Consider the following 144,179-nt stretch of genomic DNA (forward strand, 5'->3'; position numbering starts at 1 on the left):
TCGAAAATGCAATATGACCCTTGGCCGTAAAAGGTTGTGCATCCCTGATCAATATAATACAAAAGGTCTATTAATATGTACAGACGATTCTCAGTCGGGCGTGGTGCTGATGTGAATCTGAACAGGATTTCTTCCAAGGCGGAATGGACCTAGTTTACCAGTCATGTTGCTGTTTTGATATCGACCCTGGTGAGCTTGCGATATTCCAAGATCGAAATGGTAAACTTGAAACGCCTAACATCGACATTCGAGATCTTATTGACAGACTCAAAAGAACTGGTGCAAAGAATCTGGCTGATTTCATTGGAAACGGAAGGTAAATATTCTGGCGTTTATCGAAGACTATGTTGATACTGCCATTGACGGGATGAAACAATACATAGAAAAACAGATAAATTAATACGGCTACTTAAATGCTTTTGGTGTTTCCGTTTAAAATTATATTTATCAGTACATCTAAGTAATGAAATGTAACATCAGAGGTGATTTTGTTCCACTTGTCGAGGAATTACAGCGTTAGAGTGGTGTTACCAGACCCTGATGTATACTCAAATACAATCTTGTTAAGCGTTAAACCATCCTAATCTACCAATACCTACTTGAAGTCGGCTGCGAGTAATCGCATTAGCATTGAAAACGCCCAATCGTTCAATGCACCATCCGATGCGAAAACACTTCGCGATTGTTTCTACAACGACGAATTGGAATCCGTTGCATTATCCACCCCACTTACCTTATCCAAAGAATATTTTACACAAACACTGAGTCAGTTAGACAAAATAGATCTCGACTGTTGTTCACCATTGATGGATTTGTTCCGGTAACAAATTTTGGACGACGACAAGTACGATCGTGTCAGACATCATTATTTAGTCGTGTAATCGGTATGGGTTTACAAGACAAGGGTGCTAGAAACCCAGAACACACAATTTCCGGAAATTTCAATATTTTCCGAGCAGATATTTAATATCATTGCATGACAGTTTCGCCAGTATAAAATGGTAATTGGTTAGTAATGTGCGTACTTGTTGATCCTGATCGAGGTCGGCCTGCCAAGCAATTGTACTACACAGTTACTCTATTAATATAAGAACTATGATGGGCCCTCGATGGTACTGACGTGAAAAATAATGGAAGCGGAACTGTAATCACCAAAAGAACCGCGCTACTTGCAAAATATAAATGTGCAAGTCGTTTTGCTAATTTAATTTGTGGAATCTCCGCGGCAGCAACTGTTGCACTGGATGTGGCTGGAATCACGTTAACAACAACTATAATTTGTGCACCAATCCGAAATGTTGTTGGACCTATATTGAAAGCATCCGTTGTTGTTGATGGTGCTGATGAAATAATTTCGATACGGTTAAATTCACGAATACTTGTCTATTCACAACTGCTTACAGCTGCACATTGTAGCCTCGATACAATTAGTACACTGTATTCGGTGGCTTTTAAAATAATTAGCATGGCCGAGTTCGATACTATGTTGGAGGCAATGGAAAATCACGGAAAACCCAGAGCACAGATAACATAAAGTATAGTAGCAGATTTACAGACAACAAAACTTGAGTGAAAAGTCCGCTATCTGTAGAGTTTTAGGTGTAGGGACTTAAATTAAGTAAGAAAATAAAGTAAAGCCAACAGCCATTCAATTTTCCAAAATATAAATTTATTTCTCTAAAATATAAAATCAAAATGAAAGAATTTAAAATAACTTATAATGTATGAATTCCTCGAATAATACCCTTAATTGAACTACCAATTTCACCTTAATTGGGAAAATATCCAATGGTATTCCGAATGAATGTATGTGCTTATATGCTAACGCGCTAGCACCTCTCAAGAAACACAGTTCTAAACTTAAAACGCTTTATTTCAAGATAAATTTCACCAACGTTGAATAATTCCACATGATCTGAAGAAAAATATTTGAAAGTCCTTTAATAATTTCACATAATCCACAAGGTAGTGTCTGTTTTAGAATAAAAGTTTCCCACTCTGTCAGTCAAGCAAACAAATTACAAATAAATTACTATTCTCTCTCTCTCTCTCTCTTTCTCTTTCTGTCTCTCTGTCTCTGTCTCTCTCTCTCTCTCTCTCTCTCTCTCTCTTACAAAACTAGCAAATAACTTGAAATATCATACTGTGGTGTTTTAATTCTCTTATACAGTTTCTATAAGCGCATCAAATCAACAAAACTTGAATGGCATAAAATATTCTCCAACTTTTAAATTATTAAATTCTGAAATAATTGACAATAAGTGCTGGCCTTCTCTAATTATTCCGCTTATCAACAACTAGGTCGTACATGATATCTCTACAGACCAGACGTACAATTAGGGTCACGTTATGGTCGCGTGACCTCCATTCATACTTAGACGGAAATACTTGTTGATATGACCTTAGCAATCAGCCTTGATTTATGAATGAAATTTTACACGCATTGGGATTGTACTTTTATGTAATACAAGACAGCCAATGTTCATTTTGGTATAATTCAGTACAAATATGACAATTTTTACGTATATTTGATTTAATTTATATTTGATTTAATTTAATTGTTTGTAAGTTTTAAAATCGTTTATATTTTTAATTTCTTTACATGTCAATGTAATGTAATTTTGCATACTAGGAATTCGATATTTTCCAGAAAATTCACTTAAACCTAAATCTTTTCATAAATACCTAATAATAGAAACACTGTTTCTATTTTTGACTTAGACAAGTAAACTACTTTTTTAAAATGTTATTCTCGGAGTACAATGATTGGTTTGTATCAAGTCATACTGGGAGGACGTCATTTTATATGTATTTCACAAATCTCGGTTTTACGAAATTGCGCAGTATTCAGGTTTTATACCGATGTCTATAGAGAAATTAATTAGTTTGGGCTTTTACCTTTACATTGTAAAGTGTTTGTTTGAGACCAGTTTGGAGCTAACATGTTAATTTTTATTCAAATTATTTGGATTCTAAAAGATTAATTATTGTTCCTGTAAATATTTGAGTGCTCATACAGAATTCATGGACAAAGACATTTCTCTGAATTTTATTCGGAAAATCAATCGCCTGAATATTATTGTTTGTGAATCAACAAAGAACTGTAAACAACAGCACAATACTGATTACAGTATACGTCATCGCCTACCATTTTGGATTTTTCGTCGGAACTAGAACTCAAATCTTATCAGAAGATTTCATTAATAGGACCTCGAAAATTTAATTCGTGGATTATTCTTGGTTTATTTTTGGATTTGATTCTTAAAACCGTAAGTTCTTTTTTTCTTCATTTTTGCAATGTTTTTCCAGACAAATAAATTGTTTGTTATATTTTTCAAAGCTTGTTGTTTTCAAGCTTTCTTTTGTTACTGTTTATTAGAGCCTAAACACGTAACATAAAACAATATATATTTCGTTATTTTGAACGTATATTTTGACATTTTTCGTACGTTTTAGCAAAATCCCATCTCTTTCTTACGCTGTAGTGGAAGGTTATCGACGCGGTTTGTTTTACATCAGATCAGTTTGGATGTTTTTAAATGACGTCATTTACCTGGCATTTCAATTTATTCTCGAGAGTTTTAAGATGCACTCGCTTTTATCATAATATATAATTTAAACAATGTCTTATCCCTTTTCACTGATGTCATATTCACATTGACTCAGGCAATTAGGCCCAATTACACTGTCATCCTTGAGAGAATGAAGCGTGAAACAACGTATTTGCAGACAATAAACAATAGGGATGACCTAACTACTAAAGGTGATAATTTCCTTTTTCACAGTTCCTCCACGATTAATTGTTCAATGGTTTATGATTCATTTGAATACATTTTTTGCTAATTTCTTTAAAAGTATATAACCCTTGTATGAAATGCATTTGAACAAATATGATTAATGAAATTATTGTTCTGCTTGTTTTACTTTTTAAAACATGTAGAAAAAATACAATGTAGTCGCCTGTGCTAATCGGTATCAACCATAATGTTAGGACTAGAAATAAGTCATTGTACTATATAACACACTGATAGGTCTTTCAATTTAGGTCATTATTTATGTTGTGCACAAATAATCAGATCAAAGTTTTCTAAGTATCTTCTTTGTCTGTTCTGGCGATATTTAATTTATTTGTAATCAAGCAATTAGTCTGTGGTCCATTAATATTATCTTTTCCATTTTGGAAATTTTATTCTTTAATCTGAATAGTTTAATAATTTTATATTCAATTTTTGAACGTTCTCTATAGGCCCGAATCTTACATGTGCTACTAGAGTCAATGATCACACAATTACACAAAACTAAGTCACAGGCGTATGAAACTTACAACTCTAGAGTTATTTAAAATTAGTACAAAATCACCCCTTCCATTATATCCCCACACCAGGAATTGAATCAAATTTCTAAATCTGTTGGCAGAATCTGCGTCTATCGGGATATGATGCGTTCAGCATAAGCGGAGTTGAAGAATGCAACGAATTTCAATACGGACATACGAATAGGCGTATTTTTCACAACATCCCTGCCATTCTTTGAAAGCATTGTGATAATATAAAAGATTGTGTCTTATATAAAATTACGTAAAAGTGGGGGTGGGTGTGTTGTGGGTAAATGTGTGATTTGGATTTTAGCTTTAACAGTTTATCAGTCATACGATGTCTGCAGTGTGGCAGTTTATAGTAATGTCTAGTACTGGGACATCATGCCGCTAACATGTAGCATGATGTCCCACCCAGTCAAGTAATCCTGATACCAGGCCAAAAAGTCCTAATACTAACCTCTTAATACTGAGCACCTAGCGAGGCAGCTATTAGTACCACTTTTATAAATCTTTTTTAGGACTCGACCGGAGTTATAACCCGCGACCTCCCGCATCCGAGACAGCCGCTTTAACCACCAGGCCACCGGAGCTGTGGTAAATTCGTGGAACACATTCGAAGAATTTAAATTCTTCAGTTAAGAATGAAACGTTTGTGTAAATTTGTCTGTCTGTCTATCTGTCTGTCTGTTTGTCTGTCTGTCTGTCTGTCTGTCTGTCTGTATGTATGTATGTATGCATGTATGTATGTATGTATGTATGTATGTATGTATGTATGTATGTATGTATGTATGTGTCACGTTTGCTCAGCCCCAGTTAGTAATTCGTGTATAAACTAAGGTATTATTACAAGCCATGGTTTGATGTCTAAACGTTGTCGCAGGGTATAGTTAATCTCTTACGCAAGGTTACCGTGACCAGAGAGAAGACCCGACGTCTTGAATCGGCACAGGCGTTAGATCGAGCGACTTCCCACCTATGTGTTACAGCTTAGTCCTAAGATCAGAGGAACCCGCGCGGGAACGGGGCGTGTTCTAAATCCGTCCCTGCGTGGACAGACAGCGAGAAGGACAGTGTCCGCTAAGTTTGACTGGATCGGGTCACAACGACCCCAATCGGAATTGTGATAACAATTTTGATCCAAATTATACCTTCTAACTAGCAAGCGAAAATTTAGTCTCGCCTAGGAAGATTGCTGAGCAATATAGGGCTATTCCGAGTTAGCGTAGGGAGGAGATTCTACGTAAAGGTCAGTAAATTATTTGCTCGATTGTTGCATAACAGTACGGCATTTTAATTGTAATTATGTGTAGTATGTATATTTAATTACATGATTGTTTATTACGTAGAATTACCTTTGTAGTGTTCATTTACAATCGTATTTGAGTAGTATGTAGAGAATTGTGTAGGTTGTTAGCTTGTGGTGAGAATTAATTTTGTCATTCGCTAATAGGTTATTTCGTAGTAAACTAGTGCCATTATTCGTGTGATATGTTAGAATTTACACATGTAGAATTGTGATTTTAGAAAATGATTGAAGTGTGTAAGGTTAGTTAATATGGATGTATGGATATATCAGAACATGGATATTTGAATATTTGTGTACTTTGTATGAGTTGTAATGTAAAGAAATGTGTCTGATTGCTGTGATATTGTTTAGTATAACGGGATTAGGAATATGTACTGACGTGACGCAATTTATTGATGTATGTATGAGCAGTAATTGATACCGTGCTTTATTACGACGTTGTTTTACCATACAAGTATGTATGAGTATTTCGATGTGAATAGATGTGTAACCGAAGACATTTAATAGCCGTTATCTGATAATAGGCTGTGTGTAGTAGTGTGAGATGAAAGTGCTAAGGAAAATATTATTCCGTCCTTGTGTTTTCAAAGAAAGATTTTTGGGAACAACTTCCGGTTCAGTTAAGTCCCGAGTCTCTGAGAGGGGAGGCGGAAGTAAGACTAGCAGAGCAGTCGGAGTTGACAAATCTAGTCGGTGGAGAGAGTCGAGGAGGAGGAGGAAAGGAGGCGAGTAGGAGATATTGGAGAAGAATGAGGAGTTTAGAGAATGTCGAGGAGGAGAACGAATTTGGAGAAAGTCGGGAGGAATAGGAGAAGGAATTAGATGAATAGGAGAGAAGAATACACCGATGAGTATCATACAAGGACAGGTGTAAAGCTGTCTCACACTATTAATCAAATGATGCAATAGGCTATCACAGTGTGGAGAAGAAGGAGAGTACTTGGGGAATTTAACCGTCGACATTGCTGACTGGGTGCTCGAAGCTTTACATCTATCTTTCACTAATTTAACTTCCAACCAAAATCGAGTCTGGGTGGGACTTCCATAATAATTGAAATATAGTATTGGGAGCACCCCACTCCAACCAAAACACAACTACCACAGTGGTGGCATAACAACCCGTCACGACGCAGTATATATGTATGTATGTATGTATGTATGTATGTATGTATGTATGTACGTACGTACGTACGAATGTATGTATGTATGTATGTATGTATGTATGTATGTATTTATGTATGTGTGTATGTTTTGTCTTGACTGCTCTGAAGATTATAATTTCTCAAATTTTGAATGTCTAGACAATTATGAGCCGACATATTGTTCACGTTAAAGTTATTCTTTGATTTTCTCTCTAGAAGTTTACAGATGTTGTTAAACTTGTGCCACCTACTTTATGGTTCATAAAAGAGCTCTTCGAAGGAATGTTAATACACGTGTTACTCAGTAGATTCGACAGTACAAAGACAATACGGGATTGGCTACCACCCAAGATTAATTTGTCATTATATGCATGGGACTATATTCGCTGGTACCTGGCCTCTACTGGCTAGACAATATCAGTGAACGGTGATTAGTAAAATACACTTTTCCTGTACCTAAAAATCATTACTTTCATCATCTGTCAAGATGTTGCAGGCTGTATGTATGTATATGTATGTATGTAAGACTTTCTTTCCTCCTAATCAGAAATTGCATCAAATTAATTGAATTCAGGATAATACAAGATCATGAAAAACAACAGAGAATCAAAGTGACAAAAATGAAAGAGTAGTAGCCTACTGTGTCTGCTAATTTATTGACAAAATGAGACATCTCAATACCTGCAATCATACACATATGTAGTCAGATCTAACTAGCATTTGTCTTAGCATGGTACTGATCTTGTTTGAACATTTGCTTGATTATCCTAATTAGATAACGAATGTCAGTACGTCTATATTATTACATGACTAACATTTACTTTGAAATATTGAAGAAAAAGAAATGGGACATTTTTACAAGTCATAACAATATGAGTATTTCTTTCTACATGAAAATGTATGCATGTATATATTTTGCATGCATGTGTACGTGCATGCGTATGACTGACTTGCTGACTGACTGTTTTCATTACCTCTTCAGCAAAGACTACATCAGATTAAATAAAACACGGATAATACAAGATCATGAAACAATAAAGAACCGAGGATACCAGAGAAATACTTCATCACCGGAAACATATTAATACATATGATCATATAATCTTTAGGAAATTTTGGAGCTACATTTACGTGACATAATATGGACCCAAGTATTTTTACATATTGACCTGGAATTGCCACAGCGAATGGCAGTGCACCAAGCATATATTGTTACATGATTAACAATAACTTTGGAATATCAACGACACCGATTTATTTATGTGTGTTTTGGAATATGTTTGAGAATTATGCTACAGTTCTAAAGCTGGCAAAGAATAACTTAAATAAATTATCAGTATCTAGTCCGACAAAATAAAATGAAGGACATAAAATTGGAAACTGTATACAAATGGTAACAACACGTGTCTTTCTTACTACAAGACAAGTGTATGTATGTATGTATGTATGTATGTATATATATATATATATATATATATATATATATATATATATATATATATATATATATATATGCATAGTTCTAAGTCCTTTGGTTCTATAGTTATGTACACAACCTCAGCTTGCAAAATTCTAAATCTAGTTTTATTGTTATGCATACCAACCTAACTGCATAGTTTTAAGTCCTTTGGTTCTATAGTTATGTACACAACCTCAGCGTGCAAGGTTCTAAATCTAGTTTTATTGTTATGCATGCCAACCTAACTGGATAGTTTTAAGTCCTTAAGTTCTATAGTTTTTTAAACCAACCTCTCGATTCACACTTTTACGCATTGCCGGATTACTCATTAAGCAAACTTAGCAGGTGCTTAGGGTACCAGCCCATCAGTGGCACCAGAAAACAATTAAAATTAATTGTTGATGATAAAATGGAATGAATTGTATGTGACCATTTCGATCTGCATGTACAAGTATTTTGATTTTGGAATTGTGGCAATATATTTTCCCACCATTTTAGGTTTTGATATTAGTTTGTTTTTTATATTTCATATGGGGGGTGGGGCACCATAATATGTTCAGTGCTTAGGGCCCTGCACCTCCTTAGTCACTGGTTCTAAGTCTTACAGTAGCTATGTACACTAACACTAACGTGCAGAGTTCTACGTCCATTGGTTCCATAGATATAAATACACACTTCACCGTGCATAGCACTGTCTTTTAGTTCTATAGTTTTGTACATCATCCTCACCGTGAATAGTTCTAAGTCTTTTGGTTCTATAAATATGTACCACAACCTCACTGTGCATAGCTCTGTCTTTTAGTTCTATAGTTTTGTACGCCATCCTCACCGTGCATAGTTCTAAGTGCTTATGTTCTATAGTTTTGTACACTAACATTACCGTGCATAGTTCTAAGTGCTTTTGTTCTATAGTTTTGTACACTAACATTACCGTGCATAGTTCTAAGCCCCTTTGTTCTATAGTTTTATACACCATCCTCACCATGCATAGTTCTCAGTCTTTTCGAAATCACCTATCTGTTTGTTCATCACGATATTTCCTAATCGCGTCTTGTGCTTGACATGTTGTGTATCAATCATCAGTTGTGACAACAGTCATAAATCACACCTCCTCATCCTGACTGGTCCTAACATCAATCATCAACATAAAGAACTATGTGCATGCTCACAATCACACCAACGCTCGCAATCGTCCTGTGAAATAACACACCGGCCCCAAAGCCGTATAATCTGTACGTCATGCATGTATGTATGTTTGGACTAGTAGATATTTCTATATCTATCCTTCTAGCATTTCCATTTAACCCGTAATTTAGGAACTTCACATCTGCCTACCTCTCTTTAAATATAAGCTGACCACAAACTATCCTTTATATCCTTAGAATTATTATATCTTTATAAGGCTAAATATTAGACAATTAAGACCCGAGTTGCTTAAACACGTGTAAATTTTATCCACAACAATGGGGGGGGGGGGGCATGAAGGGGGTACCTGTATCATGAGAAAATGTGATACTGGCATTTAGTTTTTGTACTGATATCACATTATGCTCCATTTATTATGGAGAGTCGTAATATTTCAACACAATTATAGGATTTCTTCAATTCTAGAAATGAAGGCATCTTTTTCACCACGTAATAAAAACAATATAATATAATCTGACTACACAAGAGTTATTTGTTGAAACTCAATCAGGAGTGTATGCTCATGCAAGAATCATAGTTGAGGACATCAGTTTTAAGACAAATCGATACAAAGGAAAAATCAGTTTCGTTCATTACTGACTGGTCAGTGGACGGATAATACTTATATATATATATATATATATATATATATATATATATATATATATATATATATATATATATATATATATATATATATATATATATATATATATATACTGTACATACATGAAACACTGTAAACTATGCATCGTATAAGACTGGAAAATAGATTGAAGAAGATATAGAACAGTTTCACAAAATAAGATATATTAAGACTGCATTTGCGTAAGTAGTTAAAAATAGAAGACCTGGAATATACAATCACCAAAATACTTGGACATTGGGGAATTACCAAGAAATCACTTTTTAAATTTCAAAAAATACTAATTATAGTAATAAAATCATATCAAACTCGGAAATTAATACGACAGATATCTTAGAAAAAGAAAACACTTGCACACCACGTTATATGATATAAAATAGTGTTTTACAGAAGTGGGAACTTGAATGGAACAAAATGAACATAATCGTATTAATAATACATGACATAGTTTGGAAGATGAAATTGCTTATTAAGAATTAGCAAAGGTAGTTAAAGATATGAATAATAATGATAACATTCCATGTCTGGTTGGATTTACCGTAGAATATCTTAAATTTTGAGGGAAAGATTTAGCGATATTTATATTGAGTTCAAAAAGATTTTGCATATACACAATAACCATTTGTTATTTATATTTAATCTGCATTGTCTGTTGCTTTTGTATTATTTGTCTTATTTCATTCTACTTATTCTAATCAGGGTGACAAACGATTATCACTTGTCATAGAACAGGAAAACGTTCCTGAGATCTGTTTGTTTTAGTGAAATTGAAGCCACATAAGTACTTGTTTGTTATTTTGTTAATGGGGTCCTTATAAGAAAATGGAGAGTACCTGAGGCACATGCTGGTGACGAGTTGTCGGCGAACTATCAAACTGGAGTTCCAAAGTCGTATAGACAGGACATTCTTAGGCTGGCCCATGTAACTCCTTTGTCTTGTCATTTAGGGGTTAATAAGACTTATCACAAGATCTTGAAAACACTGTAGTTCTTATAACACCAGTCAAATGGTAGGAAAACTCAATATCAGAGATACCAAAACTCAGCTACAACCTCTTCCTGCATTTGACAAACCATTTAGCAATATAATTGTAGACTGTGTCGATCCCTTACCTAAGACCAAGCTAGGCAACCAATACTTGCTGAACATAACGTACAAGATTCCCAAGGGAAATACATGTGATGTGTACTACAACTAAAACAATAGGCAAAGCTTTGATAATTTATTTTTTTTTATTTATTTTTTTGTTGTTATTTGCTTTGTTTTTATTACTCGATTTGGCCCTCCCAAATCTATCCAGTCTGATAAAGGGTTAAATTTGATGTCTGCAGTTTTCCAGCAAGTTATGCATGAATTAGGCATCCAACAATTGATGTCTTCGATTTATCACCTGAAAGCCAAGTTGTTTTAGAAAGATTTCATCAAACTTTGGAAAATATGATTCGATCATATTATTTTGATACTGGAAAAGATAGGGACGAAGGTGTTCATTTACTCTTGTTTGCTGTTAGGGAATAAGTTCAAGAATCTTTAAGATGCAGCCCTTTTGATTTCGTTTTGGATATAATGTGCCTGGATATCTGAAGTTATTAAAAGAGAAACGTCTTTGAAATGAAGATACAGAAATTAACCTTCTCAATTATGTTTATAATTTTAAATACAATTTGTCCAAGGATTGTGAGGTTGCAAGAACTAATCTGCACTCGACTCAGTCAAATGTGAATGGAGAAACCTTTGCAGTCTGGTGATAGAGTTCTATCTCTCTTGCTCATTCTTCAAAGTTTTCTTCAGATTAGATACATTGGTCGTTACAAAGTTAAAAAGAAATGAGTGAGTTGAGTTACAGTATTAGTATACCTGAGATGTAAATATATTGATGGAGTACAATGGAGGTAAAGGAATATAATGGAGGTAAAGGAGTACAATGGAGGTAAAGGGATATCAATGCAGGTAAACCTGTTTATCTAAGTCTGAGTTTAGGACATCAGTTTTCCACTTGGAAATTCTTAACTTGTTGACAACATTGAATGTTTTATAAACGAAACTGGTCTACATTCTGACTCTATTATTGTGTCTTAGCTCATTATATTATATATCGAAATTATAGTGAATTCAGACATGAACATTTTTGGTTTATATGATTGTTATACATCCAAAAAATGTTAACAGATCGCCACAATCAAGACCATTGATACATTAGCACGTTGGAGACTACATTCAACTCAAGACATTCAGTATTGGAACTTATTTAGAATCCGATTCGAATTCATTTCAACGGTTTCACGGTGCCACTGTACGAAAGACATCTTCCTCGTTGTCGTATTGTTCCTCCATTCATAGGACGGTGAGTTACAACTCAGTAGCAAATCGTGTTCGAAAATGTAGTTTCACCGTGACGTTTCCTTTAAAAACATATTTCATCCGAGATCTCCTTTTGCACAAATGTTCTCACTGTCATAATAAGATTTACGGACAGGAAGGTAATTAGGATGCACTAATTCTCCACCAACGTGAAGAGTAGCTTATTTTTTATATTAAGTACTTAATGAAGAATCCACTTAAATGACTCGGCAATGGAGCAAATGTGGTTTACAACACGTTGTACTAAATAACATTGGAGTACACAAAGATCAAATTGAATTGTTCGTTCAGTTCAATAGGGTATCGAACATTCTTAAGGAACTTGTTGTTGATGATGTCTTTTGCTGGAGTGATACATGTTCTTCTACCAATCTGTGGAAAATTGGATGGACTCTTACTCACAGAAAACACGATTTAGACGATGAGAGGCTGGATGGTACTTGATCAGTACACATTGTTTGGCTTTCCCAAGTACCTAGCTAATGGATAGACGTGCCCAATGGCATCAACGAGATGGTCGATCATTAAAATAATAATCTGCAGGAAATCTCATGTCATGGACATTCAGTCAGGGATTGAATGCTGCTAATGTTTTAGGTTTGTAATAGCAGAATACATTTTGTTCAAATGTTCATGTTTTTGTTCTTTAAGTATTTTCTACGACAAAAATGGTTTCATCTGTGACAATGTTCAAGACTTGAGTGGGATAAATAGATTTCTACCAAAGTCAGGTACATATGAGCTTCTTGGTTCAGATGATGTACATGAGTTAAATATGCCTTGACACAATACAGTGTGTTGTTGGGAACACATCCGGAAACTGTTAGTGGGTAAAATTAAATAATACTGAATATTTATAGTTAAATAGTTATAGTTTGCTGAGGTGAAAATATGACATTTCCAACAGATGAAAAAGGTTGCTGTGACTTTAATTCTTCTAGTTGTGGATACTGCCGATGTCGTTGTCGCTGCTACTGTCTGTATATTTCAGCGATGAATTGGGAAGAAGATAATCAATGCGATTGATGAGTAAAATAATCCTTTTTTGCTTATCCCTTGTTGCAAACTTAAACTACTAGTAACAGCTCCAATCCCACAATGCACCACAAAGATCAGACATAGAAGACGATTTAACTTTTGTTGGACATGGTCTCCACACAATACCCACAGTTGTTATTTTTCTTTTACAGTTCCGGAAATGATGAAGTGGTTGAAGGAGACACGGACAAATTCATGAAATCTGCTTTTATGTTCAGTAAGCTACCAAGCTGCCATGTAGGAATCGGATCTAGATTGATATCATTTCCAGCGGACTTTGACTTCTTTTTGACGACTTTTCCCACTTGAAGTGCCCTGGTCTCAAAAATATTTTCAATATTGTGCACGTTATCGATCTTATTTGTCACTTGTGGTAACTCCAGCTAGTAAAGTATTTTCTTTATTCTCGGTTCATATTTTCCAATTTAACGTCCATCATCTAGTCTGTGACCTTTTTAAAGTCTTACATTTCATATTTGGGACTTACATGTATCTGAGATATTGAAGAAGATAGAATCAGCTCTCAACAGTTGGAAATAGAGAAAAACATATACCCTGCATGGAAGCATTACCATAATTTAAATCTTTAGATTTATCTGAATTTACACTAATATTTCAAACTCTTCTTGATCCATACAATGAAACTCTTCTTGATCCATACAGTGAAAAGTAACAAAAGTTTATTTACTTTTATTTCAAGATTATAAATATGGAGATCTGAAAATGGCAAAACTAAAGATCGATATATTTTAATGCATAAAATATATTAATGTTGGGAAAACCTATTCAACATAAAAATAAACTTATGTCTTTATTGTGTATTGATTTTAAGGATATGTTTTAATTTTGGATAACATTTTAAATCTCTTTTTGATTAAAAATCTTAACAACAAAATAGGATGATTCAGATCTGTCTGGGTCAGAAACGTTTTGCATCAATAGACTAGCTTGAGAAAGGAATCCATGATAATATTGATTCGGTTATAATATAATGGTTCCTTTAATTAATAGTTGAATTAACTAATATGCATGGTCTGAAATGAACATTCCTAAATTATAATCATTGATAAGGAAAATGAATAACTATTGGATAAAATTGACTGAAAATGAAAAGGGTGACAATTAAGAATATAAAATTGTGGTGATTATAATGTACATTAATCATATATTTCACAGAATAAGAATGGATGCATATTTTTATGATTATAGTGTCATGTTATGTATATCTATATTATGTACATTATTTTCATAATAATAATAATGTTTGTACGGGTCATTTAGTTAATGAAAATTTAATGATAATATCCAAAGAATGGGTTTGTACTGTACGATAAGTCAAATGCGTTAATTGATTCATTCATAAGTTCCGAGGCTGAGGCGAGAAATAAGTAAAAGTAAACATCACGTGATCCGACAAATACGTGATTTCTAGTTAAGGATACTGGTCTAATTTCTTGATTAGCTAGTGTAAACAGCGTGACCCTTGTTTACATGCAAAGTGAATTCGAAATTAAAAGATGATTCATTCAAAGCCGCGTATTGCATTCTCGCTATTGCGTATTATGTATTCGAGAATTAATACACGTAAATAAGCATTCTTAGTAGTACTATCAATCTTAGAAGGGTTATAATGAGAGGAATAAATATTTTATTTAAATTAATCATTCGTTAAAATTGCAATGATCTAACATTCATTTAAAGACTGTTTGGATATATGATAGCTGTACGGAATTACCATGAATTCATTTAAAGACTATTTGGGATTATATCTTAGTGATTTTTTTCTCTACTGTTGACACATCAGTACGTTACTGAATATCATTCAGAATACCCTTAGAACTAATTCTGATTACTCACAGTTATTGGAATTGATAGAGCATTTAGGATTTTATGATATCATTAACCATGTTTTAAGTTATTTTTAATTCCTTCAGTTTGTGCTCTTTTATTTTTTGGTGGGGGGATAATATTTTTGATTACACAAAACTTTGTTTTGCTCTTTCTTGCTATGTAGTTTAAGACCATGGAGTAGTAACAGCCGGAAAAAACAATACGAGTCTACACCAGAAATGGAATAAAGTGTTTGAAAATATAAACTCATTTAAACAATACGAGTCTACACCAGAAATGGAATAAAGAGTTTGAAAATATAAACTCATTTAAACAATACGAGTCTACACCAGAAATGGAATAGAGAATTTGAAAATATATACTCATTTAATATGCTTCATTAATTTACTCCCATTCGTGACAAGAACTTGAGAGAGATTTTTTTCTTCAGATATTAGTAGCATGAAGTGATGGGTGATATGGCGGTAACTGATATCAAACAGCCATTACGCTAGCAACGGTATACAAGTTACGCCAATAGAAGTTATGCGTAATAACAACTGTTGTGGCGGTATGACGGTGTCTGGGAATATAATGTGTTTGGCTACTATGATAGTTGCGAACTTTATCTAAATGATGGCCACCACCCACTCCTACAAACGGATATATTAAGGTGAGATTTAAAGTGGACAGAGTGATATGGACCAACACTTGATGACCATCAACGCTTACCTTGATGATGTAAGGCCCCTTAGGCCTTCTTTAACTTAACAATAAAAGGTCACGCGCCTAACTTGAAAGATAGACCGAGACTAAATGAAACATGCAACATACCAAAACTGAAACGGAATTTAGCAGAGACTAAAATGAAAACGGGTTTTAAAAATAATAACTTAAAAATTAACTGTTACTAGAAAATACCTATGATAATTGGAATATAGCTCTGCTACAAATTTTTTTAAAGTAATCTTTTAACAAACATAGAGAAAGAACTTAAAATTTAAAAATCAAATTATAACTGAAATTTAATTTCATTTTCTGCTAAATATTTAAAAGACCGGATTTTTTTCATGAGAGTGTGAATTATTTTGAATTAATGTTAGTGTAACGATGTTTCCTCTTGGTAAAGAGGGGTGGTTCATTAGAATCGGCTATCGTTATCTATAGGATGACCTCCCTCGATTTTATTGCCCGGTGTGAGTGGATAGATAGAACATCAACAGAGAACTGAGCATAACTATTAACAACAAATGAGGCAATATGAGCCTCCTTCAGACAAGAGAATAACAATCTAATCAATGACATAAACTAATAGTGTCAGATTCAATTCAAACAAATTTACGTTACAGAATTTCAATAGCAGTGTTCAATTATTGATTCATTTCATCATGGTAATGAGAGTGGTGAAACAAGCACAATGTCCACGCCTGATTTGCATCATCTATCGTCGCTTTCTGTCTTCGTTTCATTGTATCCCACGTCTTCCCATCTTCACGTGTATAAGTTTGATCCTTTGTGATCCTTCTATCCTAACCGCTCGATATCTTATTCGGACTTCCGTCTTTCGGATTGTCCCAGACTGTTCTAGGGAGCTGTTTCCATTATTGCTGTTCTTTCCAACCTGTCTTTGCCTATAAGACGGCCACCTGGTCCCCTTACTTGTCTTAACGAGGAAGAACTACTCTTTAGTTTCCCCGGAGTCAAACGAGTCTCGCTCCTTTTGCAGGAAAAATCTCGAACTGAGGAAATTCGCCCAAAGTGGTTACTTTAAATTCAACATTTCTTCCAAGGTTTACGCCGTAAGTTAAACTGACCAATCGTAATCAGACGTTCCTAATTGTTTCCCAAGATAATTTTTACTTCCGTCAGATTTCGACACCTTAGTGAATCTGAGAAATACGACACATAACCAACTTCGTTTTATATAATGACTATTCGCAGTTACGTTCCATTTGGCGAATATGGTCGGCACCTTAATGTTAACTTTCCCATGACGGATTTGCGATGTCATGGGTCAATTCCAGATTAGCCGCATATGCTGGCCTCTCCTTCTCCCAAGAAATTTAACAATTGACATTGGAAAAGGTCGAAGTAATCATTCACATAAAACCTTGCTGGCCTGAGTGTACCAAAATTTTAATGAACAATGTATTCAAATTTAAAGGTTCAATACTTATTCAAAATTCGACACATTATAGTTAGCATCCGGATTACCTAGTTTCTAGAAACTATATATTACTTATTACTGACGATAGGAAATATTATAGTATGTATGTATGTATGTATGTATGTATGTATGTATGTATGTATGTATGTATGTATGTATGTATGTACGTACGTACGTACGTACGTATGTATGCATGCATGCATGCATGCATGTATGTATGTATGTATGTGTAAAGTGTCGAATTTTGAATTGAATTGGACTTTGAAGTTGAATGCGTTGATCATTTACACAGAAAAGTCTTTGTGAAGGGTCACTTCGACATTTCTTCTTTTCTTCCCCCATGTCAGTACTTAAACTTGAAAGGCTAGAATGTGTGACTCATAGAGATTGTCCTGGGCATTGCTATGCTGTCCTGAGAAAGTAAACATTTGAGCTACCAACCATAACCGCTTGATTGGAACCCATGTAAAATTTTCGTTTCAAAGTGAAAATGTATTTCACCAAATCTATGCTGTCCGAGAGCTTGACGGAAGACATTATTATCTTGGGATAATTTAGGAACTGCTGCTTACGATTGGTCAGAGTAAATTAAGGCGTACACTTTGAAAATAAGGTAAATTTAAAGTGACGACTTTAGCCGAAATTCTTTTGTCTTAAAATTTCCTGCGAGAGGAAGTGGCTCGGATGACGACTAAAAAGAATAGTGCTTTCCTCGTTGAACAAGAAAAGGGGACCAGGTGGCTGTCTTGTAAGAAAAGACAGGGTTTATTGATAGGACGCACCATTTCTGAAAGAGAACAGCATCAAGGAACAGATTTCTGGAGAAGCGGGACAGTCCGAAGACGGAAGTCCAAAGAAAAATGAGTGACGAGTTCAGATTAAAGGACTAGGAAGCCAGGAAGTGGTGATGCAGTCAGTCGTGGACATTGCGCTCTTTTCACCACTCGTTATGATGAAGAAATTATTCCAAACTAGATACTGCTATTAAATTATGTTGACATAATTTAGAGTGAATTGGACTTGCCGCTATTAATTTGTTTGATTATTTTTTATTTATTTTTTTCTTGTCTAAGGTGGCTCGTATTATATTATTTCTTCCCAATATTCTTGCCCAGTTCTCTGTTGAAATTCTGTCGCCCACTCCAACCGGGCTATAATATCGAGGGAAGTCGTCCTCTAGATAACGCGAGCCATCATTCAGTTAACCACCACTCTTATTAAGAGGCGGCTTTACAGTATGTATGTATGTATGTATGTATGTATGTATGTATGTATGTATGTATGTATGTAGTCTTACCAATACAACATTGTAAGGAGACAAAGGAAAATAATAAATAAATGCTAAAATGATATAAACTTCTTACCTTTGACAGTTTTTTCACCTTATCTGTGTCGACTGCACTGTGCTAATATATTTCCTTGGACACTAACAATTTGTAATAATCATTTTATCAGGCGTTCACCTAACTTATGAAAACACGTGTTTAAATATATTTGACCTGAAACGAGTACCACTATATTAATTTCCGTTCCGAATTTGGTTTTCATTTAGCTTTAGTAATCACGCATTACACATTGGCATATATTATAACGATTCCAATTCTTATCTGAATAGCGTTTCTTTTCAAATTACAATTCAGTAATTAAATGACAGGTTGTGTATTTGCATACATTTAGTCCCGTTGTCATTAATCCACTTTCGAGAGAAATGAAATAGTGTGCTATTAACCTCAAAAATATGTTAAATATGTGGACTTCAAAGACTCTGCAACATGGCAGACTTACTAAAACCTGTAATGTCTTGAATGTCAAATATGTTCGGTTTAATATTAACTGCCATCTTACAACTTGACCACAGCTGACAAAAAGAGTGCACACTGGTCAAGATTGGGGAGGGTCAATCGGACGAATTGGACAAAGAAATGTGTCTCTGTGTTTCTTTTCATAACATTGCTAGATTTATTAATTATTTGTTTCATTATGGGATGTGGTCAGTTTCGGGAAGAGATTTCTTAAATCTGGTAATTAGTCAATTATTAGGAGCAGATGTCATAATGTACAATATTCTCCAGACTTTATGGTAAGCATGGATAGGTTTCGTAAAATGGGCATTCTCTAATTTCTTAACATAAGAAATTCTCTGCATATTCTAACTATCAAGTGTTTGGAATAATTATGTAAATTAAGTGTATGGGTCATGTATCGCAGTACGAGGCATAAAATACAAGTCCGCGGCTTGGCAAAGCGCAATTATAAATCAAACGAGTGCAAAGCAAGAAAAACAATGCAAGTATGAAATTATAGTGTGGAGAATGCGCTGTCGTCAGTTGATTAGATGGAAAAAATTATTTTTTTTATTAGCACATTTAAGAAACCTTCATTTTAACAGCGACTGTTGTCGTGAGGTCCTTGGAAATAATGGAAACATCAATTCGAGCCATGCTCAAGCAACTGTTCGACATTGTTTATCTGGATCCGTAAATAGATGCTGTTACACCCCATGCATGTATGTATACCGAATCATGTATCGTTATTGCAGAAGAGGATATTGTCTACCCTGGCAAAGTTCATTTCCACCTTTAACTGCCAAAGTGAGAGAAATTAACTAGATCAAGTTAATTTTATCGGGTGCATTTGATCAGCCAAATCGATCAGCTGTCTGAAGTATCCAAAATTTCGATCTACATTTGCCACAATATTGAATTCAACTTTGTCAGATGGCCCTTAATTGTTAGGTCAACTGACACCCAAGTGACGTTATATATAGATTTCGAAATGGTAATGATGAATTTAATAATTTCCAGCTTTTGCAGGCATTGGCGAGCAAAGATGGATATTTTTCAACAAGTTTTATACGTTTAATTTTATTCTTTACCCATCTGAAATTTTGTTTATCGAATAGATTTTATTTTATTTGAGAAATAAAGAAGAAATAATTGTGTTCATTCTGATATGTATTCCTTTTGTTTGTTGCGCGTAATAAATTAGTCCCAAATGCTAACTGAATTAACAATGAACACTTCTTAACCACTAAAATGTAAAACCGGATTCATTTTTGTTTTGGCAATTTAAAATTCAAAGAGCAAATGTCTTACAAAATCAATAGAACATTTAACACATACACTATCGTATCTAAACAATAGATATCCGACGGAAACTCCTTTACAGTCACATAGTTGACTCGTGTTAGGTTACAAGATCCATGCAGTAAATATCGATTTTCGATGAGAATGTTTACAATGTTTCCATCGAAAGTGTGTCAGTTTCCCTACTTAGACTTCCAGTTGTTAGATATTTATGTGGAAGGATGGTTACTGGATGCAAACAATCCATTTTAATGTATGTGTGACCGGATATTTGTATTATTTTATTTGGAAGACTACTGGAGATGCGGACAGCAAACTTTCATTTAGAGTAGGAATTTCGTCACGTAATAAGAAACATTAGCTCATAGGAAATATTCTTCTGTCTAAAAATGTGGTAGTTGGAAAACTTTCTATCTTTTCGAGATTTATTCAGAATTTTATTTATTAGAGCTTGTGTATGAAATTATATGGTTATTTGGTATTTAATTTTCAATACCGCAAATTCTTTTTTACTTTTTTAATTAAATTTTATCTAAATAGTGGCCAACTCCTAAATTATTTATTGCATCTTGCAAAGCTCGCTGTTTTTCACTCTTTTCTGTTACTTATTTGAACAGCATAGACTCCTTACAGAAAATTGTGGTCTCTTCCGGTTTATGAATCTCTCTAAAATATTTAAGAAATCTTAGTTTTAGAAGTTTAAATTCACCTTGTTTTGAAATGTTCTGAGTCTCAGTTATTATTTCACATTTTAGTAAGCTATAGTGAAACCCACAATATTTAGAATTACATCCAAAGTGGAGAACTTTATTTCAAATCCTACCGAGGAACATATAGACTACTTGAAAAAGGATCACTTATTCGAGCTTGCCAGAAAATATTATCTTTTTATGGCAAATGTCTATTTAACGAAGCAAAAAATAAAAACTATTTTGGTCCAGTAGTTGGTGGTAAAGAATTTTTTGTTAAAAGTGCTTTGGGTTGGATTATTATTAATTTTGTATCAGAGTCTTGCATAAACGTAAAGTAATTGAAAATAAAATACAAGATGGAATTTGAGCTGAGCATCAGAAAGAGAAAGGGGATAAACAGTGAAATTGGAGATTTAGGAGAGAGAGACAAATGCAGTAACAGAAGGAAGAAATACACATGCAATTGGAGGAAGAGAAGAGAGAGACAAATACAGTTACATAAAATAGAAAAACAAAAGCAGTTGGAGAAAAGGATAGAAAAACACAAATACAAATGCAGGAACAGAAAGAAGAAAGACAAGTGCAATTAGAGAAAGAGGAAAGAGAGATAAAAAATAAAATGGCAGATGCAGAGAGAATGAAAAGGAAGAATGGGACGTTCAATTGAGATCAAACGCATTAGATCTGGCAATAAAATGCTAAGCCCCATTTTACATACAACTTCAGATTTTGATGTTACCAAGAATATTAGGTGAGTACCTCCTTTTAACGAAAAAGAAATAGATATATATTTTCCTCATTTAAAAACAACTTTCTGAAAATTTAAAATGGCTTAGAGAGCATTGGGCTCTGTTATCACAAAGTGCACTTTTTGGCAAAGCTCGTGACATCTTCACTTCTCTGATCTGGTTAAGGAATGCATCTTGAAACGTTATGAGTTGGTACCTGAAGCTTATCGAGAAAAGTTTAGGAGCTATAAAAAAGAAACTGTACAAATTCAAGTTGAATTAGAGAAAAAGAGAAGTTATTTGATAGGTGGTGCTTAGCCAAGAAAGTTGGTCAAGATTATGAGAATAGGGTTGGAACTTCAGAAAAATATGTTCGTACAGCTGGCGAGTATTCCTTAGCTCATAAACTTTATTTTGTCAGTAAGTCTTCCACTCAGCAGTCTTCTGGTAAAAAACCCAAACAGTTCAACCTAATACGAGCACTTCCAAATTTCAGACATGCACAACTTTTAGAAATCAAGTTTCTGATAAGATTGATCAGAAGTCCTATCTCTTCCTACGTGTACCTATCGCAAAAGGAAACGGCACGGTATTCATGATTGCTACAGATTAAAACATAAGCAACATAATAAGCAGCAGATCAATTCCAACTGCACTTATTATAAGAGGTCAAGATCACGGTCATCTATTGAAAGCAATACTGTTGTTGGGTCAAACAATCCCTACTCTGAATTTATTATGGAAATGTCTGAACCATTCATGGCGAAGGGTTCTATATCACCCATGAGTCCCTATCCCTATTACAATTTTTAGGGACACAGTGGTTTCTCAGTGTCTTTTATTAACAGGTACTTTGCCTTTTTCTTAGAAGACTTCTTCTAATGAGAGTGTTCTTTGTCAGGAAGTAGAGCACGGCTTTGTTGGTGTCCTCACCATAGTGTAAAGTTGTCATCAGACTTACTTTCAACAACGAAGACAGTTGGAACAGTAGAGTCTTTACCCATCCTGGTTATTCATTTATTAATAGGCAATGATCTAGATGGAAGTAAGGATGTGGTTAATCAACTTGCAACTGGCAAACCTTGTTTGGGTCAGACAATAGAGCATATTGAGAGAAAAAAATCCCTAATTTATACCCAGCTTGTGCAAGGTGCAGTTATTAGAGATATGAAAAGGAAAGCACATGATAATAATTTGCTCAGGAAATTATTCCTTTAACTGACACATGTATTGGTCAGGCTTTTGATGAAATCCCTTTCTTTCTCCTCATTTGGATCAATCAAAAGGAATTAATCACATTGATCCTCTTTTAACTACTCATTCTTTTATTCTAGTCAGGGTGACAAACGACAATCATATGTCGTCCAGCAGGACAAGATCCTGATATATCCTGTTGGTTTCAGACGAATATTAGAGAAATTGAAGCCACAGAAGTAATTGTATGTTACTTTATTAAATATGGGGTCTTTATGAGAAAATGGAGACCGCCTGAGACACCTGCTGGTAACGAGTTGTCCGTGAACTATCATATTGTAGTTCCAACGTCGTATAGATAGGTAATTCTTCGTTTGGCCCATAAAACTAGTTGGGCTGGTTATTTAGAGATAAATAGGACTTATCGCAAGATCTTGAATCACTTCTATTGGCCAAACTGTAGATACTGTAGATCGTGTAACACTTGTCAAATGGTATGAAAACCCAATCAGACGATAGCTAGGATCATCTACACCCTACAATCTACTGCATTTGATTCTCCATTTAGCAGAATAATGGTAAATTGTTTTGGTCCCTTACCTATGACCAAGTCATGCAACCAATACTTGCTGGTCATATGGTGTGCGTCCACAAGATTCCCAGAAGCAATTTCTTTTTGAGGAATATTAACTAAAATAATAGTAAAACCTTTGATAAAGTTTTTAAAAAAAATCAAATTGTCCCTGTCACATATTCCCAATCTGAGCGGGGGTTACATTTTATGTCTGGATTTATTCAGCATGTTATGCATGAACTAAACATCCAATATTTGAAGTCGAATGCGAAATTAAGGTACGAGAGAACTGCGATGTAGATAACTTTTCAGTTATATATCTTTGCTCATTCTTCAAAATTTTCTTCAGATCATGTTGTATGGTCCTTGCAGAGTTATGAAGAAAGTGAGTGAGTTAAATTGCCATATTATTACTCCTGGGATGTAAATGTATTAAAGGGGTATGTTGATAGTCAGGTTAAACATGCAATCAGTGTAATTGTACCTGTCCCAGCATGCAATCGGACTGTAGTGACGTTGAAGCAAATCATCATCGGAATTCAGAAACTATGAATAATCTGGACTAGAAAAATTCACATCTGCAGGAACAAGAAAAGAATGAACTAAAACAGCTGTTACTTGAATATGAACAATTTCAAGAGGTTCCTACAAGAGCAAACAATCTACCATGACGTTGAAATTTTAGATCCACACCTGTGGAACCCTCTCAAACAGGAATGTTTGAACAAATGAAATTGAGTATTTGCTTAGAATGATTTCATAGAAAAGAGTAAAAATACCCGGATATCATGTATGCTTGTACCGAAACAAGTTAATACTTTCCGTATGTGCCCTGCCTATATAAAATTGAACAGTGTGACTAAAATAGATTTATTTCCAATGCCATAAATCGATGAATGCATGTATAAAATTGGAAATAAAAAGTATGTCACCAAATTTGAACTTTTGAGTGTGTGAGTGTGTGTGAATGAATTTGGAATTTTAACGTAGCTTTATCAATTTTCAAACATAACACTACGATGCCTGCAGTGTGGCAGTTTACAGTGATGTCTAGCACTAAGGCAACATGCCGCAGACATGTAGCATGATGTCTTACCTAGGTACATTATCCTGACACCAGGTCGACCAGTCGTAGCACTAAGATCTTAATGCTGCACGCCTAACGAGGCAGCTGTAATATCATTTGTATAAGTCTTTGGTATAACTCGGCCGGGTTGAAATTTTGAAAAGATTTTGGCACATTCCACTGACCGAAAAGGGCGAATGAAATTTCGGCATTCATTACAACAGATGGACTTTATCAAAATAAAGTGACAGCGATTGGGATGAAAGGTTAGCCATGTAATTTTACAAGCTTAATAAGCATGATTACAGCTGGTATTGATAATTTCAACATCTACAACGACACCCGGAAAGGTCAATAAGAGACAATTCGAAAATTCTTTCTAGGATATATTTTGGGACATGAACAAGTTAAACCTGTAGATGTTAAGGTCAAGGCTGTCTTTGAATTTCCTGTGCCTATCAGTAAAAAGCAACTGATGCGATGTTTGGATATGATGGGGTACTATCGGAAAGTTTGTTCTAATTGTTCTATGATTGCTGAACCGTGACGAATTCTTTGAGTAAGAAAACCAAGTTTCCTTGGTTTGACAAATTTTATGAGGTTTTTGATAAGTTAAAGCCCACGCTTAAGAATGTCCTTTCAGCTCCAAATTTCAGTCAATCATTTAAAATATAATGCTGATGCACGTGATGTTAAGATTGGTGCACTATTGGTTCAAGAAGACAAAAACGGTGTAGATCATCCAGTTTGCTATTTTTCAAAGATATCAAATAGGCACGAAAGAAATTATTCCACAATTGGGAAGGAATGTTTAGCTTTTGTATTGGCACGGCAACACTTTGAAATCTATATTATTCCGATTATTCTTCATATTGATCACAGTCCCCTTACATTCATTGGCAACATGACAAAACTATTATTAAGGTCGAGTTCAGTGTTGCAGGAATACAATATTGACATCAGGCGCGTCAAGGGAAAGGACAATGTAATAGCAGATGCAATTTGAACAATTTGATAGCAGATGCACTTTCCCGTGTATATAATTGTTAATTTATTTCATGTATACTTTGTGTCATTCATAAGATTTCATCTTGTGTAATTTTTATCGCATGTAAACTTGACTAATACATAAGAAAAGCTGTATTGCATAAATCTTTCGTTTTCGTTATGACACGAAGTGTCACTCATATTTAATTTGAATCGCTTGTTGGGTATTTATTCAGTAGAAATTTTTATTAAACAACTTTTTCTCTGAATGAGGATTAACTTTGGGTTGGGTTTCATCTGGATTTCCACTAAAGTATTTGGAACTTTATCTATTGGAACTTGTGTCTGTAATTCTATGATTATATGGGATTTAATTCACAATACCATAAGTTCCAATTTTACATTTTCGCTTTGTATTCTAGAAAAATAAATTTATTTGTGGAATTAGAATAGACTCGTAACAAAGAGGGCATTTAAACTCCGCTTGTCATAGGCTGGCGTCCATGTAACAGGTTCCCCCATCCTCTGTCCATTGACCGATTCTCATACGTTTGCCTGTAACCAACCCCTTTGGGGAAATTAGCCATATTCCAGCAAACGTAACCAGCCAAACCGAGGTTAGCTACTTCGCTCGGGGGTACTTAAAATAGAGCTTTGGTGCCCCTCGTTTTCGAGTTAGCGCAAAACCGACTGACCTATGCCAAGCTTGTAACCTGATTAAATACAGTATTTACTAACATACTTAGAACTAATGTCACAAATGTCGATTTTAATCTGATTGGCTAAATGCCCTTACTCAATGGCATCCAAATCAGTGTCAGCTTCTGTTTTTAATGGTTTTAAAATATTTCAGTCATATAAATGAAAGCAATATGAGTTGGGTTCTCCATCTCAGGTACTAACCTAGCTCTACCTGTAAACATGTATCATAATATATAAGGTAAGGTGAGAGACAGATAGGCAGAGACAAAGATTAATACCGGACCAGATTTGACTAAAAGTATTTCTTAACGTTCCAGAAAACAGGTATCATAAAATTATATTTTCCTGAATAGTTATTAATGAAGGCGAACGTGAGAGAATTATTCTGACTTCGATGGGAGTTTTATAATTTTTTGGCTGTTAGAAAAAGTAATCCTGATTTGTTAACTTTAATGAGGAGGTGTGTTTCCCAGACGAAATTCAAGATTTTAAAGTAATTTTAAAGTAATCTCCCTCGCAAAAGTAGTCAAAGTTTCTAAGGCAAGCCAAACTTTTAACTCCGGAAATGACAGTATGTTTCGTTAGACCGTCCAGGGGACGTGCATCGGAAAGCTAAGGAAACGGAAAGATAGAGAGATTCAGCTGCATGGTAAGCGCTTGTCTCAGTAAAGCACAAGGTTAGTGTCGATTGCACATAGTAAGTATCTAATTATTTGTTGATTTATTTATTCTAAATCCATGCTTCAATCGTCCTTGAGTTACTTTTGTGCATGCATTTGGGCTCAAATATTATATGACTCATGTATGATATGAATGAGTTTGGATTTAGTTGTTTAGTAAATAATAGAAATAATGTAGTATAGGAATCGCATGCATCATTGTGACACGCATTGTTAGAATTAATGTACTTGTCCCGAAGGTTATAGGAATCATGGATCCTAAAGATTTCATGCATTTCTTAAATGATTTGCATCATCTAAGCTGGGAGTTGACTCTTCTATGTCTGGAAATTTATGTCAATGAATCGTTAATTAGCAAAGTAACATAGTTAGGACAAGAAGTGAAGTCCACTAATTCATTTGTGTAATTACGTTGTGAATTATGTTCAACCGGGAATCGATGGTATTTGCATTAGGAAAGCGTGTCGACCTACAGTGCATCAAGTAGTTCATAACCACAGCGGGGTGTAAGGGTTATCAAAGAGGTCTAATTATGTTCAGGTTAGGAATGAGCAGAGTGGCGGGAAAAAAGACATAAATTCACGTTAAAAGTTGTGAGTGTGCATTAGGTTCCGTTGAATTGTAATAAGACAATATCCGACGTAAAAAAAATGGGAATATTGTCTGATCACATGAAAAGAAAAAGCTGACACTATTTAGGATGGGTATTATATTTTTATTTGAAACAAAATATATTCATGCCTGTTCTACACAGTGGAATAGAGCAAAGTCTACGAGCAAGACGATTGAGAGAGAGAGAGAGAGAGAGAGAGAGAGGGGAAGGGAACCAAACTACAGGTTTTGTCGACCTATCACCAACACTCGCTCTGTCGGTATAAAAGAACGGCAAATTGCATTAGCATAAATGTTGTAACTATTTTTAAGACCAAGTGAATCATGCAAACGTCATGTTGAATTTCAGCTTGTTTATGAAATTTATAAAATTGTAATATTTTACATACGGGGGCAAGTGTTTTTCTATTTTATATCTCTGCTCAGATCTCTGTCATTCCATCCATGAATTTCATATTTTATTGTATTATTTACTCGATTCGGTATATATATATATATATATATATATATATATATATATATATATATATATATATATATATATATATATATATATATATATATCTTTAGTGTCTCTGTACATATTTTCATGAGACTGAAATGTTGAGGAATTTGGATGACAAATGAAAACCCGGATAAAGCATCAGAACTATTTATTTTAGATAAACAAAATATTTTATTCGACATTGTCTCCATGTTCTAATGATAATTATATTTCATATAAGCATTTAACAATTTAGTTCGTTGTTGTCACAATCTAAAATCATATATATGAGACAAAATCAGTTGCATAGTTTTATCAGAGTTTTACATAATCTGCATAGAGTAATGCATCAAACACATAAGGCAATGCATATAAGACATGTATTCACTGCATACAAGACAATATGCTTATTAAGTATTCAAATCCAGTATGAAATAGGACAAGATACTATTAAAAAATACTCTGAGCAAAATAAGTACGGGGTCTGATTTGGAGCATGGATATTCCGTCAAAGACAGACAAATGGAAACTGTAATGCCTCGCATATTTGAAGAACGAAATTTATTGGAAACAGTACAACTTTGCGACATTTGATCTGCCCAATTCATGAAGTAGATGTAATTTTCAGAACATAGATCAATAATATGAAAATGTCAATTAGATTCTAGAATTCCTTGTCATGGAATAAATTAAAAATTACTATGTTAAAAAAATCAAATGCGACCGGCAATGAACAATAAACTCAGGTTTGTTTCAAGTCATATTTAATGCATAAAACTAAACATGGCCATAACTGTTTTCCCTAGTATATACCAACTGTGAATAATAATGTGGATTCAATTCTGATGTTGCATTATGCACTGGTAGATCTCTGTCGGTAATAGTACTTACTATTTCCAGTGAACAGTGTTAAATCTGATGATCTGGGTAATTCCCGACAGATTTGGAAAAGGTCGTTTGCATATGGGTTAACGGTGTATTCCCTGTAGATCTGGAAAAGGGCGTGAACGGTGTATTCCCTACAGATCTGGAAAAGGGCGTTTTGCATGTGGGCGAACGGTGTAATCTCTGCAAATCTGGACCCGAGTCTTTGGATGTGGGTTAACTGTGCGAACCCTACAAATCTGGATAATGGAGTTTGCCTGTGGGTGCGCTCTCGCTGTAAGAGGGTTATTCACCGTACACAACAGTTGCTGAACCACCAAAGCACGTCCCAGACATACAACGTTTAAGTTTCTAATTTTGTTTTTTGCTTTTTATCAGAAAGTCTGCCAAGAAAAAAAAAAAAAAAAATAACGTCAAAAGTCAATAAGCACACGTAGACACCGTCTTTCCTAAACGTACACTTCAGCTTTAATATCCTTACAACAAGACATAGAAAAGAAAAAGAAAAAAAAATTACATGCATGAATATGCATGGGATATATTAACTTAATTTCAATACACATACATAAATACGAACACAAAAACGGTCTCATTCACGCACACGCAAACACGTATCGACGCCAAATATGTGCCTGCTCTCACACACATGCACGCGTTAGCACATTTTTACATATGTTATATGTATAATAACCCATTGAACAATATTTTGAAAGTGAAATATGACAAATAAACTGAAAAGGAATTAAATAATCATATTTTCTCTCCAAATAGTGTTATAGGATTGCAAGAGAATGGTTTAATAATCAGACTTTCAAAAACATGGGACTTGGGAGTAAACTTTTGATAAATTAAGATTATACTACCAGTCAAGTCAAACTTTTGATAAATTAAGATTATACTACCAGTCAAATCAAACTTTTGATAAATTAAGATTATACTACCAGTCAAATCAAACTTTTGATAAATTAAGATTATACTACCAGTCAAATCAAACTTTTGATAAATTAAGATTATACAGTCAAGTCAAACTTTTGATAAATTAAGATTATACTACCAGTCAAATCAAACTTTTGATAAATTAAGATTATACTACCAGTCAAATCAAACTTTTGATAAATTAAGACTATACTACCAGTCAAATCAAACTTTTGATAAATTAAGATTATACTACCAGTCAAATCAAACTTTTGATAAATTAAGATTATACTACCAGTCAAGTCAAACTTTTGATAAATTAAGATTATACTACCAGTCAAGTCAAACTTTTGATAAATTAAGATTATACTACCAGTCAAATCAAACTTTTGATAAATTAAGATTATACTACCAGTCAAGTCAAACTTTTGATAAATTAAGATTATACTACCAGTCAAGTCAAACTTTTGATAAATTAAGATTATACTACCAGTCAAATCAAACTTTTGATAAATTAAGATTATACTACCAGTCAAATCAAACTTTTGATAAATTAAGATTATACTACCAGTCAAATCAAACTTTTGATAAATTAAGATTATACAGTCAAGTCAAACTTTTGATAAATTAAGATTATACTACCAGTCAAATCAAACTTTTGATAAATTAAGATTATACTACCAGTCAAATCAAACTTTTGATAAATTAAGATTATACTGCCAGTCAAATCAAACTTTTGATAAATTAAGATTATACTGCCAGTCAAATCAAACTTTTGATAAATTAAGATTATACTACCAGTCAAATCAAACTTTTGATAAATTAAGATTATACTACCAGTCAAGTCAAACTTTTGATAAATTAAGATTATACTACCAGTCAAGTCAAACTTTTGATAAATTAAGATTATACTACCAGTCAAATCAAACTTTTGATAAAATAAGATTATACTACCAGTCAAATCAAACTCGAGCTCTATTTATATGAGTAGATCTGATGGGCGCTGATACAAATGTTGACCTTTTAATTCGCCAATCAAAATAAAAACTTTTTTACATTGATAACCGTCGTTTTTGAACGTCTCATTGCACAACAGACACAAACTTCAATGCTTTATATAATAGGCTACTAAAATTAAATAGATCTTGAGTTTTAAAGGTTATCAGGACGTGGGTTTTCTGTTATTGCCTGATAGGAGTACGTTGAGATGACTGAATGTCAGGTCTACGTTATGTTGGAGATCTCGATGTTAATGAGACAGATCACAAGACAGACAATATATTATTACTGAAAGATAATCTATTAAATAACTGAGCGATTTTTGACGAATGATACAAACGTGTCTCGATACCTACACTGTCTTTTATACACATCATGGACAAATCAGACACAAGATATTTGCGATGATATGGTGAACTCAGGTTCATGTATTGGGAAACAGAATTCCCGCAATTGGACAATAATAGTCATTTCTTAAAGTGTCCCCATTTCAGTCGAAGGCAAAGCGATTTTATATAATGATAACATTTCTGACCTTGCAACACACGTCCCTAATCGCAAGCAGCGATAACCCAGACGTAACGTCGCATAATGCACCGCCAGGTAAAGGTACAAACAAGAAAGAATCTAGACCCTGTCCTGAAGATACCAAAACTCTTTGCCTGCGTTTGAGATAGAGTTCCACTATCAACCAATCAGAAACTACTTTTCAAAAGTAACGTCATTGTGACTGGTCGAACTAAAATCTCAAGGTCAAACTAAAATTTGAGAGGTTTATGATTTCAAGACCAGATCTGCTACAGTCCAAGCTGTTTGCATTATTGCGAGGAAACTGGTCTGTTGAGGCATTATGAGGATTCGCGTGTTTGTCGAGACATTGGACCGCAGATATGTGATATCGCACGGAGAAGGGGGCGCATTAAATACTCGTATGCACAACATTAGTTTGTCCCAATGGTGTTTGCCAAGTTTTTATTTACTTATCGTATTTTTTGTGTTTTTATATGATCTATCTGATTGTTTTTGCTGGTGTTTTATTTCTTCTTCAAAATTAATAATTCATTATAATTTCAAAATATAATTGGCGCTTTATGGTCGAAATAGTTTTTGGCTCAGTAAGTGCTTTTCATTTAAGAGTGCGTTTGATATGTATGGCATTATTTCAGCAGTATTACATTAAAAATGCATCATTTACTGCATACGTCTGGAGAATATTGGATATGCTATGTTAGCCGATGGTAGTCAGTACACGTGAGGTATCTTTGCTTCGAAAAAAAGGGGGAATGATAACAAATATGAAACAATTAAGATTTCAGTTGAATCAAGTTACTCTTTTCATTCAGGTTTTCAAGACAAGATGCAAATCTGAAGACCAACCATACAAATCAGGATATACCTGTTTTCTTTGGCAACATGTAATTTTTACAAAGTTGGTGCTAAAAATAAAGACATACAACAAGCGGTAAGGTTTGTAGGCACAAGAGCAGAGTGCTAAGTTGAAATCAGAATTGTTTTGTCCATGCCATATTTTATGCTAGAAAATGATGAAACCGATGACTGTAACATTGAATTGTTATAAATGAGCACAATAATTGAATCCAGCACTCGTCTGGATTAAATCAAAATTTCCATATTTTTAGAATGAAGGCTAGTACATTTAATGCATTTTTTTTAGGAATTGTCTTGAATAGAAGCAACTTATTCTGCAAATGTTTTGCTAAAATTCCAAATGATGATTACAAACACTCAAGATTTATGTTATAGCCAGCCCTAAACAATCTGAGAAAAAAAATGTGCTCGTGGTACACGGGTTACTCGCCACAATTCCTAAACTGTTCTAATAGCAAACCTTAGGTAGGAAAAACCGACGGACTAACAAGGGTAACACTATATGCCCCTTCCAATGTCGAAGTGGAGCATAATACACAACCCCTGTTAAATTCTCCAGGCGGAAAACAAAACTTGGGTGCAATAAGTGGCTAACAATTTTTACAGTAGTCTAAACAGCTACATTGAGAGAAACGGATAAAAAGCCCTAAGCTAAGGTAGAATTTTGTATTGTTAAAATAACTCACTCAACTCGTCTATCGACTATCAGAGTCATTTCATCGTTTTCCCATATAAATTGATAGATATGATATCCATACCATCCAGGTCTTACTGTAGTTATATGTTTACATCTTACCGAACTGTGAAGAGTGTAGACACATATCTCTCGTGGAAAATGAGCCATCGATGCATACGTTTTGCGTTGTACTTACTTCTTTTGAGTGACCAGGAATGGCCTGGAGTTTTAGTGTAATATGCATCAATAAATATGAGTATGCACTTTTCGCAGTTGGTGCGCTTCAAACTGCTCCCCATGGTCGAAGGTAAACAACGCCACTGCCCTCACAGACCTTGTAATTCCTGGGTCAGCCTTCTTTTTGAGTAGTCATCCCGGTCACTTTTTGCGCTCAATTTTCATTTTAACAAAATAAGAAAAATTAACAACTGTAGCGCTCGAGTTTCCGCCTCAAGGGTTGTTGTTGTTGTTGTTGTTGTTGTGGGGTTTAACGCCATTTTTCAACACACGATAGGCTATACATGGCGGCCAATATTAATGGTGGAGGAAGAACCCGGGAAAACCCCTGAAAGAACCACCGACCCACGAGAAGCTACTGGAAAGCTTTCTCACATACCCACATTGCCTGAATCCGAGACTCGAACCGCCGCAGACAGAGGTGAGATGGCAGTGATCCGTAACGGAGAGCGCTTTAGACCACTCGACCACTTGGGGCCCCTCGCCTCAAGGGTTGAAAAGTTTTTAACTTTCGTTGCTTGTTGCAATAACGTTAAAGGACTCACGGTACTAATTCAGTGCCCATAGTAAACCTATGCAAACACCATGATATCAAAAATTCAATAACTTAAAATTTTTGAGTGCTCATGATCAAACTTATATTTATCAGTATAGATGAAACCTGGATGTTAGCTTCTGTCTAGAGGAACGGATATGAGCCGCGGCATTTTCTGGACCTGCATGTGTTTGAAACATGTGCTTTCAATTCCGCACCAAAGAGTTAGGTGCTAATTTTAGTAATGAGTGTTCCAAACTCAAGACTGTTAAAGGACTGAAATTCCATCAATAAAACAATTTCTTTATTTTTGTCACTTACAACTAGGATAAGCTGTCAAAAGATTCTTTTTCCTACAACATAACTTACATTATTAACCAATCCTGGTCAACCTAACCCATATATACTCCATTTTCGGTTCACCCATTTCCAGGCTGGTTCCCATTTTTCCATACCATTAGTACCGTGTGTCCTAAAATTGAGGTACAAGCAAGTATATGCGTTTCAATAAGAAAGCAGAGGAAATCAAGATATGGTGGTGGTGGAGTTCGGAGAGAAGTGAAAAGGTCACATGGGGAGCAGTTTGAATGCGCTTTAAATGTGGATAAAGACGATACCATTTCCAACATGGAATATAGCGTTCAAATATTGTTCGTACTTCGAAATAAATATTATCCTGTTCTACACTCTATAAAATAATTTGACAACTCTCTGCATATATTTTGGAGATAACTTAGGAGTTTATCTAGAAGATTTTAGCGGTTGACATCAGATATACCAAAATGTCTAATCTATACCAAAAATATAACACTGAACCACGGGCTTACAAAGTTTTTGCATCTACCGTTAATTTAGTTTGTGCTTGCCAAAATGTGGATTTTTTATTATTTGGTTCATTACGTACATTTTTTGGTTTCTGTTATGTCTTATACAACAAGCAATATCTGTCAAATAACCTATGTTCCGTCCAAAATGGCACATTTTATTGAAAACATTGTATAAGACTGTTCACTAAAATTTCAATGCCTTTATTAGAATTTTGGCTTTTTGTTTCCTCTTACTGAAGGCGTTAAAATGTCACAGAAGTATAAATGTAATTTGTAACGCGCCATTCAATTATTTTTGTTTTGGCATCTATTATCATGTACTTTTGCAAATACCAGATTCTCCGAAATCGAAATCCTAGTTCAATAATACTTATTTCCAAAATTATGAATTTAGAAATCGTGTCCTTAAATGTCTCACAAGGAAATATCTGAGGATCTTTGAGACTTTGAATTAAAGCATGTCAACTCATATATCTTAAATCTTGTAATTTGATTTGGAATTTTGTTTAACATGGCGCATAAGGGCACGGTAGAACCCCTATTATTTCAACAGACAACCCGCTTGTAAAAGTAGATTATATCAAAGGAAAAGATTGAAAGCAAGAAATATTTTGGTTTTATCCAGCAAAGAAGCCAGGGAAAGTCCATTGTGACCGTGCAAACATTCCGGGACCGCTGCTCATTATTAAAGGCATACATCGTTGTCTTGTCCAGTCACATCGAAGATATGGGGATCCGCATGTGTTTGAGTTCATTATGCATGCAGGTCTACTTTCACATCTATAGATTCGTTGAGTAAATATGTTATTTATTCCATCTATAACCAGTAACCGTCCAAGTCCCATAGCAGCTAGAGGCTGGTGAGCCTGTTCGCCTACAATACGGGGAAAATCTCTTGCTGGATCTACTCCGCTCAAGCGCTGTAGATTTCTGAATTCCTCCCAGACACAATCGATGAATGCATGGTGGATGTAGAAAAGAGGATCGTATGAAGCACTTTCTATGCGGCTCATCTGTTCACCAACATAGACGTGCACGTCGTTGTGTAATTCTTCGAGGTTAGAACTCTCTGGTGCATTTGGGTTCGAGATATCAGCAATAAGTCGTCTGGAAAATATGGCTGTGAGATCACCAGGATTCATCAAACGTCTAGAGTTTCCAACATCCCTGGCCAGTTGTCCGTAGCCTACAGTTGACCAATATGAGAAAGGGCCAGTCACTACTTGACCTGATGCAGAGCCCATGAAAAGAGGTGAAAACAAGATGGACTGCCTGGGATCAGGTAAAGCTTCCTCAAGTGTGTTGTCCCAGTAGGGAATGGTTACATTGGCAATTTTTTCTCGAAGAGCATTTTCGCACCTGCAAAGGCAAAGAAAAGTCGAGACGAAAATCTTTCAGTATCATGTGTTTTAATTGAATAAATATCGTACATCAGACAATTAGTTTTAATAAGTGTTTTAACTTAGTATTTCCTCTATGTATGCAAGCATCTGAATAAGATTGATCAACAAAGGCACAGAGTGCTTGCACTGTGATCAACCTTTCGGGGGTGGGTGGGTGAGCAGTACCTAAATGCATTAGCATCCTTCATTTATATCATTTAACCAGGTTTTGCGTGTTTTCTGTACTTTTTTATTTAGTTTTAGACAAATATTACAGTTTCGCAGAGACGTTTTCTTTCTTTTTGTATTCCGTTTATTTCTATCCTTTATCACTGACAAGTGAATATTTAATATTGTACACCTCGCCATAAAACTTAATTCTTAGGAGATGCCTGCTAGATAAAATATTTTTTAAATCAATGCATTACGATGCGGTAATGATAACATAGAAAATAATGATTCGAAATTTATAGATGTTCAACAAAATTTAAATCACTGAGAGAAAGAAAGAGAGATACAGCTGGCCGACAAAGTAGTGAGAGTGGTGGATAGAGGCGATCATACAAACACACATCAGACAAACCAATTACACTATTTGTGCTTACAGCAATAAAATTTCATTTCAGCTGAATGACAGACAGACTGATGCACGGACAAGACATATTCACGATGGACAGGAAGGAGATAATGATAATGATAAAGATACAAAGAGAGTGGGGAATAAAAAATATTAAGCGAGATTTACAGAACGAGGTAGACTCTGTGCCATCCAAGGAAATTGGGCCCTCCATGAGCTGCTTCGGCTGTATTCATATGGTGAAGAGAAGCTAATGCATCGAACTTGTTAGGCGGTACGCTCTGCAATTGGATGCAAAATACTTTGAATGTCAGTTTTGATAATAGCTCTAAGAAGGTTCAATTTCATTGCATAAATACACGCTGAATATTAACTTCAATTACAGTTTCAGATACAATAAATTTTCTCTGCATGAAAAGGTCAGCATGTTCGCGGGTTTCAATGAGACGTACAAATCTAAAACAAAAAAAGTACGTTGTAACAAATACGACTACCCAATATAGTGCACATATTTTGTTTTCAATAGACACTATTATACTTAAACAAATTTTGTACACTTACAATTACGACGCTGAATCATAACAATACATGTACTAATTTGCTTAAATAAAAATATCTGAATATTTTGTCTCTATGTAAGTCAAATGTAAAATTGAAATGCTACAGCTGCATACAAATGGAAGGGTCTGCACGACATAAACTAGCAAAGATGAAACTCAGCGTGTGGAGTCGTAAGATAAAGAAGCACACAAAAATGAATGTGTACGAATTTGAGAGAAAACATTAAATTACCATAAGAGTGTTAAGCTTCGTCACGTTTTGGGGAATACAAAATATAAATAAACCTAGAAAATTAGCTTCAATTGTAATTTCAATTAATTATGTGTTGAAAAATAGATAGCTATTAAAATGCCTGGAATAAAGGTTTTCATGAGGGATGGTGCAATAAATAACTTCCCATACTAAACATATAAATCGTCCCTCCTCCTTTTTATACATTATACATCTATGGAATTTCGCACAAGCGCCAAGTATAAAAAATGACCAACTACTTATGCAGCTTTAGCCTCCTAAAGAGAAAATGACTGATTAGATCTATGATGGATTGTCTAATTTAAATAAAAAAATGTAAATGTGATCAATTAAGTGTTGAAGTTTTGGCGTTTTAGTTGTCTATTCGATGCATCATAACGAGGATGTTACATATCAACACAAGAAAACGCCGTTCCTAGAAATGTTGATTTTCTCTGTCAGCTCATACAAACTGACTATAAAATGTGCCCATTCCTATATTTTATTTCTTAAAAACAAAACGCTTTTCATGACTATCTTCGAACAGACAGTGACGGATCACAAATATTCTTTAAATGGTGTTTGTACTTGAATCATGGAAATGAATGGGAGGTTCTCTGAATGATAATAAATAAATATTCGTATCTATTCTTTTTTTTTAAAAATATACGATACTGGAGAAGATACACACACACATACATACATACATACATACATACATACATACATACATACATAAGTTGGACAGAACAATCGCGTATATTTGAGAAGCAGTCAAAATTACTTTAGCGTGACATAAGTCAATATTTTCGTGATGCCATCATTTAATTTGTGTATTCTTTCATTTATTTATTAGTTCATAAATGTATTAATTCATATTCATTTATTCATTCGTATATTTATATATGTAATCATTGATCATTGAAGCAAATAATAAATATAAATTAATTAACTTAAAAGTGCCATACCGTATCCATTTTTAAAAGTCTCATTGCGTGATGAAAGTTGTTCCTTTCTATATCTGTCAACATCCGGTACTCTTTTCGAACCCGCAGTTCACCTTCGGGCGGTAGATAAAATAGCGAGTTCAGCCACCTAAGAAAACTGGGGTCTAGGGACCGATTGGAGGTAACTTGGGCCTGCAGGTCAGAGTAGGGGATGACAGCAAACAGAAGGATCAGGAAAACGGCGATCGATGGCATTTTCTGAAGAAAAAAATGCATGAGATGAAATTTAACATTTTCCAAGCTAGACAAATCAATAAGAAACATTTTTAGGTTTTGCTTTGTTGCCAAATAAATTGTATGTCTCCTCTTAGACCGGCGTTGGATCATTATTAAGCTAGAGAACATTGGTGCCCCAGTAAATTTGTGGTCGAACCTTAATTATTTTCCTTTTCGCCATTAGGCATGGTTCAATACGACCTTTTCCGACACACCTTTGCCTTTTACCACATAAGTCTCCGAATTATGTCGCACAATTTCCGCGGAAACTGATGGTAAATCGAATAGGAGTTGATCAACTTTTACAGTCTAACAAACAATGCAGTTATGAACAGAGAATGTAGTCATATGTAAATGAGTGGTTCACTGTTGCTAGTGTCCAAGACTGAAATGGGACGCTCATCTGCAGGTGTATTGTCCAAATAGGAACCAGCATAAAATAGACTTTAGTCAGAGGTAACATTTAGCAGCTAGTGTTCAATATTAGTGTCCGATATACTATTGTATTAGAAGTACAATTGTGTATTTGGGTCTGGGACAAGGCTACTGGAATTCCCTTACAATTTACATGGTACCTGTCATGTCCAGGTTATATGTTATAATTTTAGTAACATACTTTCTAATAATAACTAATATTTTATTTTGTAACATTAAGAACCTTTAAGAAGGTTGTTTTTCATTAGGTTATGTTTTGTTTAGCAAATGTTAATTGTGAGCTGAGGCCAAGTAGAGGACTACATAATCTTGTCACTGGAAAGATTATTCACCCGTGCTGAATATCTAACATAATCAATTTGTATTATTCTTGTGTCCTAAACTTCATTTGGGCTGGAAATTTGTCCTTCAAATTGTTCAATTCAAATGAATTTTCTCTGGAAATACATAGTTCTCATTGAGAAAAAACATTTTTGGACAGAGACATTCGCTGCTATTTATAGTGAATTCAAACCAAGCAGAGACAGAACCACCTATCGAACTTCAAGCCAAGGTTCAGATATTTTAATCCTATCTACACCTTGGCGTATCGAGCAGATATTTCTATGATTCGGCTCTGCGAATTTCGCTGGATGCGGCAGTAAGCCAACGCATCCAATTAAAATTAAGTTGTTCAAATTTGAACACTGTTCCTACATGATCGAGGCAAGGGGAGTACACAGCTTGAGTGGACTCATAAATAAGGAATTGTGGACTGCCGGTTCACCTTTGTGCAAATACATTTCACTCAAACATGCAATGGCTTCTCTCTTGCACTTAGTCATATTTTCGATGTTAAGCTTACAAAGTATCCTTCTGAAGTCAATTGCCTCCACTATTTCCAGCCGATGTACAATGCACCGCTGTTATACGCTATTGATTAATTAACATTTTATACTAAGGGAGGCAACGCACGAAATCCAGTAGATGTCGCTATGACATAGCACAAAAATATCTATTCGATCCAACAAGTTAATACGAATAACCTATCGGAAACCTGGCTAGGGAAGATGCCTAGCCAATGGTGCAGCAATACATGTAAATTACAATTTTTAAAAAATGGGTGAAAATGTTGAAACTTGTACAGTTTTAATTTGTAAAAAGTATATTGTGGCAATCCTGAAGATGTCGAAAGAGGTCACGTTCAGTCTGGCAGTGATTATGTAACGCTCTCACGTAGTGAACGATAGCAGTTGTTAAGCAAATCATTGCAAGTTGCAATTAATTGCTGTTTGAATGGCACGTTAGTCAAGTCACTGATCCATCATTTAGCACATCTGAACTGCATACACCAAGTCCGATACCAAAACGGTGAAGTGCATAAAGATCAGGAATGTTATATGATTGTTGTGGTCATGTACATTTAGTTTTGATAACTGGCATCATCCAGGCTAGTACTAAAGTTGCACAGATAGCATTTGATAACCATGCAATATTTGTAATATGTCTACTGTTCGCATGTAAATGCTTATGATAATAAACTATTGAATTGAATTGATTATAACATTTGTATTAGAATCCAGAATGATTTAGCAACAGGGTGTCTAACATATGAATAAACGACTTTCACGTAAAGGTATGCTGTCCAACCCGCGGCCCGCAGGCTGATTTTAAATGGCCCGCCAGAGCTCGAGCAGCTATATAGTCGTTGCTTTTCAGTTTTCTGCTGCGGCATTCGGCTTCCAGAAAAACATTTTTCAGTGGCACATGGTGTCAAAAAGGTTGGACAGCACTGACGTAAAGAATGTGTTTTTAGTGTGCTCTGACTGTGTAACTAGCTTAGATCCTGATACACGTCGGTCAATCAGATTTTAGTCCTGTGACGTAACTTTAAATTTTTTGGCCGCCGGCAAAAAATCGGAAACGTCTCCCCAGTCTATGTTATTGAGATTTTGGGTCCCCTTCTGCATTATTCTGCTACTATTTTGACTCATGAAAAAGAAACAGCATCACAGACCTAAACGATTCCACAGAAAACGTCATAAACAACGGTGCTGACTGTATAAGCCGTTAATGTTGAGGTCGACGTCGCTTGAACGTCATTTCTATTCTTTAGTGATGACTGTAGGCAAAAATGTGGAGATATTTTCTAAGACAGCGCAAGGTCACCGAGCTGAAGCACTTAAATGTTCGATTATATGCGTCATGTTCAGCAACCTCTTTCGAAAGCATGCTCAAATCAAGAAAAATCCATTCTGCAAGTTTGTAGCAGACTGCAGCTTGTAGTTTCATTGGAGTTATCCAAGCTGCAAGGGGATCTAACTCACGGTGAGAACATAAAACCTTAGGCGCCGTCTCCCCTCAAAAATAACAAATATAGCATTATAAAATCTGGATGTTGGTGCAGGCAGCTACAACAAAAATGGAAACAAGAATGGCGTAAAGAGTTGAGATGTTCACCAATGAAATTCAAGGTAATTTGGACTCCATTATCATTGATTCGTGTCACTCTGGCCAGATACTCCTGTTGCCATCATGTCAGAAAGTGAAATTAAATTAAATATAGAACCACTAATAATTCAAAGTCACGACAGAAAGATAAACGGTGATAAAGAGTTTGATAAAGACAGCAAGGATGGAGGAGACAAAGAGAAGAAAAAACTAGACATATGTATAATTGGGCCTGATATATTTGTCTCTGAATGTTTTGTTGTCACTTTTAAGGATTACAAACCCTTGTGCATAGCTTAGATACATGTAATTACAATTTCCAAACATAAAGAATCTATTAACCTATATTACAATGTGATATCTTAACCAGAACCTCTCTGTACTAGTACTTTATTGACTAAGAGTTTAGTAAAACGATGGCAAAGCATCAGTATTTCTTGATAACTAAAATGAGTTCAAAAGAAGTAAAACTGAGTTTAATACTAAATTTGTTCATTGCTTTTATGTACATTTTCGCACCTCAAAATACCGAGAGCAAATCAATAGGTAGTGAATCGAGAGAAGAAAACAGATGAAGGTCAGATATTATTTCTGCCACACTTGTACATTCAAAATAGTAGAATAGTACATACAAATGTTTTCTGTTTAACGTCGATATCTAGGCTACCTTATTTCAAGTTCATTTACCGATATTTCCGTGCAACAGTTTAACCATTTTGGCATCTGCATATTTCGTCACATTATGATATAATAGCGCGATAGCAGAGTCCACACTGGAGTCGATCAAATTCGAACCCCGGTGTTCTATAAAAGTTTCTAGCAAACACCTGACAATGAGAAAGATTAAAACTGTCTAAAGTTTAAAAACGTGCCTGAAAGTTTCACGTATGCGAATGTAATAATGGCACATTAAAATAAATTCTACCTCACAATGTTATAGAAAACGTTTTTACTAAGAAATTTATCGTCTATAAGAGTATAGTGTGCTTAATTTCAAGTGTGCCAGGATACTGATGAACAGCTATAAGAGCCAAAAAGACCGAACTATTTTTAGTAGTAACGTGTACCGGAAGCTTCATTTACTATTCACGTTGTGTTTTTAACCTAAAGGGAAAATGGCTCTGAACTAGTTTTTCCCCAAGCAACAATATCTCTGAGAAAGGTTAAAAATTACTCTAGGAGTAAATGTTCTCCCAGGGGAAGAAAGATTTAGGAGGGAAATGTTGGTTCACTGGCACCAACAAACTTATGAAACATTCAACAATATGCATGTGGTAGACGTTTATCAGAAACTATCAATATACGTTCAAGTAGACCCTTCTTTTATTTTTTGCATGTTTCAGGGAAAATAAAAGAGATCTCAAGATCATAATGGGTGATTTCAAAGCCAAAGTAGGCTCCGACAACGCATAAAAAGAAATGACCATGGGAATGCTCGGGCTTGGAACCATGAATGAAAATGGAGAACGTTTCACCGACTTATGCGACTTCATTGACATTGTCATAAGAGACACTGATTTTCCCATCAAACTCAATCCACAAAGCAACATGGCTTTCTCCATATGGGAAAGGAGAAATTCAGATTAACCGCTTGACCAGTGGCTACAAGTGGAGAGAAGCCTCCTAGATATAAGGGTTAAAAGAAAAGCAGATGAAGCATCTGATCACAACGTTGTAGTGGACGTTAATTGGGCATACGCTGAGAAAACCGACAAATAACACCGCTAAGCCGACACTAGAGTGGAACCGCCAAAGCAAGAGAAAGAATGGAGACCAAGGAAGACATGGCGTAAATCTGTCTAAGAAGACATCGTGAATGCCAGAACAACATGAACCGAACTGAAGAGAACATCCCAAAACCGGGTCCTCTGACGAGGTGTAGTCGAGGCCCAATGATTCCAAGGGGGCTGCTGGACCTATGAAGATACGTCGGATGTCTTAAAGGATGAATAATGTTAAAGTTAGTTTGTAACAAAGCTAATTCATGCGTATTTAACCGTATCTCATGTACTACACGGCTCAGTCACTATGGCTTTGGCTGTGTTTGATGGTGATTGGTAGAACTCTGAGGGCTTTTCTTGTAGCTCGGAAGCTGTAGCTCGGAGGAATGTGTTGGTGTACTCGCAGTAAGGGATCAAAGCTTCTGGAACAGCGGGTCTGCAGGAAATAAAGAGACTCTCAAGGGATCCTTTGGCAGACTGGGCATTGGCATGCCTAGTGGCTCCTGAACCGTTAGATGAGGGACTTGGAATCGGAAATACATTGTGATCGCCAATTGGACGTCATAATCCATTTGTGATCAGTATTATTCAATATCACTATTTTGGTGAAATCAAATAATTCAATATCGTTATACGTACATCTAACTTGCTGATGAACATTTCTCACCACATTGTGCATATATTTGTATAAATTCTATGCACTGACCTCCATAAAAGACTGATCTATATATATCAATTATATTTGTTTACACGTTCCATGCATTGTTTATTGTTTTGATTACAAGTTGAAGTTCCGTGTTCTGATTACTTCCATTCTGGAACGATATCATTTCCCTCTATGAGTTTTTGACTCGGTGAGCATCATTTTGTTAATTCCATTTTGGACTTTATGTGCACGAGTTTGGTGTCAGATTCATTCGTCGTTCAATTACATTGTAAATAAACATCTAATTCACGAACAAAATTGCAGCATCGTCGCTAAATCTAATCCTCTTCAGGCTTGATCTTATTTTACTATTTTTATCAAAGTACCTTTCCCTGACATCTGTGATGATATATGTAGTACCTATAGTTTTATTTTGATTGATCAAAAACATCACTGTCGAGTCTGTCAAACGGGTCATATTTTTATCATAATTTGTCATTCAAACCTCTCAGCATTTTTATGCCAGTATTTTTACTTTTCCTTTTTGTTGTCGGGGAAAGGTTGTTGCCTATTAGAAATTTCTTTGAAGAGATGGGATTTGTCTTCAAATTAGATCAACACACATATGATGTGCCTGTCATTTTGGTCTTTGTCAGTGCTCATGACAAAATTAAAAAAGAAAGAAAGAATGTAGCCTCACCCTAACTGTTTTATGACACTCTGTGCATATTTTATCAAATGAGCTCGGACCTGGATTGGATTGTGTGCTTTGTATTGACAAGAACTCGTATATTTTTATTTAAAAAACGACAAAACAATCTCGTAATATATTTGATCTAAGAAAAAAAGCTAGTCCTAAACATTTCACATATGAAGGGCTAACAACACCTGCAAATACACCATAAACTTTATCATCCACAAAGATCTATGGCAATAATCACTTGCAGTTTCCAATTTTCAAAATAGGTGATCAAACCAACTCTAGGGTGTAATGTCTCGGGCGGGGAGTACAGGACTCGCGGTATTAATTCAGTTCCCATGGTAGACCTATGCAAACACCATGATATTAACAATTCAATAACTTGCTCATGCTCATGATCAAACCTATATTTATCAGTATAGATGAAACCTGGATGCCAGCTTCTGTGTAGAGGAACGGATATGAGCCGCGGCATTTTCTGGACCTGCATGTGTTTGAAACATCTGCTTTCAATTCCGCACCAAAGAGTCAGGTGCAAATTTTAGCAATGAGTGTTCCAAACTCAAGATTGTTAAAAGACTGAAATTCCATCAATAAAACAATGTCTCTGGGGTTTTTTTTCACTTACAACTAGGATAAGCTCTCAAAAGATTCTTTTTCATAAAAAGAATAACTTACATTATTAACCAATCCTGATCAGCCAAACCCATGTATACTCTATTTTATGTTCACCCATTTCCAGGCTGGTTCCCATTTTTCCATATAATTAGTACCGTGTGTCCTATAGGGCTGTTTTGAAAAAGAATTTAGGTTCGAGGACGGAAAGAAAGGATATCTGACAAAAGAAATCTTAAAAAGTACATTCCTTACAAAAGAAAAGAGGAATGTCCTCCAAAACGATTTTAAAATTCATTTGCAAGTAATTCTGTTTGCTTTATTTGCGTGTTGGTGCTGTTCAGATACTCATCATACAGAATGGGAAGGGGAGTGTCGGAGATAGAGACAAACAAACATAAATCCTTTGAAAGTTCGACGATGGTGGTGTGTCCCTTTAAAGGACTGCCTGTTTGGCATAGCTAGAGGTCGAGAGATTTCCTCGCAGATAAACTTAATAGGGCTCAAGCTGCAGAGGTCCGAGGAGGAATCTTAAACATACTTTATAAAACACAAAACTATACTTGAGCGACCATGACTATCATAGTTTGAAATATATGTAATATCATATCTATTCTAGGTCGAAAAAAGTTTTTCAATAAATTATTTTTAGTACAAAGTAGGGTACGTGTTGATTTTTTGTTGTTCCTATTGTTATTCTGCTGTAAATTAGGAAATTTGATTTGCCTTTTATTATAGTCAAGTACAATATTTCATCAAATCACAATGACGAGTACGTTTATTAAGTGTGGTTAACCACAGACTAGATCTGTCCTGGTGCTTCTAAATATCACCCAAGGCATCAACTGACTTTATACTTAAGCACATTATTGGCTATATCATGAATGGGAGTTAAGGGTCTTTCCCAAGGACACCCGATACAGCCAAACCTGGCATTCTCCTTTGGTATCGAACTTGCGATCATCGAACTACGATTCCAAGGCTACCGACGGAGCTACCGCGGCCTCTTCAGGAAGAAAGAGCGATGACCTTATCTGTCTTACTCCAGCCATTAAAATCAATTAATTAATGCCTTGTGGTACAGCAATGACAATCATCAACCGTAGCTTAAATTTAACAATATATAATGATAGGCCGTTATTAAGATGAATATATGAAGTTCGTTGAACCACTAAAGCATATAGTAATCGACATGAAGTAGAGGCCATATCAAGCATAAAAATTAAAGGTCATTTGACATACTAATAGAGAGAAAACAGAAGACAGTGATCTAGTAGCATCAGACTGTGCATCAGAGACAACAGAGACAATGACGCAGTAATTTTCACATTGTGCATTAGAGACGACATAGATGATGATCTAGTAGTATCACATTGTGCATGAGAGAGAACAGAGACAATTATCTAGTAGTATTACACTGTGCATTAGAGAGAACAGAGACAATGATCTAGTAGTATTACACTGTGCATCATAGACAACAGAGACAATGATCTAGTAGTATTACACTGTGCATTAGAGAAAACAGAGACAATGATCTAGTAGTATTACACTGTGCATGAGAGAGAACAGAGACAATTATCTAGTAGTATTACACTGTGCATTAGAGAGAACAGAGACAATGATCTAGTAGTATTACACTGTGCATCATAGACAACAGAGACAATGATCTAGTAGTAGTACACTGTGCATTAGAGAAAACAGAGACAATGATCTAGTACTATTACACTGTGCATGAGAGAGAACAGAGACAATTATCTAGTAGTATCACACTGTGCATGAGAGAGAACAGAGACAATGATCTAGTAGTATTACACTGTGCATTAGAGAAAACAGAGACAATGATCTAGTAGTATTACACTGTGCATTAGAGAAAACAGAGACAATGATCTAGTAGTATTACACTGTGCATTAGAGAGAACAGAGACAATTATCTAGTAGTATTACACTGTGCATGAGAGAGAACAGAGACAATTATCTAGTAGTATCACACTGTGCATGAGAGAGAACAGAGACAATGATCTAGTAGTATTACACTGTGCATCATAGACAACAGAGACAATGATCTAGTAGTATTACACTGTGCATTAGAGAAAACAGAGACAATGATCTAGTAGTATTACACTGTGCATTAGAGACAACAGAAGACAATGATCTAGTAGTATTACACTGTGCATGAGAGAGAACAGAGACAATTATCTAGTAGTATTACACTGTGCATGAGAGAGAACAGAGACAATGATCTAGTAGTATTACACTGTGCATCATAGACAACAGAGACAATGATCTAGTAGTATTACACTGTGCATTAGAGAAAACAGAGACAATGATCTAGTAGTATTACACTGTGCATGAGAGAGAACAGAGACAATTATCTAGTAGTATTACACTGTGCATTAGAGAGAACAGAGACAATGATCTAGTAGTATTACACTGTGCATCATAGACAACAGAGACAATGATCTAGTAGTAGTACACTGTGCATTAGAGAAAACAGAGACAATGATCTAGTAGTATTACACTGTGCATGAGAGAGAACAGAGACAATTATCTAGTAGTATCACACTGTGCATGAGAGAGAACAGAGACAATGATCTAGTAGTATTACACTGTGCATTAGAGAAAACAGAGACAATGATCTAGTAGTATTACACTGTGCATTAGAGAAAACAGAGACAATGATCTAGTAGTATTACACTGTGCATTAGAGAGAACAGAGACAATTATCTAGTAGTATTACACTGTGCATGAGAGAGAACAGAGACAATTATCTAGTAGTATCACACTGTGCATGAGAGAGAACAGAGACAATGATCTAGTAGTATTACACTGTGCATCATAGACAACAGAGACAATGATCTAGTAGTATTACACTGTGCATTAGAGAAAACAGAGACAATGATCTAGTAGTATTACACTGTGCATTAGAGACAACAGAAGACAATGATCTAGTAGTATTACACTGTGCATGAGAGAGAACAGAGACAATTATCTAGTAGTATCACACTGTGCATGAGAGAGAACAGAGACAATGATCTAGTAGTATTACACTGTGCATCATAGACAACAGAGACAATGATCTAGTAGTATTACACTGTGCATTAGAGAAAACAGAGACAATGATCTAGTAGTATTACACTGTGCATTAGAGAAAACAGAGACAATGATCTAGTAGTATTACACTGTGCATTAGAGACAACAGAAGACAATGATCTAGTAGTACCACAATGTGCTTCAGAGAGAACTGTGACGATGATAATGTCATCAGGAAAATTGTGAGAAAGTGGTATTGCATACTATTACCATGCAAATCTTGACAAATAAAGTATTTATTTATTTGACACATGATAAAGTGCTATTTTCGAAGCATATGTTACAATAAATCCATCGTGTGATTCATGGATGACGTTCGTTTCCAACTCTACCATTTAGAAATGATTGATCATATGGCGAAGGAAAATAAATTAAGCAAAAATCGAAAAACAAAATTCTTTTTCTTCTTGAAAAGCCGGGGACAAAAAAACAAGTTCATTATTTAGAGTAAATAGGTCTGCCATGTGTAAGATTCTTCATCAATCAGTTCAGCACTGAGCCTAATTAATTCTTCAGCAATCTTTAACATGGTAAAAAATGAACATTTGTTTAGAACTATTTAGGGTCATTTGCACTTTAATTTATAAACTGCATGCCCATTTTACATATATATTTAAAATGCGTTTTTCTAGAATCCTTGCTGCTGATGTGCATTTATTGAACTCGAACTTTTGAGGTAGAACGTACAACAAATATAGACGGTATTTTAGATGTATATTTCATAGGTATACATAACTTTCAAATTTCTACAAGTAACCCTTCTTATGTGAAAAAGAAATGTTGTTGACCTGACCTTTCAAACTTTTTAATCTATTTTTAATTCTTGGTAAACGTTTCAGCATATTTACAGAAAGATGGGCTGGTAAGAAAGGAAAGATGGGGTTAAGTAATGAGTGGAATTTGCTGATGATGCATAATTTCTCGAAGCTTGTATTAACACATACTCTCTCTCTCTCTCTCTCTCTCTCTCTCTCTCTCTCTCTCTCTCTCTCTCTCTCTCTCTCTCCCATGCCATAGCCTACAAATTTGACAGCAGCTTATAACCTTTGATATTGTTACATAGCGCGTTCCATTATACTGCTGTAAGAGTAAAAGTAGAAACATTTCGAGACAAGATTATGTTCAATTCATGTGCAAAGGTGCCTGACCTCTCGATTAAGCAGTAATATGATGTGTACACCGACGACAATTATAGATGATTCACCCTCGTTTCTTTGTTCATTCAGATTGTTCAAGATAACAAAGGTGGTGGTAATAATGTTATGCGCAAGCACGAACATTACATCTGTACAGAGATAATGTTTTAAACGCAAACTGCAGTCAGTGAGCTCTATCATGGATCTATTTTTCTAAATTTGGCATCGGTGCTATGGACACGAAAAACAAGACAAAGTGTAGACAACATCTTGTTCAAAGACAAACCTACTTTTCAAATACATTTGAAGTTGTACATAATCTGAACTCAGATAGCTGTTGCTATTTCTAGAGATAAATTTGCTCTGGGAATGCGGCACCTTAACAAACATTGTAATTAGCCCCAGTACCATCGTAAAGATCAGACAATACTGGCGAAAATCCGGCTCGTCAACCGGGAAGTGCGGGATGAGCGCCATATGTAAAGCTCGCTATGAGTGCTTTTTCGTCCAGCACAAAATGTGCGACGGCCTTATTAAGCCAAAGGAAGCCTAATTGTTTTGTAATTTATCATTCGGTTTTTATAAATGATGGACTTAGGACTAATCTAGTCTGGTCTTTTCAAGACAGTCATCACTTTATTTTGTAGATACTAGATGGCGCCAGTGAATCAAAGAATTTCAAGACTGGGTCTGTATTTGAGTTTGTTTGTTGCTGTTATTGATTAATTTTGGAGGGGTAGGGATTTTACAAGATTAATATGTGGTTTAGTTTGACGCGGTAAAACTCCACAACGAAAGAACTCGTTCGTCCACCTACACATCCTCATGTAGTTGGTGAAACATGTTTGAAAATATTTCTATTTAAAAATAGACACGGCAATAACTTATTACATCTAAATATTAGACTCGGCTTTAAAGGTACTAATATAATCTACGTTGATCTTGCACCGAGACAAGGAAATCCCAGTCAAGGGTTTACGTTATTTGTCTCCACTTGAGGGGGTGGGGGGAAAGACATATAATGTAACCCCGTGACTGGATTTCCTTGTCTCGGTACAAACTCCAACGTAGATTCTTTTTCTCACCCAATAACTACCTTTAAAGTAATAATGAACTGCTCACTTGTTCAATATAGTTCACGCGCAAATGTTTACATGCGGTGCATTAATACAAATATGTTAATAAGGACTGTGGCGTGACCATGTCATCCAAAGTACACAGTTTTTATGCGTGAGCCAAAAAAATATCAACATAAAACGTTGCATAGTATTGAGGTATTATTACATTTTATATATGGATGTTATATGAAATTAACAACAAAGAGTTAATATTTATTATAAGAAAATGTTTCATTTTCATCAGTTCCAATTTAGAAAATTAATTTTAAATAATGAAACGATACTGGGCCCACGCCTCTGTTGTAGTGTATAGGCTATTATTATAACGAAAAGTTACATTTAGCATGTGTCCGTGCTTGGGTTATTCACGGGTAATTATTGATTTGTGTCACTATCGTATATAACTTTCGCTTTCTTTGGATAAGGTGAAACTGTGACATATTTGTGGTGTCCTTAATAGTGATTGTAAAATTACCCCCGTGTATAAAAGACCCTATAAATACGGAACCTAGCGGATAATAATGTGCTAAATTTTCAAGTTCACGGATTCTTTGAGAAAACAAATTCTATCTTGGATATATGGCAAGTGATACAGTGAAATTTGCTTGTGGATTAATGTGTTGATGGATAAATGATTCCTTCTGGCTGGTAAGTGCATTATTTATAATTAAATAGTGTAGGCATATTTTTGATTCAAATGGGGTACAATGGAGACGCTTAACAAAATTAGAATATAGCATGTTTGACATAACACATTTCTGGATGTTACTAAGTTTTCCGTAGTTGTTAAGAGAGTTGGGAGGCTATGCATTGTATAGGTTTATAGTCTATGTGCAGGGATCAGTGATTTCATAGTTCATTTCACACAGCATCGAGAATTTTATCCTATATGTAGCACAGTCAATTTTCAGGTCAGCGTCATTAAATGCAGCTAACAGTATATAATTTGTTTCAAAAACGAAGTAATTAAAACTAGTTATGTAGCTTTACTACATTTAATGACGCTGACCTGAAAATGTACTGAGCTAGGCCTGCATATAGGATAAAATTGACTTTGCTGTGTGGAACGAACTAGCATAACACCAAAAAGTTCGACATCGTATACGTGTGTCTTTGTCTCTCTCGAAATGCTTTTGTATGGTGTGTTCTCATAGATGGATTGACCTTAAGTTACTATGTTTTTGTTATATATTTTGTTGTTATTGTTTGATTTTAGAACAACTACGTCAGGCACAGCAGAAGACAACAAGGTCTAATATGACTAGACTGAGATAAGAAAAGTGAGTTATGCAAAACAGCTAGATTTCTGTCACATGGGTGAGAATAATGAGGGCTGTGCTACAAATGAAAATCAGTTAATTATAAAACAATATTAAAAATAGACAAATCAGATCAGAATTCAAAACTTAATTACCCCTAACTTGCAAGGAGATCATTAAGATGTACAACTTTGGAAAATTCCGCTTATGTTACAAGAGGAATGCTTCCGATGGCATTATTTTCAAGTGATGCACAGAATTCTTGATCTTGTTTTAGACTGTCAAAGTACCCATAACCATGCGCACAAACACATTGCGCCAAAATCAGTGACATCGATGTCGTTTTTGTAACTATTAAAAATTGGGGTTGACATGAGTAAAACTCAATTAATCTATTTTGCAAAACATATTCAGCTGTTGACATAATATCTGACAGTGTTGCCTTATAACAATATACATGGGTACGTTCAACAGTAGGCCACTTGTCACTTAGTAAAATCATGGTTTAAATTGTCGGCAGGCTTTGTGTTTTTTATAATCAAAAATCTATTTAAAAAGAAATAAACTTCAAGCAAGCACGAGAATACCTGCAGAAAAAGTGTTGTTTTTTCAGCCTCTTTTTTTAATAGTCATACCTTTCCCGACATGGCGATATTAGCGAGTACATCCCGGACAATGTCAGCCACAAACTTGTCCTACAGTAAGTTAGATGTTATACGAATAACCTTGAGGCATGCAACATCTAAATTAAGCACATAGTTTACAATCAGTGTCGTTGCTATTTTTTACTAAGTCTTTTTATATAATTATCAAATAAAAAAAAGCACAATTGTCATCTAGCTTTCATATCCCACTATGAATGACATTTATTCCGTTAGACGTTTAAACCTTGATACACGTGCGTACTTTTAAAGCTATTACATGAAAGAGTGTTACTGAAGTCATGCATTACACAATTATCTTTGAACAATAATGATACGTATGGACAGACATAAAGGTTGATGACCAAACTGGAAAGTCATTTTAGACCAGAGTACAAAATGGTCTAACAAGAGCATGTCTTTCAGACAATCTAAACATTACAAGCGAAATGATATTACTATGCAACAATGTCGAGACAATTGGGACATATGTTTAAGGAAAAATATTAATAATTACAATAAAATGAGGTTTCACGTAGTTGGCAAAATCGATCGAAGATTGCTAAATTTACAAATGTACTTCTAGTATTCAAGATATACTTATATTCACATCGTATATTAAAAAGTTACATTTTATATTTATTCTGAGCACGGTGACGTATTAATTTGTTTTGTATTTAGAAAAAAGAATAATTTATATAATTCCAAATAGTTCAATAAAAGTGATCATAATAAATATGTAACCTTCATATATAATTTCTGCAGAAATAAAACAAAGATAATTAATTCTGGATTATGTTTGGCAGATACATAGACGCAGCAGACGACACGATCAATCAAGTTTAAGATATACCCATAAATAAAGTTTAGCCATGTTTATGCTGTGTGTCAGTCAATTGCCTTATTTACACTGAAAACGATAATACATAAAAAATCAAGATAGACTTATTTTTAAACATCTTCTTGCCTCTCCCTCGTAATCACATTCAATAAGTGCTTTAGTATTGTTTAGAGAATGCGTAACTTTAATTATCCGGAAGTAAATGTGTATAAAACACAATGCATACATGTCTATTTTATTGGTTGTTTATTATATTAGATATATCAAAACTGTTCCGATCCATCACACTTATGTAAATAACTGTCCCTAGAGCGACTCTTTGCAACACTGAAAGAAAGAGAGATGACAACTTATAATTGGGAATATGGCCACAAGAAATCAGCAGAAAAAGGAGGTATACAAAATGACTGTTCATTGAAAATAAATTTTGAACTCGAAACGTATTAAGACATTCTTGAGAAATAAACGTTTACTGAATAAAGATAAACCATGTGACAATTACAATTAAAATAATCATTTTCATGTAGCTAGTAACATAAGAAAGGCCTTTACCTAAACTGTAAAACAATTTTTTTTAAAAGATACTAACTCCAACAATCTTTAAGACCACTATGGTTTGCCATTATTTTGCATCCTCTTGTTCAAGTAGCAGAAAGGTGAGAAACTTGGTTTTGTTACTCACATGCTACATAACCAAGAGATTATATATATGTGTATGTATGTATGTATGTATGTATGTATGTATGTATGTATAGTTACAGATAAACTGATTCAACTGTATGTTAGTATCCAACTTACTCATTTGAGATGTATATCTTATTTGGGGATGAAAATGGTTGAGGCCGGCGTAAACTGGTGTAGGATACAATGTCGAATATCACGTGATTGTCTGCTAAATCTGGCATATATTAACCGCATCCATGTATGGTCTCTGACATTTATTAATATTGATAGCCATTGTGATCACGCAAGTGGAGAACGGAATTTACGTCATCGATAACAACAAAACAGAGACAAATGACACCAGCTGGTTTACGTTGATTGTAAATCTTGTCACAGTTTCAATGACAAGTGCAGTATATACGTGTTCTGCAAACGTCCGATCTTTCAAGCATCCATGTGTGAAACGTCGGCCTTGCCGTGACGCCGGAGGGTGGAAAATGAAGGCGTGAAAAAAGGCTGTAAAATCCTGCGCAAGTGATACCGGTCTGAAATCCATTTCCTGAATGAGACTGGACTGAATGACGGGCCAATTTAACAGGCTCAAGCTGAGAAATATGATGTTTTCTAGAATCAGCTTTTAAACCTTTCCTTAAATTATCAAACTTCTAGTTTAATATACACATTGACAAGCATTTAGCAACATTATCAAGTAATATCACTGATTCATTTTAAGGAATAAAATTTAAAATGGCTTCCTCTACAACGCATTTGAGTTTGTTTGTTTATTTGTTTGTTTGCTTGGTTTTGTTTTAGGGGATTTTATTCCGCAGAAATGGCTGAGATGTTCCTGTTGCTATGCTGCTGTCTTTCCTACATTGTTAGACGTCCACCATGATATACCTATCACTGCCGTATTTCCTAGTCTTACATTGTAAGATGTCCACCATGATATACCTATCACTGCCGTCTTTCCAAGTCTTGCATTGTTAGACGTCCACCATGATATACATATCACTGCCGTCTTTCCAAGTCTTACATTGTAAGATGTCCACCATGATATACCTATCACTGCCCTATTTCCAAGTCTTACATTGTTAGACGTCCACCATGATATACCTATCACTGCCGTCTTTCCAAGTCTTGCATTGTTAGACGCCCACCATGATATACATATCACTGCCGTCTTTCCAAATCTTACATTGTAAGATGTCCACCATGATATACCTATCACCGCCGTCTTTCCAAATCTTACATTGTAAGATGTCCACCATGATATACCTATCACTGCCGTCTTTCCAAGTCTTACATTGTTAGACGTCCACCATGATATACCTATCACTGCTGTATTTCCTAGTCTTACATTGTAAGATGTCCACCATGATATACCTATCACTGCCGTATTTCCTAGTCTTACATTGTAAGAAGTCCACCATGATATACCTATCACTGCCGTACTTCCTAGTCTTACATTGTAAGATGTCCACCATGATATACCTATCACTGCCGTATTTTCTAGTCTTACATTGTAAGATGTCCACCATGATATACCTATCACTGCCGTACTTCCTAGTCTTACATTGTTAGATGTCCACCATGATATACCTATCACTGCCGTCTTTCCAAGTCTTACATTGTAAGATGTCCACCATGATATACATATCACTGCCGTATTTCCTAGTCTTACATTGTTAGACGTCCACCATGATATACCTATCACTGCCGTATTTCCTAGTCTTACATTGTTAGACGTCCGCCATGATATACATATCACTGCCGTATTTCCTAGTCTTACATTGTAAGATGTCCACCATGATATACCTATCACTGCCGTCTTTCCTAGTCTTACATTGTAAGATGTCCACCTTGATATACCTATCACTGCCGTCTTTCCTAGTCTTACATTGTTGGACGTCCACCATGATATACCTATCACTGCCGTCTTTCCAAGTCTTACATTGTTAGACGTCCACCATGATATGCCTATCACTGCCGTATTTCCTAGTCTTACATTGTTAGACGTCCACCATGATATACCTATCACTGCCGTATTTCCTAGTCTTACATTGTTGGACGTCCACCATGATATGCCTATCACTGCAGTATTTCCTAGTCTTACATTGTAAGATGTCCACCATGATATACCTATCACTGCCGTCTTTCCAAGTCTTACATTGTTAGACGTCCACCATGATATACCTATCACTGCCGTATTTCCTAGTCTTACATTATAAGATGTCCACCATGATATACCTATCACTGCCGTCTTTCCAAGTCTTACATTGTAAGATGTCCACCATGATATACCTATCACTGCCGTATTTCCTAGTCTTACATTGTAAGATGTCCACCATGATATACCTATCACTGCCGTCTTTCCTAGTCTTACATTGTAAGATGTCCACCATGATATACATATCACTGCCGTCTTTCCAAGTCTTACATTGTAAGATGTCCACCATGATATTTATTTTGTTTTGCCTTACTTCCAAATTAAACGGCACCGTGTAGCGCGTTCCCAGTCGAGTGACATGGAACTACAGACCAAAGTATCAGGAATATGTACTTCAAGACAAATAGCAAAAATGTCAGGACATTCAATCACAAGTTTCTGGAATGGTGTCCTTATACATCCACCGGCCCATTCGTCACCTTTTATTTGATCCAAATTCATCAATCAGTCACAGAATAACCGATGCTCAAAGATCGGCTTTCTGTCAAGCTATCAATCTAGTTATAAAACGTGACTATACTTTTGCAACGGCAATATACAGAGTTCATTGTTGTCATTATTATTATTATTATTATTATTATTATTATTATTATTGCTGTTGTTGTTGTTGCTGTTACTATTACTACTAGTATTACTACTACTTTTGCTTATACTGCTGCTGTTACTACCTCTACTACTTCGTTGTCCCGCAAACGTATTTATAATCAACATGGCTATAGGGCAATCGCCAAGGCACCATTTTATTACACCTGCACCAGACAGACGGACAGTGACGTAGTTACATACATGTAAACAAAGACATCTACAGTACGTGTTCTATAGATATTACATGTGCAAGGGAACACATACTTTGCATTATAAATCAGTGGTATAGGTGTTAACTATGCCTAGACCGGCGATTCTTTTTCATGTTTAGATAGTGGTGCTCTGAGTATGTGTGAGCGCGCGCGCGCTTGTGTGTGTGTGTGTGTGTGTGTGTGTGTGTGTGTGTGATTTGGATTTTTAACGTAGCTTTAGCAATTTTTCAGTCATATCGCTATGATGTCTGCAATGTGGCAGTTTATAGTGACATCTGCAGTGTGGCAGTTAATAGTGATGTCTAGCACTGGGGCATCATGGCGCAGACATGTAGCATGATGTCCCATCCAGTCACATTATCCTGACACCAGGCCGACTAGTCCTAACACTTATCTCATAACGCTGAACGCCTAGCGAGGCAGCTGTTAGCATCATATTTGTAAGTCTTTGGTATGACTCGGTCCATGTTCGAACCCACGACCTCCAGCTTCCGAGGCAGACGCTCTAACCACTAGGCCACCGGAGCTATGTAAATCTCGAACCATAGAAACCAACATATTGTACCCAATATAAAACAGAAACGCTTAAGGGACAGAGTCGATGACGCTGTGCATGTAAAACTTCATTACATGGGAGCATTTAGCGCAAAAGGGATTGATATGGCAAGTTGTTGGTAGTTTAAGTAACTATACGAAAATGCAGCAGAACATGTTAGATTGTGTAGAACTACAAAGTTACGATTCGTCGAAGCCTAATGGCGTCTCATACGGCCGGGGTTCTATCGACTTTTCATAGTTTGAAGCGAGCGAATGTGCATGACTCCAAGGAACTGACTCCAATATATTGCAAGAGAACTTCACAGAAGACGTAAGATATGGATCGATCAACTTGAGAAAGCGAGGAAATGAATCTTGAATTACAGGAATGGACAAAACCAGACTCGAACCACGATATTCCGAACCTAAGTCTACAGTTCTTTCTACTGAGTTGCATTAACTAACTTTGACAGAAAGATAACCCTCATTATTTCAATGTTTTAATGATGGTAATCATGCTCCTTTTCATTGACATATCATAACCTTCGAGCAAAAGCTTAAAGCCAATCATTAGCAGTATATGATATCATGGTCATCGAGCAAAAGTTTAAAACCAATCATTAGCAGTATATGACATCATGGTCATCGAGCAAAAGCTTAAAGCCAATCATTAGCAATATATGATATCATGGTCATCGAGCAAAAGCTTAAAGCCAATCATTAGCAGTATATGACATCATGGTCATCGCGCAAAAAGCTTAAAGCCAATCATTAGCAGTACATGACATTATGGTCAGCGAGCAAAAAGCTTAAAGCCAATCATTAGCAGTACATGACATTATGGTCAGCGAGCAAAAGCTTAAAGCCAATCATTAGCAGTATATGACATCATGGTCATCGAGATAAAAGCTTAAAGCCAATCATTAGCAGTATATGATATCATGGTCATCGAGCAAAAGCTTAAAGCCAATCATTAGCAGTATATGACATCATGATCATCACGCAAAACGCTTAAAGCCAATCATTAGCAGTATATGACATCTTGGTCATCGAGCAAAAGCTTAAAGCCAATCATTAGCAGTATATGACATCATGGTCATCGAGCAAAAGCTTAAAGCCAATCATTAGCAGTATATGATATCATGGTCATCGAGCAAAAGCTTAAAGCCAATCATTAGCAGTATATGACATCATGATCATCGCGCAAAACGCTTAAAGCCAATCATTAGCAGTATATGACATCTTGGTCATCGAGCAAAAGCTTAAAGCCAATCATTAGCAATATATGATATCATGGTCATCGAGCAAAAGCTTAAAGCCAATCATTAGCAGTATATGACGTCATGGCCATCGAGCAAAAGCTTAAAGCCAATCATTAGCAGTATATGACATCATGGTCATCGAGCAAAAGCTTAAAGCCAATCATTAGTAGTATATGACATCATGGTCATCGAGCAAAAGCTTAAAGCCAATCATTAGCAGTATATGATATCATGGTCATCGAGCAAAAAGCTTAAAGCCAATCATTAGCAGTATATGACATCATGGTCATCGAGCAAAAGCTTAAAGCCAATCATTAGCAGTATATGACATCATGGTCATCGCGCAAAAAGCTTAAAGCCAATCATTAGCAGTATATGACATCATGGTCATCGCGCAAAAACCTTAAAGCCAATCATTAGCAGTATATGACATCATGGTCATCGAGCAAAAGCTTAAAGCCAATCATTAGCAGTATATGATATCATGGTCATCGAGCAAAAAGCTTAAAGCCAATTATTAGCAGTATATGACATCATGATCATCGCGCAAAAAGCTTAAAGCCAATCATTAGCAGTATATGACATCTTGGTCATCGAGCAAAAGCTTAAAGCCAATCATTAGCAGTATATGACGTCATGGTCATCGCGCAAAAACCTTAAAGCCAATCATTAGCAGTATATGATATCATGGTCATCGAGCAAAAAGCTTAAAGCCAATCATTAGCAGTATATGACATCATGGTCATCGAGCAAAAGCTTAAAGCCAATCATTAGCAGTAGATGAATGTAAGTAGTATGCATACTAAAATTATAGAATATCAGTCAAATAAAAGTATGCAGTATCTTTAGAATTATTCATATCATGTACAGGCCTAACAATGCAAATCTTTTATGTAGATGTGTATGCATACTGTGACTATTAGATGCGAATAAGTGTGCACTTGTCTATTAGATGCAAATGTGTGTGTACTTGTCTATTAGATGCAAATGTGTACTTGTCTATTAGATTCAAATGTGTACTTGTCTATTAGATGCAAATGAGTTGTACTTGTCTATTAGATGCAAATGTGTACTTGTCTATTAGATGCAAATTTGTACTGGGACTATTAGATGCAAATGTGTACTGGGACCATTAGATGCAAATGTGTACTGGGACATTTAGAAGCGAATGTGTACTGGGACTGTTAGATACAAATATGTACTGGGACAATTAGATGCTAATGTGTACTGGGACTATTAGATACTAATGTGTAATGGGACTATTAGATCCAAATATGTACTGGGATAATTAGATGATAATGTGTACTGGAACTATTAGATGCAGATGTATACTGGGACTATTAGATGCAGATGTGTACTGGGACTATTAGATGCAGATGTGCACTGGGACTATTAGATGCTAATGTGTACTGGGACTATTAGATGCAGATGTGCACTGGGACAATTAGATGTAAATGTGTACTGGGACAATTAGATGCTAATGTGTAAATGCTCTGACTATAAGGTAATGACTCTGGTCAGACTCATCATCATCTTGTTTTTATCTACACGTAATGACTTGTAAGCGAAGTAATATTGAGGACTGAATGACTAACGTATACTGTGAACGTGGGATTATTTACATTTCTTCAGTCAATTGCAAAGCATAGTACATGTAGATGCGCATATTACCTGTACATGTGTAAACGATGTCCATAGTACCTGTATATGTGTATACTATTCGCATGGTACCTGTACATGTGCATAGTACATGTACACGTGCATAATACATGTACAGGTACATAGTGCCTGTAGATCTGAAAAGTACCTGTATGTGTGAATAGTATATTTGATGTGAATAGTACCTGTACATGTGAATAGTACCTGTACATGTGAATAGTATCTGTACATGTGAATAGTACCTGTACATGTGAATAGTACCTGTACATGTGAATAGTACCTGTACATGTGAATAGTATCTGTACATGTGAATAGTACCTGTACATGTGAATAGTACCAGTACCTGTACATGTGAATAGTACCTGTACATGTGAATAGTACCTGTACATGTGAATAGTACCTGTACATGTGAATAGTACCTGTACATGTGAATAGTATCTGTAGATTTGAATAGTTCCTGTAGATGTGAGTAGTATCTTTGATGTGAATAGTACCTGTAATGTGAATGGTACCTTTGATATGAATAGTACATGTAGATCTGAAAAGTACCTGTATATGTGAATAGTATATTTGATGTGAATAGTACCTGTACATGTGAGTAGTATCTGTAGATTTGAATAGTTCCTGTAAATGCGAGTATTATCTGTAGATACTAGTAGTTCCTGTATGTGAATAGTACCTGTACATGTGAATAGTATCTATTTTATGTGAATAGTATCTTTAGATGTGAATGGTATCTGTAGATATGAATATTATCTTAGATGTGAATAGTATATGTACATATGAATATTATCTTTGATGTGAATGTCATCTGTAGATGTGAATATTATCGGTACATGTGAATAGTATCTATACATGTGAATAACATCTGTAGATGTCAATAGTATCTTTGATGTGAATAGTACCTGTACATGTAAATATTATCTGTACATGTAAATAGTATCTGTACATGTAAATAGTATCTGTACACGTGAATAGTATCTGTACATGTAAATAGTATCTGTACATGTAAATATTATCTGTACATGTAAATATTATCTGTACATGTAAATAGTATCTGTACATGTAAATATTATCTGTACATGTAAATATTATCTGTACATGTAAATAGTATCTGTACATGTAAATATTATCTGTACATGTAAATATTATCTGTACATGTAAATAGTATCTGTACATGTAAATATTATCTGTACATGTAAATATTATCTGTACATGTAAATAGTATCTGTACATGTAAATATTATCTGTACACGTGAATAGTATCTGTAAATGTCAATAGTATCGTTAGATGTGCACAACTCTGTTGCAGTTATCCACTCGGAAGTAACAAAAGGCAATGCATAGTTCAGAACTATAAATAGCTTAACTATGTCACTAAGAGGGCAGACCTTCAAATGTACTAGTTTTAGACGTGATGATAATTTAAGTGGCATATTGAAAATTCTTGATCCTGAGACAGTTTACAAAATTTCTCAATAAAGGATTCTTGTCAGATTTATTTTTTTAAATCCTGCTCGGGATATATGGATGAATACAATGCATTGATTTGTTGTTAAAGAACGATGGAAGGGAATGGATTGCTGGAGATAATGAATGCATAAATGGATAAATAGTTAATGTTAGAAACAGAAACATACATACATACATATACATACATACATACATACATTCATACATACATACATACATACATACATACATACATACATACATACATACATACATACATACATACATAATTAACTATGAAAGAAAATTAAACATGCAAAAATAAATAGATTAGTAAGGGTTTCAAAGCTTTTCTTAATCATTGGCAACACCTGTATTTAAAAACGATACCCAAACATATGCGTAGACAATCTTCGAATAACAAGAAATAACGCCAGGACAATAAAGTTATCACCGGTTAATTGTGTTTCTACAGATTGATGAAGGTACGGCATCGAAGGCAGATCATGGAGAACATATTACTGATATATAAAGGACATGTGCATTTAATGCAAAATCAGAATCATGGGATAGAAGCTTGTAGAATTGTTGTTGATAAATGAAAGCAAATGTGGTTTCCTTTTAAAGTCTTGCATTTAAACGATAGTATTTCCTTACAATACTGTATGAATCGGCATCCAAACAAAATAAAGCACAAATTGTAATCACACGAAATGTTGTTGTTGTTGTTGTTGCTGTTGTTCTAGGGTTTAACGCCATTTTTCAGCACAAGATAGGCTATACATGGCGACCAGTATAATTGGTGGAGGAAGAACCCTGGAAAACCCCGGGAAGAACCACCGACCCACGAGAAGCTGCTGGCAGGCTTTCTCACGTACCCACGCTAGCCGAGCCTGAGACTCGAACTCACGCAGACAGAGGTGAGATGGCAGTGATCCGTAACGGACAGGTTGCCTCACAGAACACAGAACTAGACAGATTTGTCACTCTGGTCTTTGCAGTGTCCGATTGTATAACATATTTCAAACATTGCATAACACTGGGTGGTGTTATAACATACATGCTATGAAACCTTTGATGTTTTCAGTCAGTCTTATGTTTATTACCAGCATTAATTCATAGACTTCACGCCGTCGACTCTTGTCATAAAAAGCTTAATCAAGTGGACTCTTTATATTAATTTTGCTTATTATCATGCACACTGTAAGACACATAATACACTAGTATTGATGCTAGTAAAAGTCTGAAGACAAAAAAAAATTCTAGCCACTCTAAATTGCTCTTGTTTGCACGTCATCTTCCCTCGCACCTTTATACGGCTGTTTTCATAGTCACCCTCCCTTGTCAAAGACACCTTCCGCGCAAAATAAACTTAGAAAGTTTTATTAGAAGGTTTGCTTTGGTATCATAAATATGATACAGGTAGTTGGGGGACCAAGACCGAATACTTTCTCTCCATTCACATTTTCGTACATTATAGTGACATTCCCAACTTCTAGCTTTAATATACTCCAAAAACTGCGTTCAAAATTATTTTTGTCACAAAGAATGAAATGTGTGGCTTGTTTAGCCGTTTACACCGGAGAAATTACAATAGTTGTAATTATTTAAACGTAAAACCTTGACAGCGGAGACACTGGACTGTAGGAACCTTTATTTATGACAGGTCCTTACTTATCATTCATAACTGCTTGAGGAATGCAAGCCCAATTAGTATTCCGACTTGGAACACCAATGTGATATTTTTTGAATTTGATAGGAGATTCCTAAAACGCAAATGCTGTAAAATAGTGTTCCAGAAAACCTTCATTCCTTAATCTTCAATATATTACTTTACAAATTTTACGTGCGCATGTTCTGCTTCATACTGTGCGTGACAGTGATTATTTTATACCGAAAGCGGAAAATATATTTATGATTCGTCTTTCGCAGTAAACGAGAAGTGGGTGCTGGTTTATTGTATTATTACATGATCATATCGGTTTTCCCTTGTTTGACATGATCATATCGGTCTTCCGCAGTTTGACATGTACAGTCGTTGACGTCAACCATTCTAAGCACTGGAAGATAAGTTCTGTACCGAGTATCTGGTCATGTAAGAATAACAATCAAACTCGGTTTGCTGTACACACAAGCTTTCCAAAGCACCCGGATTATCAAACTCGGAATGCTGTTTTCACACGTTTTCCAGAGTAGTTGGATGATCAACACGGTTTGCTGTACGGACACATTCTCCAGAGTACTTGGATGATCAAACACGGTTTGCTGTTCACACACGTTTTCCAGAACACTCGGATGATCAAACACGGTTTGCTGTTCACACACGTTTTCCAGAGTACTCGGATGATCAAACACGGTTTGCTGTTCACACACGTTTTCCAGAGTAATCGGATGATCAAACACGGTTTGCTGTTCACACACGTTTTCAGAGCACCCGGATGATCAAACACGGTTTGCTGTACGGACACATTCTCCAGAGTACTTGGATGATCAAACACGGTTTGCTGTTCACACACGTTTTCCAGAACACTCGGATGATCAAACACGGTTTGCTGTTCACACACGTTTTCCAGAGTACTCGGATGATCAAACACGGTTTGCTGTTCACACACGTTTTCCAGAGTAATCGGATGATCAAACACGGTTTGCTGTTCACACACGTTTTCCAGAACACTCGGATGATCAAACACGGTTTGCTGTTCACACACGTTTTCCAGAGTACTCAGATGATCAAACACGGTTTGCTGTTCACACACGTTTTCAGAGCACCCGGATGATCAAACACGGTTTGCTGTATGGGCACATTCTCCAGAGTACTCGGATGATCAAACGTGGTTTGCTGTTCACACACGTTTTCTAGAGCACTCGGATGATCAAATACGGTTTGCTGTGTACAAAGGAATTTAAGTCTATTGCGAGATTCAAGCTGTATTCCTCTCGAATTTGTGATGTTGTTTTCAAATAATATTCTTCGTACTTTTTTATTCGTGTCAGTAAAACGGTATTGTTGTGTGTGTGTGTAAGCTCACTTCATAGAATTATTGTGTGTGTATGTTCACCCCATAGAAATAATGCGTTTGTACGCTCACCCCATAGAATTGCATGATAAATTAGTTTTGGTTTTCTAAAATCTTTTAGTGTATCTGAATTATGTATCAAGTATGCAAACGAAAAACAGAAAGAATCAAAACAACATAACTTGGTGTTGGTTTCTTCGGAGAATGAAAATTATCGTGTAGAAGATTTATACAATGATACAAGCGATATTTGGTTTGTCAACATGGTAGGGATTCGAAGTTCCCCTCAGCGAACCGTGTACGATATCTGTATTCCAGCTTTTATAATGGATCATAGGGCTTAAGTAATAGAACTTAATCTAGCAAAAGATATAGATCTTCTACCCGTAAATTGTTTCTTTCAAATGTAAAAAAAACCAAAAAACAATAGTTTAAAATATGGGTGGATCCTGAATTCTTCTTCATTCCTAACTAAAGTCTTTATTGAAGTCAAATGCCGGTTACTTCTCCTTGCAAGTTTGAATTTGTAAACATGTTCCAACACAAGATTTAGAAACCTATCAATTGGACCATTACGAACTTAAGACCAAACCTGTCTATAAAAAGAATCAGATACGAAACAGAGCTTTCAGGTGTCAATCCGTATATACCCCAAAATCAGTTGTCAAATTAGCACAGCTCACGATGTGACTAAATATATGTTATATCTTTGTAATGTTTCTAACTTTTCTATTTTTGTATTCTGAAACAGATTAGATTTGTGTCCCAGACTGACATATTATAAAGATGCACTTTGTGTGAATTTATTAAAGTCACTCCTAATTACCGTAAAAGGCGAGCTGCTTTGTCATTTATTAACAGTAGGTTAATTTTTGCAAATGTCGGCGAGTTACCTAAATTACAAACATTGCCTTACATGAGCAACGTATGTTCCATGGTACTAAAAACCTAATTATATGACAGAGAAGCAGCAGTAAAAAAAGCAATTAAAGAAAAATACGAGTCATTTTCTTCGTCTTCGCAGTCATATCAAGCCATGACAATCTTATTCAATATTTAAGAAAGCATGAAATTTCCAAGAGGATCCTTAAATTAGGGATACAAATACTTGTTGGAATATACAATAATCCCTGTCCTAACGAACACCTGACTTTAATGGACAGCGGCACGATTTGGAAAACGCATCAAGTGTTTAAAAATATTATGTACAAAACAGAACCACTTGTGTAAATCGAACTTTAATGGGACCAAAACTTTTTTTTTATTTTAATGAAGGACTGGTTTAAAGATGTTTAATTATTACTTGCGACCAGTCCACACACGACGAACGTCTACAGAAGAGTCGGTTCGGAGAAATTTCAGCGTTTAAAGTTTTAATATGCTGACAGTTGTAAAGGAACGACTAATTCAATGCTCTGCCACGGAGTGGCTTTTTCGTATTTGTATTGGAAGAGAACATATATTGGAGAATTGTGCAGCATTGTGGCTGTTTTTTAGGTGTGTGTGTGTGTGTGTGTGTGTTCGTTTGTGTGCGTGTGCGTGTGTGTGTATGATATTGAAGTCACCAAAAAGTATGACACTTAACCAAATCACCGACTGTTGATACGATTTTGTCAAAAGGCTATTAAAGTATTAGAGGAAAGGCTTCGTTCGCTGTTGTTTCATATGCTTGAAACATATATCGAAACGCTGAAGCTTTCTAAATTCCATTTCCACATATATATTCAGAACTAGAGAGCCATCATAAATTATTCCGAATCACGCCATCGTTATGCCTCTTAGTCATATCCTTCTATTTTGGGCTTCTTATTTCTCTTTTCAAGATCAGACTTGGTCTATGTAATTTCATCAGCCACATGTGCTGGCCATACTGCCTGGAATTGGTACAAATCACACACTGATTGTGAAAGAGCGGATTTTTTAGTATTTGTTGACACAGTGCCTTGATAGATTTAGGGCAATAACTTGCGTAATTCCATCCGGAACTAAGTGGTGTGAAATATTACTTACGGACCTATTATTCCATTTTCGGGAGAAGGTGGGGGCTGGGATTTTCCTTCAAGCTATAGGTGGCCACAAGGGGGGGGGGGACAGAGCGGTTTGTCGGGACACCAGAGGTCCTGAGGTACCAAAACCCCTCTGGGCATTCGTGGTCGCCCCGAGCGCCAATAACCCTTAGTACGCCACTGGTTGACCAGAAATTTTTCTTCTTTTAAAACCCTAATACCAAGCAAAATTAAATGTTAAAAATGGTCGGTCCCTTATTTCGTACCATTACAGGAAAGATAAATTGCTCGCTTGTTTACATTAACTTCATAATAATTGTATTGAAATAACGTTTCGTGGGCAAGCAAATCAAAACGTGTTTTGATGTTCTACAATCAAGTCATGTATTGACCAATTAATCTAATTTTATATTATTATTAAATATAAAGTCGAAGTTTTGAACAGGATGATGCATTAAATACAGTTAATTCGAAACCTGTTGATAATATTTCAATAAACCTCATTTTAGGATTTGACCCAATAATACACGCCCTTTATCCATTTGCAAATTTGGAAATGACGGCCCAGAAGACACCTGTCCCAAGTTTGATTAGTGCGCATGGATAAATTCACTGACATACGAAGTAGACAAATACATTACTGTGGGCTCGGTACTGAAGGTTATTGGATTTGATGTGTCTTTTTGCTCGGCGTATAACGCCACTATATTACGGTCGAGGTGTTGGACCTTTTAATACAGCGCGGTTCATATAAAAAAAAAAATATCGACTGTTATTTTAAAGACTGTGACACTTTTCCTGACTTTATCGTTGTTGGTTTTTTTACTGATATTTTTTCGGGGGGGGGGGGTACCTAAACATACTTGGCGCTATATAGCCTGGAGTGTGCTGATGTTTCTTTAAACTATATATATGATTACATATTGTGCTACTTCACTTTTATCTGATCTAGTTCTAGAGACCATCATTTGCAAATGAACGTTCGGTTAATAAACTTGCGGTCATCTACCAAGGCCACGCCATTTTTTCTAGTCAACCATGATTAATTTATCTACGGGGCCCCGAGTGGCCGAGTGGTCTAAAGCGCTCTTCGTTACGGATCACTGCCATCTCACCTCTGTCTGCGGCGGTTCGAGTCTCGGATTCGGCCAATGTGGGTATGTGAGAAAGCTTGCCAGTAGCTTCTCGTGGGTCGGTGGTTCTTTCCGGGGTTTTCCCGGATTCTTCCTCCACCATTATTACTGGCCGCCATGTATAGCCTATCATGTGCTGAAAAATGGCGTTAAAGCCCACAACAACAACAACATTAATTTATCTACGATTTAGACCATGGGCATCGGCACATAACGTCAAAACATGGTTTTGCCTACATCCGTAAAACTTACTAGCTGACCACTACATACTGCCCCCTCCCCCATCCCCAATCCTGCGGTGCGGGCACCCCTGATTCAGACTTTGTAACAGTGGTTAACCTTGAACACAGACGGTGATCATTAATTAAGTCACCAGTGAGAATATATAAATCCACCAGACGACAGCATATTAGCTAATGCGGCACTTTGCATCAGAAGTGTACATGACACATGGCATGACATGCGATTGACATTCTGTATGATGTGTGATGCTTCGCATACAGAATATTAACACTTTGTAGGCACGTAACAAAGATTGCGTCATAAAAAGGACTTGGACATAAAACTAAGTGGGGATGTGAGGGGCTTTGTGGACAAAAAGCTCGATAGCAGTATGTAGCGAATTTCACTTTTACACGTTGATATCAATTGTTTGTGTTGAAAGTTACATTTAATTTGGCCAGTTTTTTTTCATTTGAACTGTTGAATTACACAGTGATGGTTAAATTTCAATGACGTGTGTGGAGAATGGCGCTTGTACTGAAGTCAACATTTTGCTAAAAAATAGACCATGCCATCACTGTGCCCGGCTGTCGCCATATTGTTTTCGGACAAAGCACATAGAGATGCTTAGAAACACGTGGTAATTCACGACATATAGGCAAAAATAAAGTTTGTTTTTTTTTTTTGCTCTTCCCTCACTTTGTAATATTTTGATATATTCTACTATAATATATGAGTGTGTACAGTAATAACTTTGTACTTTATATTTCTTTGTCATCCTTTTGTATTGTTTTTAAATCTACGTTAAGTAAAGTTGTTGTATGTACATATTAAAGGAATGTGTGTGTGTGTGTGTGTCCCAAATGAATCTGTTGAAAACAATAATAAAAGAAATAGTCACTTTCCTACATACATCCCTCTCTATTTATATGTTAAAACATGAATCATATGTAAGAATACTTTATTGACATTTTTAAGGGGGGGGGGGAGAGGCTGGCAGTTCTCTTGGAATTTTCATCTCAAAATATTCAGGGTATATCTATCGGTGATGAAATGTAAGCAATTTGTGTATTATACTGTTCTAGAAGATTCATCAAATTTGATTATATGATTTATACAGTCTGCAGGCTTTAGCACCACTGTAACAAAATATTGGAATGCACATCTATATTCAGATGAACAAATTTAATGCCTGGTACGTGGTTTTCAGTGAAAACAGAAATAGGAATAATAACACAGAAAAGAAGAATGAACGTCATTACGCCGGTTCGCCTTGTCCGAATGGCTATTTTTTGAAGATGATATCACTGCTTGTGACGTTTCAAAGAGGTAAAAAGTACAAGTGCTATTCCAATTTCCTATGTTAAACCAATTGTTCGTGTTGAAAGTTATATACGTTGAATTACACAGCGGTGGTTGAAAGTTCCATTTCCCATGTAGAGAAATCTGCATTAAGTATGCACAACATTACATTATTTGTATTCCTACTTTTGCTCTTGAATCTGTTTTTTTTTTACGTGATGTGGATTACGTCACATGTATTTTCGTACGTATGTCGTGGGATGAAAATATGACGCATGTTAGGGCGACAACTCACCCCTTCCCCAATAAATAAGGTAGCCAATGTCTTGCATTATGTTTATAACTTTATTCTCATGAGAGGCTGCTTGATAGATTGTGACTTTAGTTTATCAGTTTCTCAGACATAATTCTATACAATTTTATATACAAATGCATCGCGGTGAGTACCACAAATATATACCAAAGTAGGTCACTGTGATCATGTTTTTACCTTTCAATGCATTACTACATTTTCAATTTCGGGTCTATGTTAGTGGGAAGCGATATATAGCATCCACTTTTCCGATGGCGATCTTGTCAACAGTTAAGGTAACTCTTACAGTTTTTGATTTGCATTTCCTCAACACTTTACAGATTCTCGTCATAATAGGCATGAATATTTGTGTAAATCAAGACAAATTATTATATAATATGCTTGTTTGCCCCTTTTACCTTGAAGTCAAGGTGACAGAAAATTCGCATCAAGGCTTTGGTTGTTTTGTTGCTCTTGTTTTCATTTGCTAATGTTTCTTAGACTCCTTAATAGTTTCTCATCAAGCGATTTGAAGCTAAGACAATTTTTTCGGCGACGTGTTGCTGACATTCGAGACCAGGTCATAGTTATATAAATTTTACAATAAGGTTTTGGTTAAGGTTTTCTATTTACATATAATTCCCTATCACATTGATAGAGCTGTTAGTTCTTGGAATGATTTATTACGAAGCTAAGGTCATTCATTTGTTGGCATGCGCACTTGGCCCTTTGACCTTTAGGGCCATCAACACAGAAAATTTGCTGGAAGTTTTAGTTGAAGTTGTTTTCGTATTGTTTATATTTCCTACACCCCTTCATAGGTTTCCTTCACACTTGGGTTTATCATTACGAAGCTAAGACTATTTTGCAACAGACATTCTCACTTCATTCATCTGTGGGTTACATTTAGATAGAAAATTTGAATTAAGGTTTTGGTCAAATGTTTTTTATTTCCATAAAACTATGATGGAACGTGTTCACAATTTTGTATAAATGTATTAATTGTGGTTTCAAATTGCATACCCTGGACATATTGTGTTTAGTTCAATGTCTCAATGATTACATGTATAATAAATACTATACTTGGTGTTTATGTTTTTGGCAAATGCAACACAATATTACTAAACATCACATTTTTGTGAAAGGTTGTAGCAAAGTTGTCGCAAATACATTCGTGCGCTACAGTGGTGTATACCAAAACAAGTGCACAAGAGTAACGCATTTTTGTCTTACTTTAGAAAACTTTCCTCCTAGCCATGTTAGGATGCTTTAATTTGCCCTCGCCTGGCCGTTTCTTTTTAAATCTCCACCAGACCCTCTTGCCGTTCTGCCAGATCTTTTCCCCAATAATTTGCAAAATTCCCTTTTCATTTCACACCAAAGTAAACAGACACACATGTGATCAGTTCAACATTTTTTAAATCGTAAAGCAACAATACATCTGTCTCTAAAGATTAGATTATTCGTTATGAAGTACATCACCGCAGATTAACATCTCCTGGTGATGCATACATTAATCAATAAACTTGTAAGTAACTCTATGTGAGAAATTCGTCTACTATAATAAATTAGTTGAAATATTCTACCAATTAAGGTTACAATAATGCACTTATGTGGGGAATGTAAAGTATGTATGGATAAAAGGAGAGAGAGAGAGAGAGAGAGAGAGAGAGAGAGAGCAAAATATCGGTCTTAAATGTTTTATTAGATACTTAATAGGTGCATTGTCAATGTCATGTCCCTTCATCTATCCACATAAAAGAGGTCTTTGTTTATTGGAACAGACTGCTCTCCATAATATGTTCTCATTCTGACATGCATCTAAGAATAGATGATTAATGTGGCTATCTTCCTTGCAACTAAATATTAAACATCGGATTTCTTTTAGAATTTTGTAGCTATTGCCATTATAGATTTCCTCATTTTACAAAAATCCTCGACTTTGAAAGGGAACTTTCAACACAGATAGTTTAATTCAAAACAAAAGAATAAGAATATTCAACATTAAACGCTGAAATTTCAAACACGTGAATTTAATTTAAGAGCTAAAATCTAAAAATTCAAATTTAAATCTTACTTTCATAACGTTAATTTTATACAACATTTGAAGTGGAAGTTCTTGACATATGACATGGACAGTTTAACCGCTGATGTTACCCCAAAAGTCAGTAGCTTTTATTGATAGGCACTGGGGATTCAGTCTTGACCTCATCTTCTACAGGTTTAACTTGCCCGTGTCCATCAATATGCCCTAAAGATGTAACACAACTCACTTTTACCTAATTAATTGTCAAATTTGCAACAATGGGTCGATCATCGAATTTCAGAATTGTTTCCAAGTGATCTTTCCAGGTATCATTGTAGTTGATCACATTATCAATCTACACGTCACAATATCTAGACTAGATGTAAGTATGTTCATTAAACGCTGGAATGTTAACGGAGAATTTTTCTCACCAAAGGGCAATTCTTTATATTGACAAAGTCCATCTGGAGTTGCAGATGCCGAGATTTCTTATGTTCGTTTGAGTAGAATTTGCCAGATTCCAATTTTGTCGATGCAGTCATCAATGGACATGAATCTGTTTTGGTGATGCTGTTAACATTTCAATAGTCAGTACACATGCGGAATATATTATCTGGTTTATACACAAGAATACATGGTGAACTCCGATTACTTTTATTTGTTTTTATAAAATCATTCTCCAGCAAATACTGAATATCTTTGTTCAAAAATCCCTGTTTGATACGAATCGTTCTGTAGAGATGCTTTATTACTGGTGTAGAATCCACAATCTCAACATCATGATAGACTTTCTTGTAGAAGCATCAGGAAAGCAAGTGCTCATATTCACATCATAGTTGTTTTAGTTCAGTATTTGGGACAGGTACCACTAAACGGATTGAATGATTAACTTGACTATCTCTATGAAGATACATTTTTAACATATTTATAACACAAATTTGACTCTGTTTCCGCATTCCATAAGTATTAATGATGCAATTTAAGTTATTTACGTCTCTTCAATTCTGTAAGGACCATTAAATTTAACCTCACGAGGATTTCGAGGTATAAACAAGACAGTCAGAACTCAATCAACAGGTTGAAAATTTCTTTCCTTTGTGTTATTGTCGTGTCTTATTTTCATTATTGAGTATAAAGTTTAACTCTTGCTACTTCACAAGTGTTTAACAACTTATATTTGAAATCAGAGGCATAACCAAGAAGATTCATCTTGGAATCTTCATTTGAAAGAAGTTTATATTGTAATAACTTCAATGGTCCACGGACAGGATGTCCAAAAACGAGTTAAAAGGACAAAACTCGAATGATCCTTGAACTGAATCAAGGGCAGCAAACAACAGCAAATGAATAATCTCTTCCCAATCTTATCCTGTATTAAAGCAACATGGCTTAATCACAGTCTTAAAAGATTTATGAAATCCTTCCAAAGCCCTTTGGCTTTCAGGGTTAAAGACAGAAGATTTGTACTGTTTGGTGTGGGATACCCCCACTGCATTTTCGTCTAGACGGGGATAGCAAACATGTAGTGATAAGCTATTACGTTTTTCGGACTTTCTAATGTAAAACCATCTTGAAGTGGGGAGACTTTCAATCAACAATCAATTCCTGTCAAACTTTACTTATAAATTTGTCATTACTTTGGGATGTATAAAGCTGAATGGTATTGCATATTTCCTACTGATTTTTTCGGTATTCCTTTTTGAGAGTATCAGTTTACCTGTCTTGTGTAATACTGTGCGATGATTTCCAGCAGGCAACAGCTGGCGACAGTGCTGTTGGTCGCAGAGAAAGAAAGAACTGAGTATTTAGCAAGGCTGATTGGCATTATGGAATTATTAACAATTGTTTCTTATAACACACGGGTCAGATTCGATAAGACTTTGGTGATTGTCACTATATATTGTATACAAATTCAAATAGAACCAGCTTCAACATTTCTCATCCAATTTCCCTGGAAACATTGCCACCTAATTACAATTCTTATCACGACCTGTGAGGACTGTTACTTTGAGAAAATACGTGATCGTCGTATAACATGAATATTAACTAGTAGGCGTGGCTATCTACCAAAACTAGATTCTGATGACATTGAAAATAAATTAAATTCTGAGTAAATGTTAACTGTGTAATAAGCTTTAATCTAAAGCGCGCCGATGATTAAATTATAAATGATAGGTATAAACAGCGATTTACCCATACATTTTATTGATAAAACATGCGGTCTGAGATCGAACTGTCCACATCTGCCACTGCTGAAGTAAATTTGACATTAACCAACCGACCTTCCGATTGCTATCGATTGCAATGTAAATACCTCTCCACATTCTATATACAGTGACGGTTTTGTGATTTTGCCTCCATTAGGCACTGTCAAAGCTCACCCCCAACCCAGTACAAGGCCTTAAACCATATCCTTTTTTAACCAATATTTAATTATAGCTTTTTCTCTTTTAAAAAAAAAAATTAAATACATTTTTAACAAAGCCAGATTTTATATTTTAAAATTTGCCATACCCTGAATTATGCCTCCCAAGGCAGCTCCTGTGCCGCCACAAACCAGTCACTGTTTATGTAGAGTATCATAGAGAAGTTCTAAATTACCTAAACTTTACCAGTCAAACCTCCGAACATTACAGAACATTAGTAATTTGACTCACTGATGAGAAATTAATCTTTGAAGCAAAGTTACACGCTCACAAATTCAGTCATGTAATGATGGTATAGTGCCAATATAGCTATTTTTAGCTCAGAACGTTCGACGCACCGTTTAAATGTCATGGATAAATCACCGCTTATACGATTCATTTATACCTTGTTTAGAGTCTGTTTTATTTTTCAGTTTAACCGAATCAACCAATCGCAGAGTATTGATACCATACAAATATGTTTGAATGCCAAAAGAATTCGTGGCTTACTTTGCATAAAAGTGTATTACCATGTAAAATTTTAAATAAAGTCTAATTTGTTTCTGTGTCAGCAGAATCAACCAGAGATAACCACGCCTACTAATTAATATTCATGTTATACAGCAATCTTGTTTTACACATTCATACCAGACAGCTTGCTCGAATGTCAAAGGTAAAAAGACAATGATGGCAAGACCAAATATGCTAAAGTCTTACTTTACTTCTTAAGGATGTTTTATAATCAGCTTCAACAATGAAACCCTTAAAAATAAAATAAAATAAAAAATGTAAAGTTCATATTTATCTATTTATATCCAAATGCATGCAAATAGATATATTAGATAGAGAGCGCAGGCGGTTGTCTCGAAAGAAAGTCTATATATTGGTAACATTTACACATTCGTAAAGGTCAAACCTAAAAGTTTGGCCCGTATTTCAAATCCTGAGCTAATTAGATTTGTAAATGCATTTGGCCAGGACATTAATTTGGTTTGTTCTTTCCTGCGACATGCACACGAAATAATTTCATCTGGACCTAATCGTATTTGTAAATTGCTGACTGAAGTACATGTGTAGATGTTTAATGTTTCGTCATAGTTTGATCTGTACAAAAATGACACGCAAACAGAGATCAGATACATAGGTTATAGAACCTAATTTCAGCATGCAAAACATGTGAGTCCAGATGTAAATTTGAGTCTGATATTTCTGATATTTTAAACGTGACTATAATTCAAAGTGATTCAAATATAAGTTAATAACCGACCTATCTAAGACAATAAATGCTGATTTTTTCTCCAAGTCTGTCCGATTGAGTTAGATAAATGATGACAAAACTGCATAGCAAAAAGGAAACATCATATATATATATATATATATATATATATATATATATATATATATATATATATATATATATATATATATATATATGGGGTTGTAATGTCTTTTTATAAATGGATGTGTTCTTCAATCCCTCTCCTACTCACAAAGCCAAAACTGAAAGATATGTGGATTCCCGAATAATTACAAAAATATGCAGATACTAGACAATTTATGAATGAATCAGCCTGAAAGGTCACTTCGGTAAACCGTCTGCGTTTATCCAAACGATATGCAATTAATTTTCGGCGCGTTACCCCCCCCCCCCAACTTGAGATATCGTTTTCAGCGAGGGAAAACAAATGAATTATATATAAAACTTTTTTTTTCGCTTTTGAATTTAATTACATTTTCTTTTTTTTTATTTCTTTCTTTCCTTATTTCCAGTTTTGAATGAAGGAAAAAGTAATCTAATATATAGAAATCAAAATATGTTTTCAAAGGATAAATATTTATATTTTGGTTCATTAATATTTACGTAATTTAAGAAACAAAAGAGTATTAAAGTCTTGAATCCTGTCATAAATGCTTTACATGCAGATTGCATGATTTCAGAATGGTAGACAAATTTGTCACTGTTATGACCAAGAAACTTTGACCAAAGCATGCATAGATTAAAGAGAAGAAAATATTGACTCATATTAAGAATGTTTATTTTTATATTCCCCATTGTTGCCATTCCCCGTGTTCGTACATTTCTTTTCCATGATGGCCGCTAGTTGCGTTGTTATCAACCGCTCCGAAACAGATGACGTTATAGAAAAGGAAAGCAAAACGTGGTACTCATAAATCAACCGTCACGGAGCAATTGTCTACAGTATAGTTTTGAATTTCAGCACCGATATAATGATGATTCAAAGTGCAAATGAACTTTTAATAAAACTTACACTGTTTACAAATTATTCCGTGATTTCACAATAATGTCCCTGAAACTGATACTGCGAGTATATATATAGCGAGTTTTTCTTGCATTCTGCATTCACATTTCATAACCGGTTGGGTAATACTTCCAAAGAATCACGGTTTTGTAAACTGCTGTGTCCAAATTCGTATCGAATGGATGACCAGGAACTAAATGGATTTCTCGCAAATATCCAAACATACTTGACAGGTGTCTTACTTAAATTAATGCAGCTTTCGCCAAATAAAGCCATGTCAGCAAGATCTTAGTTTCCTGGTAATATCTTCCTGAATATCAGAGGCCAAACCTTTCATCGATTTTATCCACTGGCGAAACCCAAGCTTATCATATATGTATGTATGTATGTATGTATGTATGTATGTATGTATATATATATATATATATATATATATATATATATATATATATATATATATATATATATATATATATATATATATATATATATATATATATATATATTATTTTGACACGATTTTATAATACTCTTTGGTATATTTGACTTCTTATGCGAATTAGACTTATTATTATTAATGAGTCCTCAATGTATTATAGCTTGCATGAATTGATGTCTTTGTCTTCATTATCTCAGTATTCAATCCCTGCCACTACAAAGTCATCAGAATCGCTTTTGTTGCTTTGACGGAGACATATAAGGGTCATACGGTTACCGCATTTCCTCGTGGAAAAAACAACTCTTTATCTGCAAACAGCTTAGAGGCAGATCTGCCGGCGCGTGATGCAATCTTAGATTATAGATATACAATGCGTATGCGTTGAACACCATAATTTTGAATTACGAAAAGGTGTAAGTTGTTAGAATTGTCTATACTGCTCATAAACAGCATGGCCGTCGTTCGATTGTTTATATCATGGGGCGAAATTTGGAAACTGGGCTCCACTCATGTGTCCTCAATATCATAAGTTACGTGCGTACTAACATTTTTTAATTTCCTAGTCACCACAGACCATATGCAGACAATATACACATTTCTTATAAGAAAAATGAAAACAGGTTATAAGATTTTAAACAACGTACTTCACAATGGACGAATTTCAATTTATAACAATAGAATTCATCTAACCGACCACATGCCGGTATATTGAAGAACGTTTGTTTGGTGATTTACGGCACAGCATCGGCGAGAAGGTTATTTGGTGCTGATGCATTCAGACTAAAGTGCCTTTCCTCCAACCTATGCTAATCATATGGTAAGATTCAAATTCGTTCTCTTTCGGTCACGAGTCTGGTACACGAAGCACCGAGCCACCGTGGTTCTGCCTCCATCTGTCGCCTCCTACGACATGCATACAACACGATTACAAGGGCACTTTCATAGGTGTGTAAAAATTTGATTATCTAGTGATGATATTTGGGCACATTCACGAGAAACTAGGAACTCAATCTCTAACCTTCACCCTGAAATAAGAATTCCCATAATGTATACTTTTATAGCACAAAGAATGATTTAAAATAAATGCAAACTACAAAAATAAAAAGTGAAAACCTGTAAAACCTGTCAGTTATACGACTTTGAACCTGATAAAATAACTCCAGAGTACATAAATTTACTGTCCACAAGATGGGTATCGTCTCCTCATATTAATCTCCTGCTCGACCCATTCCATTCCATTCTAACAGAGCTGACAGTTATTTTTTTCGGTCCTCAGTGTAATGAAAATTGAAAATAAACAAGGTAGTTTTCCCTTTCCGTACACGGAGAACACTCCTGTCGTAAATTTCAATTTATGTCATTGTTTTGGCTGGTCGAGGCTACGGCCAGCAATGCGAACGTTCAGACAAGCAGTTCACCTTACTTGGCTCCAAGGCAGGAACGGAAGTGTCTGGTCATTAGTCGCATAGAATACCTGGCCTTAAGTTGCAGAACATGTAGATATGAATCCTGGCCTATGTAGTGCACATGTCTGACATCCTTTGATGTATATATGTATCCACATTAACAAAACTGAAAAAGGTTTTGCTCAGGTAAGAAGGGCATAAAGTGTTTGAACCTGCAATTGTCAAAGCTCTTCTCCTTTGTCGTACAGATATCATCCTATATGAACAAGTTAAATCATCAGATAGACCCCTCCTCCCCGTGCCAAGGACCTTTTCTGAACGATCTAAAATTGAACCATTTTACGTTTACTATGTACATATGAGCATAGACAATCTGCGACATGGACAATCAGACAAACGGGTGATATTTCTCGCGACATTTTAACAACTTCATTAACTACGCTATTACAACTGAAGCATTAACAACATCTGATTTTCGAAAGAAAAGTTTTAAACTTAGTGACACAGAAGCAGACAGTTACAGTATTGAAAATGTTACTGACAACAAAGACCTTATGTTAATGATACTGAAACTTCAATGAGTTGTAGTCCAGCAAGCCAAATGTTTCCATTTTGGAGTGAAAGACCGAGACTTTCTTCTTGAGCAAGACACAGTCGTTTCCGGAAAATAGTCGCATATAATTCAATACTGACTGCTCATTTTGATTCTAATTTCAACAGCATATTTTTTTATACTTCAATATACCAAAAATGTACATCAATATTTATTTTGTAAAACGTATACATCCAGTAGTGAAGTGGAATTGTGTGTATGAAAATTCGTTTGAATTTTGTAAGTGTAAGGAAGGTGTTGAATAAACATTTCCCATCACGAAACAGATGCTCTATCTACAGTAATTAATTAGTTACTGTCGCTGGAGGTAATTAAAAGTCAAGAATGAAAACAAAAACGTACATTGTGATAAATATCGTCTGCAGGATCAAATACATAAATGTCACTAAATATACCTTTAAAATAAATCACGTTATAAACTGATGTTAAACAGGACTTACCAAGCGAAGAATAGTTCACGTAAAATTCCTTCTTTTATCACCGTTAATTTCTCGGCTGCAAAATTAGTCCTTGCAACACTGACACGACATGTCTATCTCTCTTGGTGAACTCTCGCCGAGTGTGATTGTCAAACTCGCTCGGGACAGCTCGGGAATGGTCTCGAAACGGAGATAGCCGAAGCTGTACGTCAACCGATCTGTCATGTTTTTGACACATCTTGCACGCTTGATGGGTACGCGATTTATTACGGCATTCATTATTGCACCCAAACTTTGACGTTTGACTATTAACACTTTGCATCTATTTATTATGTTTAAACCGGCAAAATACATGTATGAAGCATTCGACTTAAGAAAGGCTCAATTATAGTTTATATTTCATATATATGTATGAAATCTGTCATATTGCGAATTCGTTACAAACATCTATTCTCATTCTTTGAGGAAACCTCAGTAGCTAAGATGGTAGTGTGTGGAACTCCTAACTGAACAAGGGTCGAGGGTTTTATACCCTCCTCACTCTCATACAGGCCAGCCTGGGTCCGTTGCAAGGGTGTGTGTGTGTGTGTGTGTGTGTGTGTGTGTGTGTGTGTGTGTGATGAGGATATTTAACGTAGCTTTAACAATTTTTCAGTTATATCGCTAAGTTTATAGTGATGACTAGCACTGGGGCATCATGCCGCAGACATGTAGCATGATGTCCCACCCAATCACAATATCCTGACACCAGGCCAACCAGTCCTAACACTAACTTCTTAATGCTAAGCGCCTTGCGAGGCAGCTGTTAGTACTATTTTTACAAGTCTTTGGTATGACTCGGCCGGGGTTCGAACCCACGACCTCCCGCTTCCAAGACAGACGCTCTAACCACTAGGCCACCGGAGCGGTGAAAGGCGTTTATCTCCTATTTCCTTGGCATCATGTAGCCATAAATGTGTTAAAAGGGCCGTTAAAATAAAAAATAAAAAATAAAAAAAAATCTTTGCTAAGTTCGACCTCACTTAATATTTCAGATATCGAGCACAGTATATGCAATCCGTTACAATCATGTAGCTTGGATTTAGATGTTTCACTCATCACGTGCTATATATTTGAATATTTTTCATTTATATCTCTATTTGTTTCGTATTTTTCTTCATTCTAATTGTATAATTCGAGTCCGAATAAAGTTTATATCCTTATAGGTTCTTTAATTTTATCTGGTCTTCCTGTTTACATTAATATTTATAATGCGTACATATAAAAATACGGACATATATGTAACAGACACAAAATGGCATTAAGTCCTTATGGCGTTCCCAGGATTGTCATTGAAAGTCATAAAAATATATATGGAAACACACATCAACATTACCATTGCTATCTACATGTATGTAAGTCCATAAATAACCATTAATCCATCCACACACCAATCAATTTATCTTTATATGACGTTTATCATGCAGATGGAAAGACATATAAAGCGACACACCAATGAAGTAATGATAAGGTAACCTCGCCAGCCAAAGTCATAAAGTTAGTATTTCTCCAAAATAAAACCAGGTATTAATATTTTCATCATGTCGACAGAACATGAGTATTATACAGCATACACTAGTGTATGTATGTATGTATGTACGTATGTATGTATGTATGTATGTATGTATGTATGTATGTATGTATGTATGTATGTATGTATGTATGTATGTGTGTGTATGTATGTATGTATGTTTGTATGTATGTATGTATGTATGTATGTGTGTATGTATGTATGTATGTTTGTATGTATGTATGTATGTATGTATGTATGTATGTGTGTATGTATGTATGTATGTATGTATGTGTGTGTGTATGTATGTATGTATGTATGTGTGTGTATGTATGTATGTATGTATGTGTGTGTGTGTATGTATGTATGTATGTATGTATGTATGTATGTATGTATGTGTGTGTGTGTATGTATGTATGTATGTATGTATGTATGTGTGTGTATGTATGTATGTATGTATGTGTGTGTATGTATGTATGTATGTATGTATGTGTGTGTATGTATGTATGTATGTATGTGTGTATGTATGTATGCATGTTTGTATGTATGTATGTATGTATGTGTGTGTATGTATGTATGCATGTATGTATGTATGTATGTATGTATGTTTGTATGCATGTATGTATGTATGCATGTATGTATGTATGTATGTATGTATGTATGTGTGTGTGTGTATGTATGTATGTATGTATGTATGTGTGTGTGTGTATGTATGTATGTATGTATGTATGTATGTGTGTATGTATGTATGTATGTATGTATGTTTGTATGTATGTATGTATGTATGATGCAATTATGTGTGTGTATGTATGTGTGTATGTATGTATGTATGTATGTATGTATGTATATATGATGCAATTATGTGTGTGTATGTATGTGTGTATGTATGTATGTATGTATGTATGTGTGTATGATGCAATTATGTGTGTGTATGTATGTGTGTATGTATGTATGCATGTATGCTTGTATGTATGTATGCATGTATGTATGTATGTATGATGCAATTATGTGTGTATGTATGTGTGTATGTATGTATGTATGTGTGTGTGTATGTGTGTGTGTATGTATGTATGTATGTATGTACATGGTTTAATGGTACATCAGCACAAACGTGGCTATATAGTTATGAGCAAAAGCCAGGTTTTAAAAATGTAACTTTAACAAATTTGAATACAAAAATTAGGAAAATCCCTTCCAAATAATCGTAAACCTGTAGTCCTTAAAGAAACAGGATCAAAAGGTAAAAACTAAAACCAACAAACAAAGCAAAACAAATTAAAAGGTATATAAAGCACACAAAATATGTTAAAATGTATAATTACATACCCATTTAATCTTTCATGCGTGATCTGGCGTTCGGTATAGCTGTCTAGTACGTTATTTCCGCAACACACACAGATTCGAACTACTTACGTGCCTTCTTCGGCGTCCGGGCTTATATATTTTTAGACGCAGTGAAACGAATTTCATTTATACAATGAAGCTAAAAATAATTACATAGTGTAAAATGGGGTATATAATAAATGCAAGATCACACTTGGGAAATAACTCGTTTATTATGGCTAATAAAATACGTTTCGGCCTGACGGTCTAGACAAATCCATACGCAGTATCAAACTCGTTCTTTCTGCCGACTCAAAACAAAAAATGGATGCAGTTTTTGTATTCAAGTCCTACAAACATAATGTCAGAGTTGAACTTTTTAAACTGCATACCTTTAAAAAGTTAAAGAATTTCTTTGATGGCACATCATCAAAAAGCTTCTAATTTTAATTCAGGTCATGAAACAAATAAAAAAGTAATTCCTTACAGAATCTGAGTCGGCTGACCGGTTTTAAACGGAGATTGAGTGTAAGAACCCTAATCGCATGGGTATTTCCAGCTTTGAAGTATCACAATGCCTTCCTTCAAATGGTAAAACTTGGGTAAATCATTAGACAATATCTATTTTGTCGACAAAAATTCGACATTCATAGTTAAATGTTGTTTTATTCATACAAACTGACCGATATTACACGTTTAAATATCTTCATAAACGAATATCGTTGTTAGAAAATCTTTGGATGATTTAGATTTTTAAAGTAGCTTTATCAATTTTTTAGTTATATCGCTACGATGTCTGCATTGTGACAATTTATAGTGATGTCTAGCACTGTGGCATCATGCCGCAGACATGTATCATCATGTTCCACCCAGTCATATTATCCTGACACCAGAACGACCAGTCCGAACACTAATTTCTCAATGCTGAGCGCCAAGCGGGGCAGCTGTTAGTACCATTTTTATAAGTCTTTGGTATGACTCATCCGGGTTCGAACCTGCGGCCTCCCGCATCCGAGGCGACGCTCTAACCACTAGGCCACCGGAGCGAAGAGGTAGACTTTCTAATACGAACGTTCTTCATGAACAAAACGTACGTCATAATAAACGGATGATCTCTTAGGACCAATATACACGTAATAATAAAAAGAGCCAATTCAAATTGAAGTCTTCGCTGTACATCATGATATATGTAATAAAGGATGATACACAAATCTTTTATGCAATAATCAGTGACAAAAGTAAACACACAAGATTCTAAAAGTAAAGATCTACAAATGTAAAAATAAAGAATTGCATATAACTGAAGAAAGAATTACCCTTCAAGGCTTCCAATACATGTAAAAATAAGATACTACAACTAAATGTTAAGATGGTAAACTTCTGTTAAATATATTTTGATAAAGTTACACCATCTCTCTCTCTCTCTCTCTCTCTCTCTCTCTCTCTCTCTCTCTCTCTCTCTCTCTGAAACATGGGTGACAAAATACGCTGCATATGAGTATTTTTACATCTATCAAGTCGATCTGACCCTAGTCTGAACTCAAACCTATGTACACGTGTTATGTATTGGTCACATTCCGCTGTTACCATTAATACCGATGACAATCCGTTTGCTCTCTCTCTCTCTCTCTCTCTCTCTCTCTCTCAACGTGCCCTGAAATCGTTACAATGATTAACGGCAAGGATGTCCAATAGAGGGCATCATTTATTTTATTTTACATATAATAGAGTACACGTACTTTCGTAATATTGATTAAAACAAATTATTGTAAGAAAAAGCCGTTATTTGAGAATCGAAATTGCCAGCACAACATGCGGTTACAGCAATTCAGATTTCATTGAAAATGAGGTTCATTTTCTGTTTGTCTCAATATTTATTTTAAATTCCTATTGAATGCTAGTTTGTGTTATGTTGTTGGTAGTGTTTTGCTTTCTCCACAAGCTGAATGCCAAAGAAGAAAAAATGCCTAAATTAATGAATTTAATGAATTGTGGACTTGGAAAGCTATAAATCCATTTTCACAGAAGAACTTAGCTTCAAACACCTAATTTTTTTCGTGGATAAGTAAGCAACTATTCGTAACTTATTTAGTTATTATCGAGTTATCATCAACAGACATGTGTATGTAATTTTCAGCTGTGTTACTACTGCGTATTTGTGAATTAATTAAGTTCTGTTAGTGTCTAACAGGACATAAGGCACATAGATGCACTTCCAAAGAGTGGGGGAAAAGTATGTGCTTGTAATGTATTTCCTGATTTTACCCTACCCACCCCATCCCCACCCCCCACCCCCCCCCCAAAAAAAACAAGAAAAATTGGTATGGTTACTGAGGGTATGATTATATGGTCTTCAAATAAATAACAGAAACAGCGAAAACTAACAAGTTTTGTAACATTCAACAAATAATATATTTCCCTAGAATACAAAGTGAAAATTTATAAAGACCTTATTGTGCAATAAAAATCCCAAACAGTCCGAACAGTTCTGTTACGAGTCCAAACGTATGAGTTCCAATAGAATTCCAGTGGTATTCCAAACATATTGCAATATTGAATTTGTTGATATATCTGTAGTCTCGAATGTGTCAATGGTTTGATAGTATAGCGATGTGATAAATGTCCTTGTCTGAATTATTGTTATTCCAAAGTAATGTTTCAGTCCAAGAATAGTATTGAGCACTTTGTAATTCCAATGAATAACAATTTGAATAAATAAATACATCCTAATTAGAAACTGAACACAACAATAAGACTGATTATACTTCATCTTTTAATGCAAGAATGAATAAACAAGATTATATGACACTCTACTTGATCTAGGTCGCAATTACCATTTTCTGATAATACCATGTCAACTAATACGAAATTTCCATTCTGGAAGTTTCCAAGGTGGTCATAATCAAAACTGTATATTTAACTCAGATTGAAATATATATGCATGCAGAATGGGTGGTTCCGGATAGATCCAAGAACCAATGTCTTTTTCGTACCGCTTAAGACTATGTTTACAGAGTGGATAGCTCTATAGTTCCAAGACCTGATCCGGGGAGCTGAGAAGCAGACTAGGAAAAAAAAATGTAGTTGAATTGAAAAACACTTTAATCCTCAAAAAGAATTTGTTTCTTTGCGCAATCGTTTTATAGTTTGGTAGGAGCATCTCGCGACGGTCCAACCACCTTTCATGAGCTGTCCTTCTGGAAATGTATTATAGCTGGACTTGAAATACATTATACGAGAATAATACAGAAGGTTGAGCAAATAGTCATTCTCGTGTACTCTGTCACCTTTTCAGTCATCCTAAGGTACTCGACTCTATTACTAAATTTATTTTTAGAAATTATTTGAAGATAAATATTTATATCTATCTAAATTTAATTCCTTTCTTATGAATCTGACATTAGCTGATACGCAAACGATAAAAGCAATGATAATTGTGACGAATCAGCTTGTTTATGTAACAAAAATGCATGATATCAATCAACATATTTCATCTTTGTCAAGTTGTATTAGCTTAAACATTCATTACCACAATTTTATGTAGACAATACGCTTCAAAACGAATTACAGTCCCTAATATGTTAATTTACTTCCTAATTTGCGGAAAAGTAATTTATCAAGTTTTTTATGGGAACGATATTTTCTATTTCGTGCTTTTTTGCTTAGTTTAAACTTATTTTAATAAATTAAATGAACCTTAGTGGGATTGACGAAAGTGTTTTGTTTTCAGCAAAATCCACAGATACATCTTAAGAGAAATGAGAGAAAAAAATATTGATAGATGAAGGCGACGGGCAGACCCTTGCGCAATACTGAATGACGTAATACAGAGACTCATCATTAACTTCGGTACGTACATAAACGGATCGGTTGGTATTAGAGTAAATTTGTTAGAAAAAAGGGTGGATGGGTTTGTAAGGCGGCAGTTACTGCCATTCGTGGGAAGGTGGAAGGAAAGTAGGTTGGTACAGAGATAGAAAGAGACAGACAGAAAGACAAAATTCAGTTAAGCATATTTTTCGTGTATGTTGCTTTAGAAATAATTGTTGAAAGTAGTCCTTTCAAACTTATTCATACTTTTGTGAGGGGGTAACATTTTTTTATAATTTGAACAGAGTTTTATAAACTCACATATTCAAACTACTGATCCTGATCAAGGGACAAAAATTAATAAACTGTATATTTAATTTTAGTTATCATTTAAATTGGGGGAAAAAAAACATTTTCAAACTAACAATCAAATTCTGAAACACAAAAACAATTTTATTAGCATGAACTGAATTGTATGAGCCAACGATTCCAAATTGCTGATCATGCTAAATGGACAAACAGGATTAAACTATATAATTAATTTTGTCTTAGTCATTGATTCAGTCATCTATCAAAGTCCTGAAGATGATATTTTATAGTCTTCCTTGGTATCTCGCTAACTTGCGTCAGATCACCTCAGCGTCATATGTCATCTCGACGTGTCCGTTGCCAATCCTACACCTTGTTTGCTACTATGAGAAACCTCCTTGTCATAAATATAACCCAATTAATGCACCATATCAAACCACATCTAACATCTTTGTTGTGGCCCTCAGTTGAACAATTTTCGATATGTGCTTGAGTTCATCGTTCATTGTTTGACAAACATGCCCGAACAACCCAGTGCATAGGTTCCGTTCGGAAGTGTTCTCCAGGGTATGGATGAGTTTGGGACCAGCTTCTCCCTGATAAAATAAGATCGCCGTAAAGTTGATAGGCTTTGGTTTTAATCAGGTCTTACTATCCGGTAGCAAAGATAGTTCATGCGGGATAATCATCTATACAGTACTAAGATAACTGAAAGTTCAACCTTCAAAGAACTCTTCAGCATTACAAACAAGTTAATGTCAGAAACTAATGTACCCGTCCTTTAACGACCTTTTCTGCGGTAGACCTTTCATATTTGTTCGGACATTTATTTTGTGATAAAGTGCAGGCTATCAGTGATCAATTTGACATATAGTTTCAATGGACTCGTCCTCACGAGACGGTTTTCATACAGAATTTCTAAAGTTTCCTTTAATAGCATTTACGTGTGTGACTGAGTTTATACGTACAGTCCGGATGAAGAGTGCCCCAAAGTCAGGAGTATTTGATCCGATTCCTACGTCACTGAGTGCGTAGATTCTATTTCGGTTTCACTAACTGATGTTGTTAATACATCTCTCACAATTAGGGTATTCCTATCATTGTTAAAATCTGTCATTGTAAAGCCTCTGTTGAAGAGCCCAACGTTTGACCGTAACGATTTAGAAACTACTGCTCTGTTTCGAACATCCCGTATATGTTAAAAATTTTAGAAAAAGATGTTATGTCCTAATTTGTAACTCATCTGAATTTAAATAGTCATTTTTGTAAATTTTATTCAGCATAATGGCCTTGTCTCAGCACCGGAGATGCACATCTGATCGTAGTTAATGACCTTCTCTCTGCTTTGGATTATGGACATATTTCAGTTCTAGCCTTCTTCCGCAGCGTTTGATACAATAGATCATGCTATATGACTTTGATATTACTTTATCTTCTCTATTATGTATTTGGTATTCGGGATGCAGTCTTACTATGACTGAAGTGATACTTTAGTAGATATAACACAAATCGTATTCGTAACAGGAAATCAGTCAAACCCGGTTTAATCTTTGTTTTGGCGTTCTAAATCGTTTTGTTCTCCGACCAGTTCTCTTCATTCTACATTCAACCAATTTCAAGTGTCAAAAATCGCCATCCAGTGTCTCACCAAAAGAATGTTGATAACACTCAAATACACAAATGAAGTAACCCAACTGAAGATGCAATCCGAAGCGTTGGAAAAGTGCATTGCCAATTTGAAGTCATAGATGACATGCGACATGCTGCAGATGAAAGATGATAAAACTGGAGCCATTCTGATCACACCACAAAGACTTTCTTATTCCTATCTTTAACCACAAACAATAAGTATAAGCAATACCAACATTAAATTCGCAGTCAGGATGAATACCCTCTCAATGCAGCAAAATGTCATTAACATATACAAGGTTTCATATCTGGAACTAAGACATATCTGTTCCAGATATGCAAATTTTGTTCAGTTGATGCCACCAAAACACTTGTGTACCCCGTAGTACTTTTTAGACATGATCATTGAAATATCTTCTATCTGGCTCGTCTCAATACCGTTTACAGAAACTATAAAAAGTTCAAAACACAACTTCTAGGATAGTCCTTAGGGTACCCAGAACCTAACATTCATCTCATTTGGCTACCCGTTCGTTCCAGAATCAAACACAAAATCTTGCAATTTGCTACGTTTCGTTCACTGCCAATATTCCGAAATACCTATCTGACCTCACCTATGTCTACGCCCTTCTAGATGTTATACTATTCTTCGGACACTTGTCTATTCATTAGTTCCACTGCTAAAACCAATTCTCATTATTTCCACTGCTAAAACCAAGTCCAACAGGCCATATCAGGGTTCAGCTACCTGGATCAAGGTGTCTTACTTAGAAACAATGACACCATGAACTCATCTGAGCGCTTTAACAACTCTCCTATTTCAAGGGCAAGAAAAGATGTAATAAGGTTTATTTACCCGTAATTATTTGCAGCGTGCATTGTTTGTCGCTCCATTGCGTCGTTTTTTCTCTGTATTATTATTATTATTATTATTATCAATCAGCATCTTCATCAATGTAAAATAATTTATATACTATGAATTTAGCATTGTATTGGTCAGTGATTTCCTCATTGATCTGGGTACTGGACATTTGGTAGAAAATAAATGAACTTTATATTTCATTTTGTCGTGCTCAATTTTCTGTGTCAAGTTAAAAATTATAAAACAATATATTTAATTTGTATTGAGCTAAGGTAATGTAAATGTAAAGTAATGTGAAAAATTATTTAACATAATAATTTTGACCAAGGATTCTTCATTGATCCATAATCATATTCTGAACTGCAAAGGATTCTTCAATGGTCGAGTTCCTGGATCACTCATCTATTACATTAAACGTTTCATGAAAATGTTTAGGGAAGGAGCAATATGGTACAGTATTTTAAGACACAAAGGCAAAACAACCCATGTCCATATATAAATAAATGTCTGTTGGTTCGAAATTGGAGTCCAAAACATATTTACCTATGTTAAATACAAAACAAAACACAAACAAATTAACTCGGAGAAACTTGTATTAATAAAGTTCCAACAAAACGAGAGGACGCTGTTGAACAAACTTGTCACAATGGTTTTGTCAGTCATAGCTAAAAATTTATTTGACAAAATTTTTGCAAAAGGAAACAAGTGTCACCAAAATAACTGTAATATTTCACGATAACGTATTTGGTTTTTTTTTTTATCTGCTAAGTGGTGAAAACAAACGAACTAACAAAAATCCACTCAGATATAAAAAAAAATTCAAAACAAGAATACTTCAAAAACTTTGGATGTACCTGAACAATTAGAGGAAAAATTCGATAACATACCAAATAAGGAGAGGATTTCAAAGATTAAACCAACTACGCAATCTAATTTCATCAATCATTGGTCTTTGAGTGAGTTAGATTGTATATTGACCCATATGATGGGCAAATTCACTAGTTCACAGACCATACAATGCACAGATTATTCCCAAGGTACGATCTTGTTTCCTGTATATGTGGTGTTCACGAGGAAACTTTTACCAACGAAATATCTTCTTTCCGATTATTATATTGGTATCAAGAGGAAAACAACGTTCGAATTGGTGTAGAGCTCGTTCACAGTCCATTTAACCTCATTTGAGGAAATTTATGTCAAGCCATGCAAATTGATTTTATAATGATTCTGGAAAGGGCAAGCCTGTTTATTTACAACAGCCTGATTTACAAATTCGGTTTTACACAAAACAAACATATAGTACGTCGATTAATGGACTTCATGAAATTCTAACCTATCATATGGATTAACCCCTCCTTGTAAAGATTATACCGCGTGTATGTGGGGCGACTGCAAAATGAATAGGAATCTAATTAAATAATCTCATGTTTCTGATGGCACAAAGACGCAATCGATGCAAATTGTTTGTCATTGTAAACGTGAAGTTTCAAGCAGAACACCCCGTTACCATGCTCACTTGCTTGCGTTAAGTGTTGGCATCGGCGCTCGACTATGCAGACCATGTGGATCTGTATACATGTATTAAAGACTTTCCAAGATGAAATATGTCGTCGACACTATCATGGGGAAAAAAAGTGTGTTGTCAATGTTGACACCGTCGAAAAAGACAGATAAGTAATAAAAATCTAGGACCGAAGCGATTCATGTTTCTGGTGCCGCGGTTAACCAGCTCAGTTACGTATTACACTTATATTACCTGCGGCCGCTGATGAAAAGACGGCTGCCGCATCTAAGCTGTTATCGCCACTCATTCTCTAGCATATAGTAGTGAAAAATCTAAGTCCCGAGTTTAAGTAGCACAAGGGTACTGGTGATTTCGAAAATTACCAAGCCATCATTCCAAAAGCGTAAAAACAAGGCAGAGACGCTAGAAGCTTTTATCAAACATATTCTAACTCCAGGGTTTATTGCACTGCTAGCAGTGACGCCCACTTATATCGTTTGATGCATTATACGCAAAATCATGTCGGTAACATAAAGCGCGTTTACGAATCCTTTTCATTAGAATATTTGCTCCACGGTACCTAGAGGCGTTTCTTTAACTCAACGGCTGTATCACCGGCAAGTTTTCTTTAGACCATGGGCGTCATCTGAAAGGTTTGAAATCAGAGGTCTCCACAAAATGTAAATTTGACACCGGACACAAGTATCAGTGATTCCGGCCCGGCCATTACGTGTTTGAACCCGAGATGGATTTGAAGTATGTGTTTTTGTGCGGCATTGCATACACTATTAAGAAATGCGGACATTTTATGCAACAATTGGCATCTAACATGTCGTCTGCGCAAAGGGTTCCGTCACACAAACTCGGTTTGTGCACTGATAATTAATCCTGCCCTATCTGGGAAAGTTCAACTAAAGTTGAAGCGGATGATGGTATGGTTAAAGTGGGATAAGTTGTACGTAATGTCGCCATCGGCAGATGATCCGATGTCTTATAGCATACTCAGAGCTTTCGAGCAGGAGCGTTCGTGTCAGGTATCCGATGAATCGTTGACGGTAATCCAGTTCTTTTCCAATATCGATGAAGCCCATCTTTGACGACTTTGACCAACGTGTGAATAATACTTTCGTGTTACTTGAGGTGATGTTTGACCGACAAGACAACAAAGCAAGAATATTTTCTGGTGGCCAGCACAAATATTCATACGTTATTTATATGGATCAACGCTACAAGCACGCGCCTAATATGTTCCGGGATAACTTCAATATGTTGAAGGTATTTGGCGGAGCTGATGTGCACGGCCTCGCAAACAGTCATTAAGCCTGGTGTGCTGTCGACTGTTCGTGAGACGAGTTTCAGAATATGTTGCTACAGTTAAATTGGACCAGTGTAGTAATCCTCACAGTTCACTTGACTAGAGGACAGTATAAGTATGGCACTGGTTTGGACACGAATTTGTAAAGCAATTTAGCGACAACTCTAAATATATACAATGTCACTGTTCGATAAAATTCATCCTCAACAGATGAAGATATTTTACATGCAGACATCAGTTTTTATTTTCGATAGCATTTATGGAACTGTAAACTGATTTGACTGACTCCGGTATGTTTGAATATTGCAATACCGGAACGATACACCACAACCAGCAGTGGGCAATCGTACTGCCTAACTCAACTCATTTTATCTCAGCGAGTGCTTTAGGAATTTCGGTGTCAACTGGCGCATAAATGCACAAGGTGCTGTACTTTATTTTTGTATTATATGAAGTCCCTCAAATTAGAAGCTGGCGCTATTTCTTTAAAACTAGAAGCTTTGACATTAGAGCTGGAGTCATCCAATGTACTCCTTGGCCTACAAAAGAAGCATTGTATCGACACCTGTACCTAATGTCACCTTTATGGAGAAATATAATGTGATATGGGCTTTTCTTGCGTACATATAATATACTTCTATTTATCAGTTTTTCATATCCTGTAAGGTTTTGTACCTTTCTCTCTCTAATATTTCAATTTATTTTCCACTGATATCTCTACACAGATATAACAATTTAAAAACTGTTTTGTACTGGCTTTGCCAAAATTCATCATCCATCCTTATCAGGTTTTCTATGTCGCATTTGTAACACCTTACAACTGATTGTATCACTTATTGTATCATTTATTTCGGTGTTTATTTTCTTTTGGTCGTTCTTTTCATTTCCAATAGATGTAAACATAATAGTTCTAAACAAAGGAAAACGGATCTCGTAAATTTCTGTATCTAAACGCTGCTTTTCACTTGATTCATACGGTATCAAACGTCTTACTAAAACAACAAATTTTGATTACTTTTCTGGTAATTGCACGTGACTGAATGTCTTATGGATGAATTTGCATTTTTAAAACTTTCATCCAGAAAAACACATAACTGGGTGTATAAAGGTTCGAACGGTTTATATAGCTATATATTGAATAAAAATATTGACGAATCTTAAGTGTCTTTATGGACGCCTCAATATTTATGAGATTTTTTAATTGCGCATTTCTACAAATTCTCATGGACCAGCTTTGAAGTCTTTAACGTTTCATTTGTTAGTCAACTTACTGAGATGTGGTTTGATATAATTTATTGGTTTTAGATGTTATCTCTTTTAATTTTTTGTGTAATTTAATTGATTAGCTTATAAAGATTTTGTGCAGATTGCAGCCGCTATTGGATATCCTAAATACGTCCTCGTTAATCATTTAAAACGCGAAAAATTGATCCAAAGAATATTTTACCTTTGATTGATTGGTTGCAGGTGTTATCTACAAGGCAAAGGACATCCTCGTGCAAATTGACTTTATAAAGTTCACCAAATCTTCGAAATATACTTTAAACTAAGTCGCAAATAAATATGGGAATTTTCCCAGATCCAATGCATAAAGCATTTGTTCACACTGCACTGCTTAACATTTCTGTCAGGCGCGTCGGAGCTGATTTCAATACTGTCATCATTGGAAGTATTCTGTAAAACCCCATTTTTCGAATATTATTCATTGACACAACTAGCTTTTTACCAGACATTTAAATATTGGCGAAGAAATAGACACTGTCTCTAGATACTGACAACTTTGCCTACATTTTAAAATCATTAAGTAGTTGTCTCACCTCTGTGAAACTGTTAACTTAATATATAGTTTAGATTTGTGCCATTGTATTTATGATATGTGCAACATTTCAAATTATTATTATTTTCTGTTCGCTTTGGTATTTGTCTTTATTGTCTCAATAGTATAGTAATTGTTTAATTTGTTGTGGAATACCCCCAAGACTGACTGGTATAGTACTTTTTTTAAAAAGCAATATCTTACAGTCTGAACGGTCCAGTGAGTTTTTAATATTATTTTAATATTCTTGTATTTCCTATACGAGGTGGAGATAACAAAAATTGTGAAGCATCTAGTGACGTAAAATTTTACTTATATTGTGGTGTTTTCATATCCATTTTTGAGTATTATAAAACGATGTGTTATCAAGTAAGTTTTAATTTTGATTTAAGTGTTCTAGTATCTCTATGTTAGATGCCTTAAAGGCAATCCACAAATATTTAAATAGTCTGTTATAGGCAATTTGTATACTATAGTATCTCGTGTTGGATGATGTTTGGTCTTTACATCTGAGAGATTCAGTTTACAAGAGATGAGAAGAAAAACTTACTGCTGGCTGAGCGTTTACAACATTTTTAAAATCGTACGTTCCTTATATACTTTTTCAAAAATCAGTGGACACGTTCATGTATAATCAAGCGCTTAATGATTTTATAGTTTTCAATATATCAATTTGAATTAACCACTCAGCAAAGAGGAGCTTAAAAATTGATAAAATATATATATATGCATTGCTTTTCACAATTGCAGAGTATCATGACACCATATTTATTGATTCTAAAATAATTTTTCACAAAACAAACACTATTAAAATGCTTAAGATCCCACATAAACTTGAACAAATGACATTCATTTTGGATAATGCATCAACTTAAATCAGCACTTTTCATAACGACGTCGCAGACAACCACCGTATCTCTCGCTTATAGGTCGAGTCCACCTGTAAACTGCACAGTTTGTTAGGAGTAAACAGCAAAACAAATACCACAGACCCTGATCTGTCCGAAGATTATATAACTCTTAGAACAATGCACATCCCAATGTCTTTAGTAACCTTTCATCCATATATATATATATATATATATATATATATATATATATATATATATATATATATATATATATATATATATATATATATATATATATATATATATATATATATATATATATATGTGTGTGTGTGTGTGTGTGTGTGTGTGTGTGTGTGTGTGTGTTGTAAAGCTCTGTCCTGACTACATTAAATGTACACGAATACGAAGTTGTCAATGTGCAATAAATATTCAAACTCATATAGGAAGGTTGTCCGAATCTGGAAACAGATTAATCAGTCAGAACAAGAACCATTAGTTAGCACTTTTTATCACAGAATAGAAATGTCCACGGCAGTCAGAATTCATCATTATAGTGTCATAATCAAGTAATTATCTCACTTGCACGCCTGATTTGGACATTGATAGAAGAGTATGGAAATGTGACCCCAAAGGAAGATGAAAGTAGAAGATATGTTACCGTCACAAAAGGAAAACATATTATACAGCTAAAACTCGAACCCTGATATTTTTAAACACCTCGCATTCAATTTATGACTGTGAACTTTAATACAGTCTGACTTTTTAATAATAATAATGATAATAATAATAATAATAATAATAATAATAATAACAATGAGGACTTTGTATAGCGCCTAATCTTTAGAAGCTCTAAGCGCATTACAACATTAAACAACACCTATAAGATAAAAAAAACATATATAATGATATGATTACAAAAACAAACACCATGAAATTAGAAAACATAAAAAACATGCTGAAAATATTTAAGGTAGGAAACATTATTAGGTCTTTAAGTTTGTTCTTGCAGTCGAAATAAGTGAGTTTTGAGAGCACTCTTGAATGGGATCAATGTGTCTTTGTGTATAAGTTCAGTGGGCAATTCATTCCACGTTGCTGGGCCCTGGTATGCAAAAGAACGCTGTCCATATGACTTCATTTTCATAGTGGGAATAATAAGTATACGACTGTCAGAAGAGGAGCGTAAGTATCTTGCTGGTTTGTACAGATGGGTAAGGTCGGATAGGTATGTTGGACTGGAGTCCTAATCATGATCCGAGCAGCTGTGTTTTGAACTTGTTGAAGTTTCTGGTGTAGATATTGAGATGAACCAGACAAAATTGAACTACAATAGTCCAGTCTTGAAAGTACTAATGAACACACGAGTGTTTTAGTGGTATCAACTGAAAGATATCTGCGAATGGAACTGATGCGTCTCATCTCAAGATATGCAGCCTTGCATATGTTCATGACATGTTGGTGCAATGTGAGAGTAGTGTCCAGAGTAACACCTAGGTTTCGTACTGATTGTGTGAATTTAATGTTGACGTTGCTAATATTTATTGTTTGAGGTAAAGGATGTGAATGAGAAAGTCTTTGTGTTGTGATCAGAATGGCCTCTGTTTTATTATCATTCATCTGCAGCTTGTTACATGTCATGCATGATTTTACATCAGAAACGCACCTCTCTACACCTTGGATGGTAGCATCAACTTCAGTTGGGTGGCTAGATTTGTATATTTGGGTGTCATCAGCGTACAATTGGTGAGACACTGGATGATGATCTATGACACTTGAGAGCGGTTGAGTGTTTAGAATGAAGAGAACTGGTCCAACAATGGCTGTCTCCGGCATGTAAAAAAATGTCTCTAACAACTCTTGTGTGCTTGACTGAGGTTTGTTAATCTGACGAGGTTGTTGTTCAGGACCTTGAAGAAATGGATATTTAAAACAGGTCATAGACGATCCATCAAAATTATTTCAAAACCAGTGTATATTTATATCTTTTGTTACTGTTTTTTTATTTTACACTTGCATTTCAATAATAGCCTCAATACAATTTCATGCATATGACCAGGTTGATTTGAGGAAAACTAGTTTTTTATGACTTCCGTGACGTAAGTAGAACATTTATGTGGTCCAAACCACAGGACTGTCATGTAGAGTGTGAACCTGAAAATATTAGCAGCTGTCAAAATTGATCCCTCGGTCTAGAGTGTAGAATGGATTAGTGCTTATGTTATCAAAAAGCTAAGTGACCCTTAAACCTACATCTACACACAAATGCCGTACAAACATTATCCAGATTTTAAGCTACACGTAATCCTTTTAAAAATTGTAAATGTGGAAATATTATATGAGGCAAACATATATTATCTTCATTTACTGAGACAGTTATAAATATTGGCATAAAATGAATCTAACATGAAGTACGGCTTATGACTACGACTTATTTATATGCCGAACAGGGGAAGATCGTTATTGATCTGAGAGACATACACACAGAGAAACAGTCATATAAAGAAAGAAGAAAAGAGAGCTTATGTCTGCTGAAATACGATATTATTTATATGTGTGAATGATTTTCGAATAAAAGTGCCAGCAGCTTTATGACTTCTGCAATCAAATATATCAATAGTGAAGTCTGTCGATAATTATCGCAAGACTCAGATTCTATATCGGTCAATCAACTATCGCATAACTTGGATTCCAGATCTGTCAGTCAACTATCATATAACGTAGATTCCACATATGTCAATAAACTATCGCATGACATTAATTCCAGTGAATAGCTGACCAATACAATAAACCGTTAGGTGTAAATCACAAAGACTAAATCTTGCTGTAATATCGCTTAGACTAAATAATGACGTATGTAATTCAGACTGAATCATGGCATAATAGAGGTTCTCAGATTTGTAATGATTTGATATTGAATTTATGAAACAAATTGAATATATCCAGCCAGTGAACAAAAATTGACATTATTGAACGAGGTTCATAAATTTATTATTAAATCATTACACATTTTAGATTTTGTTATCACATAGTTTTTATTTTCAATGTAAATAGTCTTGAAAGAAGGAAGAAGAAATAATTTTGTTTATTCTGCCTCAATTGATGCATCTTTCATTCGCTACGCGTAAACAAATACTCCCATATGCTTGTTAAATTATTAATCGCAATTCTATAACCAGTAACATTTAGAAGTAGATTTCTTTACAAATTATAATTCAAAGAGCAACTGTCCTTCCAGTTCAATAAAACAGTTGACACAGATCGTATTTTTTTCACATTGGATCTATGATGAAAACCCAAGCACGGCATGATGTTCACTCGTGTTCGGTTAGACGAGCCATACAGTATATATCAATTAGAATATTTGCAATGTTTCCACCTAAAGTGTATTAATCCACTACTAAGAATTCCAGTTGTTAAATATTCATGCGAAGGGATGATTACTGGATGCAGAAATTCAAGATTTGATGTATTTGCGACCGGATATTAGCATTATTTAATTTAAATAGTACTGTAGACATAAAGACAACTTTTTATAACGTTGCCATAGCGTTATTGGTCCCGTATACATTTGTGTCATAACGTTAAAAGTCCTGCACAATTTTTTGCCATGACGTTATAAGTCCGTTATACATTTGTGACATTTGTAACGTTATAAATCCTCTGCACATATTTTCAATAACGCTATATTTTGCTAAAACGATCTATGTCTTGTACAAATTCCTAAAGAAAACGCTGAGTTTTAAAGAATAGTTATGATGTTGAATAGGCGCTGTAATATCTATTTTTTTTGTTATTAATTATAAAACAACTATACACTTCATACATCATCTGCATAAATCAAAAGGAATAATAAATTGAAATTGCTGAATAATCCATCCAATCTGCAAAGAAAGTTTCTGACAAGTAAAATCAGAAGGAATTATGAGTCGTAAATGCCAAATAGTACACCAAATTTCCTTGAAAGTTTTCAACACGTGCTGCTTGTCTAAAATGGTACATTTGCTTCGTTTTGTTCAGAAAATGAATTTTTATTTAATTCATTGAATTACAATCAATGATATATATTGTAAAGCTAGATTATTAAACAAAAATAATTAATATAAATTGTCGTTAAATAGTTTCGTATATATTTATTCAAGTCAAATACACCTTTGACCGAATGCAAAGTGTCACAAGAAGAATGCAAATGCACCATCAGTACCAAAATATACGGATAGCTACACTGAATATGAAAATCAATTGTACGACATTTTTCATAGTGACATACTGAAAAGGGATCAACCACTGTGCTATACCAGATGTCTATAATTATAAATATGAAGGAAATTAAAAAAAAAGAAACACAAAAAAGACGATGTCATGTCATTCAATTATTCTGAGAAAATTCCGCCCCTCCCCCTCGAATACTTCATGATTTTCTCAAACATTAGGGTGGACCATTTCCAAAACTTTACGAATTTCAGAAAATGTGTCTTAAGTAAACCCTATTCACAATTTTATTTTTAAAAATCAGATTTAATGAATAGATTGATGGCGTTTCCATTATTTTAACATAGTTCCACTTGGTCTCAGAAGGGATGCCCCATTCTTTTAACATTATCTTCACATGCTTTCGGGAGGTACGTCCAATTCTTTAGACAAAATTCCACCTGCTTTCAGAGTGGACGCCCCACTTTTGGTTAGAATATCTTTGAATACTGTAAATGTGACTATTATATTTTTGTGAGAGACACTTTATTCATGGACCAACAGGAATTCTTGTGATTTGAGATAATTAATAAGATCACAATGTCATGCAGGTCATACCGTATTGTATGGTGTCATGCGATTTAAATGGCATTTTCACTCTACTAACAAATTAGCAATAAATCATACCATAACAAAATTATAGACCTTTATTTGGGTAAATATCAACTTTTAGCATCAGGTAAATTGATCATGATGGCCTTGGATTCGCATCGGTAAATATGAGATTTGCTAATGCATAAAACATCACCTACTAGGATGTGTACACCACCTAGCTAGTATAGGTATCAAGGATGAAAAATTTTAATTTTAGAATTAAGAAAATGAAAGATGAAAGTAGGGGACAATTAAAAAAAAATTGCATGGTATTTTCATTGCAGTTTTCGCTAATTGATTACAACTAAACTTGCATCCTAATTTACTTACTGATTAATGTAAGTGAATTATGTCTATAGTGTGCTATAAATAAATAATAATTACTATCCAGTGTCTCTTTAAAAAATTTCTTCATTTCCTTAGACATTTTCCACCGAACACTGACATAGCCTTTTACATCGTTAATCACATTGCATTAATTATGTTTGCTTCCTTCTTAATCAATCACATGAAAACAACAGGAGTAGGAAATGCAGATTAAAAATAACCATGATTAACCACAAGGTTTATACCAGTTCCTTGTAGATAATGTTAATATTTAGATACAGTCATTTCTATATTTAACCTAGGATTTCAAAACATAAAAAATAATCATGCATCATTAATTATTTTTTCCGAGCCAGAATAATTTTTTCGTGGTTGCTTTAGATTCATTTTTAAAGTCTCATATGTACGAACACTCTAATCAACAACATTTTTATATAGCCGTGTGAAACAAATTGCAAATTCCATACGTTATGTTTATTATCTTTGTTCAGTGGATAGGTGCTTAATCTTTTGGTGCAAAGAAAAAAAAAGAAGTAAACAAACAAAAACAAACAACAAGATCTAAAACTCGCATTATGTCATTAAATAACTTATACGTACATTCATTGAAATTAAAAAATATGTAATGTTTGCCATGAAAGATGCTAAACTATCGAAATATGTCTCAGTGCTGAAGAATTCTCTCAAGGAATCCTAACTGTAATCTTACACTTTGTGTTATAATAGGAGGCGCACATTACATCTATGAAGGTTTGATGCTGCCCGGCTTTTAAAAAAAATCTAGATACAAGCTCATTTAAACAACAGTAAATCTCGTTTGAATGAGTTTGTCCTTCTTTAAAAGAATTGAACTCTCGCTTCAACGATTTTACTCCTCTTTTATAAACTCATTTCAACGAGTGTGGCTATCTTTTGAACGACCTTATCTATCGCTTTAAAGAGTTTGAAAGCTCGTTTTAAGGAGCCTCCAACTTGTTTAATCGAGGCATGTCTATTTTAAACAACTTTAAACCTTTCTAGAATGAAATTGGGCATCGTTCAGGCATCAAGTCTATGAATTCAGGATATTCCATAAAACTAAGGTCATTTGAACGAGTTTATCAACGAGTTTATTAACGAGTTTAAAAGTCTTTCAAGGAGTATATAACTAATTTGAACGAATTGTTCGGGTGTTTGAACCAATTTCGAACTTGTCTGAGTGCATTAAATCTCGCTTCAGTGAATTAAATCTCGTCTGTAGAACTTTTCTTTCACTAAAGTTTTTTAAATCTTCCAAATGAGATTTGAAGCTGCTCAAGGATGCTCTTAACTTGATGAAACTGTATAACTTGTCAAAGAAGTTTAAAAAGATCGTTTAGTCAAAATTTAAGACGGTTTAAACGATCTCAGCTTTTTAAACACTATTTACAAACTCGTTAACACTACATTTTCCTCAATGTCCAAGATGACTTCTGTAGAAATCAATGGAAAATATTTCAGACATCCAAATGACAATTCAATCCTTTGCAGTCTAACCTCTGTCGTGGAGGGCATGGTAGTGGTATCCGAAGGAGGAGATGTATGAGTGAGAAATCGGGACATCCTCTATCCAGTACCTTGCATATATCACATACATGCAGACAGACAGAAAGACACACAGACAGACAGAAAGACGGACTGACAGACATATATATATATATATATATATATATATATATATATATATATATATATATATATATATATACATACATACATACATACCAGAGCTGTCTTAAGATGAGAATATTTATTATATGCTGTGCTTTTGTACTTATATGATGTACAAACTTCATTATATGCTGTGCATTTGTACTTATATGATGTGCAAACTTCATTTTATGCTGTGCATTTGTACTTATATGATGTGCAAACTTCATTATATGCTGTGCAAACTTCATTATATGCTGTGCAAACTTCATTATATGCTGTGCAAACTTCATTATATGCTGTGCAAACTTCATTATATGCTATGCTTTTGTACTTATATGATGTGCAAGCTTCATTATATGCTGTGCATTTGTACTTATATGATGTGCAAACTTCTTTATATGCCGTGCAAACTTCATTATATGATGTGCTTTTGTACTTATATGATGTGCAAACTTCATTATATGCTGTGCTTTCTTCCTTATATGATGTGCAAACTGCTTTATACGAAACTTCATTATAATGAGATGGCCGATAGCTGCCGCCAGAATACAACATCAAAGTAACATGAATCTGTCATCAAATTGTTATTAGCAAGTGTGAATTTCATTCATGTCAAAATTAATTGCTTTTAGACTCCCTGCTAACTGTCCAGCTAGAATGCCTCTATTTCAGTTCCCTGTGTTTGAAAGCTAGCTTTAAATATGGGGGTTCTATATTGTGTTGTGCATAATAGATTATAGGTGATATTTTGTACCAAAATAAGATTAGCTGACTGTTATTGTGATGTGTTTGATTGACAGGCACTCCAAATACATGGTCTGAATAGTGTTGTGATTTTTTTATTACAAGAATACTTTGCTTTATCTTGAAATATAATCAAGAATTCCAAGGAGAAGAAATGATAAGAATTATATATTATTTGTATTCAGTATTTTGTAATATCACATATTCAGTGTATCACATACCTACACATACTAATGTGAGCCTCAGTTACACACACACACACACACACACATATATATATATATATATATATATATATATATATATATATATATATATATATATATATATATATATATATATATATATATATATATAATTGTAGAAATTACATAGCTTTATACCACAGTAATTTTTTTTCTGTTTATCGTATCAGTTAAGTTTAAGTTCAATAACAGTTCAATAGCAATAAGTTCAATAACAACGCTCTCTTCAAAATCAATTTTGACAATATGTTTTATTTACATATCATCAATAGGAAAATAGATATCAAGTTCGTTAACTGGATGGGGAGGTAACATTTAATATCACCGTGGTATATTATGTTACACATTTGTATTAGGGACTATAGTTCATGAATCAGGCAGCCAGTCACATCTTGGTTATTGGTTTGGACGTTTTTTGTGGATTTATCACAAGTTGTCAGCACACAATAGGCTATACATGGCAGCTAGTATGGCAATCGTTTTAGACCACTAGGTCTCTCGTGTTCCCTGGTTTCGATGTCCCAGCCTTAAGTACTGGATGTTTGTAAATTTTTACTGGTATAATCATTTAAAGTTTCTTTATTGTCAACATATAAGTACAATGTTTCTTGGTATTTGTGATATCCAGGGAGTGATATGAATAGGTAAGAATTTTAGAGTTTAGAATATAATTGTTTTGCCTTATTGAGTGAAGAGAGATGTGTTAAGATATAGGCAAGTCCACAAATGTAATATTTGTATAATCATAAATGGGGTAAGAGCGAGAGGGAATTATATCAAACCGGAAATATTACTAATGTACAGCATATTTATTTTTATTTGCATTACAGAAGGAAATAATGTTTCAAACAAAATTTATTTCGACAGCATACTTTTTTACTTGTCATGCGTACACACAAATCATTATATCACACACACACACACACACACACACACACACAGGACCGGATTATCCATATTGCAAAATGGGCAACATGGCCAGGGCCCCCTAGGCTCAAGGGGCCCTGTATAGTATCGTCTGATTTCACAGGCAGTATAGTTAATAGTACTGTAACCATATATATGGACAAGGCAGGATAGCTATGGGCCCCTATGTTGGCTGTGCCCAGGGTCCCCAAAGGCCTTAATCCGGTCCGGTATATATAAATTACAATACAAAATAACAGATACTGATTATGCACCCATGTATATTGCAGTAGCATAAAATAGTTATTACATATTTGGTAGAGTGCTATATTTTATATTTCAACCTGTTCTCATTTCTTAGGCATTTATGAGAACTTGGCTGAGAACACTGACAGGGGTCTCCTTTCTCTTCTATTCACCTACTGGTCATCATTATTTTAGCTTGAATTTTAAATAAAGCAATGATTGTTTACACATCTGAAACAGAATGTTACGTCTGCTCACTTGGAAATAAAAATCAGAAAATACATTTTAAGAAGTCTCATCATTTCAAATTATTTGATTCATGAAATTCATTTGAAATGAGCAACATACATGCTTAGAATTGGAAACAAATTTCTTTGTAGCCTTAAGGACTAGTAGAGTGAGAAATTTACTTGTCCTGCTGATCTTTCAATACTTCACTAGTCCTTCACACAACATACTGTCAGACAGGTATCAAGAGAACTAGCCATTGAACTGTTGAAATTATGTAAATTACTAGTCGGACAGAAAATGTACTAGTCTTGGACTAGACGACTACAAGTAATTTCGACGCCTGTGAATATATATATATATATATATATATATATATATATATATATATATATATATATATATATATATATATATATATATATATATATATATATATATATATATATATATATAATGTGTAATGTCATCTTGTTGCTGAACTGCAATCAAACTAGTAAATGAATACTACTTATGCATATTTTCAAAACCTTTAATTGGGAGCAATGATTTTTTTTGTCTTCAAAAGGTTTATTATATGTGCATAATTTCCTTTCTTGTCTTCAAGTTATTAAAGAAAAGATGAGCTTTTGGGATGGCATATTGTCTGTCCATTAGTATATTTTTTATCACCACTTATCGTAATCTAATTTGGAGGATTATCATGAAACTTTATGCACACATGTTCATTCTTTGGTCTACTCGGTTGTAAACTAAGCTGGTGTTACTCCGACATTTAATATGGCTACCACAGCAGGCATCTTGAAATCTTGTTATTACTGCTAGTTAATGGAACTGAATGAATGATAAAAAAAAATTGAAGTCGCCTATGCATCGGGTGCTTTTGCGACTGGTTAAGTCTCGAATGTCGAGATTCTGAACTGTATGAATGGTACCACTACAGTTCCGTGTTTATGTGTGAGTGTCACACTTCTTAATTGATCTGTCTGGACGAGGCAAAAGTGGAAAGAAAGTTAGGATAGACCCTCAACACCAAACAAACAATTTCCAATCTGCCAACTAATAAGAGCGTTTTATTAAATTCAATTAGCATTTCCAATAATAGTTAACACCAAGTATTCCCAGCTAAAAGAATTAAGTTACTGTGAATTCAGCCCTCAATTACATTTATTCAATCTTGGTTGCATATTACAAGTTAAATTTCTACAAGAGTATTAAACTACCAATCAAATTTGAGTTAATATATCGAACCTTGCAAGTTGCAAATCCAGCCAAAGAATTCAACCTCCAATCAGATGCAGCCTTACATAGTATGTTTGAGTTAGCTCAAGGTCTCACAGGATAGTTTCGTATTTTGACACCCCCCCCTAATTTTTAAGGTAGAAAGCATGAACCTAATTATCACAAGCCTAGCATTTATAAATTCATACATAAGCTAGATCTATAATGTGGTTTAGATTTACTTTGAGTTAGGCTTGAAAACAAGTTGGCATGTTGGTGACTGCCTGTCACAGTTAGATGAGCATTGGAGATCAAATGCGTAACTTGGGCTGCAAATGAGCTGCCGACTTGACTTACGTATTTATGTTACCTCCCCATCCAATTAACGAACTTGATATTTATTTTCCTATTGATGATATGTAAATAAAACAAATTGTCAAAATTGATTTTGAAGAGAGCATTGTTATTGAACTTATTGCTATTGAACTGTTATTGAACTTAAACTTAACTGATACTATAAACAGAATATTTTTACTGTGGTATAAAGCTATGTAATTTCTACAATTATATATATATATATATATATATATATATATATATATATATATATATATATATATATATATCAAACTGAGGCTCACATTAGTATGTGTAGGTATGTGATACACTGAATATGTGATATTACAAAATACCGAATACAAATAATATAGAATTCTTATCATTTTTTCCTCTTGAAATTCTTGATTATATTACATGCTCCGTGTCTTCAAGATAAAGCTAAGTATTCTTGTAAAAAAAAATCACAACACTATTTAGACAATGTATTTGGAGTGCATGTCAATCAAACACATCATAATAACAGTCAGCTAATCTTATTTTGGTACAAAATATCACCTACAATCTATTATGCACAATACAATATAGAAATAACTTAACATACAAGAGAAGAACAGATTTTGAAAATTCTACTATCGAATCAATATAGATCGAGTTAAGTTTCCTCAGTAGCAAATCACTCTATATCTGCTCAGCACACCGACCCCCAAACTCCCTCTCCTCATGGACTGACCAATTTGAACACGAGTTAGAGGCTGCTTTATCTTCCAACAATGAAGTAATTATCATGGGAGACTTTAATATTGACCTCATCTCTGATACTAACACTAAATGGCTACATATGATACGACTGCACGACCTTACACAGGTAATATATGCTCCAACAAGAGTAACAGCCTGTACTTCTACTCTGATCGACCACATCTATACTATCCATCCAACCAATCTCTACGAGATAAACGTACCATATTTCCCTATTAGTGATCACTATCCTATATGTGCAACTCGTAAGCAACAGAGCGCAAAGAAAAACAACTTACACTCTTACATGCAGTACAGATGTTTCAAAAACTTTTCTGAAAATGAATTTCTCTCCGAACTATCACAAAACATTAACGCAATATATTTCCCTAACATAGACCCAGATTATGACTTGTCTAACTGGAATCACTGTTTTCTTACTATCCTAAATAAACATGCCCCCATTCAATCAAAACAATCAGAATGGTATACTAATGAAATCACAGAGGCACAACGCAAACGAAACTACTACCATAAACATAAAGACTTCACAAACTATCGTTTATGGCGAAACAAAGTCAAATCAATCATTGTAAAACACAAACGCTCCTTTTTCAAAGAAGCCATCACATCAAAGTCCGATAACAGATCCATCTGGAATCACTTACGAAATCTAACTTCAACAAAACCTGCGCCTCTAGCTCCATGTGAAATTATAGTCGATGGCACTAAATATACCGAAGAGCTCGATATTGCAAACCAGCTGAACCATTTTTTTACTAATATCTCCCAAATGCTTGAAAAGTCTAAGAATACAGAGCCTAATTTAGACAAACTTACTGAATTCGTGGAATTCACCCCAAAACTCTGAAAATGTCGGCCCATCCAACTATCGACCCATATCTGTTCTATCCGTACTTTCAAAAATTATGGAAAAACATGTCAGCAAGCATATTTTCAGATATCTTGACAAGTACCAACTCCTCCATAGATCACAATCAGGTTTTCGAAAGAATCATTCATGTCAGACTGCAATGACAAAACTTATAGACCAATGGCTACTAGCAGTAGCATCAGGTGAACTTACTGGTGCAATCTTCATTGATTTTAAAAAAGCATTTGATTTGGTTGACCATTCGGTGCTCATTAAAAAACTTTCAGCCTACAAGTTTTCTCCAAACTCAGTTACCTGGTTCACGTCGTATCTCACAAACAGACACCAGGTTGTTTGCACGGGTAAACAAATATCCGAACCAAGTCATATATTAAGTGGTGTTCCTCAAGGATCTATATTAATATTAAGGCCTCTTCTTTTTCTACTATTTATCAATGACTTAGCCTTGTATCCAGCGCACGCTAACACAGATCTTTTCTCTGACGATTCGACATTGCATTTATCTGATAAATCTCTAGACTCCATTAAAAATAAACTTCAAACCGACCTCAACAATATATCAGTTTGGTGTCATCAAAACAAAATGCATATTAACATCTCTAAAACGAAATGTATGACAATTGGAACAAGGCAGCGTCTATCTACTAACATGGATTTACTTCTAACTCAAAATGGCTTAGACGTATCTATTGTCAAAAATAACAAAACTTCTTGGTATCTACATTGATCAACACCTCAGCTGGAATGCGCATATCGATCACTTATGTGCAATGGTAGTCAAAAGAATAACTCTATTAAAATTGCTTTCAAAATTTCTACCTCCACAATCACCTGAAATTTATTTTTCGGGTTATATACTACCACTGATAGATTACGGCTGTACCATATGGGGAAACACATCAAATTATAATCTATCCAGAACTGATAGACTCCAGAAAAGGGCAGCCCGAATAATACTGAAACTTCCTGTTATGACTCCCTCAAATGTTTTGTTTTCACGTCTGAAATGGCTACCTATACAAAAACGTTTTATTTATTTTAATGGAATCAAGACTTACAAGTCTTTAAACGGTCTTTCTCCAGATTATATCTCTAACATAATTTAACTAAGATCATCAAATACTGAGCGTAATCTCCGATCGACGACAAAAAATGATCTCCAGATTCCTTGGTCGAAAACCAGACGACAAACAACGATCTCCAGATTCCTAGGTCGAAAACCAATCATTACAAAAGCTCATTTTCTGTATCAGCACCTGCTGTATGGAATTCCTTACCAATGAGGATACGTAATTCAACATCCCTTGCTTCTTTTAAATTATCATTAAAGAAATTCTTTCTAGACCAGCTGGAATGATATATTAAAAGCTCTGAATAGAAAACTTTAAAATCATATCCATAATTGATATATATTTGTATGTTTCCCAGTATAGTCACACATAGTCATTCATGTCAAATATGTACGAATGAGTGTGCGACGATACATGGTTATGTGCATGAACCTCTATTTTTATTATTTTATTACAAAAACTGAGGACCATATGGCAGATAGGTCAGCTATGACCAAATGTGTTATCCTCGTTAAAGATAGTTTATTATCATTATTATTATTATTATTATTTTATTATTAAATCCCATATTTAAAGCTAACTTTCAAACACAGGGAACTGAAATAGGGGCATTCTAGCTGGACAGTTAGCTGGGAGTCTAAAAGCAATTAATTTTGACATGAATGAAATTCACACTTGCTAATAACAAGTTGATGACAGATTCGTGTTACTTTGATGTTGTATTCTGGCGGCAGCTATCGGCCATCTTATTATAATGAAGTTTCGTATAAAGAAGTTTGCACATCATATAAGGAAGAAAGCACAGCATATAATGAAGTTTGCACATCATATAAGTACAAAAGCACAGCATATAATGAAGTTTGCACAGCATATAATGAAGTTTGCACATCATATAAGTACAAATGCACAGCATATAATGAAGTTTGCACATCATATAAGTACAAATGCACAGCATATAAAGAAGTTTGCACATCATATAAGTACAAAAACACAGCATATAATAAATATTCTCATCTTAAGACAGCTCTGGCGTTCCATATATATATATATATATATATATATATATATATATATATATATATATATATATATATATATCGACTAAGACTGTTGATGGATTGTATACGTCAAATTAGGCGGTTAAAGAGAAACTTTCACATATGTGGTGCAACTCACACACATATGTATGATTCTCTGATTCTCTGAAAGTGACCAAATTACAAAGACTGATACACAAACATAGTACAGATAAATGCAAAATATAATAGTTGCAGATAGCATACTTTTTGAAAATATCATCCTACCTGTAACTATCAAAATCCAGCTCTTGCAAAGATAACAAATTCTGTCCACGCTGTTCAAAACAAATTCTGGAAACTCTGCTCAAAATCAATTCTGTCCACGATGTTCAAAAAATGTTTTGTCCACGATATGATCATTGACTCAACTTCCTAAAGTACGTAAAGTCCGGCTTGTTTTTAAACGAATGACAGTACGTAACACTCCCATTGAACGATGTCATCAGTGACTGATCGATTTGTGGTTTACATTTAAAACATTTGTCGAGATAAAAATTTCAATGCAATTACATCAATGGAAAGAAAACATCTTTAAATATTGGGCCTCACATAATTTCAATTCAAAATATAGATAGATTCGATCCGAGGATTGGACAATGTATATAAATTTTCAGTTCTTATCGTTTTAGTGATCGCCGATTTCATCGCATACTTTTAGCGATCTAAAATTAAATGACAGTACAAAATACAGTTGGTGTAAAGCCTCATGGATATTTACATGATATAAAGCGGAGGAAATATCTGAGAAAGAAATCAACAAATTCAGGATGTGAAAAACCAGTCAATCGAGGTTCGATATATTTGTACAGGTAAAACCCATTGGACTTAGCAAAACTTACTTCCTAATTGCCGCTGATGGCTTTTATTACTAAAAGTCGGATATGAATCTAAACTATAATGCTAAGACAATTGAAAGGGGAATATATGGCCTTGGATGGATGTGGGATTGGGTTCAATTGCCGTGTTCTAGGAAAGTGTGGCAACAGTTGGACACATTTCTTTCTGCAAGATCGGTTTCGCCTGGTTTTGTGAGGTTTAACGCCATTTTTAGCACAGGATAGGCTATACATGGTGGCCAGTATATTTGGTAGAGGAATACCCAGCGAAGAAGCAACGACCCTTGAAGCTACCGGCAAGCTTTCTCACATAACCTAAGGTGGTCGAGCCGAGACTCGAACTCAGGCGGACGAAGGTGAGATGTGTGAGTGAACTGTACAGGCGAGCGCATTAGATCATTCAGCAATCTGGGTCACCCTTCTGCGAAACAGCAATTGGTTTGGAGGAGTTTAACTCCATTTTCATGCATATGAAAGCCTGTACAGTTATGTACAGTTAGGCGAACAGTTATGTTATGTGTGAGTATCATGAAATGCCTTAGACCACACAGCATCCAGTTGACCCGGTAAACAGATGAAAGAAGAGCAAGACTGAACCAGTTTATAAGGTCTTGTTTAATCAGCATCTAAGATGGAAACAGAACAAGCATTGTACAGGCCGTTTCGACATCATCCAAAACTGTTAATGGAGCTTTGCACTTTAGGACAGCAATGTTACAACTCAAACGAAGATATGACAGAATTCCAGTACTATATATAAAGGTCAAACATGACATTAGCCTATGTTGTTGCTGGTAACGGTATGCTCTTTTTACCGGGCGACATCGTTCTGAAAATAGGTAGTTCGTTGGACACAGCAACATTGGACAGAAATTCAAAGATCGATGGTTGGCAATATCAGATTAGACATGGTGAAGAACGTGGTTCCAATCTGTAATAGTACGAGATCAATAATTATAAGTACCTAATATGCAATGAGGAGAGATTATTATTTTCCTCATGCACAACGATATATCGAATATTACCACAATAGGTGAGGCAGGAATGCCACGAAATGAAGCAGTGTATAGTGTTTAGGGTTGCCAGTGTGAATACTGTTAGCAAATAGCTCAGTGTGATGACCTATGTCAAATCTGAAACAAAAGTAATATCAGCGTCTCCTGTTTGAATGTATGAAGTTTAAAAAATAACTTAAATTATCCTAAATTTAATCATTTCATTAACAAATTTAAAAGCATTTCTCTTGTTGACACCAAACTGTCATAATGGAATGTAGTTTGTTTTGAAAATCATGAGATCAAGGGATTGAAACTTGGACACAGTATCAAACGTATCATGGATGGCATGCCTTTGCTTATAAGAAAATAAGTTAGCAAATTCATAAAACTGATATCGAACAGTTCTGAATATATATTTGGTTTAAAGTTTCAAAAGCATTGCTAAAAATAGAAAGCTGGTTTCATATTTGGAATTGTTTATATAACTCTAGAGCGTTCAAAATATTCTTTAGTAGATGCTTTTAATGACAGTGAAGATGGGCTACCGACTAGACTTCTTAAAACTCAGCATGAATTCTAGCTCTTTGATTGGAACAGCTGGACTTCAGATAGTGATGATTTTATTACATTATCAACCAATATCGACAACACTGATAATCTTGATCAAATCTTGTTTGATTATCACCTTCAGTGATAAAGGCATCACTATGAAAAGACATATCTGTGATGGAAAGATTCCAAATAACTACGGCAATTGTTAAAACTTTGTATTAATTGGAATATGTGTATAGCCAACTCAACGTCAAACTGATAGGCAAATAAACAAGTTGAGAAGGAGTGTCAAAAGGGTTTTGCCGTTTTTTTTTTTTTTTTGGTTTCTTTTTGCCTTTTTGGTCCCAATAGTCGCCACAGCTTCTATCCGCCATGGCATGGCAAGCAATCGATATACATGTGCAATCCGTGGATGATTAATTCATGAAAGTGACCAAACGCAGACACGTTCTTGAGACTGTGTATGGTATCATTATACAGCGTTTACTATCAGCAGTGCTGCATCGATCAATACTTCCTGCTATACATGATACACAACGTAATATATAAGCAAGTCATAACTCGATGAAGATATAATCAATGTCCGATATTTTAAGCGTGCCAAAAACTTCTGAATGAGTAAGATATTTTAATTTAATTTATTAACATATTTTTCGACGCTCTTACCATTCTAAGCAAAATTAATAATGCTACAATCTGCACCGAGCTGTAACTAAATATGTTTTGCTAATATCGAAAAATACATGGAATATGTCTAGTAATCACTCTGTCGAAATATCCGGTTGCTCTAAAGTTATTATTTCTCGACTACGTGTACTGGCCATTACAAGGGACCATGTGTGAATATGCATACTAATTTTGTTGAAAAAGTACTTTAAAATCGAGATTTCTTCGATATTAGCTCACTGTGGGGGTGATTATTTATGTGCTTTCTAAAAAAAAGTCTTAACTTGAAATACTAGAATGTTCATTTACTAACTTAACACAGACAGTGGCAGTGAAAGCTAAATGGTCGTGCTGGCAAATACATCATTGCTGGTTCGAGTCCACGTTTCAGAGAAAAATATTCTTGAATACGTTGGAGACTACCAAGTATGATCTGGTGAATGGGAAAAGTGAAAGTCAATTTGAAACTGTAAAGTCGACGTCAGTAACGGATACGTGGCACATATACTTGGCAAAACAGGGTAACAATAACGATTTGTATCTTTGTACAGATGTGTCTTTGCTCGTGACAAGTTAGATCCTGCACATTACTTCTCATCAGCAGGAATTGCTTGGGATTTATTGTTGTCCAAAACCAAAATCGAGTTTTAATTGCACACCGATATTGATCAGCATCAGTTTATTGAGTGTTCACTTCGTGGTGGGATTTATATGGCTAGTCACAGGTATGCGAGTGCAAACAACCCAAACGTGGATGGTTATGGCACCGCTAACAGTTATAACAAATAACCTTTATGGTTGGGTAATGATGCAACCATTGCCGGTTGGTGGGTTTAACTGAATTGATCCCACACACACTGACGTGCAAAAACACATAAAAGATTACAACATTAACAGTCGCCACGGATACTTCTTTGTAGTTGATGTTAGAATACTCTGAACATTTACTCGGTGTAAGCAACGATTATCCTTTAACGCCAGGACGTTTTGTGTGTGCAACGCACGTCTTTTGACCAGTATCAGTGCACAATGGTCGATACATCCAGACGCAAATAAACTGAATGCACCAAACTAGTAACACGTCGTAGGACGAAACATAATCCACCTACGAAACGTCCAGCTGTATTGGGAATGCATGTAACCAAGATCGATGGAGGGCTTGAATTTCGCCAGCATGCTTGGATGGCACCGTATATACAAATATTAAAATGGGAACTAGAACAAATGCGAAACAAGTGGCACCGCTAACGGGAACAGAAGAAGAACCGGGTCCAGTTCGTAAGATAGCTAAGCACACCAAGGATATAAAAAAGGCACACAAGCAACTGCAAAAAATATTACACACTGCCAGAGATGGATGTTGAAGTCGAAAATGTAAGAGACTTTGAAGAGCGAGCCATCAAAGAATTACTTCCACCACTACCCAGGTACCATTTTCAACGTTGCTCACAAAACAAATACATTATAATGAAGAGCATGATCAGTGGATCTTTGAAGCAGGTGCTGGTCTGATAGAAGCTCCACCCCAACTGGAAAGATTTAGCGATCAAATAACAATCAAAGAATAAAACATGTCTATGGATCAAGTGGGTGTACAGAGAACTTACTGGGTCTAACAAAGCTTCTGGTGAGTTGTTTGAGTCTTATAAATAATTACACACCTGTTTTGGCTAAAGCCGGAAAAGATATCGAAGCAAAGTATATGATGAATCGTTTTATAATACTTATGCACAGGAAAGAATCAGCCTCTAGTGTTGTACAATTGAAACTGGGACAGAAGAATATTCGGATCAAGCAGCCCAATCTCAACCGAAATCACATACGCCTCCACCAATAAAAATTATACAGAGAAAATATTCAAAGCACTAGAAGAACAACCAGCACTTGAAATGCGCCCAATGTAAGAATAATCAGAATGGACAAACAAGTAAAAAGCGTAGGAAAACAACACGTACTATAAATTACACTCACAAAGAAAGACCTAGGTGGACTATGTGACGCTAACGACCTTTGATCAATTGGAAACACTTGTGTGATCCGTTCGTGTGTGCAACAGTGCAGCAGTAGTCATCAATGAAGCCGCGTAGCTTTGTCGACAGGTGCTCACCAATGATGATATGGGCAGAAATACATATCGTGCGCTGATGCATGCACTTGTTGAAGATATCAATAATGTATACGACGAACGAAGTTCGTTCACCGATGATGAATTCTGAAAATTTATATGCTCTGTGCTACGTGAAATCTATGCTGTGACGTAATATGTTGTTGTAAATACGCACATAGCTTTACCTCAGTGATTACTCATTGTGTTTTCAGAAGACACTGGCACCACCTAGGATAATATTGAGCATCTCTCAGGCGCGTATGACATGGAATCGATCAATGAAGAAATTCTAGGAAGAATCATATTAGTGACCACAAGAGGCTCTAAGATTTATGCACGTGTCAATGAACCCACGCTCAATTCTGTCATAGCCATCGGATCTCCTGATATTGAACGATCCTCAGTAAGATCAGTTTAGGTTTTCTTGATGATATTTCAGATGACAAAAGAATTTTGCGGAACACACCTGACATTGCCAGAATTACCTCAACGACACATATCACTTTAACGTATGGTGCTGTCAGTGTTTTTTATGAAAGCATATCAGAAAAGACAGGCGTGGCACTTTAGGGTTATATGCTATTGGGTTTTCAACAACTGTGGAAGCGTGTGATATGACATCGATTATACTCGCGGCACCTGTGTATCTGCCATGTCATAGTAAGCGGTTGATACAAGTTCGTTTTATCCTTATGGATCAAGACGGACACTTCGTAGATCTGCATGATAAAACATTGTAGATACAGCTGTACATTCGAGATAAACATGACATTTAATTATACGGGAAAACCCGTTATAAAGCGATCCTCCAAAGAATAAAATCGCGATATAAGCGGGATCTCGTTAACGCATATTTCGAAAAACTTCCCCATAGAAAATGTGCATTGAAATTTCAATGTCATTAGTTTTACCTCTTGATCATATATCGTTTGGTTTGTTCGCCGAGTTTCATCAGACATTAAACATACTTCAGTTTTGAATTGTATACATGCCAATATGACGGAAAGGGTACACGCTGAAGTTAAGGCGACATTAAACACAGTGCTGAGATTCAAAATCTGCTAGTCTTATAATCATAGGCTTTTCCTAGAGCGTGTATTAAGGATGTTAAAAAGAGAGGTCGCCTTAAATGGAGTCGTGCTGCCATCGCGTTATAAGCGGAATTGCATTATAACGAGTTTTACCTATAATAATGAAATTCGTGAGTTTACGTGTGAATCCCATGAGCGAGAAAACTCGTTTACGCGGCATCTAACGGAAATGGCTGTTGTTCCTACGTTATTCACACGCGCACCAAAAGTGTTCGGGTCTTTGACGTCTCGCTCTGCACCAATCTCTAAGAAAGTTGCAATACGATTTGTTGATAGCATCAAAAGTGATTTTATGGATCAGATGAAACAAATGGGATCAACTACGGTGATTAGTCACGCGAACACCACGAAAAGCGGTTATACTACAATCAACAGAAACTATACCGTCTGAGGTTGGTAAATTCATTGTTAAGTTGACTTGGATGGCAAACCGCCACGCAAAGGTATTAGACAAAAGATAATAATTTATAGACCATGGTACAATACTGAATCTGCGATTAACATGGATGCGTCTGTGTTAGTGGATCGAAGCAAAACAGATTTTCAGTATTACTCATATCCGACCAGAGACCCTATGTAATTACAAATATAATTGCAAGTGCAAGACACGTCTAAGGGTTTCCTTTCATGTGAAGTATTTTTGGAAATTGAACGAAAACTGATACAGACCCATGATGCCCAAAACATCACCAATGCCCAAGTTGGCGTTGTTTAACATTACACATTATTCCATCAATGGAAAGGAAATCAAATTAATTATTGACAAGGTCGACGTAGCTCCGACAATTATTTCAATTGCCAAATACACCGATGATTACATGTGAACAGCTGGACCATCAAAGATGGTTGTCAAAGATTCAACAAACAATGCGTATCATAGACGGTACACAATCCTTGTTGTTCATACTGATTCTTTTGATCCGCACGCCGCTACTCATTCATTGTGTTGACAAGTACCGACGTGACTTTTAGCCTTGGATTTTTTAGTACTTCGTTAAGTTTTTCGTGTGCAATTCCACTCATTCATATATTTGGTTTTCACGGAGATGTTCGCAAGGTTATGTTTGGAGATCAACGCCGTCAACTTATTTCGTAAGAACAACGCCAAAGATGTAATTTTGGCGTACAGGTGGCGCTGCTGGTAAAGTTGAGTTGTCATCATTAATTTTTTAGATGTCTGTGCTGACCCTTTCCCTGACTACATCATCACGTTTGTTATCGTCAACGCTGTCGTTTAATCCTCACATACCATAGACGCACACCCAGCAACTGATATTGTGGGACAGTTTAATTGAGAAATAGGTACCCAGCATGGTGGTGCTGCACCAAAACATGTGTTTGTGGCTCTTCAAAATGTAAATCGAGATAATAGTCAAGAGCATGGTAATATCCTGTTTGACGCCTTAGGAGTGAATACGTTTCTTTGCGTTTAAATGGTCACCATGAACCTTCTGAAGAAATTGGGTTGACTATGCAGAAGTCGTTCTTCTTATTGCACGTGCATATCACAATATGTTGTCTTATATGGACTGGCATCAAAAACAGCGCCGATGTATTGCTCTTCACAGGAACATTTGCAGTTCGTTAGGCAATCGGTTGTTTGATATGTATATTCCTGCACAGGTAGCTCCCGATGGAGGTACCAGTTACAGATGTTATGATGTGACATTTTCTGTCAGTACTTTGTTGTATGAGGGTGCGGGTGGCATTCCTAATGAGGGTTCTCGATGCACCTTTGGAAAATTCATAGAATTCATAGTTTAACCTGTTATGCATTTAAACAATGTCCTATCACGAAGTGAAGGTCGGCCTTATTGAAAATCAGCTGGAAAAATTGACCGGAAATGCACATATATGGGGTTGGCCCAAACACAACTCGCTCAGCTTAATGCAGCCAAACATAACAATACCTCAGTAAAATTAAAATTATTCAAATCTGAGGTGACACATGCAAAATATTGGTGAAATATTTCCATTCCTGGCAGCCATTCCGGCATTGTTAGCAGCATCGGCTCCAGCGGTTGCAAAAGCTACAGCGTTAGGGGCCGTCGGAACTGCATCAGAAATGAGTCTGATGAAGGCGGTTGGTGGTCGTATAAAAAACGGAAAGGCCTTCGATAACTAGTAGCAAGTCTTCGCATACCATCTGAAAGAGATCTTTGATTACCCGGTGAAAAAAACGGAAGATCATGTCTTTGACCAATCTTTATTTACTCGCCAAGGACACGTGAAACCGATATTGTCAACCTGGATTTGACAACAGTCCCTGGCACTCACTGGGTTGCATCTGTGGTGACACCTCAACATCGTTTGTATTTTGACTCCTATAGACTTGTACCACCAATTAAAATTGTCAATTACTTAATCAGGCACTTGAAACAACTACTGTTTTATTTTGTTATACCATTACAAAGACGATTGGATGTACCAAATAGTGGTCATCGTTTTGTTGAAGTATTGTGTGCACCCGAGCGTTTATTAACCCCTTAAGCACTTAATGATTTCACTTTGAAGTATGTTTAATATTGGAGTACGAGCATTTTGTTATGGCGAGCCTTTTTAAGGAAATCTTAGAGTTTTGTCATTATTTGTTCGATTATTGGAACTCGGTCATTCATAAACCTGCAATACGTAGCCAGTTACAAAGCCAACGTCATATAGTGAAGTGTAAGTGAATTTCCATGATGGCATGATTTACGTTTGATGAGCTGAGGTCAAAGCCGCATTAGTATCCCTGTCGTTCCATAGTCCCTATTAAAATCTAATGGTGTAGATGGGTTGTGCAATCGCAAATGCAGTGTTTATGGTTGGGGACTAGTAAATTACACAATGGAATAAACAAGATGGGACTCAGCAGATACCGTTTATGCTGCCATGGTAGCAAATGTGATGCAAATTTACAGGTTAAATGTGGTCCGAAACCATGATTCGACTGGCCTAATGGGGCATGGTAAAAATAGTACCTTTTGTTTGGGGAAGTGATATAGTTTTACGGCGTAAAAGTCTGACGGTACGGAAAGTAGATGAAGAGAAATCATGCATATGTGCGGTTGATAGACAATTGGAAGGTTGTGAAATATGTGGACTTGCATTGATTAAAGTAAAAAAAAAGTTATATAGCATGGACACGCTGGGCTTTCTAATTTACAACAGAAGTTGTATGGAAGTCTTTGAAAATTTGGGGTAAACTTATAACTTCTAGTGGAATCGCGAAAGCCTTTGACACCGCTCGGTCAAGCAAATACCTCCAACTTGCAACAATATTATTCAAATGTCAAAAATATTCTGTTAAAGAACTACAGAGAAGAAGAAGGCAAACAGGTGGTAGAGCAAATGATAGATAAAATCAAAGCCGAACTTGAGTTTTAGAAGTATGAGAGTTATCAGTACGCTTGATTATAAAACAGTAGTAATGACAATTACGATTTTGCTTGGGCCATTTCGTTTTCGTGGATTATTGATTCTAATCATCCACTTGTTGCACAGTATATAGTTTGCTTGCCAGTCATGGGGGATATAGACTGTGGCGACTGTCGGGGCTCAAATGGACAAAAAAGGCAAAACCCGGGTAATGACACTACTGCAGGTGTAAGTGTAATAGACTATTTATGTATTTAGAATCTCTTTCTTTCAGTAGGATTAAGTATATTTTCTAGATCTGTTGTAAATAAAGATCGCTACTATATTGACTATAAATACCCATGTAATAATGACTATAAAGTCTCCTTCTATAATGGCCCTAAAGCCCCTTGTTATAAAGACACGCAAGCCCCTGCAATAATGACTCTAAATCCCATTGCTATAATGACTCTAAACCACCCTGCTATAAAGACTCTAAATCCCCCTGATATGATGACTCTAAAGCATTTTGCTATAAATCCTCTAAGGACACTTGCTATAAATACTCTAAAGACCCCTGTTATAATGACTCTAAATCCCACTACTATAAAGACTCTAAAATCCCCTGATATGATGACTCTAAAGCCCCTTGCTATAAAGACTCTAAAAATCCCTGATATGATGTCTCTCAAGCCCCTTTCTATAAAGACTCTAAAGATCCCTGATATTATGACTATAAAGCCCCTTGCTATAAAGACTCTAAAGCCCCCTGATATGATGACTCTAAAGCCCCTTGCTATGAAGACTCTAAAGCCCCCTGATCTGGTGACTCAAAAGCCCCTTGCTATGAAGACTTTAAAGCCACCTGGTATGATGCCTATAAAGCCCCTTGCTATAAAGACTCTAAAGACGCCTGATATGATGACTCTAAGCCCCCTGCTATAAAGACCCTAAAGCCCCCTGCTATTATGACTCTAACGCCCCTTGCTATAAAGACTTTAAAGACCCCTGATATGGTGACTCTAAAGAACCTTGCTATAAAGACTATAAGGACCCCTGATATGATGACTCTAAAGCCTCTTGCTATAAAGACTCCAAAGACTCCTGCTATTATGACTCTAAAGCCCCTTCTGTAAAGACTTTAAAGACCCCTGATATGATAACTCTAAAGAACCTTGCTATAAAGACTCTAAGGACTCCTAATATGATGACTCTAAAACCTAAAGCCCATTACTATATGGACTCTAAAGACCCTGATATGATGACTCTAAAGCCTCTTGCTATAAAGACTTTAAAGCCTCCTGATATGATGACTCTAAAGACCCTTGCTATAACGACTCTAAAGCCCCCTGATATGATGACTCTAAAGCCCCCTTGCTGTAAAGACTTTAAAGCCCCCTGCTATAAAGACTCTAAAGACCCCTGATATGATGACTATAAAGCCCCTTGCGATAAAGACTCTAGCCCTCTGCTACTGCTATTATGACTCTAAAGCCCTTTGCTATAAAGACTCTGAAAACACCTGATGTGATGACTCTAAAGCCCCATTCTATGTGGACTACTAAACGAGAATGCACAGTTTCGTAACCATATGAAATTACTGGAAACGTGCTCCATCAGTTTCATTTACATAACCGTTATTATGTGACATTAAGATATGCATAATTGGAATCCACTGAAAATAGCCATATCAACCGGAATAGTAGTGTTTTGGTAGCAGACAAGGGTACACATCAAGCTGATAATTTTTCTCCTTAGCTATACCATATCTTTGAACTGTTGAAAAGGTTAATTAATTCTGGCACAGGCTTATAATTTTTAATGCTTGATGTGCGATATTGGCAGGTGATATGCTCCTTATGTCAAAATCAGGTGTGGGTAATTTATTAGGCATATGTTATGGGTACTCTCAAAAAATACAGTACTCAGAAAAGACAACTTATATTTAACACTACTATGTCATATTCCTAATACAGAAAAAAATGTTATCTTAAATTTAGGGTATTACAGTATTACAGATACCCATTATATATATATATATATATATATATATATATATATATATATATATATATATATATATATATATATATATATATATATATATATATATATATATATATATATATATATATATATATATATATATGCTGTGTGTGCATGTGTGTGTGTGTGAAATTAATAGTCAGGACTTTAAAAAAGTATCAGCTTCCTCGATCGCTTTTACCTTGCATCAACTTAGGTGCGACTGAAAATGAAATTTGTCATCTGTCTAAAAATAATGTACAAAATTATATTGCAGCCCTGCAGGCCCTGAATGTTTATGAGACATAGTATGATCTAACACTCAGTACGTATAAGATCTATAAAGGTCTCGTGATTTTTGTGTCAAATATATAGCCTACGGGGCTTTTATAAGTAAATGAGGTATACTGCTGGAGTGCATTTGCTTAGAGTGAATTACTTATAAGCGTGTATTGATCATATAAAATGTATTTTATTGGATAATTTTATAGACTCTATTTAAACAGTAAGAAATTTTGGTGTGTCTCTTCAGTGATAATGATTTAGTTTATATTTACATGTTGAGAAACACTAGTTATAATCCAAATATATCGTTGTGTGTGTGTATATATATATATATATATATATATATATATATATATATATATATATATATATATATATATATATATTCTTCACTTGTGGCCTGTGACTGAAGATGTTGTTGTTGTTGCTGCTGTGGATACAAAACATATGCTTTTCGCTAACTCCATGAGTTCATGTTCCATCCTTGTCTTTTTAATAGTCCATGATCACATCCCTCAAACTGTTGATTTCCCAAGTACTTGTGAAATTCCACATACAAGGTTTCGTTGACTGTGTTAGCCAGAGCGACCGCAAACTGAATTTCCTCACGAAGTTGACCTGATTATATTGGGTGGAAATACCAGTTCTTCGCTCCCTTGGTCTGGAATAAAGTCAAATACCTACAAGGCATATTCTCCTGCATAATCATCTTACAAAATAACATGGCTGCTATTGGTATCTAACTTTCCTTGGCTTTAAACAGTACAATGTAAGATCTCAAGTAATTTCTTCTGGACAAAGATTCAGAGAGTTTAGTACACAACATCTGGCCATCTCGGGTGACTTCTATCTTGAACATGATGAAGTGTTGGGATTCGAAAATGTTTTGAGCAAATGCCGCATTACCAACGATGATAAAGAGCAAAACGTTTGGTTGCTATTCTTGAAAAAAAATCATCTTCAATCTTGGATCAGAGGCTTTCGTGAAGGTTTTAACTTCCGCTTGTAGTATCAGATACTTGGCTGTTGTTCTGTTCAGAGTTTGAATGATGTCGTTTCCTACTTTAGGTAAAACTTCTGCACGGGGCATGGAAAGTCAAGCTTCTTCGCTGTTTATTTTGTACTCATGAGCATTAGTCATCAAATAAAACACTGAACTACTTCGATGTTTATTTTGTACTCATGAGCATTAGTCATCAAATAAAACACTTAACTACTTCGATGTTTATTTTGTACTCATGAGCATTAGTCATCAAATAAAACACTGAACTACTTCGATGTTTATTTTGTACTCATGAGCATTAGTCATCAAATAAAACACTTAACTACTTCGCTGTTTATTTTGTACTCATGAGCATTAGTCATCAAATAAAACACTGAACTACTTCGATGTTTATTTTGTACTCATGAGCATTAGTCATCAAATAAAACACTTAACTACTTCGCTGTTTATTTTGTACTCATGAGCATTAGTCATCAAATAAAACACTGAACTACTTCGATGTTTATTTTGTACTCATGAGCATTAGTCATCAAATAAAACACTTAACTACTTCGATGTTTATTTTGTACTCATGAGCATTAGGTATCAAATAAAACATTTAACTACTTCGATGTTTATTTTGTACTCATGAGCATTAGTCGACAAATAAAACACTTAACTACTTCGATGTTTATTTTGTACTCATGAGCATTAGTCATCAAATAAAACACTTAACTACTTCGATGTTTATTTTGTACTCATGAGCATTAGTCGAGAAATAAAACACTTAACTACTTCGATGTTTATTTTGTACTCATGAGCATTAGTCATCAAATAAAACACTTAACTACTTCGATTCAGAATCAGGCGTACATTCAACAAATACTTGTCCTGCAACCACGTGTCCAAACTTTTCCTGCAACCACGTGTTCAAATGCCAACGATACACCAGTTCTAAATTGCGACCATGTTTGGTTTTCTTTCGGCCGTCTTTAAATCCAAAACGGGGAGCATCGTTAGCTTCTGGCAACTCTGCCTTGTTGAAAAATCCAAGGTGTCAAGCTTCCATATCACGGAGGCATCCAATTGTGTGTTCACGGTTTCTTTTCACTGCGTCAAGAGATTATACAGATTAAGGTTAGTTTCCGGCTGTTCAAGACCAATGTTTAAAAAATCCAAATCAACTTCGCTGAACAAGAAATGCTTAAAACTTTTCAAAGAAGCTGTTCTGGCCTCTTCGACTGAATTCCTGTTGTATGCTTTGAGAACTTTTACTTTAGGGATAAGTAACTGTTGTTCAGATCGATGCAACCTTAGGTCTGTCCATTGATTTCAAATTCGATAGATGCTGAGATGGACGAAGTTTACACAGGCTAAAAGTGTACTCATTGGGATCCCTGCATTGGCACCATCATCTGTGGCATGTGAAACAGGTCGAGTTCTGAACTGTAACATTCGCAAGAATCTTGAAGCAGTATCTTCAGTTAATAATAAAATCGGCCAATTCCCTGAACACTCTTCGTCTTTTCTTTTTATTTCTGAACGTACCTTTCATATCTAGATGATTTCACTGTGTGTTTTTATACTGCCTTATACTTGCTGTGACTTAGAGGAGGTATTAATACCTTGGTCAAAAGTGTAAAGCTAATTTATAATGGTGTCTCGACGCCCAGTAAGAACTTTTCTAGTTTGAAACATCATAGCTTTTCATGCTTTCATGAAGGATTCATTAGGATTTTGTTGACGAGTATGCTTTTGGAAAAATTCTTTTCCTTTTGTCAAAACTTCGTTTTTTATAGCAGGCCATCCTCGAGTCACCATCGACGTTGAGATGGGCATTAATGTACGAAAAGCTGATTTTAACAGTTCTACTAAACTATATCATCGTTCTTGAGAGACTCCTTGGTACAAAGGTTGCACCTATCACATTTCACTAGAAAATTGTTTCGGAAAATGTAGTTTCACCGTGACATTTCCCTTCGAGAATAGAATATTTTGTCCAAGATCTCCCTGTATTCTAATATCCTCACTATCAAAATACTAAATACAGGAAGATAATGCTTGGTGAACGTGAGATCTGTTTCCGCTTTCACTGTAGAAGCTATGGCATAATCCACTTTGAAAGGAATGAACCTCAGCAACAAGAGCAGCTATGTCTCTCACGATGTTGTTCTCAATGTCATCCAAATACATAAACGGATTTAGTCCTTCGTTCCATACGAAAGGATAGCGGAAATGCTTGTAGGATTAATCTTTTTGTGAATGTCTTTCATGCGAGCGTGAAATCAGTATCTACCCAAAATAGAATACAAACTAGCAAAAATAATAGCCATAATTTTGAAGTCAGATAAATACATTGTAAGACCATGGATAGTTATATAACACACTAGAAATACACTTTGGAGAGCTTTTGCAAGTGCTTTTCCAATCTGAATGTTGAAAATAACTGGTTTCGATGAGATGTTACACACTGAAATGATATCCTCCATGAATGCTCATGGCATAGGTATTTATTTGAGGACGGGATGACGATGTTTATTTGTGAGTTTTAATAGTAATAGACAGGATCATACAAAGGGGAGGAAGATAAGTAGTCTGAAACACATCTCTTGTGTGTTCTTTTTTTTCTTCTTCCATCCTTATGGCTGTTTCTGCCATAGTCTTCGTTGCTTTCTGATTTTCTTCTCTTTTCGTGACTTTCTTGTCATCTCTTGGAGTTGGTATAGCTATCTTGTCTAAAACTTTCTAGTGAAACAATTGGAGACTTTGTTGAAAGTCTGTACCCTTGCGAATGTTCTAATTCTCAAACATCTTTTTGATCCGGAGTGCATAGATACACCGGAACGCACCGAAACGCCAGAACGCAATAAAAACACCGAAACGCACTTCAGTCATATCGTATATACCAGAGCGTATGTTGGTTATGTATGTATAATTCATATCTGTGACATTTAATATTTGTTATGTAATAAATTAATATCTACTTTTTTCTGTAAGTGATGCAATATCAAATTAAAAAGAAGCTGGAAACAGCGTGTATTGCAATTTATACATGAGTTTAATGCTTCAGCTATTAATAATAAACACAAATTAATATCGATTTTTTTAAAGTTGATTATTATATTGTGGTTATTAGTAATTACATTTTTCTTATTATCTTAAATTCCGGAATGTGTGAGATTTACACAACCCAGCCGGTGAAACAGCTATATAGTTTAAGTGTAACTATCATGAATTATGCGCGATAATGGTCTAAAAGCAAAGAAACATTCGTGAATGGCGTGTCAAATCATTTCCGTCTTTCTGTTACCGTTTATTTTAAAAACATATTATGCTATTAGAAGAAGAGTATGGGATACTGGATAGTGGCAGAAATGGGTTTGATACACAAAGATAATTTTTGAAACATATTACAAAAAGTATTTGTTTAAAATAACACACAAATGCTTAAAACGTATTATAAAAATAAGGCGAGTCTGAAGTGCCAACTCGGCTAATACATAAGATTAAATAGAGCAACAACAGAAATAGATACATCCCAAGTTATATCTATTAAACTGATAAGACTTTGGCCTCAGGATACAACCTCACGAACAAAGCACACACACACACACACACACACACACACACATATATATATATATATATATATATATATATATATATATATATATATATATATATATATATATATATATATATATATATATATATATATATATATATATATATTTGTTCCTTACAGTATATTAAATAATTAACACGTTGCCGTACTATATAGTCCAATGGTCAATTATCAGTTACAGGGTCGTCTTACTGCAGTCTCACATGCCAAATGTGGCCCGTGCGAATCTTTTGTGTCTCGCGCTCATAAAAAGTTAGTTCTATAATTATTATGTAAATCAGCATGCATGAGAAATTTGTACATGATCAAAACTATGTATTTAAAAAATGGGGGCATTTAAAGATATCAACTTATTATCAATTAAACAGTTGATTTGCGGCGTATACGGTTTTGAAAACCAATTTGAAAATAGCGAGCTGATTCAAACAAATTAATAGTAGATATAGGTTTATACACAGGATCGCAGAAATACCATGCGACAATAAGTTCGTTTGTTGCAATATAGCATATCTAAAATTATGCTATTTGTTTGTCTTATTCTTTTTATTTGTTGTTTCAGTGTCGTGATAAACTCACCATCGAGATCAAATTCGCGATAATTCTTTTTTCACACTGCTGATAACTAATTTTTTCCTTACTATATCATCGCCGTTGCTAGCAATGGTTTCCAGAGTCATTGCGCAGTCCATGATAATCCTCCGCAGCTGAGATATTCTTCTGACTCGAGACACTGCCAAATAAACTAAATTTGACTATTCGATACCATCATCGACAATCCAAATATTAGTACCCGCAATAGTTAATCCCTGTGATGAATGAATCGTTATAGCATATCATAGAGTGCATGGAGATTTATCCATCGTTAACATGTACTCAACAACATCAACAGGAACCATAACAATATCATTTAGTACAAGATTTTGTTTGTCGTTAATTCCAGGAATTTCAACATCGATATTTTGCCTTCGTGTATATGTTGGTCGATAACAGAATGGTGGAGGTACATTTGAACATTTTTCTTCATGCAACAAAAATACTTGTTTTTGAAGTGTATCACGAACTATTTCCATGCTTGCAACTATCAAATCATTTGGTCTATTATTTAACATTGAATTTTATCTGACTGCAGTCTGATTAATTTTTTTAAACTCTTTTAGCGAATCATCAAGCGCATAATAACAGCCGTATTTCTCGTCAACAACCAATCAAGAAACCTTTTCAATACATTTAAAGACACCGTGCATATTTCAACCCAAATAATAATTTGAGGAATGTATTTTTTGCCCATTCGTTCATGAGGCCATGGATATCCTTTCCATCTAAAGAAGCTGTGATAAGTATGAGATTTCACCCCACGCTCGCTCATCTCACTGGCGAATCAATGTGTAGGCCTCAAAACAACGATATCAAAATTCAGAAATAATTCAGTCGCACGCCTTGTTTTACCAGAACCACAATACCCGTTAAGATAAACAGTTTTTGTTTCTCTAGCTACGGGATCGTACACCGACGGTTCTGATGAAAATAATGACATTTTATTATTCTTGTGGTATATATCCTTAGATTCAATGTCGGCTGATTCAGAATATCTAAGTTTCTTTTCTCGCTTTATTCTGCATTCGCCCCATGATGCATCGATACCAATCTTTAATAAATCCGCATGTTTTTATTCGCATAAAATGAGTCTGTGGCAACTCTAACCGCGGTATCTAGAAATATGTTTATCGTCGATAATAAATGTATCGAAACATACGCTAACATTAAAGATCTTAAATGAATAAACTGCGTTGAGTCAACATCCGATAAGTAAGCATTATTCCGGCTTATAAATGTGCCCTTTTATGTTGTATCAGCAATTATAAAATTTAGTTCAGCATCGTCGATGATTAATCTTATGCAATATCGTTCATGATCGCATGAACTACCCTGAGTAAATTTACCAATTTTTTTCTGCCGAGATCCATTGCAATTTTGTCTTCATATTCAATTTCATCGGGATTACCCTCAAAGATTATATCAAGAATAGTTTTCTCAGCCTCCCCTGATATCGTCAGCGGGTTTTGGTAACCATACTTGTCTATGCGGACGATACGATATTATTGCATTACTGAGCGCCAATGATTTAAAAAGTTAAACATCAAAACATATATCGTAACAACACTATTGGAGCCCAACCCTTTTCTGACAAATGACGACCAAACCAAACATGCACAATCGGGTGAAGATTTTCCGTAAACGAAAACGATTCAATACATGCAAATCTAGTTCAATTAAAATCTGGTAAATATCCATTTATCGCAACTCTGTTCATTTCGTGTGTTGGATGTCCAAATCTCTTAATATTTTTAGAACACTCTCCCATTCCAACAAAACGTCCGGGATAACATGCAACCATATCAACGAAGGTAACATCCCTGTAATTGTATTTAGTATTCCACAATCCTTCATGCCCGTATTCGCAGCACGTTCGCTGCACATCTACAAGAAATTCCGATCTTGTCGGTTTCCATGAATTTTTCTCCTGAGCAAAGTGAGCAGCAACTGACGGAATGTAAAACAATTACTAAGTAAACATTGGACATCATCGGTGTATTTCGACGCAAGATATTTAATTTCCGAGTGGAGAAATGCGAATTCAGGATCAGATAGACGCTTAAACAGTTTATTATACTTGTTATCGTCTAACACGAAGACCACTTCCTGCTATTAGACTTGCAGTTACATTTTTTTCTTTTTGTGACAGGGGTACACCAGCCAATTCTGCAAGTTTTTTATTTGCAGCTTGGTTTATCATTTTACTAACATTTGCAAGCATAAATTCGGTGGGGGCAATTTTACTGGCTGAGGTTTTACTGGAGGTGGTCTGTGTATTAATTGTGTTAGTCTATCTTTCATCGCTGAGAATGCTTTCCTAGCAACATCACCAGCAGCACCATTATCTTTATCACGAACAACGTCAATAGATTTCATTCCCAGTTACGTTGCAATCGGTATTGCTTTTGGGGCTATCCTTCTGAATAGACCCTGAACAACATCACCAAGTCCATCACCGTAGATCGCTTCATACGTAGGTAATCGCCAATTTATCACCCTGACCATTACAGGTCCAGGTTGAGCATTATGTATGATCATCTTATTTTCTTGTTCCTGATCTACTTGCATACCCTCAATCACTACGGTAATAACCACCAACGATTTCATCAATAAGGGACCGATAAACTTTGATATCCATGATACCTCCTGTAAATAATCTCTGACAAATAGCAACTGCTTCATTAATGATTCCTGGTGAATTATTGCGGGCTCGTCTTCCGCCAATCAGAATTTTGTCTATCAACATCAGCAAAGATATTATTGGGGCAAAGTTTATCGGTCAACGGAAGCGTTTTTTCTTTTTCTTTTTGCACTGCTAGTGACAAGACCTTTCCCGCATTTTTTGCCTGGTTGTTGTAATACTGGCTGTAGTTGCTGTAACCGTGCAAGATAGTTATCTATTCTATTCCATTGATAAATGCAATATATTTTGTATCATTATTTCGGGCCTGATCAACTCCGTAATGTATGCGATCTATTCATTTGTACCATTTTTCAGGATCTATAGTATCATCAACATACTCAGGCCTCAATTTTGTTTCCTTCAAGCAAGCCTTTGCGCGGCAAACACATTTAATTCTCTCAGACTGTCATTTTTTATGAAGGCAATACTCTACGGTAAATTTATTATTCACTTCAGTTCTCTCTCTTGCTGGTTCTGGTTTTGGTTCTAGTGCTGGTATAAGATCCCTTACATCAGCTTCTTCAGAAGGAAGCTGTTCAATATTAATAAGAATTTCTTGTGTTTGTGTTTGTGGTTCAGCCGCAGCTATTTCACCTGGAAGTTCTCTTAGAATCATTTTTTAAAGTTCTTTCTGCTATTTTTCCAGTCGCTGCTCTAACGTGGGAAGAAGACCCCTGTATCCTTCGTAACCGATTTAAATAACTGTTCTGCACCTTCTATAAATTTCACCTCAGTCTTCTGACGCTCTTGTAATTTTTGCTTGACAGAATCTCGAACGGAGAGATATTTTTTAATTGCATCTAGTCACTGTCGAGCTAGTTTAGTTATGCGAAATTCCATGTTCAGCGTTATTATTGATATAATAATGATTTAACTAAGCCATCTGACTGCTGCGTTCTTTTACACACACACGGTTACAACCCAAGTAAATATATTTGACACAAAAAAATAACCCGGTTAGAAGTCTCGGTGACGCTTGTATTTTTTCACCTCCGTAAGAAGCTTTATTATGGTCTGAACCTTTTGTCTGTTCATCCTCTCTGTAGAGGTCTCGGTTTAGCGTTATTGATGCTCGTATTTTCATTTTCGTAGGAAGCTTTATTTTTAAAAATGGACTGCTCCATACAATGGTATGTTCACCCACTCTGCTGCTTCGCTGCTCTAAATAGTGTTTCTTTCTTTCTCTTTTTAGTTTATATCTCTGAGGTTGGAATAATAATTTTATTAATTTGTGGATAAAACGATAATATAAAGCTGTCATAAAAGAAAAACAGCGTGTACTTTTTCTTCTTATTATTATCATTGAACAATCGATATGGAAAATGTAACTACTATGAATCACAAGCCAAAAAAACGTTGTTATGTTATAAATTCCAAAATAAATATGGTAATGATTTGACATGCCATTTTTGCATGTATCTTGGTATTTAGATCATTAAAATAATGGTCCGCGCATAATTCTTGATAGTTAAACTTACACTGTACGGCTATTTAAATTGCTGATTTTTACAAAGTTAATACATCCCGGTATTATTAATAAATCATTACTAATATGTATTTATTAGTAATAGAATAAGCATTAAACTTATGTAAAAATTGTATTAGACACTATTAATAGTAAATGTTTCTTCTTTCAAAAAATGTCGCAAATTTCACAATTTCCTGCTATGGTATATACGATATTGCGTTTCGGTATTTTCATTGCGTTCCGGCATTTCGGTGCGTTCCGGCGTTTTGGTGCGTTTCGGTTTTTCTATGCACCGTCAACGATTGTAATTATTGGTGTAAGTATGACATCTTGGGGAGATTAGCAGTAGGATGTTCATGGAGTGTTCGTTGTTCGCACCAACGATGGAGTTCTAGCCATCACTTGCATAGTCCTAAAGTGAATTTTCTCCTTCCATTTTATCCAGTAATCACTCTTAGCAAAGGAGCAGTCAAAATGGTCCTAAAAGCATGGGTAGAAATCCTCTTCCTTCAACGAGTATTTTGTTGTTTCGACTGAGTGGCATTTTCTTTTCCACCCTTTGCAAAAAAGGTGACGATGCTTTCCTAACCACTGTTTCTGTATCTTTGAACACAGACACCAATCCTTTGAAAACATTCAAACACCATTCGCACACAATGATTTTTGGGGTGCTTGTTGAATTATTTGCTTTCTCGCCGGAGCATTGGATTTAGTCAGTACTAACAAAACATCACAACGTTACAAGGTTTGGCTGGAAGAAGGTTTCTTTGGCCGTGGTCTATGAGGATGGTGTGCACTTGGTGACATCTTTGTTTCAAGGGTCAATACTGATTGAATATTAGCGAATACTTCTTCCCTATCTATACTGGAATTCGTCTCCACTGATTGTTCTATCAACTTAAGTATAGAGACCACTTGACAATGAAAAGTTTACTAGATACGAAATTGTGCCAATTCTTGTTTTGATAAATTAAGAAAACTTTGTAACACACCTATTCCGTCTTGTACTATTGAAGTTGGAGTTGCCATTTTTTGGCTGCAGCAGCTAGAGTAGTAGAAGAAGCAGTCGTTATCGCCTGAAGAGTATATTTTCATTTAGAAAAGGGTTTCCTTTTATCAGAAAAGTAGAATTTCATTTAGAACATGGTTTCGGTTTATCAGCAAAATAGAACAAAACTGATATTAAATAAAGTTAGCAGTTTGGGAAACGAGAATGAGTATGTGGCAGGAGCATATGTCTTCGAGCGATGTTTTCTTGAGTATATGCGAGTAATAGCGGCAGTACCTCCTTTTCTTGCATGAGAATTTGTCTTGGGGCTTTTCTTGGCCCTTTTGTTTTTCTTTTCGCTATAGTATGTACTTATTAAAATACCACCTGTCTTCTTTATGATTGGCTGTCTTTTAGGTGATTTCACAATTTTAGCTTTGACATTGATTTTCAAAATAAAAAAATGACTCCTTCTAAAGATCCACTTACACTATATTTCGCTTTGATTTCTTTTGGGAATTTTTGTTTTAATATCGATACTTGGATAAGCGAGCTGTGACAGAACTATGTTATGTTTCATTTTACGAAACACTTGTAAAGAAGTCATGTTAAATACAGTAAGAAATAAAAGAAGACAGTGGATTTGTTTTTAGGTTTTCGACGGAAGAAAACAAGGAAAGTGACGTTTAAAATGACATGACTTTCTTGATACCATTCGTGAAAAACCTTTGCATGAAATCTCAAATAATCGGGAGTGGTAGGTTTTAAATCGATGAGTAAATACGCGTATGTGGCGTAGTCATATGCATAATTTAGATATGGTGTTCCTAACTGCTTGACTAACACTTAAGAGTTGTTTCTTGGACTTTTAAACAGTACCATATTATGTGCATTGAGACGGATTTTGCGATGAGCTTTTCCTTGTTTGAAATAAAATTGAGTAATATATTATACTGGCATTATGATGACGTATTTTCCGTGTCAAATAAAGATTAATTTCATCTTTGTCTTCTCCTGACATGCGATGGAATCTAATGTCACACACGATCACATCACCTCCGTGATAAATTCCTTATACAAACGAAAGAAATTCTCTCTGACTTTCTTGGAATCTCGTGTAATACGATTTCCACCATTTGTAACACCACACAATACGTTGTTGAGGACAAAAAACATTTCTGAGTTCCCCTCGATCACACGTGTGACATCTTCGGTTCAATCTGAACTACTTAGTTTAGTAAACAACATATTAAAGAGATGGAGAAGATAATGTACATCTCAATTTTGAGGAAATAAATTTTCTTCACTCACTCTGAAATTGGAGGATTCATCCTTAACATCTGTGTTCAGAATTCTGAGAATCTATCATCGACACCAGACATTTTATACACCGTTAGTTTCTTCATGTCATGGTAGAGTAAAGCCCCCAGAATACATACATTTCAAACTGAGTGTAGAAATAAAAACACGTAAATACACAAGGAACAAAACACTCCGTTTACAGATAGGTCACCAGTTAAAATCAGGAAATTTGGTTCCAATTTTTTCCATAATTGCTGAATACCTGACCAAAGTATTGAGTAAGAAAACCACATTTCAATGGTCTGTATAATGTGAAGAGGTTTTTCATAAGTTAAATGCATTACTTAAGAGTGCACCACTTCTTTCATCTTCACATTTTAGTCAGTCTTTCAAAATGTCTGTTGATGCAAGTGATATTGGCGTTGCTACAGTATTGCTTTAAGAAAATATAAATTGTGTAGATCATCCAGTGTGCTATTTAAAAAAAAAATTAAATAAGCACCAGAGAAATTATTCCACAATCAAGAAGAATTTTTGGGTTTTAATATTGACTTCACAACACTTTGACTCGCATATAGTAGTGGATTTAAAGGGGATATCTCTGCCAAAACCATATTTTGTACTTGGACGACATCATGAGTCTTACCCCATCATATCCACCCTATGTTAGTCTAAACGAAATACGAAAACAACTTTGTTGACGCAACAGTGTCGATTTTATTTTCGATTACCTAACAGGAGGACCTATCATTCAATCATCATCGTCGTCTGACAAAATAGGGTTTGGCTGAGATACGCCCCTTTATACCCACTACTGTGGTTTTTACTTGAATCGCTAGTGATTTATATTTATATTTCATACACAGTTAGAGTGCTTTGCATTCCACTGTACCTAACATTCACATACAACTTACTGTAATAACCAATCTAAAAAATTCACCTTGAGCAAATAAATACTATCAGACATTTTATATCCTAACGCAAATGTATAGATTCCATCAGATCAGTATGTTTAATTTTTATCATCAAACTTACAAAGACCAGATTTTATAATAGCATCAGTCTCAATTTTATGACAATTTGATCTTACTGACATCATCTCTACATAAGCTATATAATTATTGAATCCTATCACCTTACCGACTACATTTTTTTATTCCCTTAGCCTGTTTCTTAACTTTGTTATCAGCTAATTTTAGACAGTACGTTTTACTACACGTTCCGATAAACTCAACGATAGGAACAAAATTTGTCTCATTCTTACATTTTCCTATTACTTTTTTATTATTATTGCAGTGAAATCAGCTGTTGTTTTAGATAATCTGAAAGATCATACAGTTCTCTGTTATCATAAAGCTCTTAATAAATATCATCTGCATCAAGCCACTTAATCATAACGAAGTCGTAATTAAAATGTTACATTGGCCACTTTAATGTCTCAAGTACTGCATACCGACATAAACTGGCTTATTCAATTTGAGATTTATCTTTCTTCATTAAATGGCAACTAGATGTTGATTATATATTTTCATACTAACAAAATCATCAGATGCTGCACGTTAATTACGATGTTCAAAGTTACTGACGATCTCAATATTGACTCGCTTTCTGATATTTGCCATGCTCTTGCCAAATACGCTGTTATTCATGAGCTTGATAAAGTTTGTTTTCGATTTCAGTTTTTGCAAAAGCTTCTCGGCTAGTATTAATCTCGATACGAAATTTCATCCAACATGACTGATTACATCTTAAAACTCATTATTATTATCAGACTATGAGCAAGTGCTTGTTTCAGATTTTTGTAATGCCAAACGTATTTCCGTTTGTCAAGAAGACTAAGAACTAGGTTGTGAACAACAGATTGTTTGAGATAGATCTACCCTGCGAATAATATCTCTTTTTATCATATAATAAACTGTAGTCAATCAGCATCGATTCTGGACAAAAATGGATAATCATTATGCTTATCATGCAGCTAAACATGATATTCAAAATCAACTTCAATAAAATACCTAATACCATCCAGTGTAGCTTTATTAGTTCCACAATACAGATTATTCGCATCTAGATAGGTTTTAAAACTTGATAATGCTGTCTTATCGTCGTTGTGTAAATATGTATTATTTGCCCTGGCATATTTTTTTTGTTAAGACACTTATTCCGCCTCGGATTCCACATTCTATTAAGTTGAACATGTCAGGGTCTGCTAACAACTCCGGTTTTATTTTGCTATGTTTCAGTAATGCACTCCAACTTTGTCAGGGTGCCGAACAGTACCAAGCTGGGTCGAGTCCATAGTTATTAGCGCTGACATCTCTAACATTTTTAAATATATCTGCAAGCAACAGCATACCTGTGACAACATACAAGTCATTATGATCACCGAAATTTTTAAAGTCGAAGAGGCCCAAATCGATCGAGCATAAGCATGATCATCACACTCTCAAGATTTGACTAAGAATAAAACTAACCTTTGTCAGATAGACTGGTTTCATCAGATCTGCTCCAATCATCAAGATATTCGTAGGAAAATTTCCTTTTGGTGTCAATAAACTGTCAGCAGTTTCACCGAAACGTTCAGTCAAATTATCAAACTTACCGCAGCCTTTGACTAGCTCGTCTGGTGATGCTGCCATAAACTTAAAACTATCAATAAATCTTATCTTGCCTTGTGTCACTGTCATATACTTTTCTGTGTTATTAGGAATACGCCTTATTTTATCGTTGTTATTAATATTAAGACGATTTCTTATATCTGTATTGCCGAACGCTTCAACGATGTTATGAAAATCATATCCTCTGAAATTGTGAAAGACAACAGGAACGAAATCTGGTGAGGTATATATTAAATTACATTTGTTATGTGCTGGACCGCGATACTTTACAGTTATATGACAGTGATCTTTTGCACGGTCAGATCCTAGCGCCACCTTACAAATATGGCATGTTTCTGCTGTGGCAAAATCGGCTTCTCGTTTTGTTCTTTGAGGTTTCATTTTATTTTTGTCTTAGCGAGTAACATCAGAACAAAATCAGTTTCGTTGATAAGGTTTCTTAGAAACCAAACAGTAGGATTTGCATCACGATAAATCTTTATAGATTTTGATAGACGTTTATCAGCAGCACAAACAACTTTATACGCTACACCGCAAGGAATATGTTCTTGAATTTTTCTTGTGGAAGATTTCTCAGGGTTATCTTCTACACCTAGCACTGGAAGTAAAATAGGCTCGAAATCGGCTTATATTATAAAATGCATTTCATCTTATGCCTGTGGTTTGCAAATTGTAATATTTTTTCATCTTCGCCTGGCATAGATATCTTCTGTACGCTAGAGCAATATTCGACAACCAGAAACGATAAACAGTCATGCAACCACTTATGCTTATTATACTGACCTCCGGCTAGCCCCTTTAAGTTCTTCATCCACGCGCAATGATTTTAATTAAACAATAAATTTACTGTTGTTTCTGATGTTCGATGGCTGATATTTCTGAGATATACATTTTGTTCATCATCGACACCAAATACATGAATAAATCATGATAACAGGAATTTATTTTGTTTCTCAAATTTTGGAATTTTATCTTCAGAAACAGGACAATCAATCGCATTAAAGTTTAGATTGTTAAGATAACCAGTTTAATTTGATACTCAATAAGGATTATCTCGTGCAGGTAATAACCTGATAATACAGCCCACTGAACACCTACGTTATCGCCATAATTTTGTATATTAATAGAACATTTCGAGATTTTTATTTTAGTTGGCAGCTCGACATACGAGCCACCTCGCAGTGGATTATATTTCATTGTGTGAAATAGTACCTCTGTTATTTTATCAAATTTTCAGCCCGATCCTAGTGCTGTGGACTCATCTATTTTTTTTCTTCATATTTCCTGAAATATTTCATCTGACACCGACATTAAATCTGTCCTTGTTAGAATTCGATGAGATCTAGACGTAATAAAAGGATCCGCAAATTCCTTGCGTTGCTGAGCAACAAGCTGCCCTGACGTAGTCGTCTGATTGACAAGCTATGCTCAGCTTTCTGTTGTGATCCCTGAGATATATATCTAGCTTAGAAAACTGACATACTGACATGGAACTGCATTATAATATTTAGACCCTTGTGCTTGGTAAGCTCGGATTTAACTGTTGGCCGAAGCAGATAATATAAATTTGTGGCAGAGAAATTTGCTTGCAAACGCTTATTATCAAATCTTCAGCTGTTAACGAAAACATCAAATGCAGTTGCAATTTTGTTTTGGATTGATAGCTTTCTGTCGAGAACAAGCTTTTCTTTGCGATATCGGTCATTTTCAGCAAAATATATCTACTGCTTAATATTTATCTAATAGTAGATATGAAAATGTCATTTAAAGATTTGAAAACACAATACTATAAGATGGGCAAAATTACTCTTAGTGGATTTATACCGACGGTTAGTGAGCAGGTGATATTCTACATTCGTCAGAAGTACAACTACTATGCAAGAAATATGCTTGGATCGGTGATTAATCTTAAATCTAAAGCTTCTTTTGTGATTATAGCTCCAGCGGGTTATGAAATTCGAGTAAAATCGGAGGATTCTGCTGAACATACCACGCTATTTATCAAGGACTTTATTTATATTCTGTTTTGTGATAATGTTCTAACTATGATGCGAGTCTATCATGTGAATGATCAGGTAAACGGCAATAATAACAGCAACTTGTCATTGCAGGACGAGTTTTAAGATCATCCTGTCTACGATTTTTACGAGGCCAAAGACAGGAATTTTCAGAAATGTTAAAACAATGAAAGTTGGTGGAAATATTGGTAAATTTGGTTATTTACGTGTAGGTGTTAGAGGAAGTAATGCTAAATTACTTAGTATTGTCATAGGTTCGTGTTTGAGATTTTTCCTAGATCTGTCTCAGGTGGTTTGGTAATAGATCATCTCAACAACATCAGACTTGATAACCATCTTCAGAACCTTGATCTTTTACTTCCAAAGAAAACACTAGACGAGATAATGCTGCAAATATTAATATCGGAAATCCTAGATCCGTTGTGTCAATTATCACTATCACAGGTGAAGAAATGTTTTTTACAGGTGAAGAAATGTTTTTTTACATCAGTTTCAAAGTATTTTAACATTGACTCAAGGTCGGTAAAATGTGTTGCAGATGGCATCAATTAAACTGCCTTTTTAAGAACAACGTTTAATAAAATCTTTCGTTACGAATCACCTGTTATTTAAAATATTGGCTACCTCGCTGTTTGACAAGCAGCACTTGACATATTTATTTAACGTTTCTTTGTTTATATTCGACTAGTATCTTTCCATGTCGAAGTATATGATCAAGTTCTATACTGCTGAGCATGATCATTGTTTTTTCTTGTTCTGCTTCAAAGCGAGCTACCACGTTGTTGTCACTGCGGAACATATGTCTTACAGCCTATTCTAGCTGGTGGGGATTCACAATATTAGCTCGGGTAACGAATCTGTCCATATTATAAAATTAACACCAAAAATTGCAGTTTATTCATAGATCAATTTTCATAATATTTTTTAGATCTTTCCTTGTCAAACAACAGTGAGCCCAACACTATATCATATCTTACAAATATTTTTGTATATTTCTCAAGTTCTTATACCTCAGAATCTGTCAGTAACATGCTAAACGCCGAATAAGGATCGTATTGAACGATGATAAGTTTCACAAATTTTTCTTCTGTTTTTTCATTATTCATAAACAATTTAACAGCGTCAAATAAAAGGTTACTTTTAAGATTTTAATTTTGACGATACTTCTTATTTCATCTGACATTTTATTACAGTAAATTAGATTAAAATCTTAGGTATAAGAGATATCCCAAACAAATTGTTTGTTCCCGAAATGATTTTTCGATCTTTACTTTGATATCGATTCTGATGCAGCGCATCAGCGTCTAAATACTGCAGCACATCAAGATTTGAAGAATATGAGTTTTTACACTGCGAATTTGATCCAGGAATGTATATATTTCCTGTCGTTTAGGGTAAAGCTGACGAACCACGTATAGTACCTCAAGACCAACGCGTTTATATCGCAGAAAAATCACGCTATAATGTAACATATCACCTCGCTGTAAAGATTAAAAGTTTAATTTACTGTCTCTGAACATCAAATAATCTGGGAATTGTTAAAGCCATTTATGAATCTTAGACAGTTAGAAGTTAATGGCCGTAGAAAAATATATAATTAGATTTTCTGTTTGTTAAGACTTTTAACTTGATAGAAGAGTGCACAGTAACAACAACACGAGGACAATATTTTATATCATTGTGCAGGCCAATGAAATGTAAGTATGTTCTTTTGAAATACGAAAAGATTTATAGTGACTGGATCGGATAGAGAGCGATCTGGTTAAAGATTTTTTATTTCACTAGTTGGTATCCAGCTATTAAAACTGTCATAACCTCTAAATTTAACCAAACTTCACTTACCTTTTCTAGCTTTCACTCGCTCGATGAGGAATACATTCTGATCTGTCCGCTTTAGTTCCTGTTCGTAGAAACTTCGAATAATTTCCTCTCCTAATGAATCTTTCAGCTTATACGTCACAGGAATATTCTGTTAAAATTGTATCCACAACTTCCTCCGACCGATTCGGACTGAATCCATTCGAATGTTTTTTCACTAGTGAAATTTTAACTCAATCACACACGCTAAACTTGTGTCTTCGATATATATTCTCATTCGCCAGCACTAGATTATTAAAAGCTTCGTTTGGCGACATTCAAAGTGGCTTTATTTTTTTGGGGGGGGCGTGTGTTTAGTGTTATGATTTTTTGACAAACGCTTTGGCGGATCATCAACATACCTTTTAGTGTTTTTTGGCTGTGAGTCGTTTGTAAATCTTCTCTTTTAGCGTGCAATTAAATCTCTCTCGAAGATAATTTTCCCTTCATTTCCGGTGATGTATTTGTTGATGTAATTTTGTTGATTATAATCTTTCAACGCGTTAGTTACGTTTTTCATGTTTTGTCTGTGAGAGGCATACTAAACGCGTATTAACTAAAATATCAACTACGTTCATCAGGTATCTTTTGTTGTCATTGTACTTTGAAATATTTGTCATATCAGCAAGAGTCATTGACCATATGCCATCAACTGCATTTGTTATAATCATTCGTCGAGGAAACCTTTTTTTTAGGTCTGCGAAGTTGATACACTAGCATCTCCAATGCAAGACCGCTCTGCGGTCCATTGTAATAACGTACATTTTAAAGTCGCGACTGAGGTATGAGGTGCTTGCGTCTTACTAAGTCCGAGTTTATATTTTGCTCCAACTATACCGTGAACTAGCTTACGATCAATTTGCTCTGTTATTCCTTTGGGTTTCATATTACTTAGCTAATCAAGCATAATATGGTCGCAACAGGATTTATCATTTTCGTTGTCAAAGTAACACATGTCATGCCGCATTGCAATTTCATCGACCTAATTGTACGACTCTTCTCCAGGGATTGGGTTGTCATTTTCATCAAGTTGTTTATCGAGCGGATTCCAAGGCCCTGTATAACGATGACGTGACAGGGTCCATCCATGGCTAGGTTTTGGTAATTTTTCAATCAACTTGTGAATATCTAAGCCAGATCCGATTACAGGTCGCTGATTACAACTCTGACAATAAGTTACTATTTTATTTTGCTCTGTACAGAGATCGTAGTCAGCATTACATTCTCAAGATTTTCTCGAAAATTGGCTTTGCATTTTTGTTGTAATTCAATCATCGACTAAAATAACATCAGCGATTGTTGGCATTTCCTGTTCTGCATGCAACAGTGAGTCACATTTAAGAAACATGCTCTTTTTCGCGCCACAGGCAGCACAGATACTTTTTCAGCATTAGTCTATTATTGCTAGTTGTTTCCATGGTTTCGTTCGTATTTTCCGTTTTACTTCTGACCTTCAGACAAAACGTAGTCATTTTTATATTTGCTTGTTAGATCGAATTCATTTTTGTCGTTTTCCATGCTTGGTTTAGGTGTAAATTGTAATATAAATTTCCGAAAATCACCCAGTCCGCTAGCGGACTCTGTCATTTGTTTGCTAAACATAACGCAGTAATATCCACAAACTGCAGTTCAAACTGGCTGAAGCTGATAAGACGATTTTTTATGCTTGGACGATAGCACGTACTGTTTGATGACATCACTTGGTGGCAGCCCAAAGAAATCAAAATAGTTGTTTTTGTAAAGTACTACCCAATGCTAGCCAGATCCGTCGTTGAAATTTTGAATATTATTAAACAACTTTTTATGATTTGTCGGTAGAGAGCTTTGCTCTCCGTGTTTGGATTATAACTCGCCTTTAGGAAATACTCTTTGAAATGCGTTGATATCTCTCAGTAAATCTAAGATCTCAAAGTTGCTCAACGTTGACGCTTTCAGCGTCTGGTACCGGGTAGCATTAGTCCTCTCCCACGTCCTATCACCAATAGATTGGAAAGTACAATCCCTATGAATCCACCTTGGACTGCTTTCCGGTTCGTCTTTGAGGTTTTCTTTTTTTTTATAGTTATTTTACGTTTCCCTGCTGTTTTTCGTTTGCCAGGCATTTTTGTATTTATAATCGTTAGACAAAATCACTAGATTACTAACTGGTTGATTCCATCGCCGGTGAACCGGACACAGCCTTCGAATCAGCAGCTATCCCAAATGTTCTAAGACCTAGCAGTAATTTTGGTCGTACCGTTTTGCAATATTTGCTAGTGCAGGTCCTAGAAAACCACCACTTATTTCTTTACTTCCAGACATTGCAGTAACTTGCGCTTCTGATAAATTTAAGATCATTGGCTTGCGCGGTTGCATTTTATTGACTTGCTCCTGTTTTGGCGTCATTTGCTGGCAGAACACCAGCACTCGGGGTTATGAAGTCTATCTTCAACGAACAGGCCTGGTCCAAGGGTAAGGCGAAAGGGGCAACCTCCTTTGGCCGCGCATTTTCTGAAAAACAACTCCGCAGTGCAATTTGTTTTCTTGGGGGCCCCGCTCTTTGCTTGCTGACTTGGGCTCCGCATGCTGCCTTGGGCCATGCACATCCTAGGGCCGGGCCTGTCAGCGAAATAGACTGTCGTTTAATGATAGCGTGTGTTTGTTTTTTAACTTGTCCAAACGATAAGTTTGTTTCATGTAAAATATAATCATCGTATTTTATTTTCCTTTTTCTTGATAAATTGTATTGCTCATATTTATACGCCATGTGCTAACACTTGATATTTATGCCTAGACAGTCAATCTGCACTTGGTAGAATCTATCGTTAAGAATCTATCAAATACAATTAGCGCATAAGCGTAATGTGCTTCATCTGGAATTTGTCCAAGAGTCAATATACAATCAATATCACAAGTATTTCGTCGTTTCATTTTGTTATACAAACTTGTCTGATAAAATTGACTTTGGGGATATAGCTCACTGTGGTTAGTTAACTGATTGATCGCAGATGCAGATAATATGTTACAATTTCGTTATTGAGATCGAGCTGTTGACCTGATTGATGAGTCAGTGTCATTGCGATAGACAATATTTGATTTTCGACACTAACAGGATAGTAGATTATCTGTCTTAGATTTACTTGCATTAGCGATCTTGGTGGTACATCAGGAGAAAACTATAAATATTTTGTCCTTGGCTACCTCGTGCTGAGTACGATCCAGTTGCAATGGAGAAGTTTAATAAAATCGTATTTACATTTGTGACGTTGACAACTGATTCACTATCATACTGTATTAATACAACTATTGCAGATCCATAGTGTTGTTTATTAAATCGGAATAATGATCCGATTGTGTCTTGGCTTCTGAGATCGATGAACAAGTTTTTTTAAAGTGTTTTTCTTTACTGTAATGTGTTATATTTTGTAATGAGCTCAAAGTTATCCGATGAAATACCACTTCTGCCAGCAGTTATAAGATATTTTATCATTTGTTGAGATCTATAACGTCATAGGCGCCTTGTTTTATCGTAACAGATGCTGGTTTTCACATTTGCCAGTGAGTGCCAAGCACTAGCTGATACTAGTCATATTTCGTATTGATTTGTGGATGATTGCGTCCCTGGGCTAAGTTTGATTAGTGGATTATAAATAACAGAGAAGTTTGCATTGTCCGCCGAAGTCTGTGACGAATCAAGCTGGATCTCCCTCTTGCTTTATAATTTGTTCAGCAACTTTGTTTTTGCTCCTCTTCAAGAAAAACTTCGTAGACCTTTCTCTTACATATTTTGACATCTTCTGCTTATATCGCAGAAATATTTGGCTGTTTGCCAAGAACAGCTTCGATCACTGGATTAAAATGTCTAGCAGTTTCTTTTGCGGTTTCCTGTAGTCCCCTACGTTCATGTTTGACTTTGTTCTCGAATGCAGCCTCGTTGCAACAAATTGCTTTAGAATCTCTATTCGTTTTGCGTTCATTTTTTGTTTTATTTATTTTTAGACAAATTTTAAATTTCGACTGTTAGACTAATATTCAGATGTTTCCATTACATTAATTTTCACAGACCAAAAACTTGTCTATACCACATCTGAACATACGATATCGATCAATATTAAGTTATAGCCGACAGGTGGAAAGGTGACCGGAAACATCAACATGAGTATAAAAAAGTAAATCATGAGACTGAATACCACCCGATTACATAAATAACTCGCAAGCTATGCACAACTTTGTGGGTTGATAATAACAAGTTGCCACTAGCTGGTGGGACGATGGCTGAAAATGTTGATCTGGGCGGGAAATTAATATATCATGCTTAGCTCGATAACATAACGCTGACCAAAAACGATTCTGTAACAAAGGTCAAGTTTGTCAAGCGACAATATGGTTGGAAACCTGGACATGGGATTGATGAAGATAACAATACAGCACTTCCATCAGCAACATCAGATGTAAAAAATGAAAATGACCACGACGATATGATAGCAGGAAATATTACATTACGAGTAGAAAAATCCGGTTATACGATTTTAGGTTTGTAAAACATGAGCTCGAATAAACCAACAACGACTTATAATCCAGAAGCCCCATTTGATCTTACAAGTAAATGTACGTAGACGATGAGATAAGTGCAGGATCAGCTAGTACAATTACTGACGCAGATGCCACTTATCTAAAATAAATCCGGATGAACAGTTACAGGTGCGATCGAAATGTCTGTTATAAGATAACTTTTACGTATGTGCCTGCTTCTACAACCGATCTTACCAATAAACAGTGCATGGATAGTACTACCAATTCGCTAGCGATTGGTGGTATAATAAAACGAGTTAGAAATAGTGTCGGTCACATTACACATCTCTGTGATGGAGTTAATAATCGCTTAACTTTTGTTGCAACAGCGTCAAGTTATTATTCGGAAAATAAGCCAGATTATTCGTTTCCTTTTAACAGCCCTCTATCTGACGAATTAGAGTCGGTCACAGACTGAGAACTAATTTTTTTATTAAAGTACAGTATCTAACGGCCTCTGCTATATGGAAATTTCAACTACAATATCGAATAAATTCTAATTTTGGAAAAGCTTATAACTTTTAATTACGAAGAACGAATGGCAATTCAAACTGCACTTTGCTGAGTAGTTGATTGGCTGGTGATTTTGATAATTCTCAGCAATTTT

At 35.2% G+C, this 144,179-nt stretch overlaps 1 protein-coding gene across 2 annotated transcripts; it reads right to left on the reverse strand.

Moving 5' to 3' along the window:
* Positions 1–28,410: 28,410 nt before the first annotated feature.
* On the reverse strand, positions 28,411–109,330 carry LOC149785830 (putative tyrosinase-like protein tyr-1). 2 transcript variants are annotated; one of them, XM_089979784.1, is made up of 4 exons: positions 109,216–109,330; positions 38,441–38,677; positions 36,849–36,961; positions 28,411–36,080 (listed from the first exon to the last, which is right to left on the reverse strand). In XM_089979784.1, the coding sequence occupies exons 2-4, from the start codon at positions 38,672–38,674 to the stop codon at positions 35,339–35,341; spliced, it is 1,089 nt and encodes a 362-aa protein (XP_089835910.1). In that variant the 5' UTR covers positions 38,675–38,677; positions 109,216–109,330; the 3' UTR covers positions 28,411–35,338. The 2 variants fall into 2 exon arrangements, with proteins under 2 accessions (XP_089835910.1, XP_089835909.1); XM_089979783.1 differs by lacking the exon at positions 109,216–109,330 and adding an exon at positions 79,490–79,641.
* Between the last annotated feature and the right edge of the window lie 34,849 nt (positions 109,331–144,179).

The sequence above is a fragment of the Sinohyriopsis cumingii genome, chromosome 13, assembly GCF_028554795.1.
Source record: "Sinohyriopsis cumingii isolate HCF-2022 chromosome 13, ASM2855479v2, whole genome shotgun sequence".
Taxonomy (NCBI): Eukaryota; Metazoa; Mollusca; class Bivalvia; order Unionida; family Unionidae; genus Sinohyriopsis; species Sinohyriopsis cumingii.

What these genes read in the sequence shown, in the direction of transcription:
- LOC149785830 (XM_089979784.1), bottom strand. Translation starts at nt 38,674, where the DNA reads ATGCCATCGATCGCCGTTTTCCTGATCCTTCTGTTTGCTGTCATCCCC. An exon ending in GACTTTTAAAAATGGATACG is followed by an intron (nt 36,962 to 38,440) that starts GTATGGCACTTT and finishes ATCCAATTGCAG; the next exon opens with AGCGTACCGCCTAACAAGTT. An exon ending in CACAGAGTCTACCTCGTTCT is followed by an intron (nt 36,081 to 36,848) that starts GTAAATCTCGCT and finishes TTGCCTTTGCAG; the next exon opens with GTGCGAAAATGCTCTTCGAG.